The following is a 144,179-nucleotide window of genomic DNA, read 5'->3' on the forward strand; positions in this document are numbered from 1 at the left end:
GGTCTGACTTGTAACAAGAGGCCCGATTGGCTGCGGACAAGACAGCAAAAACCCTGGCTGAAAGGACGAGGGCATTGCATTTAATGTGGACAAGCAGGTGATAGAAGACAGCTCATCCATTAATTTTATGTCCTAAATCTAATTATAATTGAAGTCAGAAAGCAGCTACAGTTACTGATGAGTACAGCATACTATATAGCAAGTCTTGACGCTTCAGTTGTGCTCAATGTAAGATTACCCGTTGTTAATTAGCGGCGCCATGGGGACAAACGGCATCTTGATCTCCTTCTTCTCATCTGCTCTTTCATCAAGTCTCTCTACATTCACTACCTCACGTTCAGCTTTTGTTTTCGATAAAAACTTTAGGGTCAGATCAGCTGGTTTTTGTGGTGTTATTCCACTGATGCACTAAAATGGATTACCGTGACGAGAACGCTGCACACTCATACACACGCATTCATTTGCACGGCCTCACATATGAATCTGTCTAAACCCTTTTGATGAGCTTCATTAAGTTTGACTCACCAGGTTTAAGTGAAACGCCAGCAGTATGTGTGGATATCTTTTAATTATTGAGGAGGAAGTGAGAAATTCCAGTCTAGACATTCACAATGATATCATCACCAGACTCCCATTTTTTATTTTTTATTTTTGTCTGGGAGCTACTTACACAGCCGTCTCAACAGATCTGTGATGAAGTTTATATTTGTGGTCTGACACCAAACTGTAAAAACACTGCTGAATACCTTTGGCATTACAAAATTACATAAATAAAAGAAGTCAATTACAAGATGGCGCATAAACCCGGCTGATCTTTCAGTCATAGTGTGTTTAGATTTATGAGCTCCTCGCAACAACAAACAGGTCATAAGCAATCACCACTTAATGAAATGAAATTGCAGCCTTTAAACTTCACATGCGGCTCTTCACAGGACTGTGACATAATGGTAACAAGGCCACAAGGCACTTCTTTGCATGTAGGGACTTCTGGAAACACTGAGGTTTGTTTCAGTTATCACACCTGTCTGCCTTATGGCTTTAACAGGTTTGACAGCACTTATTTAATATCTAATTTAGCTAGTGCCATTTTAAAAAAATCTTCTCTGAACTGAAAGTGAAATTTTTTTGGATTAATAATCTATGTGTGTCCTGGACCCAGACAGGCACCATTAACTGAGCATGCATCTATGAGTGTCAGGAGAAAACCCATGCATGCATGAGAGAATGCACAAACCCCACATAGAAGGTTCAAACCCAGGAACCTCTTGCTGTGAGGCAGTAGTGCTAAACACTGAGCCATAGTGCTGCTAATTTTAGGTCTGGTGGTAAAAACAAAAGGTTAAAAGGACCCAAATGATTTTGAAAATGATCACATTGGCTGATAGCAAAACGGCTGAAAATGTTGTCTGTGTATCAAGGCCATGGAGGAAAATAGCTATATTTACTAAAATCAGAAGAAATAAAAAATAAATAATTCTTAATTATCAAATTAATACATTTCTGTCTCATGATTCAAATTCCCTTATCCTAACCTGAAGAAATCATTATTTGTTGGACAGGTACAATGTGACGATGTTCATCTCTCTATCTATCCAGGGTGCTAGGGTGACATGGATTGCGCCCTGAGCCTCTCTGATCTCTGTGTATGACTGGTATGCCTGGCTGGCTGCTGAACTGTCCACAAACACATGGCTGAATGACAACACAGTGACAGCTGACTGCCTAATAAAGCTCCACAGGAAGGATATCAGGCCAGACCACCAATAAAATAAAATGCAGAGGTAAGTCGCAGAGATAAAGGGAGACAATGTGCTGTCCAAGCAGCAAGATTCCAAAATATGCACTCAACAAATAGCATAAGGGACAAAGCGAGTAGGAGGTGACAAAATATTCTTAGAATGCATTGTTATTTGTTAAGATGTAAGACAAGGTCAATGATGTTCATACTGTATTACACAACTTTCTTTTTCGGGTCCAGTTCTTCTTACATGCAAATAATCAATCACTGTAGTCAACAGTGGGTTAAAATATCATTCCTCAACCGTCCTGACTGTACGTTGTGTGTGACAGCTGCAGCAGTGCCAGTGGCTGTGTGAACTCTCACTGAGACGCAGGGAGGGGGTGATGCTGAAATTCCAGAGCTTCTGTATGTGCACACCACTGTACCCACTGTGGCAAATCTGAGCTGGAATTATCTCGCATGTATTAGCTGAGAGAAGAGTTGGACAGGCTTGATGATATAACTCTACCGAAAGCAAAGCCTATCTCATTGCTCCTCGGATGTTGAACTATGTTGTAAGGGAGCTGCTGAAATGATCCCTGAGCAGCAAACAAGCCATACTGGCTAATATGACACCCCTCCAGGGGAGAAGAACTTTCGCAGGGGCTTATCCAATCAGATATATTTGTTTTGTGGGAGCTTTGATGCAAGAACTGGTACAGTAATTCTTTAAGTGTTTATTTCTGGATACAGAACAAAATGTTTGATTAAGTAAGCAAGTAAGCAAAATTTATTTATATAGCAAATTTTAAGACAAAAACAGTCACAAAGTGCTTCGGAAAGGTATTAAAAACATGGTTTTGACCCAATTTGGTGGATACAGTTTGGCTCTGTTGTGTAAAAAGTAGGTTTTAAAATAATTATAGGATAAAAGCCAATTGATGTCTTAAATGTACATTTTCTCACATGTATTGTAGTTTGTGGCTTATCTTTCTGGGTGCTAACTGGGTTGTCATTCCCAACATATACAAATAACCCCCCTCAGAGAACTACTCTTTGAGTCTTGACACTTTACTTCCACTTGGAGGGTGTTAGAAATAGGAGTGGACGTCTTGCTGTGAGAAGGTAGTGCCTTCCTGACGTCTGTACCCCATGTATAGTCATAGAAGTGGTCAAATGTCTCGGAAGAGCGAATCAGTGAAGAGATTTAGGGAAAAAAGACGGGTCTCCACGTTGGCAAGCAGCTGTAGTTCTTTCCAAAAACGTATTCGGTATCCAGTAACTGCCCAGCCAAAATACATATTTGACTCACTACAGACTAAGCGAGCTCGCACTCCAGCTTGGCGTTCAGAGTGGTTCAGACGCTCCGATCCCTTCATTCAGTTTCTTTTGTTTGGTTTACGCAGAGACCACCGACACTAACCAGCCATGGATGCCATCAAGAAGAAGATGCAGATGCTCAAGCTCGACAAGGAGAACGCCTTGGACAGAGCTGAGCAGGCCGAGTCAGATAAGAAAGCATCTGAGGACAGAAGCAAACAGGTCGGCATCCAATGTGAAACTCGGTCTGATGCTTTTACGCAGCAGTACCACTGGCACGTTGCGCACGGCGCTGCATGGTTCCTTTCCGGTGACCTGCCTCTGAGGATTATTATTTTACTTAAAAAATTCACTTTTAAATAATAACCTTAAAAATAGCTTTTCTTTTAGCGTTGCTTTACTTATATGTAGACTGCATGAGGTTGACACGATTGGAAACAGTGCACATTTATAGTTGGATCCTTTATTCATTAGTTATGCTGTTAAGTAATTAGCTAAATATTAATTTAAGAAATCCCAGCTTCAGGAATAATAATCTTTTAATAGAAATTCCCTAGTTTAGTAACAAATATATGTGTATGTGTACTTTTTTTTAATTAATAAAAGCTTGTTTGTGATTCTCCGTTGTTTGTGTTGAGAGTTAATCTGAGAAAATCATCCACACGTGAGTAAAAATCTTCTCGTTTCTCTGCGTACCAGCTTGAGGATGACCTGGTAGCACTGCAGAAGAAGCTGAAGGCAACTGAGGATGAGTTGGACAAATACTCTGAAGCCCTGAAGGAGGCCCAGGAGAAATTGGAGCTCGCAGAGAAGAAAGCCACAGATGTGAGTTTGCGCCGAAGGAACCCATTTGGCGCACCCACTGCCTAATGATATGACCTTGACACACTCCTTTTGAGTCCCGTCTGGAAACTAAGATCACCAGCCATAAAACAGACTTACCCTAATGCTTAAGTTATGCACTAATCAATTACAAGAGAGTTGTGGGCTTCATAAGAATATATGGATAGTTAAATTTAGCTCTTGTGCTGTTTATGGTAAAGTCACAGCTCACTGGCTTACCGTTGCATTCCACCACCGTTTGGACGAATCTGAGGGCCAGTGTCTGATTTCAGTCGGGTATTTTACAAGCATATTATGAAGTGTATTTTGACAGATTTGTGGCCCTGTTGGCCACAGAACGTACTCCGCGGTTATACCCAACCCAGATGAAATTACCAGTTTATTGGCAGCGTTTATTCTTACGCCAATAAAGCCTAATTGATGACGTCAAGAGCAGAGACGACGTCAGCAGCAGCAACAAAATTATTAACATCCGTGAGATAGACTCATGTTGACTGATTTAATGACAGAGAAAAGAAGTACAAAAAGATATAGTTCACTAAATAAATAACTATATAAATATAACAATATATTTGAATATTATGGACTATAATAGAGCAGGGGTGTCTTCTGTGCTCTTTAAGCCAGTTTAGTGCAGGAAGACAAAGTTCTGCAGGTCTAATTAGCACAATTATGAATATCGAGAACATTAATAACACTGTCTGAATAATTAAACATATTTATTATGTATGTATTATGTGTGTATAAGTGATTTAAGGTACTCTCTTGCTGTCTTTAGATTAAGGTGATGTTTGGAGCTGTGATTTTGAAAGGCTTAGCTCAATTTAGCAGTAGGGGACGCACTTTAAATAACTGGTTCATAATGTAGTTTTGTCGTAGCCAAAAAGCATTAAAATGGCTTGAAAATATTTTAAAAGACCATTAATAATAATTACAATCCCCATATTCAGTTCACTAAATTTATTCAACTATTTTCGAGTAAAATTAGTTACTTCCGGGGTTGGTGGCACGTCCCAATCCTCATCAGCGGTTGATTAAAGGCGGTGGGGGCAGGGATCAAACGCGCCGCATCTCCAAGTGTGCTTGTGTCTGCGTGTGGGGAAGCACGCAAAAAATCTGAGAGAAAACTAGCTTAGCTGAGACAAACAGAGCAAAAAAAATGGCCGGTGGGAGCTCCCTGGAAGCGGTGAAAAAGAAAATCAAGTCGTTGCAGGAGCAGGCCGATGCGGCGGAGGACCGGGCGGCGTTACTACAGCGGGACCTGAACCAGGAGAGGAGTGCGAGGGAAGCAGTAAGCGGCTAATGACTCTATAAGGCAATTAGTCCCCGGGGAGCCCAGAGCATTAGGAGTAAATCTGGTCAAAAAGCATGGTTGCTAGGTAGGCCCAGACCACCTCGGTATATGGTCGAAAACAGGTAGCAGGTTGGCGAGTTCGAAATTAGCCCACCGATGGATGTGAGTAAGGGATGGGTGGATGTGAAAGGACTCCACCCGGTAGATCCAGAATAAACCAAACAGCCCTTTTCAAGTAAGCTAACGGCACAGCAGCCCCGCAACACCGCAGGTCCTGTGAGATAAAGCCCTCCCTTGTGTGACTGGCTAGTTTGAGCACAGGGACCTCCATTTATCCACCTTGCAACATAACAAAACGTAGCCGTATAGCTAATTTGTTTAAGACTTAATCACAGCGAGCCACGAAATTGCAGGTTTGGCTGGGAAAACGCCAGAGAGTCTGGATAAGTTTGTCTCCTATATGAAATTCTGAAGTATTCTAACCTGTTTTTTGGTGTAAAATGTGTTAGAAAAAGAGAAATGACGCACACTCTTTAGCTGGTGTTGGAAAATGTGCATAAACAACCTGCATCCCTCTATTGGACAAGCTCCTGACCCAGCCCAGTCTCTCCAGGGAGAGCATGAGTTATTTTATCTGCCTAAGATCTCACAGCAGCTGAAAGCCTGCAGAGCCAAACGTAACACAAGAATTTCAGTTAAATGAATAAACTTGATGTGACTGTAGATGACTGGTGTTGTGCTCTCCTAGGCAGAGGGTGATGTAGCTTCCCTGAACAGACGTATCCAGCTGGTTGAGGAGGAGTTGGACCGTGCTCAGGAGCGTCTGGCCACAGCTCTGACCAAGCTGGAGGAAGCTGAGAAGGCTGCTGATGAGAGCGAGAGGTGGGTATCTTGCATCTGGAAAATTGGCACTAAACAGGCACCGCTCTCCCACCCCTCTTATATTATTCATACTCGTTTGCAGAGTACTGTAATGAAAAAGGGTGACATAGAAGGGTTATGACAAGCTCGGAAAAGAGAATCCTGCGTTGAGTCACTTGTTGTTGCTAACTTTTAAAAGCGCAGTAGTCGTGCTTGCACTGAATGCATTAAACATAAACGGAAATTTAAGTTCTAAGAAGGGTTTTGCTCAACTTTATTATATTATAAAACCAAACATTTGCACATGACATATGCTCTTTGAGTGTCACTTAAGATTTGGCTCATTGCTGCCACCAGTGGCTTGAAGTTGTATTGCATCACTCTTCACAAATGTGCCCGTATTTAAATAATTGTAGAAATGGTTATCTTCAAGATGTTATTTTGTGTAATATTAAAATATTGAGATAAATACTCTTTCTTTATTATTGAAGATGCATAGCTCCTGATCAGTGGCTAATCCACACCTGTGGAAATTTAATAGAAAGTTATTCCAGTTCATGCCCATGATTTTGTGTTGTGCTTCATTTGGTATTCAATTCATCCTTATCCACTCAGACAGTTGCCATGTACTTGGCACAACATGACAGATGAGGATGTGTGTTAAGTATTCAAACACTTTGTCCATATAGTCATGTAGTGGTCTCTCTCTAATTTTATCTCTACTTCACTAATACAAGGTATTGGTATGGTCCATATGCTTTGTACTAAATGTTTCTTTTAAGAGTGGAATTTCCTGTTCCTCTATGACTCATAGTGTAAACATTACTAAGACTCACCTTATACCACTTCCCTTCCCTCAGAGGCATGAAGGTCATTGAGAACAGGGCAATGAAGGACGAGGAGAAGATGGAGCTGCAGGAGATCCAGCTGAAGGAGGCCAAACACATCGCTGAGGAGGCTGACCGCAAATATGAGGAGGCGAGTTTCTCAGCTGTTCAGTGCACCCTGAACTTTGACAATTGTTCGGTTATTTACTTTGATGCAATGCTTGACATCTCTGGCCAGTATAGGATGCACTAATGTATTAAGCTAGTGTGAGACTAAAGTTAAGGAGTTGTGACTTCAGGTCGCTCGTAAGCTGGTGATCATTGAGGGTGACTTGGAACGTACAGAAGAGCGTGCTGAGCTGTCTGAGGGGTAATGATCACCCTTCCTCTTCCCTTCAGCACTTCTTGATAATGAATTTCCTTGTCTTTGTATTTTTCCTCACACCTCTCTTGCTTTCTGTGGTTTTTCTGTGTGTTTAATCACACCATAACTCTGCAGCAAATGCTCTGAGCTTGAGGAGGAGCTGAAAACTGTGCAGAACAACCTGAAGTCTCTGGAGGCCCAGGCAGAAAAGGTAAGCTCATTGACAAATATTCATAGTATAAACCTTTAAAGTTTGTTTGAAACTTTTTTGGGGTGCATTTTCATGTTTTGTATATTTGGGTGACTCTGCCCTGTGTATGTAACCACAGTACTCACAGAAGGAGGACAAGTACGAGGAGGAGATCAAGGTCCTGACAGACAAGCTAAAGGAGGTGAGTTAGTTATCAGTGAGTCATACATTTATATATCCTAAATTAAATTTTAAATAGCAGCTTCTCTTGAAACTGAAGATTGAATCGATTGCATTAGTTAATTGAATAGATATGCTGAGTGTGTGTATATATTTTTTACTCATACTTAAAGGCTTCCTTTCCTTTGTGGCTGTGGTTATTAATTTCCATTAGGAGGTTTACATTACCAATGTTTTATTGCTGTCCTCCACATAGGCTGAGACCCGTGCCGAGTTTGCTGAGAGATCAGTCGCCAAGCTGGAGAAGACCATTGATGACCTTGAGGGTATGAATGTTTTACACTTGGTTTTTAGTCTTTGGTGCAGCGTTTCATGTTCATTTTCCATACAAGCAAACATTTGTTACCTTTATTACAAAATTAATTGATGCAAAAAGCAACCCAGTGACTAGTCTTTGTCTAAAGTCCAGTCCTGGCTTCTGAGAGGGAAACTAATAAAAGGAAAATCTCCCATGTGGGGCTGTTTGAAGTATTTATCTGGTCAGCAGGTTGTTAAATAATCCTCAGGACAAATATCTACACTGTCAGTTGTCTGCCAGAAGAAAAACAAAACTGTGACAAACAGAACCTGCCATGATATTATCATGTTGGCGTCAACATTTCTCACTGCAGTACAGTTTGGCATGCTGGTGTAGTGAGTGTTCAAGGCCAGCTAGCCCTGAGAAGTCTTCACAGGGTCACGGAACATGAGGCAGTTTCTCGGTGACTCCTCAGGAATTTGACACACTGTCAGCAGCTGTTCATGTTCCTTCCTATTTCTGTCCTGCCTTTTTATTTCAGTTCCTCAGTTTGCGTTTTCTTTTGACTTTCATTTCTTGATGTTCACTCGCCCCTCACTGCCACTCTATAATAATTACAACTCTATAGATGAGCTGTATGCCCAGAAACTGAAGTACAAGGCCATCAGCGAGGAGCTGGACCACGCCCTCAACGACATGACTTCCATGTAATTCACAACACGCTTGTTTCTGTACTGTCTTAGAGCTCCATCTCCTTAACCACAGCAACAACATACAGTAGCGCCCTCTTGTGGGATGTTTGAGTGCCGTGAGTTTTTAACTCTACTAAACTACAACTTTAAATCCTTCCGTGCTTGTCTAACACTAATTTGTGAGTGACCTAATCATGTTTGATATCTTTTAAAAAATAGATTTCAATACACAATTTTTGCAGACCTTTAACATGAGTACCTACTTAGTAGACCTTGTTCCCTGTCTCAGTTCTGAGTTTTGCATCCATTTTTCCCTTTTGATTCTGCATGTCATATGTTTTCATTCTTTTATTTCTCCCTCCAATATTTTGTTCTTTTTTTTTGTTCACAGCTAAATTCTCACACTCTTCACTCCAGAAGCTGCTTGAGCATCATCCTTTCTCTCCTGTGCAGCACAGCCCTACTTTCTGTCTCCTTTGTCTATTTATTTCTTTACTGCCCTGGCAGTACTGCACATTGGGCCTTGGCTGCTGGAGTCCATTTGTCCATCTGTCTTTCAGACCTTTGAGCCACATTGCTTTATATAAAATAAACATTTTTCCATCTATGTCATCCCTTTCTTTTTCTCTCGCAATACTTCTTCATTTCCATTTGTCCTTTTTTGTTATTGTTTTACCTTCTTTGTGTTTTAATTTATTCTGTTTAGTAGCTTTTGAATAAACTCTGAAGCTCCTCTCTCTTAGTGCTTCTGTAATTTGATATAATGGCAGAAATTACATTTGACTTGTTTGGTTAAAAAAACACAAAGGAAAAAACAAAGTGTTTTAATCAAATAATGTAATCCTGAGTTACTTGTAGTGGCAGTGATTTTTTTTATTCAGTTTTTTAATAAGCTGATTGGGGATTTTATATATATTTTTTTTATATCTTTAGTTATATTTTATTGTTTTAAGGCTTCCTCACACCTTCCTCAATACTCATTGAGTGTTTGCAGATGTGAGCATAGCCCCAAAAGAACAAAACCAAAAAATAAACACTCCTCATATTGTAGGTATGAATAGCAAATCAACTAGACTCCAAGCCAGTAATGGCAGACATGGTCACTAAAACTACTACAATAGATTTTTTTTTTTTAATTATTATTATTTTTTAATTTAAAGAATGCTAATACAGTCACAGGGGCTATTGCAGACAAATGTGACTGTAAATTATATAAAATTGAGTAGGATGAGGTTTGTTTAGTTTCACTTGCTACACCAAATCTACTGAAACTCGAGTGGGATTGACCACAAAATTGTAAGGCTGTTTCGGGTGGCCCAAATGTCTTATGTCATAGTCACAGTAGTTCACATTATCTAATTGCATGCAGATCGAACCTCATAGATTTAAAGTAGAAATTAGGAAAATTCCCCACAAATGGTGACATGGTTGTTACAGAATGGCAGTTTAACTGTGGAATTACAAGTCCAATGCTTCAATGAGGTGACATTGTTGTGCAGATAAGTTGCGCTCATTGGCACAGGCTGCATAGACTGTCTGCAGTCAGAGTTGGATCAGGTTAGCTCCTGTCAAGTGACCTCTGCAGTCACCTGGTGATTGAAAGTGGCTGCTGCAGCTTCTTGCAGTTGGTCGCTAGATGAAAAAAGATCCAGTACAAACATTTGCGTCATCACTATTATTATATTTGTGAGAGAGTGTATGTTGTTTTGTCCCCCAACTAATCCCAAGGTTGCAGTCTTATCATTCTAGACTAAGTGATTAATAAGCAGTGAAAAGGAAAGTTTTTGTAAAACCAGTAGTGTGACTTTTCTGTGGTTAGCCAAGACTGCAAGCCTATGACTGTCTTAAAAAAAACAAACGAACCCAAAAATATATTTCTTGAGCCTTCTGTGTTCATTAGGTCAGGAAATCAACAAACTTATTTTGTGATTACCTTCAAAGCATCACTCTTTGTACTAACTTCCTTTCTTTCTTTCCCTTTTCTCCTACCTGCTTTCTGACTGTCAAGACCACCTATACAAGCAGCTTGAGAAAAATCGTCTTCTGACCAATGAACTGAGAGTAGCTCTAAACGAGGCATAAACTGGAAGGGAATCTTGTATGCTTTAATGTTTCTGAAATTCCAGTCACCAGGAATGTTGTTGTACTGTTTATTTAAATAACTATACACAGCAGCAATTATGTCTTAAAAATGAAACAAGTTACGCTTTCAAAAAGTGGGAATACAAGTGAGAGATTTTCACATGCATGTTCAAATAACTGCTTCAAGTGGGAGATTACACAGGAGAGGGATGAAATTCAGTTGATTTATTTTCTCAGTTATTATCAGGGCTGCATAATTGAAATCTGGTCTGCAATATGTGCTTCTATCCATGGGAAGGAGGCCTCGGAATATTGCAATGGACTGAACAAATATCACTTTTAAAATGATTTGGCTTTTATCCAGCTTTTCCTTTCTGTACTTGGGTGAGATGGATGGTTGTACAGGTGTGTAGTTTTTACTTGTAGCATTTCAGTGATACATTCACATTTTAATTATGAATTGCAATAATTAAAAAAATTCAATTATGTAGCACCAGTTTACAGCAGCAGTCACCTTAAGCACTAAATATTATAATGTAAAGGCCCCGAAGATTAGAGGGAAACCCCAACAATCAGACCATTCCCTGTGAGGAAGCACTCAGTGACAATAGGAAAGAGGAACTGTCTTTCAAAAGGGAGATCTCGGGGAGGACGGCAGCGTACTGTGATCGGTTTGGTTGTGAGGAGAAAGATGAGGACTAAACGCACCAAGGGAGAGACTAGTTTGGAAAATAATGACATGCAGTAGTGGCATGTAAATGCGTCAGGGGTGAAGAGGGAAGTGGAGAAGAAATCCTGAGTATGTCATGGGATGTCCTCCAGCAGCCTTAAACTGTAGCAGTATAAATAACAAAAAGCTTTATTCAAAATATATATATTTTTTTCCAAGTGTAATCTTAAAAGTAAAGAGGTTGTTTCCCAAACTTCAGCTGGGAGCTTATTTGATAGGAGAGGAGCCAGATATCTGGAGGCTCTGTCACCCATTCTACTTTTAGAAATTCTAGGAACAACAAGTAAGCCTGCAGTCTGAGAGCGAAGTGCTTTGTTGGGAACTGTTCCCACAAACCTCATAGTTATCTGTAGAGATGTCTGCCTTCTCCAAGAATATAATAAAACTACATGGCGCTCACCTTGCGATGCTCAAAGTGCCAAATAATTGGGTTGTTACTTCAGGAAAGAAACGTTCCAGCTGAATTTTTCCAAATGTTTATTTTGGGGAGCTTTAAGCATCACAAGGCAAGCAACATTTAGTTTCATTATATATCCTCAGGACATAGCAGCTTAAACCAAAACAGTGTAGACGGATAAAGAGAACTTCAAAGAAAAGGTGTGCAGTTTTATTTGGGGGCGAACTGTTTGTTAATCGTAGCACAGGAGGAGATTGATCATATGATTTCACCTGTAGCAACAAGGAAGTGTTGGCGGTAAGCAAGGTGTGACTAACAGATTTCACAGTACCCCTGCATAATCTGTCAGTAATTTGTCTAAGTGAATGGGGGAGAAAAAAGGACATGGAGTGTGCATATACAATAAAAGTAAAGTGATACTGGTGCAATAGTAGAAGGAGACAATTATTAGTGCTTAGAGTTTTCAGTTTTTTCCTCAAAAGTGCTAGGTATTGATACTTTGGTCAAGTCCACTGCCAAATCATATATTACAAAAAAGTAAAGCCTTTTTTTTTTTGTCCCCCTGCATAAACTCACCACGTCCAGTCCTGACCACAGCCCTGTCAATAGCATGAGTTTGTAGTATTTCTACTATACTTTAAATATAACTAATCAAATTTGAACTTGTATCAGAGAATCTAAAAATAACTTGAGGATATCAACTCTGCTAATAAATGCTGACCCTCTTACTGGGGAAAAAAAATATATACTGGGGTATGTAACGATATCCAGCATATGTTTGTCACTGTACCTGAGGTAAACCTTTGTCTGACTATATTCTGTGTTTCTTGTAACTGTTTTTTCTTTCTTTCTTTTTTTGTTTTTAACTGATGCAATGCTATATTAACAGATAAACTCACACGTGCTAAAGAAGAGGGCCTGAGCATAAAGCAGATGCTGGATCAGACTCTAATGGAGATGGTTAACATTTGACCTAGCTCTGTTCCCCTCCTCACATTGCCTCATCTGCTCTGAATAAGGCTGGCTCCCATATGACTGCTACACACAAAGCTGGAGCTTGCATTTGTCTCCTCTGACCGTGGCATCTTGAAGACACGAGTTCTGCGCAAGTTCATCTACAGTTTCCTTTACGCACTGTATTCAAAAGTCATTTAAAATTTACTGTACATCTTTAATTGTTTACATGTACGTGTGGGGAATTTGCACTTTTTTGGGGAATATACTGCACATGATCGTCATGAATGAAGCCATAATTTAAGCCAAGGTTATGAAAGGGACTTTTATTATGTGTACTTTTGTAAAGTTGCTTATGTGGTTTGTGTTTTTTTTTTTTTTTTTTTTTTTTTTTTTTGTATTGTAAAAATGTTTTCCGTGTCAGTGATATTCTCTTCCAGTTTAGCAAGGAAGGAATTCTTAGCACAGTAGCGAAACTCATTATATTGTTTCAACTAAGCAAACTAAATGCTTGTGGCATACTTATCTGTTCGTTATGTAGGTGTTTTCTTTTCGAAACACTGATTTTTGTTTTTTATCTTGGAGATGTACAAATCATGAATAAATATGCGAATCAACCTGGTTGTTGCAATTGTTAGCTGTTCTTGGAAGAAAGAAGCTTGAGAGTTTCCCCCAAGACCTTGACTGCCTGCTTCCAAGGAGTCAAGGTCTTGGGGAGTGATGAATCCTCAGAACCTGGACTTGAACATTATTGAAGTGTGGGATCATCAAGAAACCTGGAGAACCCTGAAAACTACTTCAAGAAATTACAAGAAAGTTTACCTACAAGAGTTCAGGCTGTTTCTCATTTTCCTAGCAAAATGTAAAGAAATAAAGGGTTACTCAAGAAATTTGCATAGTATTGTTAAAAAAAAAAGTTTGCTTCATGCCATCTCAACATGCAAAGGCAAACACAAGATTAAACTTTTTAGCTTGGGGGGAAAAAAGGCAACTGGACCTCCCTAAACTTGTAGATGTTTCAGCTCTCATCCAAAGGCATATGGGTCTAGAGATGAAAATGCCCAAATTGTACCTTTAATAAAAATAAATGGAAAATCATCTTTATCATTCAATTATTTAAGGTTTGATTATATGTGTTGATGAAAGTGAGAGATTTTCACATGCATGTGGGGGTACCTTAACTGCTATGGTTCCTCCTCGCCGCAGGGAGGCGCCAATAAACAGGTTATTCCTCTGCAGCGGTGGGAGTACAGGGGTTGAAGTTCGTAGCTGGAGTCTGTGTTGTGAGTCTCACGACTACAGAGCGAAACATGAGCGAGAACTCCGATTTTGTTGATTTTTTTCCGGATTCCAAGGCTGAATACATACTCAGCAATGTTGCGGAAGTGGTTGAGAGGATTCTTACGTTTATACCAACCAAATCGCTTCTCCAGCTCGCGAGGTAGGTGGCTGATCTTTGTACGCATCACTGTGAGCTAACGCTAATGGCCGCCGATAGAAGTGAAACTCCGACGCAAAAACTTACGGAAGAGCTAAAGCAGCAGCTAGCCTAGCGGTTGTTATTGTCTGTTGGACTCTAATCAAGGGCTTGCTTTCAGCTACTCTGCCTGGATATATAGACGAGCTGAGTCTTGTTTTTTTTAACAACATGATTGTACCTGTTCAGCGAGTGAGACTGAGTTTCTTTTACCCTTTCAGTGTGTGCAGACTTTGGAGAAACTGTGCCCGCAGAGTGCTTAGGACTCAGCAGCAGCTGACTTGGGTGTCGGCCTCTGGACACCACAGCACGGAGTCCCATGCTCTCAACAGCATCTTGGCTGAAGAAGTGGAGGTAAACTTCAAAACTCTCATCGAATGGTATTTAAATAATTAGTGACACTAAGTGAAAACGTTAAAGAAGTGTGTGTCGACAGGTCTTGGTTAATAGTTTAAAAACAGCATATCAATACCCTCTACGTTACCTACTCCTTGAGTGAGCTATCCAACGCGCAGAATTTGCCAGCTTTCCCCTGCAAAGCTATTCAGCCCATTGCTCAAACGCTTCCTGGGAGTTCACCATGGGCCTCACACTTGTATAAAGGCCATACAAGCAGTATTAAAGATTTCAAGTTGAAGTGAAGAATCTCAAAAGATATGTAGTCTTTATGCCACTAAGATTGCAATGATATGAACTTTGTGTTATACATGTCCTCCTGAGACCCAGCTTATTCACTTATGTTCTCTCTAATGGAGAGTTGTTTTTGCTCTATATCTTTTGACTTATTTGAGCTACCCTACTAAGTCCTGATGTACTGAATAGAGGACACCATGGCCTTTCCAATGATATCTCATGTGCTTGGGTAACCTCTTTTAGCTCCAAAGAGGCAGGATATCACAAAAAAGAAGTTAAGCTGAAGGAGACTTTGTTTGGTTCTCAGGAGGGTATGATCAGGAGCTGATTTTTTTTTAAAACTCTGATTGAAATAATTTTACAGAAAGTATACCTGCTGCCTAAAACAGTTCTGGTAATGGCAGACTGCGAGATCCTCAATGGAGGAGCCTTTTGCTACAAACCGAACAAAGGTTGGTATAAAATATATTTCTTTTGTAAACTGTTTAGTTCCCTTAAGGCACAACTCTCTCATACATTATTATTTGACTTAACTTTAAGGTGCAAATGCATTTCGGCTCTGAATGTAAAATAATCCTCAAGGAAAGCAGAAGTGTCTTTACAATTACTCTATAAATAAGTACTTCTAATAAAAGCTTGTTTTAGCGTTCATTTTGTAACAGTAAGTCTGTTTGTTTAAACATTTGCAGGCTACTGTTTGTTTGCCATGTTTAATTACCTGCTGTATGTCCTTGAAATGATATTTGAGGTGCACCTATTCTATCCATATAGACAAGGTTACACGTGTTTATTAGAGGTGTTTGTTTGAACTTAGATACAGAGCACATTGTTATTTGAATTCTAGAAAACTTTGAAACTGTTGCACCCTGAACAGTTTTCAGAGGGTGAAAAACTTGCCCAGTCTCTTAAATGAAGCTGTTCAAAGCATCTTAGGTAACGTAATAACAGTTCTTTTAAGGATTTAGGTCCACTATCTTCTGTCTGCTCTCCCGTTAGGCCTCAGTCACACAGGCCTAGAGACCGATTGATAACCATATCAACCTTTCCCGTCCATAGGGAAAAACTGTGTATTCCACAAGAGGTTGGCGTGTGATTCTCTAGCTGCCATGAACAAGGCTTTAGGACTTGATGTTTTTTTATTTTTTTTATTTTTTATTTTAGCGACTGCTGGCAGCCTCCCACAAATACTTGCAACTGGTTGGGATATACACATTTTTCATTAGCACTTAGTGGTCACTAGGGAAAAATGTGTGCTGTGTAACTGGATCTTAGGATTTTTTCCTCAAGCTCCATGCACACTCCTGTAAATGGTAGTATTTGATGTATCACTTATATAGCATGTGTAGTGTTTTCATATTGTTTATTATTTGGCCAAATCAAAGTAAAATTCATTTTATTGATGGGATATTTTAAGTAATAGTATTAATAGACTAGTCAGTTTATAATCTCTATACTATTAAGGAGCAATTTCAGCGGTGTCAAACAAACTGGACACAAGTCAGGACTTGTTTACAATGAAGCACAAAAAATAAAAAGCCATATCAAAAACAATATAAAGCATAATAGAATACAACATCAACCAACAAGTCAATTAAAAGCTTATCTGTATGAATAAAAAGTGTCTTCAGCTGCTTTTAAAAAGAATAAGTAAAGTCTGCACAGTGTAAATAAAGTGAAAGAAAATTTCACAGACTTCCACTGCCTGAAAACTCAGATTGCTACAAGTTTTGAACAACAAGGTGGGCAAAGAGCCCTGCAGCAGAGCAGTTGTGGAGATGGAGACTGTTTGTCCACTTTGTTGCTATGGCTAATCCTTTGTCATTCAGACTGTGTTTGGAATCGTCATGCTATAAAACAAAATGAACATATATCACATGCTGCCCTAATGGCATTGATCACAACCTCCACAGTAGTACACTTGTGTGGCCTTTCTTCTCATGAACATGTTTTTTCTCCCCACTGAAGCAAAAAAGAGTCGCAACAGTCTAGACGCAGAACTGAACGAGCTCTTCCCCAGAGGCTGTGATGTCATGGGCGTTGCTACACCAGGAATAGTCTGTAAGTGTTCCTTATTTCTGTCTCTCTCATATTTCTTCATTTATGAGGAAGAAAATAAAATTTCCCCCTCAAACCAAAATAAATCATGTGATTCGATATAAAACACTATTATTTTTAATGAGTTTCAAAGCTATAATGATACAAATGTGGCTTTCGGTTAATATACTACCATGCTCTGAATATGAAAGCCAACCACTTTTCAAGCGTATTCAAGGAGAATACTTCGTATATCAGCAGGGAGGACTCGCATTAATCCCCACCACTGCTGCCTAGTTAGAAAGTACCACTGGTGGCTTGCATCTCTGTGCCTCTCCCTCTGATATATTGCCTAGTCTGCCTGATGCTGTGCTCCCCATTTCTCTATATAATCACAACCCTCTGCAGAAGTGACACTCCATCAGCCATGTTCTCTTTCCTCAAGATGATGGCTTATCAGGCTCCCGTCGTCTATCAGGTTTAATGGAAGCCTCGGCCGTTTGTGATAACACTCGCATTTTGTGATGTAGTAGCCTAAGGTCACCACAGGGTCAACACGCCCAGCTAATTCAACTAAATTAGATCTTTATTCAGATAAGGCTGAGAGTTTGTATAGTAAACACTGCCCAGATTACAGCTAGTTATTTATCTATATTGATAAAGATGCTGATTGTATGAATTACAGAGATGACACATGTAGTATTCTTTCATTCTTTATGAATACTGTTTGTAACGCAATAGAAGATCAGGGTAAAGTGCATAGTAAAGAAATTTGTTTGCCTTCTGTTCGAAACGCTGAAAGGGTTTCTGTGATGTACAACTCAGCTTGTACACCATTTGTTTTGCTCAGCAGCACTAAAAAATTTTTTAGGATTGGTGAATGAGGATTCCTCTTTGTGTGGTGTTCCTGTTTATTTATGGCAGCACAGTGTCATGTATTTGCATGGAAACACATCCACATGTCCCTTTGATTCATGTTTTTTGAATCAAAGTTTTTGAAATAAATTTTTGTTGGTTTGGTTCTATGTTTAAAACCGGTTCTCACCCCTGTAGCATACACCCAGTCCGGTGCTGAATCCGCTCCCAGAATAAGTTAAACTGCAGTTCCTCTCATAGCCACTAGATGGTGACTTTTTGAAACTTTAGATAAATTTGGGTAACTTCTCACTTCAAATGAAAAATGAAAGAGAATTTCCTTGAGGTGGCTTTAGTTCATTTCTTCTTTGATTCTATTGATGGTAATATCAATTGTCAAAAACTGTAAAGCTTTAAGGGTTGTTTAATTCATTAGTAGGTGTCCACTGGTTTCCTCGTGTGTCATGCCTCTGCTCAATATTTTTTTTCTTTTTTAAACATTTGAATTTTCAGTACATCTATAACTGCGTATAAGGATAAACAATGCTGCTGATGCTGGTTAACAAATAATCCTTTAAAAGGACCTGCATAAAAGCTTATACTTTTATGGTGCTTCATGATTGGCTCTCTGTACAGTGACGCCCAGCGGCTCTTGCGGCAACCCCCCCCAGGAGTACCAACATGGAGGAGCTGGCTTTGCAATCATGCTTCCAGCTATTGAGGGTGTCCACATCCAGCCTTTTCACTTTTGTAAGAGAACCATCTCTCCGACAGCCCTTAAAGAAGCAGGTAAGCATCGACTACCTAGTTATTCAATAATATTAACGTCAATAAAATCTTTAATTTTTTTAATTTTTGTTATTTCTTTCCAGGACTAATTGACAACCCAGAGCTACGTGTGATACTGATTTTCTTCTATGAGGCATATAAACCAGGAGGCGCACGCTTCCTTAACCAGATACTAGAGCCGCTTTCGAAGACCAAAGCTCTGATTGCTGGAGGCCTGGTAGAGCATGCCTTCGCTCCTTCCAGATACTGGTGAGTTAATTTCCCGAGTGTAATCTAGATATTTTATGGGATTAATCTAGTAGGGGATTTCCTGCAAATATTTTTGGTCTGATCCTGTGGTAGTTTATCAAATGGTATTTCAGTCTGTATGTAGAAAAATGCAAAAGTATAATTGACTGCCACCACTCAGAGGCAACAATCATGATCTACTGCAGCAGAGTAAATATTAGCTGTTCAAAACACATTCTGAAGTTTGACATCTATATTTCTCTATTGGGTATCTCCTTTATCTCACTACCAATAGGATGTAATTGATTTTGATAAATAATGGGTAGTGTCTGAGGTAAATTATGAATAGCCTTTTCAGTATGCACTCTACAATACTCACACTTTCCATGATCTCTCACTCTGTAGCTGTAGCCAAGGTTCATATGGTGTGATAGGCCTGGCCCTGAGTGGGCCTAAAGTTCAGGGGGCGTCTGTGCTGTTGGAGGAAGACGTCATCAGCGCAAAAGCGGCTGAAGCCACAATCAGACGACTAAAGGCAGCCAAAATTCCAGAGAAAAACACCCTGGGATTTATGTTTGCCTGCGTGGGGCGAGGCCAGAACTACTACAACAACCAGAGCAATGTAGAGGCAGATGCTTTCCACAAGGTGTTCCCCAACACCCCGCTCTTTGGGCTGTTTGGAAACGGCGAGATTGGCTGCGATCGAATCATAAAAGATGACTACACACTGTGTGACACTGACATGGACAACCTGCAGCATGAGTACACTACTGTCATGACCCTGGTCCATCTAGGCTGAATGTCCCGCAGCAACGGTCAACACACAGGATGAAAGATGACACGTCATGCTTTTGTTTGTAACAGCAGTCGAGAGCAACAAACATCGTGTACAGAGTAACGGTACAGCATAGAAGAATATCGCTGTCACTATTTCTGCTCATAAAGAAGAACGGTAATCTTTTTAACCATCAGTGTAATGGCAGCATGTGGCATTGTATCCCTTGGAGACTGTGTGGAAACCCAGGCTTTATATTAAAACCAGTGCATTCATACAGTTCAGACATAATAATACAAACTCGGAAGAATGTTATATAGCACATATATAAAATGCAAGAAAAAGTGCCCCTATTATGCTCACTTAGGGACTGGAATGTTTACTTTGTACCTGAAGGAATTGGCTCACATGTACTGTGAAGTGCTGCAGAACTGTTTCTTACCTCATATCTTTAATGGTTTGTTAGGAGAAGCCCAGATGGCCCTGATTGGCACTATGAAAGTGAGGGTGTGCTTATTACACACAGAGCAACATAAAGTATTAGCCACATTATGAAGAGGATCTGACATTCTTTGTGAATGATCATTTTATATGTAAATAACTGAAATCACAACACATCTGTTTTCTGTAACTTGCTGTATGTAAATGCTTTTTTTTTTTTTTTTTTTTTTTTTTAATTGCTGCTATAGCATCAGTATTTTAGCAGCACAGTACGACTAGCTGAAAATTACTTTGAAAATTCCAAAGTGGTGGCTGCTTTACTTAATGGGCTCTGTTTGCATCACACTTTCATATTCACTTTTGTTATATGGCAGCACAACCAGAAAAAATATGGAAAGGATTTAATTTTATTGGGAGTTGTAGTCATCATTGGATCATTTGGTGCACTTTGCTCATGGTTAGCTTAGCTGGGTCAGCCAGTCAGGCTGGTACTGTGTCTCTGTGCTCTATAGTGATAAGTCACTGAAGAAAGCCTGGCCTGCAGAGAAGTTGTTTCAGGAAGTTCAGTAGGAGTGTTTTCTATGGGAACGTGTAACTCCTGGTAACTTTGAAAACCATTACATACATAAAAAGACAAACAAAAAAAACTTGGGGTATAATTGGGGCACTTTAATATTCATGATTCTGCAAATGCACTTTTAATTAATGTGATGACTCTGGGCCTTCCTCAAAACGTAATCTCTTTATCCAGCCAAGGTTTTACACATCTGTCTTACCAATGGATAATGTACACGCCACTGTAGCCTACAAGTTCATACTGATAGGATTCACAATTATTGAATTGGGTCCAGAAAATACAGTTACCGGTAGATTTTTTTCGTGCGTCTCTTTCTTTTTTCACATCTGCTACTACCTACACCCAACTGTTGGGCTTGAAGTCACATCAGCTAACTAAGCTCCTAGTGAATGGGACCAAATAGCTGCCCTGTTGGGTGTGTAAATGACACCTACTTTTAGTATTGGCTCTCCTGCACTTTCTGACTTTTATAAAGCAGGTGTTGATGGTTGGAAATAATTGAAGAAATGTGAAAAGCTGTAAGAATTTTACAATACTTTAGGACGCTGTAATGTTATACACATCTTGGCTTTTTCCTCAGATGGCCCTGTCTTTTAATACATTCTCTTGTTGCTTTGAAAAAAAAATTACTGAGATAAAGGTGCAATTTCCAAGTTATACTGTGTTTGTCAGGTAGTTGTATGTTGAAAAATGGCTTACGTTTTCTGTAAAAACTGCAATGATTGTAGCAAGAAGTAGATGTTTTCAAGAAATGTACAATATTTTTTACTTTTTGAAAGACATTATTTACAGCTTAGTTGATGTGTTTCCTTTTTTTGTTCATTTTCCCCCCATCTGATCGTTTTTGGAGAAGAAATTAAACTGAATCTAAATGGCTTAATGAACAAACTTGTTTTGGTGTTGAAGAACTTTTCTAAATGTGCCAAATCATATCTCTTTTGCTCATCTCAATAAATTACAACCAAAAAAAATATATAAATAGATATCAGTTATTTTGTTTTCTTAAACCCACTATTGTTGAACGCACTGTGCATCTTTGAAAGACAGCCTCTGAGCCCACTGGGTGCTAAGCATCCGTCTTCGGTTGTAACTACAGGCTAACTACAGTTAATTTAGATCACCGGTTTTCGTTTTTTGCGCACACCCTGAAATTGCGCCTCAGCCTATAACATCTCCAGCAGCCCACGTCCAGGCGTGTTTAAATAAAGGAAGAGACGCTTCAGTCTGATTGATGTGCGCTTTAACCATCGACTGGCTAATCCCGATGAATGACAAACGGTTAAGCCAATTGCTGTAAAGGCAATTTATATTCCCATAGTATCTTTATTTTGGGAAACCATAAAAAACGCTCATGACACGGAGAGGGACGACCAACCAGGCGTAAAGCTAATAAAATCATCTGTGGCGATAATCCGCTCTCAAATTGGCCTCATTCGGGAATTGAGAAAAATTACTCCCAGGCTTTCTTTTTCTCTCACACATACATACACACGCACGCGCGCGCGCACACACATCCACCCCACGGCCAACATTTTTAGACTGCTATGTCGTGACCGGAGCGATGCAAATGTCACACGATTCGCTGGCTACTGTCAGTCTCCGGAACAAAAACGTCAATGTTTTGGTGGCCTTTGGATGAAATTCGCTTCGCGTTGCCCGGCTGCAGCTGTGGAAGGGGGTCGTTAGAGACCCGAGGCTTCATCTGGGCTCGCTTCAGCACCTGGACAGCTCCCCTCGCAGGGTTCCCCGCTGCGCTCGCCGGGGAAACCCTCGGCTGGGGAGCGGAACCTGGATCTGGATCAAGCCTCATCAATCTCAGCGAGGAGGAGGCTGCACTTAAAGGGCCGTTATTTCACCGCTCTGATAACAATTACAGCTAATATGATCTTGCCGAGTGACGATGCTTCTTGCATTTGAGCTTCAGCCCCTCTTTGGTTTTGCACTGAAATCCGCGCAGCGGAAGCAGCAGCAACGGCGGTGGTGGTGGTGCTCGTCCAATGCAAAAGTGCTAAGGATAGCTGCAGCCTACACACCGTGCGAGCCTGCTGCTGCTTCACTTACATTGATCACCGCCGAGAGAGACATTTCTATCAGCAAGGGGGCAGCGGGAGGCACAATTACCCGTCAACAATGTAAATCTCACACAGGTAGGTCCTTCGTGCCACATAATTCATGTAAGTGCAGAGTGGATCTGTTAGTAGTTGCACACACAATTGTCGTTTAGTTTCTCTCATAACAGCAAGTGAATCAGTGCAGGTTTATATCAGGAGCTATTATTACTCTGATGGAGCGTGGGAAGTCTGACATGCACCCAACTCTGTTGGAGTGCTAAATATTTGAGAGAGATGAGAAGATAAAAGCTTTATGACTGAGCAAAAGTTTACTTTTACACAAGTTTTACTGTGTATTCTTTTAAGATTCTACTAGTCTTTTTTTTTTTTTTTTTTTTTTTTTTTAATAACTTCAGATCATTAATATTTGTAAATGCTGTAATCTGGTTGCCACTTTTGAAAACTTGCAGGGCTTGCACAACAGATATTTATCACTATGTTGTGAAGAAGCTTAATTTGGAAAGCCAGTTTGATACACTATCAAATGTCAGATCACTATAATAAAATGTGTTGGCCACGAGTTATGTGTTGGAAGCAAGCTGCCAAATTTCAAATTTCTTCAAGGCGTTAAAGAAAGACGACAGTTTAGAGTAAATAAACTGTAAATAAATTAGTGCACTAAAATTGTTACAGTGTTAAAACTGGCATTATTAGAGTATTTAACAGTGTGCCTGCACAATTTTACAATTTGAGGTGTGGCTGATTTTACCTACATTTACACTTATATCCAGAAGTTGTTAAAAAGGATACTTGTATACTTTATGTACTGTACTGTAATGAATGGATTCTTCTCAGGGTTCAGCATGAAAGCAGCATCTCTCAGGTGGGTAGCTGACCTGCAGCACTAAAACAGACAGAAGTGAGTGGAAACCTTTTGACAACCTCCACCACATCTCTATCTCCTCCATCACCCAGGATCATGGCTAATTCTGAGTAAGTACAGCGTACACACTATTTTGACCACTGATTGATCCTTTCTTTTTCCCTCGCTATCTGTTAAATTTGCAAACTGGTGTACTAAAAAAATTGAACTCCTACTCGTTTCCTGTCTTAGAAAAAAACCCAATCAAAGTGTCATTAAATGACAGAAAATAATCATGTAAGCGCTACACTGTATCAGCTGGACATAAGACTTTTTTTTTTTATCACTGTCTTCCTTTTTCCTCTTATTTTCCCAGCGTGGCCATCTTTTTTATTTTATTTTTAGATTTTCTCATCTTTTCTCTCTTTTCTACGTCTCTCCTCTTTTGCCATTTCCCGGTTTTCCATCTCCATTTCTACAATAATGATCTTTATTCACTCAGACACTGCGCCCGTTGAGGTATCTCTGACCCTCCTCACTCTGAATGCACAGGCACATGCTGAAATGCAGATTCATGCAAACACACCTGCACAATGCTGACTATAGAGCGTCTGTTCTACAACCGTAAACGCAGGTCACTATGTTAATATCTTCTGTGGAGCAACATCCGCTATATTCTTTATCGTGCCCCGTGATCATTACAAATGACCACAATTCTTTCAGCATACATCTCCACCCCCAGTTTTCTCCAAGCTTTCCCTTTTTAATCTTCCCTCTCCAACCTGTGTACTAAGAACAGCTGATGCATTACTGAGGGAACATGCTGTAGCCTGTGTGTATGTTTTGAATGTGTGAAGGCAAAGCAAGAGATACGGGAGAACGCTGAAAATTATTATTCTGTGTCACTTCATGATTCTGCTGGTAGTATGACTCTGTAATTTGTTTCATCGTAACCAACTGCATTTATTCTCTTGACCTAGATGAATAGCTCTAAAGCTTTGCTACATTTGCGCTTTTATGAGAGAACCGGTTCTGCTGATGGTCCCATATGAAGCACAGCTCAGCAGCTCTCAGTAGCAGTGCTGTCTCATGTTGTGTTTAAGGTGAAACGCATCCTAAAACAGATGACTGTGGCCCACATTTGCACTCGAAACTAATGATTGTTTCATTACGCAGTATATTATAGGCAGTACGAAAAAAATGTAATATTTTTATTGCTCTTAACATCCAGCCACTTGTGCACTATTCACCACCTCATCTTGGTTTTTTAAGACGAGATGTCACCGGATTTATGTACATTTATGTTTCAGGCAAATTTGCCAGGCTGATTCTATATTAGCACATATTTTCAGCTTCATAACAATTTGGTTTAAGTTAAAGCGAAATTTAAAGAAAGTCGATAAAACCAAAAACATACACCGAGAAAAGCATGGAGAAGGAGAGAGACAGCTCATGATCCAGAGCATATCACATCATCTGTCACATATGGTGGAGGCAATGTTATAGCACAGGCTTGTATGGCTGCCAGTGGATCAGGGTCACTATTGTTTACTGATGTTATGACTTAGGATAGAGGTAACAGGATGAATTCTGAAGTGTATAGGCTATACTCTCTGCTCAGATTCAGCCAAATTAGGCTTGATTGGACTGATGGGATGCCACTTTGCAGTGCAGCTTTATAATGACCCAAAGGATACTGCAAAAGCAACTCAAGGGTTTCTAAAGGCAAAGAAATGGGCTATTCTTTAATGGCAAAGTCACCTGATCTCAACCCAATAAAGTAGCTTTCTCGTTATTAAATACAAAGCTGAGAGGAGAAAAAACCACAAACAAGCAGCAACTGAAGGTGGCTGCGTCATCCTAATGGAGGAGATCTGGTGGTGTCCATGTGTTCTTACCTCAGGCAGTCATTAACTTCCTTTTAATCCGAGTGTAGAAACAATCCTAAATATTAAAATGATGTTAGTTTGTCTAAAAAATATGTGCATAAATATACTAAAAGTTCCATAATTTCTAAAGACTTGCTGTATTTTTTTCTTAAGCCCCTTGAATTGAAGCTAAAAGTGTAATCTAGTTACTTACTTTCCACCACAGCTTGATTTTTGCTGCAGTTCCATATTTTCTCACCTAACAATGCTCAAGGTTTGTAGCTTGACTGAAGCTTCAGAGAAAGATGTGCTCATGTTCACAGAGTCTCACTTTGTGGAAATAATTTATATAGTAAACTACATTTTAGTTTAGATTTTCCCTTTTGGAACTTTGCAGGTTCCTTGAAGCTCGACGGGACCATTCATCTTTCTCACCCCATTGCTGTTTACACTGATTTTAATGCAGTGCTAGTGGGAGGTCGGAGAGGCTGTACAGTTTTTCTTTTTTAGTTTGGAGGGTGGGAGTTCATATGCTCATCATGTCTTTCTGGGCTTTTGGAAGAAACACTGTCTGCGTGTGACCGTATAATCCCTTCATTCTACTGTACTGATGTTATATGCACCTATGCACAATAACAAATCAGGGTCACGGAATCTCCATTCACATGGTGCATTAATTGTTCCCGTAAATATAGTTCACCCCTTGCAATTTAAATACAAAACAATAAAAATATATAACTGTTTCTTCTGTTTTAGCTATATTTCACCAGATGTACAGACGACACCTCAAATGCACTCCTATGATTTCTCTTATGTTTGTCAGTGCAGAAGAACCACTGTTAAAATCAGCTTTACAAGTCTACAGAACTCCGTGTTTCCAGCCTTTAAAGCTTTCAAGACCAATTTTCCTTCAAGTGTCTGTAGAAATTAAAATAATCTATTATTGGATACTGACACAGTGTAAAAAGGTCCATGGACCTCTCCATTATGAAGGAGACATCTGCTGTCTTAGTCCTGCCCCACAAGGGTCTCTGTGTCTCCCGTGTCTTCTGCTGCTTGTATCTGTAAAGGTCAGATAAGAGACTGGTCACAGCAGGGCCAGAACAGTCCATTGTGCAGTCTTCCAATTCATCATAGGTTAATCTGCAATATTATTAATGAGCTAATGTGCCTGGCAGACTTCATTAATATCCACTGGCATGAAATTATGCAAGTTTTTCTGGAAGTTGAATTGGGTTTTCTAGGAAATTACCCAAGGCAGTTTGTAAATTCTGCAGAAGTGACAGGTACTACAAGCTCGACGTTTTGTTAAACACCAAGATTTGTCAGCAAAGTTGCTGCTTTGAAAAGACTGGTGGCTGCTGGCATTGTTGTTTTGGAAAGGGTTGATGGATGCCAGAGTCATAAATTCTGTCTTTCTTTTTCCTTATGCGTATTACTTTGTCTGTGAGTCAACATTAAAAATCATCATTAGACTTTTGCTGTCTTGGAAGCAAAAGCCTATATTCTGTTGTATTTAGTATGGAATATATTTTATGTAGACATATATATGGTTCAAGTATTGTGTCTTACTACAGGATATAACTTGTGAAACACTCTACAGCTGGCTGTTCCAGACTCATGTGAGATGATGAGTCTGTAACACTAATACACAATGATGCCCAGCTTCTCCAAAGTTCTCCACAGCAGCTGGTGAGAGCAGTGAACATCTGCTTTTTCTTCAGTGTTCTGGCCAAGTTTGGGAGTGTTTTAGATCCTCAGGCATTGGCCTCAAACAACCCAGTCTAACATGTGTGTGTTGATCTTGTAGTCCACCGAGGCCACAAACTGAGTGGAGTGTAGTTCTGTATAAAATGCGCCTGGATGTTTATATATTTTCTCTACACCCCCAGACTGTGTATTTGCAAAGCTGCCACTGGGCCTTTGGAGGTGAGGTGATAGGCAGCGTAGCACCTGTGCTTGATGTAATGTTTGCGCTGAAATGATGGCTTACAGTTTTTATGTTTCATTTTACTGATAGATGCGTATGTTTACACTGTATATCAACACAGTAAAGCACAGCAATGTTGGACATATATTTCACAAATTCCCATTTTTATGGCAACATTTTTCTCCGTACTACATACTACCTGTGCACATGACGAATCCAATAACACCACAACACTTTATCACTGCTAATGTAGCGGTGGTTTTTCAGAACAACAAGAGTAGATTGTATTTTTTATAATTCAGAGTCTGTAGTTGGACTTTGTGATTTATTGAAGTTGCAAAAAAAGTAAATGCAATTATGAAGCGAGTTTAAAGTCAAACTGATTCTAAGAAAATCACCCCCCCACCCCTGTGTAGGCTTCCATACATTTTAAAGCTTTTTTTTGCAGAGAAACCCTGAGTCCCTCAAGCCCAGTGGTGTCCCATCTTCTATAAATTGAATTGAATCTATTTATCTGTTTATTTTTCACAACTTTTATGGAAGGGAAGCTCTTGAGGAACGGGACAAAGATATTTCAACAAGAGCAATTTATCTACAGCTGCATTAGTGCTTCAGTTTATGCTTTGAGCTAAATGCTGACTTCTGCATGTTAACACAATGCTAACATGGCATCTTAGTTTGGTGTAATAATATGCTAACATTTGCTAATGAGCAAACTGAGGCTCATGAGTGAGACGCTTTCACATGTTTGAGGAACAACACTCTTCGGTGCCGCTGGCCCACAGTTACTTAACATGACCTTATGTTTTGCTCAGTGAAATCCCTTGGGCAGCTTTTGTCACATAATGACCTTTCATACCTGGCCCACAACACCACAATCCACTATTTAATTTTATCTGCCACCCTCAGGGAGACCTGCTCCCCTGAATATCACTCCTTTCCTGTGGGTACTCTTCTGCAGTTTGCAGTCTTGTTAGTCTTTCCATGAAATAATTTCAGAATTTTGCAATTGCCCCTTTCTGTTAGATAAGAGCATCATGGGTATCTGGAAAGGTCAGTATTTGTATTAAAGACAGCAGAAATGTTTTTATTTTTTGCACTTGGATAGAAACAAAGGTATGTTTGCCTTTTAGGTTTTCGGGTTCATTGGATTTCATGTTAATACACTGAAGACATTACCATCTTTAATATTAAACAATTATAATAAAGCTGCAGCAAAGCGACATTTTACGCAAGAAGATAAATAAATTCTTTATGAAATATGTGTAATTATTAAAGCTGTTAAAGTCTATGATGTAAACTAAATTGGTCCACTTTTTCATTCTTAAAGTCCAGATAAATATAATAAAATGGGCATACACTATAATAGATGACATGTACAGGAAGGTTTCACAGAGTGAAGCAGGAAAAACTAAGATGAAAAGATTTCTCAAAAAAAATCTTAAAATTCACGATAAAACCTTTTCCCTTAGATATGAAAATTGCTGAACATTGTGGAAATCCATAGCCTGGGTCAGCACCTTTTCCTGATATCTTGACTGCCAGCCAGGCAGAGCACCAGACACATGGGCCGCTAGGCTCTGGACAGCTTGTGTCTGTCATGAGTAGTTATGTGTATGGTCCTGATTGTTTGGGAAAACAGCCAAACCTGCTGCTGTACTGTGGATGAGAAGTGGTATGGATGAGATGTTGTTTGCAAGAGAAGAGTGGAGAAAACAGCCAATCAGACCTACACACTACGGTATCATATCGAACATATCCAGCCTCAAAGTAAAATATGCCTGCAGGATTTTGTCACTGAGGCATATAGATACATTTTTACAGTACAACAGTGTACTCCATCTCATGTACTATAATGGAAGATCCCCCCCCCCCACAATGCATCTCATTGGGGTTTAGTGCAACACTGGCCACAGAGCAGTAACGATGATGTTGCATTACAAATGTTCTCCTTTAAAAAATTGGATATTTGTGCTTTTTTTCAACTTTTGAAAAACTTGTTTACATAAAAAAACTACTCTCCATTTTTGAAACTACTGCTTTTTGACACTTAATGGAATGTTCAGATCTTAACACATCTGCTGCTTCACAGTTATTCCTTTAAGTTGTTCATTATTTTATGTCCCTACGCGCATGTACTGTACCTTTTCTTTAGCAAAGTCATGCCATGTTATGAACAGGGCAGAAAGAGCTGTTGTCTGTTATTCATTTTTAATGATGTAATATCCATATATTTCACTCATATAAAAACATATTGCATTATTGAACATGAGTCAACAAAATAACAGAATAACCTCTGGTCCATATATTCATAACTATAAAGAATAAATATCGTCAAAGTAATGCAAGGCCCTCTTGCCAAGGGAAATCATCCCTTCAAATTGGGATGAGGACAGCTGCTTTGAGACTAGACGGCAATAACACTTCTTGAAAGTGAAGCCTTTTAATAATGAAAAACCAAAGACACTGTTCTCAGAAACTCTCAGAAACTCTGGTAATCTTTATTTATTTATTTTTATTAAAGAAGGCTTCACCATTATTTATATCAATATCAACATAAACATATGTCTGTGCATTATTCTGGTGGCTATTAGCTCCTGGTTGTAACTTCTCATCAGTCAAACAAACTTCTTCTGCTTGAACAGCTGCTTGGAAAATTCATCTGGACTTGTGGTTGTGGTTTACTGACTTCCTGCCTACATCAAAAGAATTTGGCAAAAGTTTTTGCTCTTTGTTCTCTCCTCTAATTTGGTTTGATTAAATGAAAAAAAAAAAGGACATTCAAAAATTCACTTATTCCTTAAGTAATTTATATTCAGGCCTTGTGGAAAAAACACATCATGATCTATTCCGAGTGTCTATTTCTGTTTTTCCCAGAACCTCTGTTTACACAGACAAAGCGTTTTGTGGTCATTGATCACATCCCCCGTAAATAATCTTTGTAGAATACACCTCTTGATGAGAAATGTAACTCATTCAACTTCTTCTGTGTGAGCGGTTGAGTTTCCAAACTTTCTCGTTACTCTCTTGTTACATTTATGTGTCAAAAAACACTTGAGTTTGTTGCGTTTTCATGTTACAGTTACATAATTTAAGAAGCAACAAACTGATAACAACTTGGTGTAGCACTGTAAACCAGTTGGATTTGTCTTGGTGATACAAATATAACACTATTTTTATAAATCAGAAAGTGGGTTTGGGCATTACATCTGTATACCTCTTAGTATATAGAAAATGTATATGTCTTCACCAAGCCTTATAGAAAAGAGCTATTGTTTAAAACTACATTAAAGTAGTTCTCTAATAATTATCTTTGGTGTATTATGCTAGCATTGATTAATGATGGTGTTGGTCTTATGCAGATATGCGGAAGGCCCTAAAGAATGCTGATAAGCTGCTAACTCGACAGCCAGAGATTTATTACCAACTACCCATGTATGCTTATCCATGGGGAAACAAGTGGACAGATTTGTTCTTTTGCAGACTTATCAAGTTCATTTCTTGCAGTTCCTTCTTTCCCCCCTACACATGAAGTAGAACTTCAAATACAGGAAATGGATTGAAAAGTTGATTTTGAGCATGGTTTTCTCAGTTCTGGCCTGGGTGCTGAATGGCAGTTTAGAGAGAACTACTTTTGGCTGCTGCCCTCTCACAAGGGGTCGCCACAGCAGCCTCATGTTAGATTTGGCAAATTTTTTATGCCAGATTTCTTTCTCTGATGCAATCCTAAAGTGATTTGCAGATCCTCCTGGAATCGAACCAAAGACCTTTTGCTTGTTTGTCAAATATGTAAACCACTACACTATGGAGCCACTAAGTCACATAACACAGAGAGGCAGAAAAAATGCATCAGTCACTTTTAGTTAGTGTTTGTAATGTTCCTGTTTATACAATGGTGGTTTACGTTGGCAGGTGTAATTGTTGTGCTACATTGTGGTTTTTCAGCCTTTAGTGGGGTGGCTGTTTTTTTTCTGACTCCAGCTGTATTTGTGTATGTTGGCACTGTTGAGTCTGCAATGATGGCGTGAACAGAAGTGTTAAAACTGAAGAGACATGATCCGTTGGTTTGATTCTGTGCTGTTATAATATGACATGACTGTTGAATGAATTAAATACACAGTGGTGGAGCCTTTCCTTGTCGTGCTTGCAGGCCACACAACATGTTACCAGAGACTGCCACTGAGAACCCAGGCTTAGAAAGATGCAAGAAATTTTCAAGTTTTCTTCTGAGAAGCTTTAATGTATGATCTGACTAAAAATACACTTAATAAAAGCCACGGATTATGTTAAAAAAGGGAGCAGGACATTTGAATTAAGTTGTTAGCTAAATTAAGCCAGTTCACACCGCAAATCTTGAACTTTTAATTGTCAAACGTGCAATTGACAAAAACAGAGGTCAATGATGTGATAGCTTGCCTGATTAAATATTAACAGTGCTGCCAATATGATTCAGTAGTAAAAAATCTAGGTAGGAAAAAACAGACAATTAAAAAATATAAAACCATCCTCCTGCAGCTCTCCCCTCTCTGTTTTAAACCCCTCCCACCAATAAATAAAAGAATAAAATAAAGATTTGTGTTCATGCACTGTTCTCTGCTTAACCACTTTACAATCATATTATCTACTTTGTGGACTTTTTAAGTCTCTTGTACTACTTTGTAAAGTATTTTAAAAGGAACTTTGAGTCTCTAAAGCATGAAATCCGAATCCAGAGGACGAGCAGAGGTCAAGTTCCCTCACAGACCACTTGAAGATTATTGTGGCCAAGGTTATTATGATTTTATTTATCCAGTAATTTCAAAAACATGTCCCCTACCACAACTTAAAGTACTTATTTTCTACTTTAATCAGGCAGTGTTGGTGCTTTGATTAACAGTAGAGAAAATGACATGCTTTATATTTGCTATTATTCACTTTCCAAAGGGAGTTTGTTTTTGACTGGTAACATACTTCCTATCGTTAAGGTCACCGTGAGTCAGAGTGCAGATCAGATCAGCCTTGGTGGGTTTGTTGACTTCATCTTGATTCCCACAACTGGCTGCTACCCTGACACACACACACACACATACACACACACGCCCTCTAACTGCTCAGGTCACTCCTGATTGCATCAAAGGTCTTTTAGCATCGACATTATCATTGTACATTATAGTAAGGGGGTGCTGTGTGTGGTTCTAGTGTGTGTGTGTGTTGGAGGGGGGCTCCATTTATCTGCATGCATATCTGTCTGTCCTATCCATCTCCTGTTTACCTGGTCGTCCTTTCCAAAGGGTATTACCTGTTTGTCAGATTGCATGTCTCTCCTCATTTTCGTTTTAGGTCACTCTGTGCTGTCTGTCACGGCAGTTTGAATATGACTGTAACAAGAAAGAGTGTATCCTATGCAGCAAATGGCTGCTGGGAATACCCTTTGTATTCTTTCGCCACATGACCATTACCAACAATTACTTTTTTTTTGGAGTGCCTCAGCCGTGATGTAAATAGAGAGTAGGCGGAAATATCGCGCGACCATGACATATGATGGTTTATGTTTGTTAGTATCACATGCTTTTGCAACAAAATTTTGAGAATTCAGTGTCGGTGCTGTGCTTAGTGGGCGAATTTCTCATGTAGCTAACAGCTTGAGAGCCTAAAAAGATGGATGTCATTTTCCCTCAGTTTGTTCCTGCTCTGTCCTCATTTCTCTTCCTTGGTGAAATAGAGCACAGGGGCCTTTACTTTTACCACCTTGTTTCTTTTCCTCATCAACTTATCAGCTCTACATTGCCATTTCCTTTTTCACTTTGCCCTTTCTGTGGTCAGGCTTCCTTCCCCGCGTCTCCTTCCTGACCCCTTTCTCTCTACCTCTCTTCCTTTTTATCACTTTTACTTTTGTGTTGCATCTACTTCTCACTTCTGGTCCTCCTCCTGAGCCTTTTTAGTCTTCTCTCCTCATTTGTCACTTTTTCTTGTGCCTGTCTGGTTCCAGCCCTAATTGAGTTTTTTTTCTTTTAAATAACCCCTGCTTTCTTTACACTCACACCACTCCTCTATTTCCCCCTCGCCTTTCACCTTTTTTCTGACTTCCTTTGACGTTTGAAGGAGAGTGGGGATCCACTCAGCTGACAAAGAGAGAGGCAGTGACGTCACAGCAGACATGATACACCAGCATCTGCTCTGGTCTAAAAATACACACCACAGGGCACACACAGTCAGTCTGCAGCTGCACTCAGCGTTTGTTTTCACCTACACGCTCTGCTGAGATGGCCCAGCTTTTACACAACTGGGGCTTGTGGGCACGCTGGGCTACATGCTGCTGGCCTTAAACTGAACACCCAAGAAGTGTTCAGATATTAAGACTCCAGGTGGAGTCTTAATGAACCCCGTGGAGGCTACAAGGAATGTCAAATTGTCAAATTCAAAGCCCTTATTGCTCACTTAATACTGATAAAACCTGTGGCACTTAGGTATCTTAGAAAATGTTATTTTTTGGGGGGAGTTTCATTTATAATAATTGTTTATTCAGTTGTCACATCAATTGTCTGTTATTGTTGTCTGTTCAGCAATTTTGTGATAAAAACATTTATACATGTCTGTAATCCGGGTAATACAGTTTTACTGATAGACGGAGAACTGTAGCCTATGTTCAAAACAGTTGTGCATATATATGCATTTGCAGTTGTATGGTTTCAGTCATGTACCACTATAAAAAACAAAACAAAGCAAATACAAGTACAAAAGTCAGTATTCATCTCTTAGTGCCCAGCTGCTCATTACTTAAATGCTGTTCAGCTGTTTAGATTACATAGTAAGCCGGTTTGAGGACAGCCACTCAAACTTTCAGTGATCTTTTGGAGCAAGGGGCACCTGTATCTCTGCTGCTCCTTAACAGTGGAGTACATACAGGGAGTGCAGAATTATTAGGCAAGTTGTATTTTTGAGGAATAATTTTATTATTGAACAACAACCATGTTCTCAATGAACCCAAAAACTCATTAATATCAAAGCTGAATGTTTTTGGAAGTAGTTTTTAGTTTGTTTTAGTTTTAGCTATTTTAGGGGATATCTGTGTGTGCAGGTGACTATTACTGTGCATAATTATTAGGCAACTTAACAAAAACAAATATATACCCATTTCAATTATTTATTTTACCAGTGAAACCAATATAACATCTCCACATTCACAAATATACATTTCTGACATTCAAAACAAAACAAAAACAAATCAGCGACCAATATAGCCACCTTTCTTTGCAAGGACACTCAAAAGCCTGCCATCCATGGATTCTGTCAGTGTTTTGATCTGTTCACCATCAACATTGCGTGCAGCAGCAACCACAGCCTCCCAGACACTGTTCAGAGAGGTGTACTGTTTTCCTCCTTGTAAATCTCACATTTGATGATGGACCACAGGTTCTCAATGGGGTTCAGATCAGGTGAACAAGGAGGCCATGTCATTAGTTTTTTTCTTTATACCCTTTCTTGCCAGCCACGCTGTGGAGTACTTGGACGCGTGTGATGGAGCATTGTCCTGCATGAAAATCATGTTTTTCTTGAAGGATGCAGACTTCTTCCTGTACCACTGCTTGAAGAAGGTGTCTTCCAGAAACTGGCAGTAGGACTGGGAGTTGAGCTTGACTCCATCCTCAACCTGAAAAGGCCCCACAAGCTCATCTTTGATGATACCAGCCCAAACCAGTACTCCACCTCCACCTTGCTGGCGCCTGAGTCGGACTGGAGCTCTCTGCCCTTTACCAATCCAGCCACGGGCCCATCCATCTGGCCCATCAAGACTCACTCTCATTTCATCAGTCCATAAAACCTTAGAAAAATCAGTCTTGAGATATTTCTTGGCCCAGTCTTGATGTTTCAGCTTGTGTGTCTTGTTCAGTGGTGGTCGTCTTTCAGCCTTTCTTACCTTGGCCATGTCTCTGAGTATTGCACACCTTGTGCTTTTGGGCACTCCAGTGATGTTGCAGTTTGAAATATGGCCAAACTGGTGGCAAGTGGCATCTTGGCAGCTGCACGCTTGACTTTCCTCAGTTTATGGGCAGTTATTTTGCGCCTTGGTTTTTCCACACGCTTCTTGCGACCCTGTTGACTATTTTGAATGAAACGCTTGATTGTTCGATGATCACGCTTCAGAAGCTTTGCAATTTTAAGACTGCTGCATCCCTCTGCAAGATATCTTACTATTTTTGACTTTTCTGAGCCTGTCAAGTCCTTCTTTTGACCCATTTTGCCAAAGGAAAGGAAGTTGCCTATTAATTATGCACACCTGATATAGGGTGTTGATGTCATTAGACCACACCCCTTCTCATTACAGAGATGCACATCACCTAATATGCTTAATTGGTAGTAGGCTTTCGAGCCTATACAGCTTGGAGTAAGACAACATGCATGAAGAGGATGATGTGGACAAAATACTCATTTGCCTAATAATTCTGCACTCCCTGTAGTGTAGTCATTCTTTGGTGTTGAGTGGGTGTTACACCTCCCCAACCCTATGTTTATTCCCTAAGGCCATTACAGTAAAAAAGAATGTTTTCCTTGTGAAGCTGCTGGGCAGCATAATAATAATAATTCTTATTATTATTTTAATTGCACCACTTTTTTGATACATATATAGTTCTTCAACAAACTTGCCTATTTTCTCTGTAAATTTTTCTATGCCATCAATGATAAAATGATGAGTTTGATAAAGTGTGTCTGAAAAATGTGATCATTTCTCAAATAATGCTTGTCTTTTTCTGTTTTTCTCCACTGCGTGCTTGTCTGTGTGCATGTCATTTGTCTGTTTGTTGTTGCTGGCATGTAACTAGCGAAGTGGAGCAGGCAGGTCTGTCAGATTTGGAGATCATCTCCCAGCCGGTGGAGGATGAGAACCAGTGCTTGGCTCCTCCGGTCCAGCTGGTGAGTTTTGGCTACAGAGATCTGCCCCTTGCAGCTCTGGACCTCTCCCTGGCTGGCTCACAGCTGCTCTCCAATGCAGATGAAGATGAAAACAGGGAAGGGTGAGTGAAACTTGTGTTTTATATGTATGTACAGGGAGTGCAGAATTATTAGGCAAGTTGTATTTTTGAGGAATAATTTTATTATTGAACAACAACCATGTTCTCAATGAACCCAAAAAACTCATTAATATCAAAGCTGAATGTTTTGGAAGTAGTTTTTAGTTTGTTTTAGTTTTAGCTATTTTAGGGGATATCTGTGTGTGCAGGTGACTATTACTGTGCATAATTATTAGGCAACTTAACAAAAACAAATATATACCCATTTCAATTATTTATTTTTACCAGTGAAACCAATATAACATCTCCACATTCACAAATATACATTTCTGACATTCAAACACAAAACAAAAACAAATCAGCGACCAATATAGCCACCTTTCTTTGCAAGGACACTCAAAAGCCTGCCATCCATGGATTCTGTCAGTGTTTTCATCTGTTCACCATCAACATTGCGTGCAGCAGCAACCACAGCCTCCCAGACACTGTTCAGAGAGGTGTACTGTTTTCCCTCCTTGTAAATCTCACATTTGATGATGGACCACAGGTTCTCAATGGGGTTCAGATCAGGTGAACAAGGAGGCCATGTCATTAGTTTTTCTTCTTTTATACCCTTTCTTGCCAGCCACACTGTGGAGTACTTGGACGCTGCGTGTGATGGAGCATTGTCCTGCATGAAAATCATGTTTTTCTTGAAGGATGCAGACTTCTTCCTGTACCACTGCTTGAAGAAGGTGTCTTCCAGAAACTGGCAGTAGGACTGGGAGTTGAGCTTGACTCCATCCTCAACCCGAAAAGGCCCCACAAGCTCATCTTTGATGATACCAGCCCAAACCAGTACTCCACCTCCACCTTGCTGGCGCCTGAGTCGGACTGGAGCTCTCTGCCCTTACCAATCCAGCCACGGGCCCATCCATCTGGCCCATCAAGACTCACTCTCATTTCATCAGTCCATAAAACCTTAGAAAAATCAGTCTTGAGATATTTCTTGGCCCAGTCTTGACATTTCAGCTTGTGTGTCTTGTTCAGTGGTGGTCGTCTTTCAGCCTTTCTTACCTTGGCCATGTCTCTGAGTATTGCACACCTTGTGCTTTTGGGCACCCAGTGATGTTGCAGCTCTGAAATATGGCCAAACTGGTGGCAAGTGGCATCTTGGCAGCTGCACGCTTGACTTTTCTCAGTTCATGGGCAGTTATTTTGCGCCTTGGTTTTTCCACACGCTTCTTGCCACCCTGTTGACTATTTTGAATGAAACGCTTGATTGTTCGATGATCACGCTTCAGAAGCTTTGCAATTTTAAGACTGCTGCATCCCTCTGCAAGATATCTCACTATTTTTGACTTTTCTGAGCCTGTCAAGTCCTTCTTTTGACCCATTTTGCCAAAGGAAAGGAAGTTGCCTAATAATTATGCACACCTGATATAGGGTGTTGATGTCATTAGACCACACCCCTTCTCATTACAGAGATGCACATCACCTAATATGCTTAATTGGTAGTAGGCTTTCGAGCCTATACAGCTTGGAGTAAGACAACATGCATGAAGAGGATGATGTGGACAAAATACTCATTTGCCTAATAATTCTGCACTCCCTGTATGTAAGATTTGTTTCTCTAAACTCTGTGCTGCCCTATAAAAAACTGCATAAAACATTATTACTTCTATTGGAATTAAGAGGGTAAGTATCAATGAGGTACTGCTAATCAAATGTGCTTGATTAACTGATTATCAGCAATTGTGTCCACCTCTGTGAAAGCAAGAGTTTGGGCAGTTTGCTAGTTGAGAGCAGCAGGTGTGTGTTAACACAATGCAAATTAAAAAAAATCACCAGTAAACTTTAAGAAGCATGATAGTAAATTAAGAAAAAAGACTGAACAAGTGTAGCTTGTTTGGATGGGTTTCCAGGAGGAAGCCTCTTCTCTCTAAAAAAAACATGGCAGCACATCTTGGGTCTGTAAAGATGCATCTGAACAAACCACAAGACTTCTGGAACAATGTCCTTTGGACAGATGCGACCAAAGTGAAAATGTTTGGCCGTAATGCATAAACATGAATCAGTTTTGGTGAAAATCAAACACAGCATATCAACACAAATACGTCATACCTCAAGAACAGTGGTACAGGGGAGATGATTTGGGTTTTCTTTGCAGCCTCAGGACCTGGGCACCTTGCAGTCACTGAGTCAGCCGTGAACTCCTCTGTTTACCAAAGTATTCTTGAGTCAAATGTGAGGCCATCTGTCTGACAGCTAAAGTCTGGCCTAAATTGGGTCATGCAATGATAATGGCTGAAACAGAACAGAATCAAGGCATTGCAATGGCCCACTGAAAGTCCAGACCTCCACTTATTTGAGGTCTAGACTGCTGTGGTCGTGCTGTGGTGGGACCCTAAGGGATCTGAGCACAAACTAATGTCCACAAACTGAAGCAATGTTCTAAAGAAGAGTCATACAGAAAACCATTACTTCACATTATTGCTGCTAAATGTGGTTCTAAAAGCTACTGAATCATGTGGTATCCTTTTTCACAGCACTGCATACCTCATACCTCAGTCCCAGTTCTTCTATACTGTTTAGGTACAGAAAGTAGGTACAGTGATGTATTATCATATTTTGCAGTCCTATATTAATATGCACTTACGCTGTTATATATTTTCATTTCATGTGTACTGTACATGTATGCACATGTCTATATCTTATATTTAGAGGGATGCAACCTTGCAGTGTTAAGACGATTAACACAGGCATTGTGGAACAGGCGCTTAAAGCTGCTGTCTGCGTTTATCGCAGCTAACAATGTACATTTTAAGTTTACATAAAACAGCAGCCACCGTTTGTAGACTTACACCCCCCCCCACACACACATGCACACGCCCCATCACACTTGCATAAATGCCACATAGTATGCAAGATTATCATCCATCATGTGTTAAGTCTCCCTCCCCAAGTCCTTGACTTGCTGTCCCCGTTGCTCAGTATTACGTCCATTTATCATTAAGTGACAACCTCTGGGTTGTCCTGCATCCATAAGTTAACTGAGATCAATTCATCATTTCAGGCTAAATATCTGTCCTCCTCGCCTGCCGGCTGACAATAGGAGCCTTTATTGTAAGTGACATTTTACAGTGCATGAGCCAGAAGCCGATAGTATCACACACTTAATTTCTTTTACTGTCTAACTATACATGCTGTCACGTTTAATTACTTTATTGAGTCCCACGCAGTTGATCAGAAGTTGGCAGTTAAAGGTTGTACGCCACCACGCTTCCAAGTTTTCCTTAGTCTTTGATGTTTAAATAATTTAGATCCTGAAAATGATCAAAGGCTGTTCCATAATGATTTGTGCTTTGTATCCATATTATACAGTAACTAGTCATTATTACCTTGTGTTTTTTTTCTTTTATTCATACTTTTCCCTATGACTTGGAATTCTGGACTTTTCCATCATTCTCAGGTAAACTTTACGAAAATGGGACTCAAGTTTAATCAGAATCAGAATACTTCAAGGAAATCATGTGGCTACAGTTGCTCCATGACAAAGTACTAGAAGTAGCACTTTGTGGTAGTAGTACTAGTGCTACTTTATTATAAAGTACTAGAGTGTAAAATGTTAAACCTATCTCAGTTACTATGAGTGAGACAATAATTCTGTCTCAGTAATTGTGTGATACTTACGAACTGCTGATCACAGTCCTTGTTGTTTTATCCTTTCACATGACTGTGCAAATTTTAGGTTTGACATATGGATATGAGGTCAGATCACAGCTGTCTTTGAGATTAGTCACAACATTAACAACCTTTTTTTTCACCGTGCAAAATCTGCCCACTGTCCAGTCTTTGCATTCTGTCCAGCAACTGTGACTCAAACCTGGCTCTTAGTGTGAGATCTCACTAGGATGCACATAAACACCATAAGCTGTACTACAGGATCCAAAACATGCGCACATACACAAACACACACAACATATCCATACATGCTGCCTCATCCAAGTACTCCGTTTGACACCAAATCAGGTCTCACTCCATTGGTTCGCTTCAGTTAGCCTCTCATGGCCAGAAACAGATGGATTTCACAGACGCACCGTGCTGACAATCACACTGCGCCAGTATTACAACCAGTACAGTCCTTGTGTGTCCTATTCCAGATCAGGGTCACTGGTACCATGCGTTTCCTTCCCTATACATAATGGATAGATGTTTCGGAGTTTGTTGTGAATATACTGTGACACCACCAGCTCAGTGTCTGGATTTGATGTTGTTAGGAAACACTTTAGTATACAGAGATGAATTATGAATGCAGCATTTCCTATTGTAGCTCAACCTGTGACATATACCTGGAAGGTATTTCTTAAACCAAGAGTTATCCGGTAACTGGGTCACGTCCCTGCCGTTGTAATCACAAAAATGAGAACACCAATCTTTCCAAATGAGCTTGGGTTTGAGGGCATGAGACTAAATTTCTCCTTCTGGTCCAGATGCTGAAAAACTTTAAGAAGCCCTGCTGTAAGAGGCTAGAACAAGAGATTTAGCAGACACCGTTTTGAAGGTTATTTTACCAGTGGGCTCAATTTACTCAAAACGCGCTTAGCGTGATGGGGTCACTATTTCATATTCAAGCCATTAGTGTAAAATGTCTGCCTGTAAAAACGCTGCCAGTGGGAGTTGTAAAAGTCATCATTCTTTCTTTTAGCTTTAATGAAATTCCATTTAAATCCACCAGGCATGAGCTTCAGTAACGTGTACTTTGCATCTTCTCTAAACCTTAAACGATGCACTAATCCTTTAAATTAATCACTGTTACTGGTCCTTGTCTTTGGCCTTTGGTTTGCCCGGTTTGTTAGGATGTTCCCATATCTCCTCCTTTGTGGCGAGTGAGCAGAAATGTCAAAAACCTTTGCTGTTTATAGGTCTCGTGTCAGATCACAGTTTTTTCTAAACTATGAGATTTTGAGATTTAACAAAAGCCCTCTGAAGTAGTCATAGGCAAGCGCTGGATGTGAAAATCGTAAAATATTTAAAAAACAAAGCACCTACTGACATTAAGGCCATTAGAAAATGCAAGATGTTGCAAGTGTGTCCAAATGAACGCGTCACTCAGCCTGACGCCCTCCAAGACCCGAATCTATTTTATTCTGTGGGTTTCAGCACCGCTGGGCTTTCGGTGATTACGCCTGTGCCTCCGTCTCCTCATTACCGTATCGATCTACCTTTCAAAGAGACAGCAGCCATTAGCCCTCCTTAAATGACATTCACAAACATCACGCCCCGTGCCCCATCATCATGTTTTACTATATTCTCCTGCGGCAGTGGGCAGCTTTCTTAAATCAGCGCTTTCACATCACCTCCCAGTGAGTTGACTTTGTTGGGTCGTAACAGTGTGTACGCACCATCCCGCCCGTATCTGTCTTCGCCTTCAGAATGCAAATGGGAAACACTGGAGTGCATCTACCAGAGTGACTGATGGCTAAACTCACCTTTAGGGAAATGGGGCAGGGGAAATGAACCTTTCTTATGGGCGTGAGGAATGATGAAGTGAAGTTGAGAGGAGGCAAGACAGCGGCAGTGCGATGGCAATCCACAGTCATCAAAATGAAAATGTATGTCGGAGAGAAATCTGTTGGCTGCTTCGCTGACTTTACCTGGGAAAGTCGATTGCCACCGACACCACACCCCCGCAGACCCCGCCACTTTCAGTCTGCATTAGATGGCTCATTGGCTTTCTGAGAGTGAAAGAGCGTCATGAAGAAAACCGTGCATGGGAAATGTTTAGGCATGCTCTGTAGCGATGTTTGGCAAAACGAGAGTGCGCGCCCATGAAAGTGAGAATGTCACAAGCATGGTAGAGGTGTTTCATCAACAAGGTGATGGTTCATTGGATGAGGGGCTGAAGTTATTTTCAGTGGCAGTTTGGGAATGTGTCGCTGTCAGCTAAACTTTTCTCATCTACTCATTCCAGAAAGAAAGTGGGTGTAAATGAAAAATATGCAAATTCAAAACAGATATGTTTTCTCTTTAAAGACACGGTTTACAGTAAATTTAATGTACCAGCTTGCAGCATATTTTAAAGTTATTGAACTAATCACTTTTGTTGATGAGATCCTGAAATGAAAATCTGCATGAAAAATAAATCACATATTTATATGTTGGGAGTGGAAGACAAGGCACAAGCTGTTTTTCTTTTTTCCTCTCACAGATTTACAGATTAATTGCAAAATGAAAAGCGGTTTGTGTTATTATGGTTTGCCAATACTATAAAGATGCAGCGTGTTTCATAGCAGGATGCAAGCAGAGGGGATTAATCAAGAGAAAAGGCTCCTGTGTCAAGCTGCCACTGTGTGATGAAGCACCTACTGTCAGGCATGTTCGCATATCATAGCCTTTAGCATTGTGAAGGTGGAGCTGACCTTACTGCTATCTCTCTCGTATAGTGTGCTGCCCTCACTTCACACAGTGGGAAAGTAGTCACTCACAGATCGCCCCTCACTTATTTACTTTTCCTCTCTCTTCCACACACACACACACACACACACACACACACACACACACACACACACACACACACACACACACACACACACACATATATATATGTATATGCGTGCATGAGCAGAAGGAGAGTACGTAGAGGATATATAGACTGAGAACAGAAAGGAAACAAGGCCAGGCCTGAAAAGCTTTCTCACTGCATTGCGTAGTGGTTGTTATCTAACCCTCTGTAATCATGGTTCACTTCATATTCCAGTTTATACTGGGCTGTCACACCTCATCAGGAACAATAGTGCTCCTTCATTGATGCTTCTGCACATTTAGATAGGCTCTTCTTTCTCTCTCTTTCACCACCTTTTTACATATTTCCATTGTTTCCCTGTATTCTTGCTTCTTCTCTTATTCCCTCAGCTTCTTGCTTCTTTTCACATTCACCGTCTCATCTTTTTCTGCCTAATTTCACACAAAGTACATCTTCCCATACTGAATACCAATCTCGACTGTAACTAGACTTAATGCCAAAAAAACCCCTCACTTTTTTTGCATTGCTGTACCACCAGTACAGAAGCCCGTTCACAATCCTGCAGGAACATCCAGGATTGTCATTCGGTGGTGATGGTGAAGAAAGGTGGACAGGTTGGAGATTTCCACCACCAGCTTTCTGTACTGTTGCCTAACAGAATGTTCCTATCAGGAGAGAAGTGGGCGACATTGTGGGAGGTGGTTGTTCTAGCTAGCATCAGGGGGCAGTTGCAGTGTTAGCAGTTTTGGAGCCATGGTAAGTGGAGTGTAGTTATTATTAGAGTTGGGCCCATCCATCTTCCTGTCTAGGAAAAATGCTGGGAGGACCAAGGTGGCGTGGGCTTGTGTTCAGCACTTTCATGGCCGCCCACTCTCCCCATAGTCATCAAGCTGCTTTTGTTTGTTTGCTCACTTTTTTTTTTATAGGTTGAAGGGTTCTTTTGGTGCATTTCAGCTTGTATTTGTGTTGGCTGCTGCTAGTGTGCGACTTTATCGGAAAAACATTATTGGGCGTAACAAAGAACGACAGAGAAGAAGATCTGCAGGTCAGGGCCTTAATCAAAGGCTCCGTTTTTGGTTTAAACTGAACATAAAACAGTGACTGATGATGACTATATAAATGGTAAAAGTTATTCCAGCTCTTCTTAATAAAATTACATATTTTTTTTTAAAGATTTCCAGCTTTATTGCATTTCCTTAAAAAGTCTCTTGTTTTAAACTTGAAAAACACATTTTGAGCCAAATGGACTATCCCTATAATCAGCCAGACAGAAAGTAGACCAGCTTTTTGTAAGCCAACTGCTTGATAAAGCCTATCGTGATTATTATAATTCTATGTACGGTGCAAACATTATATATAATAAAATTTAACCTTCAACTAAAATAAAAAATTTGCAGCACCTGCTCAGCCTGCTCTGCTCCTGAACTTATATCACTTCCAGCCTCCGAGGTCTGATGTGCACATAAAAAGGTATGAAAAGCTGGTCATGCTATGGGGTATGATGCTGACATTGTGCTAAGGGATAAGGGGAACTAGCTGATCTTATTATTGTCTGAGCTCAAGGGATCTAGATAAAAAGTGCAGTGTAAAATTATATTAAAATTCAAGTTGCCAGACCAGTCCAGCCCTTGCTCCTGGACTGCAATTACAAGTGCACACCTGAGCAGTGGAATGATGTCACCTCTCATCGTTGTGATGGGCGTATGGTTGCCAGACATGGAGACAGAAGCATATGTTGCTGATACGGCTGGTCCAAATGTGCAAGGAGTCCAGGGTTAGGTACCAACACCAGATGGTTCATCTAAATCTGTAGTGAGCAAGGGTGGGGGGGAGGAAAAAAACAAGGACTCCTACCCTTTACCGCCCAACAGCTTTAGGCCAGGGTTCCAAATGTTCTATTTTGGAAATAACTACTGGCCCATTTGCAAGTCTTAGAAAGTGGTTGATGAAGGAAAATAAACAGTTCCCTCTTTACACAATCACAACCAACTCTGGAGTGATTTTGTGGTCAAATTGGTTCTGAAATTAGACTTTTTTTTAAACATGGGCATAAACTAAACTGTTACTGTTTTGAATAGTAGGACTTTTAAAGATTTCCACATTTCTTGTTAAAACATCTCAGAGCAATCTATGATTTCATGAAAATGTCAAAAAAGAAAGAAGTTCATTAACCTGAATTTGGAGGCGTGAGATCATCTGCGCTGCTAGTTAGTATTTTTGTTGATAGCACAGCATTTTTATTCTACCTGCTTTAACTTTGTTAGAAAGCAAAGATTAAATGTTCAAGTCTTACTTTTTGGAATAATGCATTCTCTGAAGGCTTTCACCCGGTCGAGCCAATTTGGCCTGATTTAATTAGAGAGAACAGGAAGTTGTCTGAGACGGCGACCAGGGAGTGACCGTCCTTCTCGTTATCTCCCAGACTTCTTAATTCCTCTGCCAATGGGACAGCTGTAGGCCTGTATAGTGTAGGAGTTCACTGTTTGCCAAATTACAATTATCCATAACTTTTGAGGAAAAATAAACATGGTAAACCTTTACTGCCAGGGATGGCCCGAAATATAAACCAAAATTTTTAGATTTTGAAACGATAACTGTATAGATGATTAATTCTGTAGTTTGCCACCCCGCCATTACTGTTCTTCCTGCAAAGCAGTTAATTTAACACTAAATCACTATGTGTAAATTATTTTATTGAAACTGGTTTTCATACAATAATTGGCCTGCACATTTACCATAAGATGCAATATTTTTGTCACAAAAAATGGTCATTTTGATACACAAAATGACCAGTTTCTAGTAGAAAGCCATGCCATATATACTACATATAACCATGTTCACATTTTCCCTTTTTAAATCTCATGTTCTGTACTTTGCTGCCGTGTCATTAGCTTTAGTAGCATTTACAGCTAAAAAAAACATTTAAAAAAATATATTTTAGCCTTTTTTAGAAAGAATAGTAAGGAAAGCTTACAGTAAATCAAAGATAAGGTGTGCTCCTACTAACCTTTGGCATATGGGTTGCCTGCTGAACCAGCTACAGTAGTAAGCTTATTTTAATCTATCTCATAATAATTAAGACACAATTGACGTCTCTTATTATGAATTTACTTTTATTTTGGTCAGTGAGAAATAGTATTGTACTGTGTATTTTTTACTCTCTACTAAAGCAGTGTTAAATGGCACATGTTAAGATCTAAAGAAACACATGGAGATTTCAGTTTCTGATGTGTATAAATATAAATATAATATAACATAAATGAATTTCCACTGTAAAGTGTAATAATATTGATCCTTAAAAGCCAATTTATTAGAGTGTTTTGCTCAACTGCATCCTAAGGTGCATGGTCATTTAGCTCTGTTATCGGGGATATGTGAAAGTCTTGTTTTGAAAGCACCATGCACAGTCTCATTAGTCTTTCTTGTCCACGAAGTCAAAACCTGTCAGGTTTTGTTTCCTGCATCTTAAATAAGCAGCAAAATGGTTTGAGATTTACTCAATTCTGAACTGACATCCATAACGATCTGCAGTCGTGACACTATACTGATTAAGGCTTGCTGTGATTGGGTGCACCCTTATCAGTGCACATATACAGTATGCGATATACACACGGAATACAGAATACATCAAATGCAGGCATACACACAGAGAGACACACACGCACACATACTGACCTTCCAGTCCCCTTGTAACATACAAATGAGTCTTTCCTCAGTGCTCCCACGGGACTCAGGGGGGAAGCTGAACACCAGTTGCCCTTGTTCGTTGTGTTTTGCACTACTCACGGTAAACTTAAGCCTCTAGCTGCTGCAGGTTCAGCGTAATCTAAAATCTTTCTTGTAGCCTACGCATAACATCAATGTGATGTCTTTTAGCATCAAGCTTAGAGGATTTTTTTGAGCTGTAATTATGCAGCTCTGGGAAGTATGGCATAAAATGCATCTATAACCATATAAAAGTAGTATGGTGGCATCCTCAGTATGACTCAGGCTCAGATTCAAAGATGTGTAGTGAGTGAAAATATGAAATGAAATGTAAAGCAATAATAATTTAATCTAATTCAATATAAACGACGCTAGTTAAGACTTTTGAATGTAAAGTTAAATTAAGAAACAGCTGCTACTGGCAGTTCTAAAAAAACTAGTCTCCGGCTTTGTAGTTGCTTTGTGCCTCTTATAGATCTTTCTTTGTAGGTTGGCTTCACTTTGTAACAATGAATGATATCAGACCTTTGATGCAGAGGTTGTGTCCCTGGCTTCTATTAGAGTTGCACAGTCATTACTAAAAATCTGTAAAGTATTGCATATTATTTGTTACTTTTAAAAACATGTAATACTTTATGTTACTTGATAACTCTGTGAAGAAAGTAATGGGCTTCACTACACTTTACATTAGCTTTGCATTGCTCCACAACACTGAAAGATGGCCTCTGTAAGAAAATTAACAGCTGTACTGGTATAAAATATTACAAATCCTTATCCTAATAAGAACACACACACACAATCTTTCTTTTAGTCTGTAAATTTTAATACAAAGCTGACATTACCACTAATTTTTCATGAATGAGATTTTTTGGGTTATAAATCATCTTTGGCTGCTTATCAATTTTGACCAGCTTACCAATGCTTGAAGTATATTAGGTTTGCAAGCTCTTGTTTACACTGGCTGTAATTTGATCACCATTTAGACAGTAGTCATTTAAACTTGAATCCTTTTGCCTCTACCGGTGCTGTGTAAATAAGTGAACGATTAGAATAAATAATTTGCTTGTGTGGCAACGTTGTTGATGTAAGAAGGTAAATGCTGTACTAAAAATGCAGTCGCTATATTTACTTTTAGATTGCAGAAGTCAAAGAAAAAAAAGGAGTCAGTGCTTTTTGGGTGTTTTGGGGCTTACCTTCTCATTGCTGATGTGTTGTGATGAATGGCGCATAGGCATTGGTAATGGGGAAACTTTCAAATGTAAAATTAATTACCTGCAATCTGACAGCATCGGGAAAACTCAGCATGTATTTTATGCTTAGCTGGTACTCCCTCTTTTCCAGGCTTGCCTGCTGTCAAGCTCTGTCTGTTTGTATGCTTCCTATCAGGTTCACCATTTTTATTAGCTGGGACTAAATTTGTCATTGGCGGGTAGAGACTTTGCTTAAGGGATGCACATAATCATTACTTCAGAATAAGGCTTTTATCCCTTGTCTCCTTTTTTTTTTTGTTACAATCAAATTATGTAATTCTAGCAGTGCTTTTTCACAGTATGCTTTGTAGCACACTCTGTAGCAGTTTCTGGTTTGGTACTAACAAACGGTGCTTTTCTCTTACACTTGTAGAGTTTCCTCCAATTGTTTTAATGATATACTGTACACCATGCTAAGATATATCAAGTTTTTGGCTAATAACTCTTTGCAAATCACGTTTTTGTTGTGAAAATTATATTTATATGTCTGTGAAACTCTGTTGTATTAGGATTTTTTTTTAAAATTTAACTAAAGAAATGGGAACAAGTTATTTGTTTTAATGACAGGCTGTGTGTAACAAAGTGCCTAAGATGCAATTTGCAAGTTGTCTGTCATATGTAGACACAACAATGGCTCATCCCTTGTGTCAGGTGCCTTTTTATGCATGAATGATTCACAGGTCAGTGTTAAGTGGTTCAAAAACAAACAAACAAAAAATTATTGGAAAAGGTCAGGTATAAGGACTGGAATGAAAATAAGTAAAAAAAAAGCAGTTGAAGTCCAAAGAAAAATGTTTAAAGAGCTGGAAAAGCATGAAAACTACCATTTTCTGTTTTTAATTTTACAAGAAAATCTGAATACAAATATAAAAGAATGAGTGGCTCAAGACTTCTGCACAGTATTGTAAATGTGCCTTTGACTTGCTTTCCAGCCTTTGGTGGCAAATTTTATGCAATGCTTCTTTAAATGAATTAATTCTAACCAGGATTCTGCATTGTTGCAGTAGCTGTTACTTGACATTATGATAAAAAAAATACAGAAATGAACTACAGTCTTCTTGTATGAACTAGCAAATTTAGTCAAATAAATATAGTATTTTTCAAATGCTAAATTAAACCAGCTACATCGGACATTTGTATTGTCACGTGCACCTATGTGGACATCAGGGCAGCAGCGCATGTGCATGAAAATGGCTCAGGATGATAAACATTAAGCAAAGAACAAGCTATTAAATGCTAAGTTCAATGAACACAGTGCAGCAGTTTTTGTTCTCTGTCTCTGTATGGGTATAAATGTGTTTGTTCCACTGGGGTCACATTTCTAGCATAGCACTGCAATATAAATAAGTGTTGAGATGATCTCACTTAACTTCTAAATTCACACTCACACTTCTCTTCCCAGGATTAGCTGTCATCGCTATTTTCAAAGCTCCTCGGGCACCTAGCCAATAATAGAACTCAAATGAAAGAAAAAAAAACAATTTTTAGTAGTTTTGGCTAAAAATAAAAATTACAGCAGGTTTTGCCCCAATTCATTACATCAGATATCGCTAATGCATTGCCAAGATTCAGCTGAATTTATTATATTGTGGAAATGCAGTCCAGTCCATCAGGTCACTATAATGTGACCACCATTAGCTGTAAACTAGTTTGAACAATTGACATTAACTTGGCTCTCGTCCTGTGTTTAAGTCCAATGATTATGGATCAAACCAATAAAAAAGGAGAATTTGTTCTATCATTATTATTTATGAATTTAAGTCTTCACATCTCCTAAATAATAATTTTAGATGTTTATACATCCTTAAAGAAATTAACAACAAAGGTTCATAAATCAAGCCTCGTCTTTCCTTAAGCACAATAAAAAGTCTTGAGTTTATTGTGTTGCCATTGCTGATAATCTGCCAATATGGCAGAAAAGGAAGGATACAATAAGGAGACACAGAAGTATAGCACTTAAATGTGTACAAAGAGTAAACGTTTAAGCAGCATCTCTGGAGTGGAGTACTTTATCTGATGAGACCATCAGGTGCTGTTAGTCTGACAGTCCCAGTGTTTGGTGGCTCACTCGACATGCTTGTATTGATCACTTTGCCTGATTTAATCTCCCTCCTCTATTTCCCTGTCGAGCTCCTCTCAGTCTCACCAGTAGAGGGGAACACTGACAGCTATATCAACCTGCTAAACGTGCACTGGCATCAGAAGGGATGCAGAGCCAAGGGAAGGAGCGCAGAGAATAGCGATATAATAGCAGACATAAAAGCAGAAGTGTAGAGAGACAGAAATGCAGAAAGACCTCTGTGTTTGTGTTCAAATAGTCTGTCGTGCAAGTTGACAAAAAATTACAAAGGCACTATAACTGTTATTTGGTAAATCAATATTAGGTTGCGAAAAAGCCAAAGCCAGTCTGAAAACAACCGGTTTGAGGGGTGACCTTGTCCACTAAATGTGCTTGTCTGCTACTGACTTGGGCCAGGTGGTTCTGTCAGACTGTCAGGGCCGACGGGGTCAGAGAAACAACATTTGCCACTGTTCTGTTGCTTTAATAAGACTCATTAATATACTGCATGTGTCACCAGCAGCGTCTGACTGCGTCCCCTCTGGGCTGGGCTAGTTTTGGCATGACATGAAGTTAAGGACACACACAGTCGCTGAATTCAGCCTATTTGTCATACATATCAAAGCTGAGTCTTCAAACCGCCTGTGAACTCTCACCCCTTATTTATCTCTGTGTGCGGATGTGTTGTATCGACTTGCGTGGTCCTTTATCCTGTAGAAAGCAGGTGGATGTTATTGATTTCGGGCAGATTGTTCCTCAGATTTATTGCTTTGTTGACTCATTTTAATATCCTCAGATAATAGATTCGATCTTGAATATCTTTTGAGGCACTATAAACACATGAGTTTACAGGGACTATTTAGGGCTTGTGAATGGGTGGGGAGTTGTGCATATATAATAAACTATAATAAATGACCTATTAATTTCACCTTGTTGGGTAAACCTTCTCATGTTTATTGCACATATGTGCATGGTTTATCCCTCCTTGTCTTCGAGTTTGAGATGTAATATGACTGTCCAATGCCTGTTAATGGCCCATGGGAGTAATAAGTTTTATCTTGTTCCGTGAGTTGTTCCACTGGCTGCTTGAGTAGCCAAGCAAGGGCACAAAAAACAAATTTAGATTTGTGCTTAATGATTCAGTTTGAGCCCACTTTCCATCAGAAAATCAGAAAACTAGCCTCTCATTTAACTCTTCCATGAGCCTCAGTGTATGCCTAGTTCTTTTTGATGTTCATTTATATTTCAAGCTTTGATTTCTTATTTGAAGAAACTCAAATCTGTCAATTTTGCTAGCTTGGTACCCCTCTGACCACACAATGTGTTGTTTGCCAGCTTACTGGAGATCAGTACAAGCAGTTTTTTTAAATGATGATAATGACTTCATTAGAAGGAAGGCAGTATTTGTAAAGGTGAGTTGGTCATTTAATATGAGCATCAATTTTTAAAATATAATAATCACACTGTAAAAAAATTATTTAGTAACTTATTTGTGCAGAAAAACATTGAAACACTGAATGTGTATATACCAAAAGTTATCTTTCAGCACTGATCCCTTGATGAGCATTAATAGATGTGACTGTTTAAAACTGCTAAAGTTGCTAAAATTTGTTTTAGCTTATCTAATTTGTCTGTTTCACTGAGCATTTGACAGTGGTGTTACTAGGGTCTGTTGGGAGCATGTGCCCCCCTCCAACTAGGGGGTCATCTCCATTATGTTACTGTAAATTTAATAATGTTAATAATGTTAGGTATCCTCCACTGTCATTGCAAACTTTGCACATCACCCTGCTGTAGTTTAAAGTTTATCAGTCCTTGGTGCACCTCCGCTGGCCTGGGGCCCCAAGCAGTTATTGGCCATGCACGGTGGCGGGTGGCACCTCTGGAATAGAGGACAGGGTCTCTATAAAAATTGTATAATATACATGGTAAGACTCTGTTAAAGATCGGAAATAAATATTTTTATGAGAAAATATGCCAATTTATGAGGAAAGCAGGCTTTCTATGGTATCTAAAAGTGATCACCATTGCCATGGAGGGATATACAGTAAAATTTACCAAGATGTGGACCTTGCCTTTAAAAATTGCTTTTAATACTCTTCTTTGTAATTGGCTTGACTTTGGCATAATTGCTGTGATCCATTAAAACTTGAGAAGACCCTTTAAAACTGTTGTGAGGATAATATTTCATTTTTCCGCACTTCATTTTACTACTCCCCCTCAAAGAGTTTTATAGTTCTCGTAATGTTTTTTTTCTTCTTATTTTTGCCCCCTTGCAGAGGTTGAATGAAGCATGAAATCATTTGATGCACTTTTATGGACTATCAGATCATATGGTAAAAGTTTCCCGTTTGGAAATCGAGTTTGTTTCCACCAGAGACATGTCTGGATTGACTTGAAGGCATGGAGTAGTTTTTCAAACTGTGGCTTACGACGGTGACTTTCACAGACAGGAAACCAGAAACCCCCCCAATACACACAAACATCTACTATTTACCTATTTAATAAGATAAATTGGATCACTGAAAAAGATCAGTTGTTCATCTCGATTTTAAAAAAAGTTTATTGAAATACTGACAACAAAAAACCTGCTGTAGTGTGTGACATGGTTAATTGTCAATATGTACGGGTGGATTAAAATATGAATGAAAAATAAACGTGGAGTGTTTGAAAAGCAGCTTGCTAAACTTATTACATTCAGAGATTCTCATAGATACTAATCTGACCCTACACTTGGTCACCTTGCCTGTTTATTAGACTGGACATGATCAGAGGTACCATCCCCTCCCCATCATTGTCACAGCTGTCCTTACTAATGTACTAAATGAGTTAAATTTAATCTTGTATACATCATGCATGTTGGCCAAGGTGGTTAGCAAGGCGAAGCTGTTACAATCATCTGTTACAAAGGCAAATCACTGAAACTGGTTTACTAGCTATGCTATGCTAGCTGTGTTTCTACAAAGAATGCAGATCGTAACTGATCTCACAGCACTGAGAGCAGACAGCGACAGCTTGCCTTGCTTGTGCAGAAAAAAAGCCTCTTACGTTAATGTTGTTAATGATTGTTAAAGGAAGATGGACACACACTCAAAACAGAGAGCGCTGCAGTCTCTTACAAGATTAAAATAAGCACAGCTTTCAGCCAATAACTGACTTCAGCCACAAGACGGCAGTATGTAATGGCTGGATGCACATATTGACAGGTGAGGAGCTTTATGGCAGCACTGTTTGAGATGAAAGGAGAGAGACTGCTTTACTTTGGTATGTTTTCATTTATTTCTGTTTTTAGATTTGACAAGGCCTTGTTTATCCTTTCAAAACTACCCTTACTTGCATTACTCGAATTGACAAGAATCTATTGTACTTATAATTATTTAATAATTACTTTAAATGAAACAAGTTTGCTGTAAACTACATGTACCCTTGCTGTCGCTGTTGGACCAGGTGTGTGTTAACACAATGCCACAATTTTCAGTAAATATCCCAGCAAATTCACCTCAATGCCAGAATGCCCGAAGGCAATGCAAAAAACCCCCCCATACAAACAAGAGATACATCTATGACTCCATAAAAGAAGAGGGCCGTTAAAAAAAATTAATTACAAAATCTGCTGCAGATTTATATATTTATTTATAGTTTTCCTTTTTTTTTAAACAAATATAGTGGTGACAAGCAAGATCTACCTTCAAACTTTAAAAGAATAGTTGCTTTGCATTGTATACACCTAACATCAGCAGCAGTGCACAGATTGCTAGAAGAATAACTTGCATTGCATGGAAGAAACTAACACACGAGGATCGGTGCTTTGGAGATAATAATTGTTTGTTACAAGAGCAAGTTCTGTTTGTCTGTTTTGGTCTTAACTACAAACAGACCAAGAAAAAAACAGTTCTGTCAACTGAGCTTTCTCTGTCAGCTTCTTCTTCTTCTTTTTTTTTTTTTTTTTTTTAGCTCAGATTCATTATGTTACTTCAGGATTAACACTTTTTGGGAAGCCTTTTTTGTTCTTATTGTAGTGTACTTAATTTCTGTTACATTCACTTCTTTTGTGTTTTGTTCAGTTCAATTCTTATTTATACAGCGCCAAATCAACAACTGTCGCCTGAAGGGGCTTTATATTGTAAGGTAGACCCTACAATAATAATAATAAGACTTCTGGAACAACTTTCTTGGGACAGATGAGACCAAAGGGGAAAATATTTGATATATATAAGGCACAGTGCCATGTTTGGCAAAAACCAAACACAGCATATCAGCACATACATCTTATAATAGGTGGAGGGGTGGTAATGTGAAATTTGAGGCCATTTGTCCACCAGTCGAAGGTTGGCCAAAGTCAGGTCATGTAACAGGACAATAATCCCAAACACAGCAGCAAAGCTACAACAGAATGGCTGGAAAAGAAAAGAATCAAGGTGTTGCAAGGACCCAGTCAAAATCCCGAACTCTACATGATCGAAATGCTGTAATAGGACCTTAAGAGAACTGTACATAAATTAATGTCCAGTACCCTCAATGAACTGAAGCAACATTGTAAAGAAGAGCAAGCAAAAATTCCTCCATAACAATATAAGAAATGTATAAATTCATGTAGAAAATGATTGCTAACTAAAGGTGGTGCTACAGGATACTGAATAATGAAATGTACTTGGCTGTTCACATGTCTGCACAGAGTTTTGTTAAAACTTTCTTTCTCACGTAACTGCATATTTGGCCATGCTAAGTAACAAGGATCAAATCAGTTACACAGAATAAGTGAAATCAACTGTATGTCCCTGAATGAGTTTGGTCAAGATTGCACAAAAATTTTCTTTTAGATAATTTGCTCAGCGTTTCAGATTATGATGTATATTTATGCAAAATCTGCAAAAGCTTAATCAGTTTGTCAGTTTCCTATTTTGTACCTACATTGTGATTTGAGCTCATATATTTGAGCTCTTTTATATAACTCTGAGAAACTTTTATGGCCTCGAAGGTGTTAACACTAACTCCAAAACAACTGAAAGTACATGCAATAAAAATATGCATCACAAATACATCAATATTTTCTTATCGCAGGATGCCCAGGTGTTCTGGCATATAGGCTGATATACATAATGGCATCATACCTGGCATCCACAGAGTCTCTGCAAGACTGGTGGTACAGATTTTACACCATCTGGAGCTCGCGCACTTGTGCCACCCCACCCAGTGCCAAGAAGATGATTGCTATCAGCATGATTATGCCTTTATTACATTAGCCGTGCATTGTTTACAGACTTGTGGCTCTACCCATGCCAGGCTGTAAGGAATACTTTTATGTGAGAAAGCAGTGGGAGGGTGGAGTGATCAGCTCGACAGCTGCTAAAAACATTTTCCTCATTGCTACGTAAATGTGCCACTGCGGGAGGAAATTATAAAGAGGGGCCCTCTGAAAATGTTTTTGTTAGGATTTCCTTCTTAAGGGATATTCTCGATTTAACTGTGAATAATAATTTTGCAGATTCTGTTTCAACACTTGTACTTGATCGGAAAACCAAAAAGATGTGTGAAGTGAGTATATAGTATACACTATATACTTGCCTCAAAGATTTCTGGTAGAAGATGATAAAAATGGACTTTTATGCTTCAAGTACTCCTAGAGTTCATTAATATCATCCCTTCTAACACAGCATTTAAAAGAAATAATTTCAAGGATACACACAAATTTCTCCTACATTTTAAAACAGGGAAAGTGGAGAGTTTAGATATGACTTCTGTGATGAATATAGCAAATTCATTTTGAAGCTGTGGTGAAAATGGAGCCATTTTGCCACCGTTGCAGCTCATATTAGTGGCATGCCAAGGAATGAAGACATGATCAGAGGAGGGAAATGCTCTGCCAATGTCTGTCTCTTCTATGCCAGAGCATGGGGAGAAGGGAAAGGTGGTGGGCAGAGCCAACTTTCCATACCAGCTGGAGAGCCGGTGAAAGGCATTGTTTCTCTCAGCTCCTACCGTCAGCCCTTGTAGTAGCTGATCTGTATGACCATCCCACTATTTCAAAATAGAATTAGGCTATCTCGCCAGACACACTAGTGGCCTAAATGCTGATTTCTTACAGTGAAAATAAAGCTTAGGCTGAAACATATTGAAATGTTAATCTGTCATTTTATCTTAAACGTAAACCAGTCTGTCTGATTTCTGTACAGTAATATTGATGTTTTATTGAAACCTGTATGCCGTAGCCAAAGAAATAGGCCGCAGACACTGGGTTATTAAACTTAATTACATTTTTTTCCTTCATTCCACACCACATGTAACTTATGTGCCAAGCTAAACATGTGAAATCATTCCTTCTTAGCAGCATCCTCTACAGTGACTCCCTTCATTCCCATGTAAAAAGGAGGCCATCAGTATTCCACTCACACTGCTGATGGTCAGAACACTAGTTCACAGAGTCTTTTTCTCTGTCAATGCTCCCTCTGACTACACTTTTCTTTGGCCATCACTACCAAACTTTGCCCAGATTTAAACAGACATCACCTTTCACAAGTGTAAACTACCACCCTCTGTTGGCCATGTCGGGGAGTTCAGCTGTTCATATTCATATACCTACTGAAATATTGTTACTGGGGTCATGGAATTGGAAGTTCTGCAGTCAGAAATGTAATTCTAAATGATATACTTATGTTGTGAAACATGATATGTACACATATCAGTACTTTATTTTGTGCTATTTTTTTTAACTAAATTTTCATTTGTACCTTTTACATTAAACAGTTAAAGTAGATAAAAGGATAAATCTACACAGTCAAAAAGTCAGTGGTTTTGGGAGCTGGTTTAGCTGAGCGCATTGAGCAGGTGCCCATATGCCATATGGCTGAGAGCGGCCGGCCTGGGTTTGAGACCGACCTGTGGCTCTTTGCCGCTTGTCTTCCCCCCTTTTCTCTCTGACCCCACTTTCCTGTCGTTTCTTCACTGAATCTAAGAATAAAGCTGAAAAAGGCCAAAAAATAAAATCAGTGGTTTTTATTAAGGGTTGGGTTGTGGTTTTACAAGCTTCTGATTCTGTTTTGATATTTAAATTAAAATAGTAAATGCTGGTTGAATTTTATGTTGCATTAAAACATCCCCCCTTCTTGTCCCTTTAGGTCCAACTGGCTGAAGCCGTGCTGTGGGCGTCGAGTGGCCCTGTGGCAGGTCTGTCTGCTCAGTGCTGGCTTCAATTGTATCCTGGTGGCCTGCGTTATCCTGGTGGTGCTTTTCCTGTCTTTGGAGCTGCTCATAGACACCAAACTCTTACAATGTAAACAGTGTGCTTTTATTTTCCTGTTTTAGCCGGTACCATTATATAAGGAAAAATCTGCTGAGCATGCATATTCTTATCCATTAATACACAGTGTGACGTTCATAAAACACTTGGGAGGCATATAGTAGCAGCTCCACTGGAGCAGTGGGGAGTTAAACAGTTTAGTGTCCTTGAGAATTAAACACTGATGCTGTGTCTGCACTGTGCCCTACCTTCTGCTAGGATCACATTAAGGAAATATAGTTTCACAAATATATAAGGTGTGCCATTATTTTTTTTATTATTGCTTACACTGGACTTTCTCTATACATCAACCTGGGCAGTCATCGCTGCTATGCAGCCTAAATTTTTTAAAAGTGTACCCTGTTAAGGTCAGCAAGCAGAAGTATAAGTAATGTAAATAATGTATTTAAAGAAGCTGAAACTAGCTTCACTTTACTGAGCTTCAAAAGAAAACGGCTTCTTACATATTACTATAAACAACTATGATATTATAACAGGAGTTATTTTTCTACAGAATAAGTACCTGTACCAGATACTTGACATTTTTACTTATATTGAAATTTCGCTTGTTGTATCTGTACTTTTGATCAAATAAAGCCTCTCAATATATCTTCCAATAATGCCATTATGAACAAACATGCTGCTGTTTCCAAAGATCTAATTTTCCATTAAAATAAATGCATATGCCTTAGATTGTGTTTACAGTCATGGTCACATATTGTAGAGTTTACAGTTACATGATCAATATGTGCAACTCTGAAATCTGTCTCTTATACTATTTCACCTCAGTATGTATAGTAATTTATTTAAAAAAACAAAACAAAAACAACAAAAATAACCCCTGTAAAGATCCATTACATTTATTGTAGGTGCCATTGAAACTATTAGTAATTTTCTGTTGAACTTGTTGTGATAATGTCCGTATTTAACTGTATTTTGTGTGCATTTTCGCTGTTTGTGTAGTCCTTCAACACAAACAGCTTGTGGAGCTGGACGATAAATGGTTATGATGGAGAGTGATGGATAGAGGTGATAATGAACCAAGATTCTTGTCAGTGGCAGCAGGCAGCCATCCTCATCGATTACTGGCCAGCGTCCAGCTCTGTTGATACTCGAGTCTCGCTGTGGGGACTGCAGGACTCTAGTCACTTTAGATCTATTGTAATCTAGTTCTCAAGTCCACTACTTGCCCCACAAGAGAAATAGCAGATGGACAATAAGGATTGGGCAAGAGAGTGCAGAAACATATTAGTAGTATAGGAAGTGGGTATGGTGGTAGCACAGTGAGTTAATGGATGGACACAATTATACCAATTAGGTTTCTTACACTGTGCACTTTAAGCACAGTGCAAATAAACATTTATTCTGTTTCCTCTCTAAATAGTTTCCAATGCGTTCCAATTTGCCAGCATTATCCACTGGATCAGCCTTATCATTCTGTCACTCTTCTTCTCAGAGGTAAGATCTGTATATTATTCTCAATTAAGTCACATTTTGGTTCCACCATTAACATAATCTCTTTTACTTTCCAAATCTTTGCTCTCGGGCCAATGTAATAATCACAGAACGTTTCAATTGCAAAGATTCACTAAAATCTCACTTTTCTTGTTGATTTGCAATTAAATTAAACCAGCTAAACTATGTAACACCTCCATATCTGCAAACCAGGTTCAAACCTAAGGGAACTAGAGTAGGTAGTTGCTACCATTTATATTCCAATATTGTCTAGTCTTGATTAAGCCATAGCTTAAAAATACTACCTGGAAGCACAATCAGAATTAAATTTAAGCCATTGTTTGATAAAGTAATGTCTTTTCATTACTTTGTGATTATGAAAATAACATAAAGAGGAGAATATGGCCTAGAGGCCTCCACTCCAGTGCAAACCAATTACCCTGACAGCCTCAGCCCCAATGCCCTAACCCAAACTTTAATTACCAGCGAGCCAGCATGAGCAATAATTGAAGCTGAGCTTACAGAGCAGTGGGGATGGGGTTACAGTGATGTGATCCATGCACACAGGGCACCCACTGGCATCACAGAAGAGGAGGTGCACCAGCCAGTCCCTCTTCACCAATCAGAAAACATAATTCTTACATGTGGGCGGAGTAGCTGCTCATCTCACCTGATACCAGCATTGTTGTCTAACATGTGCTCCAGATGATGGATTAGCAGGACCACCTCTAGCTAATTAGAGTGTAAATCAATGTCCCTGCTTAACAGTGTACTGCAGCCGGCCACATTTTCCAGAGCATAAGTAGAGTTTGATATGTGTGTATGTGTTTTCACAAATTTCATGCCATATTTCCATGAACAGAAATAATTATGCAATAACAGATTTACCACAGATAGAGTAATATCAGTGGAAGGTATCATGTAGAAGTGCAGTAACTAAATACCTCCACTGAGATGTTTAATGTAGATGTAATTTATATTTTTATTTTTGGATACTTTTCTGTTAAGAAGAAAATAATTTTGCATATATTAGCAAATTAGCAGTTTTTGGATGTAAACATGACTTAAAAGAGTCTTTCACATGTATCAGCATGCTGCCCCAATTATTCATTTTAAAGTATCGCTTTATCTCTCTGTCTGCCTCAGACTGTCTTCAGAATTGTTGTTCTTGGGATCTGGGACTACATAGAAAACAAAGTTGAGGTTAGTACTGCTATACCGGCAAATCTTCATGTCAGATTTTGAATATTATGTTTAATTTGATTTTTTTTATTTGAATATTTAGTTTTAATGTTTTTATTTTTATTGTTTTTATTGTTTTTAATTTATCCTCCTGTTCTTGCATGGTATGCCCATACTGACCATTCCCATTTAAACACACTTATTGACTTTCTTGCTGAAGGTTGATGGAAAGCTTGTAAAAATAATAACATCAAGGTAAACATGACATTTCTACATGCTAAAAACTTACTAGCTGGAGGTTAACATAAATACTGGAAACAGTTGAAAATAGCTGGTTGTGCCCAAGGTAAGAAAACTATACCAACTATACAAAAATAAGATATAAAAAGGTTGTTAGTAGCCACAGCCTGCTATCTGTTTTCACCAGTAGTGCTAAGCTCTGTCAGCCAGCTTCTGGTAGCCACATGAGAAGTACGATCAGAACGTGAAATTAAATACATTAAAAAAGGAAAAAAGATTGCAGGTGGTTATTCTCTTTAATGCAATCTTCTTGTGGAGCAATGCGTCATTTGCGACAGATCACAATATAGCACCCTTTGCTATTACTAATCTCTCACTGGATGCCCTATTCCAGTTATTTGCTGTTGTGTGTTTGCAGCTGCTGGTATTCCTGCATTAAAATGGATAACCTTTAACTCATTTTAAATTTTTGGGACAAAAAAGGAGTCACAGGGAGTCGGTTTTAGTGAATAAAGTGGGTGATATACAATGATTGTGTTGGTGTGTCCCCCCAAAAATTGGGTGCCCTTTATTGCGATCTTACTGCAGAATGAAATATGTCACAGTTCAGGTTGTTTGGATCAAATGTTCTTCTGATACCTCCGCATATTGCAATAGAACTTAATGTTAGCAGTATGACACTGGAGGAGGATTTCATGGGGCACAATTCCATTAATATTGAAGAAAATGAAGTGCACATTTCTGGCTGCACTGGGACTTTTTCATTGAAATCTGCAGCTTCCACATTAGACTGAAGGTAGTTTGTTGGAACCATAGTTTCCTTTCTGTTTGTTTGTTGAGGTCCATGGTGAAAACACAAGTGCACTGAAAGCAGTTAGAATTGACCGAGAGTCGTAAGGTCACTTTAAGGCATGGTATTTTTATTTTAGGTTGTGATCACATCTGTTCATGTAGACTTAACCTCAGCAAGAATTAAATTAGGTAAATAAGGACTTTATAAAATCCACATATAAGCTTTATATTTGAGTATCGCTGAATCAAAACTATAGAACTGGGGTCAGGGGTTGAGGGTTAATGGAATGGAGTTATGGCTCGTACGCTGAACTTGTTTTAATTCTGTATTTGCTTTTGTCCCAAAAAGGTGTTTGATGGTGCAGTTATTGTGCTGTCCCTGGCCCCAATGGTGGCATCCACAGTGGCCAATGGGCCCAGCAGCCCCTGGGACGCCATCAGCCTCATCATCACACTACGCATTTGGAGGGTCAAGAGGATCATTGATGGTAAGGCAGACAAAAACTTTTTTTTTTTCCATCAAAATCCAGACTCAATTTCCAGAAATTTGAAAGTGACACATAAAATTCACACAGCATGCCAGTGGTCGTCTTCTTTTTTTTTTTTTCAAAAGGATCACACAGATGCAGCTAAGTGACCCCGTTTTTCCATGATTATACAAATTATTTGCTATTCAGAACAATACAGCTATTGATCATTCCTCAGAGTAAATTGCTGCCACTCTGCTACTCTAACTTGTATTGATTGCAAGTGTCTAGCTAAGTAGATTCACAGAAGCCATAATGAATATAGTGGTTGTTCTCTCCTATGCTAATATAGACTGGTTCGATATCCGCTCAGAGGTCACCCTCATGACGGATCTCCGAATGCATACAGGATGAGGTGCATGCAGAGCACATAGGAATTCAGTGTACAGTTCATCCACGTCCAGTATTTTAATGTAAATATGTGTCTGTTGTTTTCTACAATGCTTTAATACAGAGTTTAGGGAAACATACACCCACACACTCTATTCCTTTTTTTTGTTAGCATTGAGCTGCTTAACGCGCAGCTGCAGACGTGATTTCTAGGGAGGGAACATGTGATTTTCCTGCCGCACCTCAAACTACTGGGTTTTGTATTTGTGAGTCATTGAGTTTTGTTGTTAAGCGAGCACCAACAGAGGGAAAAAAGTGAACTCAAACCAAAAAATATAAAGTTGAAGGACTGGCTCAGTTTTCACATGACAGGCATCAAATCTTTGGAAAAAAGAGTTTGACATATAAAGTGGCAAAGTTTGTGGAAGAGTGAATTTCACAATTATTTGTCATGATCATCAGGTAATGTTAATCTCTCAAACTTTGAAATTAGTGGTCTAGAAACAAAACAACTAAAAAACACAAAAAACCTCCATCAGCATCAGTTTGACTCACCAGCGCTTGAACACTGCTTCACAATGAACCATGAAGGTTACGTTGCTATTTTTTCATGCTGAAAGTAAGCTAGAGGTCGGTCCTAAATCACTGAATATGAATTATCTATACTTTATTATAAATGCCTAATAAGATGTTTTTGATTTTCTTCATTGACCTCTGATACCAAAATTTGTAGTACAGATAAACGTCTGTGAAATACAAATCCAACGAGCTATGCAACACCTCGAGCTAAGCATATGTATATAGTGTGTACATAATATATAATGAAATGTAATAAAAAAAGAAATGTAACTTTTGGGTGTAGCAGATTGGAGAGAGAGTTGATTTTATGGCTTCGATACACAAGGGATCTGTGAAACACGTGAGTGGAGAAAGTGCAGCAAGAAATATGTGAGGATTGTGGATGTTTTCATGCACTGATTGTGTTAAAATGCACTTATTCTACATTATGTAACCTGACATACAGTCTAGAAATTCTAGAAAATGTGTTTATTTTTTATGCATTCACCAATTCCATGCAAGGCTCTGGCCTGCCATTAGGTTCATTGCCTGGGACACTGGGACAGAGGCCAGGGCAATCAAACCACCACCAACAGTGGAGTCTGAGAAGTTGTTGGATTAATTGTGGTGTGAATTACACTGTTGTGCAAGTGCTGGCAGAAACTGTCACCACAGCTGTGGCACACACATGCACGCACAGACACTATAATCACATAACCAACCCTGCTAAGCTTGTAAATGCACAGCGCCACACAAATGTATTGGATTGTGTAGCTAAATAATTGAAGCTCTGATTGAGCTTTTCATGCTGGTTTGATTTCTGACTGGACTGACCCCATCTAATGTCTTCTCCTTCTTGATGTGTGTGCGCGTGCGCAACGTTACTATAAATAGATACAAGGAGCATGTGGCGATGGCTGTGTGCTTTGCTCAGCTACTCTCTGTAGCAGAAGGCCTAGTTTCATTGTCATCTCAGCATGTTCACAAAAATCCTAGTCTTGTGACTAGGACCAGTAATGATTATATTTGACAAGTTTATGCCGCTCATTGCAGGATACGCAGCATTAGCACGTGTGATATCATGTGGCAGACTTACAAATGTGACAAAAAAAGGTGTAAAAGACTGATTGTCTACCAACTGTGTTGACAGCAGCAGTCCACATTTATTCTCACCATTCTTTTTTTAGGTTCCTTCATGCCCTACTCCAGAAACTGTGTCATGCATAAATAAAATAAAAATTATAGGAAGAGCTGTTACTGACTGACAGAAAATAAGTGTTTGATGGATCAGTTGTATTATAGATGTGCTTTTGATATTTTTGCACATTGTACATTTTATGTTTTTGCTAAGCCAATCAATCATTCAATCAATGAGATGAATCCCAGACAAAAGCAAGAGTTATTAAAGGTCAAATAAAGTATTCTAGCAACACTCCAGCAATAAACTCTTATTAGATGAAGATGAAGTAGAAGATGATCGTTTGCTGGCCATGCAAATGTAAAAATTGAGAAAATTCTATCAGAAAAATACTTAAACATTAATAAAGGTTGTGTGTGATGACAGAGTTCTTAGGAACAAATGACACTGACCTTGATGTGCTCAATGTAAATTGCCTTAACTATCTGAACCTACCTATGACACTTTTGTTAGTAAGTCTTAATGCCTATTTATGCATAACAAATATTTTCAGCCCATTCTCGTTCTCACCCTTCTCTCCAATTTTAGCGTATGTGTTACAAGTCAAAGTTGAAATGGAACTGGAGATCCAGCAGTGTGAGAAGACCAAGGCTGTGAGAGAGGAGCAGCTGGAGCGTCTCACTCAGATTTGTCAGGAGCAGGCTGTGAGTACCAACACATCTGAGATTTACTTTGCATTACTTACTTTTAATTGATGTGGAAAGGTTTTCTAATGGCAGCTTTACAGTACAAAACTTTGATAGTCTCATTTTCTGTAGTAGTGCCTGTGTAAAACTCGAAGGACATTAACTGACAAGAATAGAGCTTTAAAAGCACCTTGGATGCAAGCACAATAATTTATGTTGGCTAATAGCGCATGTAGTTATATTGTATTGTATTGCAATGGAAAACTTTTATTTTAACTTTAGACGCCATGGATCTAGCTGTCCTTTTTAAGCTCTTTACTGAACTAAAGGACTGATTAAGGATACATGTTGTTCTTGGTCACATAAGCGACTGTAAGTTGATCTTTCACCAGAAGAGGGCAGCAAAACATCACAAACATGTTTCCTGCTTACCTGAATCGGACCAGCGGAAGAAAACGGAAACACACTCTGACACTCCCACAATTATGATAAAGAAAGTTACCAAATTCTTGTTCTTTAAAAAAAGGAGGCAGTATTTCAGTATTTATAACCAGATATCACAGTATCTATATAAAAAAAAATGTTTACTTGTTTCTACTTTTGTGTACTGAATTGAAATGTATTCCAGAAAACATGCTTTTTTTTTTCCTGTTTCTTCCTTTTATTCCTGCACCACCTCATCCTTCCCTGTCCTCTCTCTTCCCTTTCTTCTATTTTGTTTTGTCTCGTCGTGCTTTTCTCCAAACTTTTTATCGGTCTTCAATTTTCATGTTCCTGCACTTTTTCAAACTACTTACTCATCCTTTTCTACAATCCCCTGTGACTTTCCATATTTATTTGTTTGTGTTTTTCTCTTCATATTTATTCTTAAGTTTGAGATCAGGCAACTGAGGGCACATCTGGCCCAGCAGGACCTGGACCTTGCAGCAGAGCGTGAAGCAGCCATGCAGATCCACCATGTTTGGGACAAACAGGGCAGGAATTTTCAGGTCGTAGAAGGTTTGACTCCTGGGGAGTCTGACGATGAGGGCGGTCAGAGAAACCCCAGGGAGCCACGTGTCACTTCAGGTATAGTATGGCTTTTAAAACTGACCTTGTATCAACTGAAGGGTGCTTGAATTGGTTATAAAAGATAAATTAAAAAACTGAAAATGACTGAATCGAAGACAAAAGTCTGTAACTTAAAAAAATAGCACAGTTGTTAGCACTGTTGCTTCATAGCAAAAGGATCTGTAATCACAGGCTGGCTGGTGAATTTTTGTGTGGACCTTGTTCTCCCCGTGCCACCAGGCTCTGGCTTCTTCTCACAGTCCAAAGATATATATGTTAGGTTAATTGGCAATTCTAAATTGGCTTTAGGTATGAATGCGAGTGTCAATGGGTGTATCTCCATCTGCCCTGCAACAGACTGGTGAAGAATCCATGCTGTGTAGTCAAATGTTTGTGCATGTTGGAGGTATTTTCCCTCTTTGTTGTGATCAGTTTTGGGGGTCATTACTCAAAAAAAGTAAAATAAAATAAAAAAGTTATTACGCATATTACAAAGAACACTCTTCTTAAAGTTGTGCAGTATGTTACTTAGTTACACCCAAGAGAAAGACTTACGTTAACGCTACTTTCATCTTACTCTGTAAAATGATCTGAAACCCATTGTCTTATAATTATCAATTAACAATATAAACCTTCAGCACTCACCGAGCTTTAAAATGGCAACCTTAGTGTTAGCATGCTGTGCTTGTGAAGAGCTGAAGTTGTGTTAACAGTATGATGCAGTTGTTTCTGTCCTGGAGCAGTCTCCACTTTACCATTGTGCTCTCATACTTTTGTGCAATAAAATTAAAAGTAATGTTCACATCCTCGCTGTAGACTGCTCCAAAATTTTCCATCTCCGACCACGAACTGAAATCAGCTGATCGTTGCGAGAGTGCAAGAACCGATAAGTGGGATCGAAAGGCAGGCAGACTAACGATTCCAAGGAATTGGACTGCTGGGAACCAGTTCTCTACAAAAACCGGTTCTTGATTCTCATCCCTACTTAGACTGAATTGGACATGGATGGATGGATGGATTGATTGATTGATTGATTGATTGATTGGTTATATACCATACCAGGTGCAAATTTTGTTTGAGGAAACAGTGTAACAAACCAGAAGAGAGGTGCAACATAAAGTATGTACATAATTATGTGGAACAAAAAGTCTGTTACACGGTAGCATCAGGTGAACTGAATGCCAGAGCAGTGTACACTTAATCTGGAGCAGTACCCCTGGAGCATCTTTGAGGCCAAGCTCTTAGCCCTTCCATGCTCACATGCAATACCCATCTGACCGCAGGCGCTCTGGGATCAATGCGGGGGCAAAAAAGCTTTTAGCATCTGGTGAATCCTGGAGAAAACAAGTATGTTCACTGACACTACGTCAGGTTGCATGGGCTTCTGTCATGCCCCAACTATCTCTCTTACTGCCCCCCTCATGGCAAGGCCAGCGGAGCAAGCCCAAACTGACTGGGCTATTTCAGGTACAGAGTGCTCTGTGCATTGGGCCTTGTTAGTAGGGAGTCGGCTCCTGTCAACATCTGTTCCCCTTCACCTGCAAACCACAATAGGGCACCAAGAGGCTCCATGGTGGCCACAATATTACCCCGAGGGCATAGTGGGAAATCTGGCTCACAGAAACAAGTGGGGCTTTTTACAGAAACATGGTCACTGGGATGAGCACTTAGACCACAAAGCTCAAGTCAAGTCAGGTGAACTCAGTTCAAGCTTATTTGTTTTACACACAACGTTTCAGCTGGCTTCTCACCCTCCATATGGAGGGCCATTAAACCTCCAAGCGCTCATAAAAGGCAAGAATAAGCTATATCTCAGGAGTGTGATGATTTTGACACCTACATGTACTCTCACTGCTGCAATAGTACAGAAACACTAAAACAAAAGGTGGATCACCATTCTTTATTGTAGTGAGCATTTTTAAAAAACCCTACTGTGACTATTAAAAGAAATGCTTAAGTTAGATATCACACTAAGAGAGCACAGGTCTTTCTATTTCAAACCCCATTTTGGTGCCTAATCTTAACCAAACTGAGACTGAAAGAAAAACATTCAAAGAATGTGTCTAATGCAGTTTCATTCACTACATGTCCTTCCTTATAAAGACTTGCCTTAATTTCAGGATGAAATGCATGAAGGCATATTTTTCATATCACAGGGTAGGTGGGCATCTTGTGGTTGAATTGAGTATTGCAAACAAAACAGAAAATGGGTGGAAATGGGAACAAAATGACACACATGCTGGAAAAACCTTTACTCAACTCTTCTTAAGTCAAGAACTTATAGCGTTACAATGTATCACCAATTTAGTTTTTGCCTCCCAGGGTTACCATAAGGTTACAAAAAGAGGCTGGCGAGCATTACAAACAAATTGATATCAGTGATGGCATTAGATAAAAACTCATGGGATCAACATATGTACTGGTATCCATTGTATAGAGACCACTAATGTCTCTAGGGAATTTTGGGTGCAAAAAATGCACAAAATATCAGATATTCTGTTGTTGAGTCCAGATGACAGACTGACACTTTTAAATTCTTCTTGTACTTCTTTCGGGTGTTCTGCTTAGGGGTCACCGGAGCAGCTCATCTGCTTCCGTCTCAGTCTTTCCCTAGCATCCTCTTCTGTCACACCAACCCTCTGGATGTTCACTGTCAATGCATCCTTGAATCTTCTCAGTGGTCTTCGACTGATCTTCACACTTTTAGTTAGCGTGGCTAAAACATCTCTATAGACAGGTGTTGGACACTAACTCTTCAGAAACATTATGTTATAAAATCAAACGTCATATGTTCTAAATCTAAAGTTATCTTTTATATTTATATGTCATCATTAGTTTCCATAATTGTTCTGTTTCCATAATTGTTCTGTTTCCCAGGATCTGTCCCAACTATTTCACCTGTGGTTTATTGCTTGGTGTGTTAAAATGATACTATAGTTGTAGTTTGAACTAAAAGAACCTCGGCATGTCACCTCTCCTTTTCCACAGAGATGACGACTTGGTAACTTGACTGTCACAGAAAGAAGAGGAGAGTCTTTATGTATGCTGGACTGCCCATTCTTTTTTTCTTAAGACTCATGTGTTATTAATTGTGGAGTGATTGTCTCAGCCTTGTTTTAGTGAGTGCAATGCTTCCTCTCCAGGGGTGGCTCAGGGATTAATATTTTAGACTGAAAAATAAATGAAATTACCCATCAGAGTCTGCAGCATGTCCCGCGGGACAGGGGCTAGCACTCAGGGTACTCTGGGTTCGCACTCAGCCAGCGGACAGTGAGCTTAAGACCAATCAAGCGAACAGAAGAGCACAGCAGATCACAGTTATTCACCATGCACACTGAGGCAGGCTAGACTGGAGGGCTCAGAGCCTGAACAAAGAGCTCCTAGACTCTCTCACTCTCCCCCATTTCTCTAATCCCTGAAACCAACCCCACCCTGTCTCTGTCCCAGTTTATTCCTAGTACACTAAGGTTTGGCTAATGCACAAATGTAGCAGTGCGTGATCCAGGCCACTTGTCTATAAAGCACCTGTGGCCTGGGGCAGAAGTCATCTCTGTCAATATTCTGTTGTAAACATACAAGATATTTTCCATTTGGACTAGTTTGCACTATGAACATTGACATGGACCAAGGTTTGGACAAATAGGTGTGTAATCCAAACCCAGTGACTTACACATGATTGTTAGGATGTCTGTTGAAGTCTGTTGAAGTATATTTAATCCTAATCTCACGCTACTGTAAGATAATTATACTTTTGATTCCATTTTATATTCATAATAGTCAATAAGTGTTTAAAGTACTGTTAGTAATAACAGTAATTAGATTTGTTTAGTTTGTTTAGTTATCATGTCAACTAGACAGGAGGGGATACAAAACACTGTATGACAGTCAAGAAAAAACTGGGCCTGGCATCTTTTAGCAAATAGATTATATATACTTGCCCTAACATATACTGGATATGTCCAGGCCCCAGCATGCAATTGGTTGGTTTTGTGCTATGCAAATAAATGATTTTATCATAATGATCTAAAGAAAGGAAACAACTAAAGAGGATGGTTAAAAAGTATGGATGCGTGGAAGTAAGAATGCAACCAGAAAAATTGATTCTGTATTTTAAATTAGAAATCAGCTGAAACAAAAATAACTGTCATTGTTTTATTCTTTATTTTTAACTCAGATCCAGTTGTTCGTGACGACATGAACAACTACATCAGCCAATATTACAGTGAAGCAAGCAGTGGTAAGTGACAGTAGCAAATAAAAAAAGCCATATCTGTATGGATGTCTTTATCTGCATATACTTTTTCTAAACATGTGTCTGTCAAGATGCTGGGGCTTGTGGCTTAGGTGCGCGGGTCATCACGACAGCAGCCATTGACGTTCACCTACCCACCAGTACAAACCTCATCCAGTCAAATCCTATGCTTGCTATGGAGCGGGTGGGCAGCGCTGTAAGTGATGCCTCCACCAGCATATCACGGTCCAGTGGCAGCCTCACGGCCCGCCCCCACAGCCTGAGTAGCCATACTCCGGGTTCATCAATGACAGACTGCAGCAGCAGCGCAGCTCAGGACTTCAGTCTGAGCTACAGCTCCCATCGCTGCTGCCCCCCTTCCTTCTCAGGCCAGGACCCCTGCAAGGACCCCAGCATGGTGGTGCAGGAGCTTCTCTCCTCCCTCTCTGAGGACTCCTGCCTTGCTCAAAAGGGCCTAGCAGTAGACCCTGTCAACCTCAAGCTTCCCAGTCCGACTGGCTCAGAAAATGCCAGCCCTGAACTGGACAACAGAATAAACATTTTCAATCGCAGGAACCAAGAGGAGAGACGGGGCCGGGGAAGGGGTTGTGTGCTGTTGCAGACCAAGCCACTGATCCACCTGCAGGGCAGCAGCACTGAGCCGTCACTGGAGGAGAAGTACCGGCTACTGGGACCAGCTGACTCACCTCTAGGGCATATGTCTGATACATAAGCAAGCGTTATTTACACAGAAACAGAAGCTTTTACTCTTTTTATTTTTTACTGCCATCTCATTTGGCATATATCTGAACTTTTGTGACAGATCAAACCTCATGAGAGGGACCACACAAGATTTGAAAATTTGATTCATCTGTTACAGAGTAAATCGAGACTTAGCCAATTCAGAGCAAGCTCAAGCCTTAGCTTCTAGCTAACAGCGATGCTCGTTCAGTTGTGTTTTCAGCTGTCATTAGTAGAAATTAAAAATAATAATTTTTTTTAGGCCCTTTGGCATCCTGTCTAACCTCCCCTGTTTCTCCTTAATAGATTTTTGAAATCCAAAAAAGCCCAGATATAGCACAACAAAGACAATACCACCCTATCAAAGGGGCATCTAATGTGTTTTTGGACACATTCTTCATCAGGAATTCTCACTTTGAATAGGTCCTAAATGCACTGAACTTTACATGAATTAAAACCAGCAAAGGGCCATTCAAGCCTATACTGAACAAAAACATAAATGCTGAGCAGTGTTGCCATCTTAGACACTGCTCCTGAGAATTTCAAGCAGTAAAAGGAGTGTTTTCTATTGCTTTTTGTTGTTGTTCTGTTTCTTTTCATTTCTATTTTCAAGTTTAGACATTAATTATGCTGTTCTGTTTAAACAGCCACAGGGTAAATACTGTAAGACTGGCTAAACTATTGAAAAGCCAATTTTCTACCTTTGCCTTTTTGTCACCTGTTTGATTTAAATGCCATGGACCATCATCAAAATTTATTAAATAACAGTTTTGTTTTCAGAAGTTGTTAGTAGGGTATATTTGTGTGGGTGAAATGAAACGGTAACTGACTGGGCTCTTCACATGGAACTAGACTGGAGTGCTTGTAGCATGAACCTTTAAAAGAAATGTGCCATAAATGGTGAGCAAATTCTTTGCACTTTAATGTTTACAGACACTTTTGTAAACTTCATATGGAGGAAGTCATTGCCAAATGAAGGTGTTGTCAATTGAATGAAAATAGCAAAAAATAAAAGATAGTATTTCTTTAACTGCTCTTAGATCACTGACTCTTGTGAATTTATGATGTTAAATGATTTAAAGGTGTACCAAAGATACTTCACCAGGATAAAACATAATTGAACCGTGTGATTACGCTTATCAAAGATGTTCTTCTCACACGCTTCGTGCTGCACACGCCATTGTACACCGCATCGCGTTGTTTCATTAGCGTCATCTTCTTATTTGCATATGATTTTGAAAAAAATCTAAATTATTTAAGGTTATTAACATTGGACCTGTCACAACAACCACTAATTGGTGAAGTCACTGTAAGTGTGTCGTGAGAGGAGACAGCCCCCCTAATTACCCTCCCGTATCATTAATTCAGAAGATAAACTGCTGTTACATTTTGTTGCTTGTCAAATGTTTACAAGTATCCAGAGAATGTTTTAATTGTTAATAACGATTATGGTTGTAGTTACGCTATCGACACAAGTTTTCAGAGTTCAGTGTTTAATTTGCAAAACAGACTTTGAGGATTGGTATTACTATTCTTTTTTAATTAATTCATAAATGAGACCATATCTATCTATTACACATTACAATATATTATTACAATAATAAGATAATAAGGTTATTATCGGTTTTAATTTCTAAGAAATCTCCCTCTTTCTCTCTTTTTGAAGAGCAAAGAATACACAGTAACAAACCGCAGACCAGTCTTATTGACATAGATGGTAGAAAAGTGTTCATCTTAGACCAAATAAGTGTCGATGTACTGAGTAGGGTGCATTCAAAATGTGAAATTTAGAAATGTATAAAATAACTTTATTGTCTTAAAGCTTGTTTGAAAACTATATGTAGCTTTAAGTAACAAAGAAGTTACTTTATACATTTCTTCAAGTTCATATATATATTTTTAAAAAAAGCTCTTTTGCAATAGTTGCTCCATGTAGTCTTAACTGTTTCAAGTTCTTAAATAAGACTCACACATTAAATAATCATGGATACATTGTATCTAAACAATAAACAATACAGAGCTGCACAATTCAAGCATTGTCACTTGAGAAAAAAAAATAGCATGAATTGAGCTTACTAAGAAAGAAATGTCTGGGAAAAAAAAGCTTCAGCAGCCAACTGTGTGTGTGTGTGTTTTTTTTAACAGCTGACATGTAATGTGATAACCTGAATCTGCAAGTTATTAGACATTACCAGACTCATCACATCAGTCTACTTCACAACAACAACAATGCCTATCGCATGCCATGGAACAAGTAAATAAATAATGATCCGCTTGGCTCCTGACACACACAAAGGAATCCTGTTGAATATGGGTGCCAAACCCTGGTTTGGCCTCTATCTGATACAGCTGCCTTTGTGTTAATGTCTCAAGTGGAGGTACTCTGCCTCTAACCTAAACTCCTTCCAGCTCAACCAGCCATGTAAAAGAAGCGATAACTCATGTGGTTCAATTTCCAACTCAACCCCGAACAGCACTGTTCAGTGATGAAACTAAGGTATTAGTATAGGCATCAGTGAGAAAGTACATTTACCTAGTTAACTAGATTGTCTGTAAGTGCCCCATCGCATCAGTCTAGGTTAAGGGTTGAAATTTGAAAGGCAGACTTTCAGAAGACATCCTAAGAAGTAAATTGCTTTTGGGATCTCTCCAATGAAACCACTGGGTAGGTCTTGTCACACTTACAGGAGGTAAATTTACAGTGACCATTAGACACTTTATAATTGAAATGTTTTAATAATGGCACAGAGGGAGTCCCTTTAGCTGCATTAACATTACATGATCATTGTTTTCATTCTCGTTAACAAAGGGAAACCAACGGATTAGATTTGCATTCACAAGCCCTTTGGTACTGTAAGACTAAGGAGCATATATCTGTGTTTCTTCCTTTCTTTAATATGCAAGTTCCTAATCTATAGTAACATTAAGGCTCCTATTACTAAAATATAAACTAAACTAATAACTAAACAAATTCTATGAATGATAGACCAAGAACTTTGAACAGTCACTGTAGATTTTCATGTGTATTAATGGAATTATCTGTGGATCCTTGAGATTAAAAGGACCCCACCTCTGAAAGTTTGAAAGTCATTGTGGAAAAGATAAGCTGTTTGTTTTAGAAAATCAAAAAACAGCTTTATTACTATTTTATTAGCTAATGTATCTTTAGCTAAAAGAAAGCTGCTATACAACAAAAAAGAGCGTACTTTGTAGCAGAATATAGATATCTTTTTGTCTAACTTAAGGTGTCTTTGTCATCCTGGTTCTACCATGATCAGAGTATGAAGTGCATGATCACATCAGCCAATCACATGGGAGCAGCTCAGTGCTTTTAGGCATGTATTGTAGACATTGTGAACAGCCTGCTGAACTTTTAACAGGTAAAGACCTTAAAGAGTTACTAGAGTCTTTGGACAAAAATTGACTCCGTATTAGATATTTGCAAGGCAACACAGTTGCTTAAAGTTTTAAAGCAACTGTTAGTTATCAAGGTATTTGCATTCAATTTAAAGGTCAGTAATGTCAGTGTTTATGACTTCAGAAGGACAGCGAAGCAAAGTAAATCCATAATATGATGGAAATTGGGCTGAATCTTATTCTGGACTGTTGCGGATTCTTGAGGTATGCTTGCTCTATGTTCACTGTAAAATGTGGGTTAAAATATATCTTTTGAGATAAATAATAAGAATAATAACTACTAACTGGTCGTTCACATGAAATCTAAAATAATCTGGACTGGTTGTGTTCTCATCTATGCCTAAATTTTAGCATACTAATGAAGTTATCATTCAAGCTCAGCTTACTTAAAAACAAATCAAACTTCATAGTATTAAATAAGGACATAGGGTTTATAACCTACACCGAGCCACAGGGATGTCTGAAATTTTTGGCTTAACTTCTGGAGAATCTTGTCATCGATCTTTATTTATAATTTGTACAGTATTTCTCTACAGTGTTACCAGACACATTTCTTTTTTCTTTCTTTACTTCTTCTGCCTTCTTTCTTTTTTTGACACCCTAGTTACCAGCATCTAACAGTGCACTTGACTAAAACAGGGTTTGTTGGTGGTGATGCCTGTTTTATATCAAAAAAAGTAAAAAATAGGTTACATTTCATGATTTCTTATAAAGACACAAATTAATTGCAGTTATGTTTAAAAAGCGTTAGTCTGCCATTTAGAAGATGTGCACCTCTGGAGCACTGACTGTGATGTAAAATGAACTGGAAAATGAAGAATGATTACACCATTAAGACGAGCAGGTATAGAGGATAAAAAGTGTTCTTTCGAGGGACCTTACTGATGCAACTCCAAAGAGCTCTTGCTTGTGAATGTGACTTTTTATAAAGTGCATGTAAGAGATTTTGAATACGGCCCTGTGACACAGAACAGCTGGGTATATATTAAATAGAGTAAAGCTCATTGAGAACAAATAGATGTGGGAAACACAGCTGCTGCGGCCTGACAGATTGAGAACACATCTCACACAGGACACTCCTTCAAGAGGCTCTGATGCAGGAGAAAAATACAAATAAATTATAAATCATTCTTTAAAAAGCTTCTCAGGTTTTCTTTTTGAAACATACTTCTTAAGTGCACAGGATCCAGAGGTTCGCCTGGTGGAAAAAATCCACTCGGGAGACTGTTGTCATGGCTACAGAAGATTTTTTTTTCTCTGCATTTACATAAAACAGTTTCTTGTGGTACCCTCCCCTCAGAGTCTTCCTTTGCTTCTTTGGGTAAAAGTGGGTCAACAGCAGAAAAAAAGAGAACTCGAAACAAGACCCTGTGAGTGACTAAGCTCAATCACTTCAGTTCTCTGGAGGAATAATATCAATTATTAAACCTGTTTGTAATAAAGTATGAAGATAAATAAAGTCAGAAACTAAGTTTGACTGAGTCTGATTTTGCAAAGTTTTTGTAATTTTTTTGTAAACTTTACAAATTTTGTAAAATTAGTAAAATTCTTTGGCTTTTTTTTTTTCACTTATTTTCCAAAAATAAAACCCAACAAAACAACAAAATATTGTGCATTGCTCCTTCATATGTTAACATAATCAAAAGAAGTTGTACACCATCATGTGAAAAACACGAGGGCGCTATTCACTTAGCCCTTTGGGATATGGAACACATCAGCTTGTGCTCCAAGAACCTCAATTAAATAATCTACTGAACATCTAAATGTATTCAGCAATCCAGCATGTAAGAAGACAGCTATGCCTGACTGGATACATAAAGAATGAATTAACAAAAAAATCTTTAAAGGGAAACTTTTGGGAAATGGTTTTTCTGCAGTCAACATATTTTTTAAAATCCTGTTGAAGTAAATTTACATATTCAGCATTCTACTTTTGCAACAAATGCACACACATTTACACACATGGTTTTAGGAGATGTGAGCACATTCAGTGAAAATGTTAACTGCAAACTGCAAACTTTATGAAATGAATAAAAAACATGAGTTTTGTCAACTGCATAGCCTATACTGTGTTTCCTACAATATGAATATGTAATAATAATACTGTAGGTACAAATATGGGTTAAAATAACACTCAGTGTACAGAAGGTCAACTAAAAATTCAAAAAGTAAAAATAAATTCTATTCTGTACTTAAAATGTTTCAGAACCAGAAGCAGGGTTTCTATCAGATTGACCCGATCTTTGATTTTTGTACTAATTACTTATTTGTTCAGAATGAGTAAAAAAGTGATTCACCAATAAATCCTTCACTTGTTTTCTTAATGATTTTACTTGCTTCAAAAGTCTAGATAGCCTCTAATTTTTCAACTGCGCATGAGTGACTCGATATTTTGCTGTATCTCTGGACACTAGTGCAGTCACTGACATCCTGACTTCAGTAGCCTTTAATTTAGCCTTACTTTGTAGCCTCAGCTAAATCACAATCACTGTCCCGACTAGAGCTCAGGGTGTCTGCCAACGCGTGCTGGGGCCCTGCAGCATTTCCATCTGGCCTCTGGGGAGTCGCACATCAATTGCTCTCAGCTAAATGCACTCACATATGAATATTTTAGTACAATTTAATGTTTCAGCTACAGCCCCAGAGGAGCAGAGCATCAATTTGTGAACACAGTTCTCCTGGAGTTAAAAGCCAGGCTGGATAATACAGTATGAAAGGCGCTGTCAATCTAAAAGGCCTTTTTTCACTTGAGAAAAAAAACAACAAAAAAAGCCCCCAGAAAACCAGACCCTTTGCCTTCAGTGTCCAACTGGAAACAAACAGCTTTTTCAGGAGAAAAAATGACTGAGGCAGCAGTCGGCAGGTTTTTGGTTCACCAGAGTCACCAGTAGTTTTGCCGGGGTCAGTCAATTTTCCCAGAGCTCTGGCTGTCTGCCATTTAGTTTCACCATGCTCATAAACATGCACGCACTCTCCCACACACACCACATGCAGACACACACGCACTCACACATGCACTCACACAGCTGGTGGAGGCAGCAGGTCAGGGAATCTTGCACCTGCTGTCCTGTTAATAAAATACCCCAAAGTGATGCTGAAACCTCTTCCTTCACACAGAAAAGCTCCCCTCAGGTGTAAGGACATGAGTGCTTTACAAAACCGGGAGATCCTGACACAGCTAAGATTATCAGCTGGTCTGTAAGCAGACTAGAGCTGCTGACTAAAGCTTGGACACACTCAACATTCAGACATAATGAGTTATCTTAAATGTGCAAAAAATCATGATTAATTTCTCTCTTTTTTTGTTAGGAAAAAAATAGAAAAATGTCTATTTGAAAGCCCCATCACAGTGTGAGTGTGGTAAAAAATAAACATATGGAGATTACAATAAAAACTACTTACTTATTTCTACCACCACTCCAAAACTCATTTCAGTTAGGTCCATAAATTCGTGGACAATTTCCCAATTTTTGTAAATTTAAGAGTGCAGAATTTCAGCTTTATAGCCAGCTGTTAACTTGTTATTTCATAACAATATATGCAGATAGAAGATGAGATGTTGATTCCAAGTGTGGCTGCTTTTCACTGGAACTCTCAATATGAGAGCCAAAGACCAAAATAAACCCATCAGAGAAATAAAAAAAGAAAATGAATCAACATTCTTAAAAAGAACGAATGTGCCGGCCAGCTCAGCTACACCAAAAGGCCCGAAGGACCACAAAAGACAAGAAGAACAACAAGTTCACAACATCTAACCAAGTCAAACACACAGTCAGGCAGCAGTTATATCATGGTCAAAGTCTACAATCAAGACAGCACTTTACAAATTAAAACATACAAAGTGTTTACAACAAGCTGGAAACCCCTTATTACACACAAGAGAAAAGTATGGCGAAAGAGAGAAACAGCTTGTGATCAGAACATGGTGGAGGCATCAGCATGTATGGCTGCACGTGGAACCTCGCCAATATTGTTAAACAGATGATGTGACTACTGATAGAAGTGATAATGATAGAAGTAGCATTTATTCTGAAGAGTACAGCACTCAGATTCGATTGGATGCTGCATAAGTTCACAGTCCAAATTGGCCACCTGATTTCAGCCCCAACAAAGAATGTGTTTCACATCCTTTTCAGTTACTGAAGACCAAATTAAGAGCCGAAAAACCTTGAATTAAAGCTGAAAAACTGCGTTTCAGTTGCACATTGATCTAAAATCTACTGTGATGGTGTACAGAGGCAAAAAATAAAAAAACATTGTATTGTCCAAAAACCTTATGAATCCAACTGTACTAAAACTTGACAAAATGCAGATATAATGCTACAGTAAACTTAACTAAATTACTTAATCAATAAACAATCAGTAAAATGAATTTGTTAATGGTAAAACATAAACATAAAACTCGACATTAGAAGTAAATACATGATTTGATTCATTGTGGTGAGGCTGTCACACTAACTGATGGCCTTGTTTTGACTGGTCCAAACAAAGATATTTCTTTGCTCATTTAAGTGACATCGTGTTGGTAAAGTCACTGATAAGCGATAACAAGATGCCTGCTCTGTGCTGATGAGAGCAGCTGATAATAAAATACAAGATGTGCATTTGTAAAATAAAACAGGCGGCTGACAGTTACACTAATAAGGTAATAATGGTGCAGGTTTTTCAGTCCAACAATGCAGAGCTGCCCTGAGGCACCAATCAAAAATTAATACTAATTATCACGTGAATACTGCATTAACTCTGAAGAATGATGAATTATAAATCTGCAACATGGTTACCCTCTCAGAACGACCTCACTTGCATAAAGGAAGTGTTTTTGTGCTTTTTTTTCTTGCAGAGGCATTTTTGAGGACGTATAATGCTGAAAAACACACAAAAAAATAAAAACATTGTTATGTATTAAAATAATTACAGTGACTTCAGAAGATTTTGATCAGATCTTAGAATCTAGATGTTTGAATGAATTTTTTTGTAGCGGAAATATTTAAATGAGCATGTCAAAAAATCTCATGCAGGGTGTTAAGTGTGTTGCACGTCTTGGTTATTATGTATCAGTTATGTATATTTTTATTTGAATAAACTGGTGTATTTAAATTAGATAAAAGTAATCTTCAATTAAAAGTGAATTTTAAATGATTATTAAAAATATTCCAGTTCAGGATTTCTGTGTTTGGTTTTTATAAAAGAAATTAAAATGACACTGCATAAAAAATGCATTGAGTCATTGGTTTGAGACAGATAAACAGTGTGTCCATTACAGTTTTCGCCATATGGCAAATCTGCACATCACTGGGGAGAAAGACAGCAGTTATGTCACAACACACATGCAGCGAAAAAGACACACACAGCCACACACAAAGGAATGCACACACATCACAAAACCTCACACGTGCATACACAAAAAAATAAACATAACATCCAGAATTCAGTTCATCAACCAGGTCACACAGTAGTATGATGTTATCTCTGCTGTTCAGCCCCTTAATAAATATGAAAATATAATTGTAAACTGACTTGAGGTGTGAGATTTTTTTCCTTCTGAGACTTTTAAAACTGCATTTACTTTTTGAATACATACCAAGCTACATACTTACCGTATGCTTCATTTAAACAGGCTATGGCAGGATATTCATGAGCAAATCACACATGTACACACTGTGGCCTGGCAAACACGACAGACATGATGAACAAACAAAAAAAAACGTTGTTCTCAGTGGTTCTAACTTTTCATGAACAAGTCCAACATGTCCAAAATGAAAAATGCTTTTGGAAAAATGACACATATCTTTTTAATTATAACAATGTGTGTCGATATGAAAGAAACAAAGATGTTCCAGCAGATATACACAAACTGGCACAATGTCAACTGAATCCAGCTTGTGGGGGGGTTTGAACGGATGGGCGTTGTAAATAACTTATAGGTCTGACAATGGAGGCAAAGTGCCATCGAACCCAAAACATTCAAGAGCAAACGAGTCACTGTGAAAAGTTCAGTAATGCGGAGCGGGAATGCCCAACTGAATTCCAAACAAGAACATTTGGCTCTTGCCAAAGTTTAAGTGGATGAGTTCAGTCACACATATATATTTCATGAGGTTAATGGGCCCCATCAAACAGTGATTAGAGATTCTTCTGGGAGGCTTTTATTCCAGAGTGACAACTAGGTTGGCTGGGCCAGATCTAGTCAGTAACAGGTCACAAACAATGTTGCTGTGTGTGATATTTCCTGACACTGCAGACTGAATATATAAATTAAACATATGTAACCCTTGACCCACAGTATTAGCCAAACAGTGACGGTACCTGACACTTTTTATTCTTTAGACTACACATTCTGGCTAAAACACTGCCAAAAAAATTGTTGAATGATTAAGAGCACCAAACGTAATGGATGTTTCTACAGAATCGACCAGGCCTTGTCAATTCTTTATTAATATTATGATATATTTCCATGATATCGCTTTCTAATTCTTCCTCAGGAGGAAAGGTAGCAATGACAGAAACATAAATTTCCTTCATTTTATTTATAGTACTTAAGTTTTAGCTTAGCACAAACCTGATCAGGATACATGGCCCTGACAAACGTTTCTTGAGATTTGAACTCAAGGAGATCTGAAATAGTTCAACAGCCAGGTGAGTAGACACTCGGGGGAGGATTAAAAAGGAAGTTCTCGGCTGTAAAGAGAACCACAACATTTTAGGCTTACAAAGCCATCAAAGATTTTCAGTGACCATGACTGAGCCCATGAAAGTTAAAGTAATGGTTATAATGAGCCCACTTAAGGTTGGGCGAAAAGGTCATGCGAAAGCATACACCATTCTGTCTGGTTTAAAAAATATCAGCAACAACTTTCTTTATTATTTAAGCCCCTTCTGAAATGTTAAAAACAGTGGCTTGAATATCATACTGCTTTCTGAAATATATTTTATATTTAATGCAACCTAAAGTGACCGATGCTGGTGAATCAGACATATTGAATCAATCACACACAACATATTGTTTTAATACTAAACAGACTAAAGCCTAGTCTAGAAATAAAGATCAATATGAGCTGAATTGGAATACCTATGATGCAGTCTAATGCAACCTAATTCAATTGAAATACCATTAGATCTGCAAGCTGACAGTTCTATTGAACAATCACAGGTTACAAAATTAGGTCACTGATCTAAAAGAAAGACATTTTATATGCACGAGAACATTGCGATGAAAAATCCAATATGCATAATAAAATATATATCTGGACATCTGGCTTTTTCATGTCTATCCAAGCACTTCACTATATAAATGTATCAATATTATAATATTATAATAGAGAATACACTAAAGAGTGAACCTGGGTTTACCAGATATGACGTTATTGTATGATTTGTTGTGTGCATTGTTATTACTTGCAATATTAAGGCAAAATAAAAGCGAAAGTAAAGTAAACAAGAAAAAAGTGCTTGCCTTTGAAAAATAATTCTGTTTGGAGCTAAACAACTAACCATGTTTCTTGTTCATATTAAGTAAAAGATACAATGTTTAATATTATGAATTGCACATAGACTGTATAATAGGAAGTGGCTCACATGTGACTTAACGTACTCAAAAAAGTGGAGTTCATTTTTCTAAAGCAGAACAGCAGAGATATATATATATATATATATATATATATATATATATATATATATATATATATATATATATATATATATATATATATATATATATATATATATATATATATATATATATATATATATATATATATATATATATATATATATCAAGTACATAATTATAAAATTATAAAAAGTCAAATTATTTACTGTATTACTTAATATGCAGTGCTTTGTTAATATTATGTAAACATCAGAACTGCTGAGTACCCTGGTCTTTTTTTTTTTTTACCATTAGCATTTTTACTTATAAATATAGATTTCATTTAAAAAAATTTCAATTATCTCTAGAAAGCTAAACACCATCAAAACCTACATGTGTTTTGTCTCTCAAAGCTACACTTTATAAGTCAGCTACTTCTGGTAATTTTGGTACTTTTGACTGGTAAAAAACTGGACTACCTGTGCTCTGCTGGTTCCAGTGATTAGGGATGACAGGCCTCCTCCCACCTCACTGGCAGCACTGCACTTTGATTTGCTTTTTATAAGTTAAAATCTCAAAGAATCTGCTCTAACTCTTTACAGAACTTTAACCACATGTTTTACCTAACCTTACCATGAACCAGAGTTGAAGGATATTAACAACACTTATTTGGAAGCCCTTCTGTCAGTTGTTGGGCTTGTTAAACCTGTGCAAACAAGAGAGAATATAGAGCAGGAAGATGCAGAAAAATGTCGTTGAAAATAAACTGACAAAGAGAAACAAAAATATCAACAGAAACATCACAAGATAACATTCAACGATTATTTTTTGCTTAAGGAGAAACTCAGACGTCCAAATCGAGAACAAAAGGTTCTATTTGTTTGTTTTAACTAATTCTGTGGAGCATATAGAAAAAGACAGAGAGAGAGGGAGAGAGAGAAAAAAAATTGAGTGTTTTGCAATTATTTCAATATTTGGTTCTTATCAAAATTTTCCATATGGACTTGACCCTGACAGAGTGTGGAAATGACTGTCACAGTGGTTGTGAATGCAATTGTGAGCCTACAATTTTCATTTTTCCATGCAGAGATCCTTTTAATATAGTTAAACTGGGAAAAGTGACCTTACATGTAAAAAGCAACATCTCGGACTGTTGAGACTGCTTTCATGAATTGTTTCCATCTACTTACAAAGACCAGTTATCTTTAATTGTAGGATTAATTAAAGTAGACCTGTGGAAATTCATAGATCTGTAGTTCTCTTTAGTTAGCTTTAGTTTTCTTATAGATTGACTAATTGATTTATTTGATGCCAGTCCTAATTGCTATGCTCAGCCCCACGCTCAACTCTGCCCTTTAACATACGCAGTTCTGGTTTTCCTCCAGTAGGTGGCCTTGTTCTCATAGATGAGCAGACCGGATATAGCAGACGACTTTGACTGTCCTCAGAAACACTGAATTTATTTATAAAAATACTTATAACTGAACTAATGTCTTCTTTTGGGTTCAAAGACACTTAAAAGAAGATATGGACAATAATATGCACGATCTTTTCTTCCAGGCTAGCAAATGTGATATGGAAGAAAGCAGCAACATATTTTGCCATGGCAGATTTAGTTTGCTCTATCTGATATTAACATAGCTTATTTGATTAATCAATAATTCATTAGAGGCAATATGGAAATGCGGCACCTCTTGAATCTATGCAATACAGCTGAACCGAGCTGAACACTGACGAGTAATTCCTAAGGTGCTCTAAATAATATCATCTTTAAAAATCAGGCTCATTTCATTGAGTAAAGAAGGATTTTAATCTTAAGATTAGTTTTAGTAAAAACATAAGGATCATTTAGATGTTATTTTTGCTTTGTTTTATTGGTAAATGATTCAACAGGATTTTGATAATGAACATATTTTAATCTTCCCAACACGAGTCAAAATGATTCGTTGCCTTTATACGGTTTTATTTTATCTTTGTTAAAAAAGCAAAATATGAACATCTGAACTCCGAAGCTTTTGTCAGTCATACACATGAAAGAGATTTATTTATTTTTTTCCAGAATGGAGAAGAGGTGCGGTGGAGCGATTGGAGAGTCCGATGTTGACGTAATGACGTCAGAAGAACAGCGCGTGGGACCCTGCAGCCTCTTCGGCCCCCCTCCAGTCCGGAGAGACACAAGTTATCAGGGAGGCAGCCGAAGGGGCAGTTCATCTTCTTACATCTTTTCCTCATCTACAATCCCCTCTACCCGTCCTGTATGGTGGATATTATTTTCAGCTCTTCTTTCTTGGGTGATATGGGGGATCATTCCAAAAGTAAGTAAGCCAAGCTGTTCGGTCAAGTTTTAAGTGGCAGATTTTGTTTTCGTCGCTGTGGCTACATGATATATTGGGCAGTGCGCCGATTATTTCACTTATTTTCTCAGTAATACTATAGTCATTTGTGTGGCTGTGTGTTTCAGGTGAGTTTGTGATAAACGAAACAATTCCGTATTTTGCTTTTTGAGTACTGGCTAAAGTCCCCAGCTGTTACATAACAGCAAGTGTTGTCAAGTCTGCAAAACAGAGAAGTTACTTAAAAAAACCCCCACAGTGAAACATTATAGGAATAAATGGTGCAGCTGTTTGGCGTGTTCTTTCGGATGCATTTTCAGTCTGTGGACTTTTTGCAGAGAAGCCAGGATTCGCGATGTGTGTTGGATGTGGAAGTCAGATCCATGACCAGTACATACTGAGAGTCTCTCCCGATCTGGAGTGGCACGCAGCCTGTCTAAAGTGTGCGGAGTGCAGCCAGTACTTGGATGAGACCTGTACTTGTTTCGTCCGGGACGGCAAAACCTACTGCAAAAGAGATTATGTAAGGTAGGATTAAAAAAAATCCCCTTAGTTCTCGAGTCATATTAGTCGGTATAAATGTAATGTTGGATGTATTTAGGCTATTGATTACAATTTCCATTATGAAAAAAGTGAGTGAACTTTGGACACAAAATAAAATCTAAATCACAAGAAAACTGTCTGTAACATACATCGTAATTGCGCAATTTATTATAAAATTTTGCATTAACGAAAAACATATCTAGGCCTACACACTGCTTTAACATGTTATCAATGAAAATGTATGATATGATGTCTTAAACACTTAAAATAGATAAAACTCACATCTTTGACTGAACACCCCAAAGTGTGTGTATGTGTTGTTATTTACATTTCCCACAGATTTTTAATTCTATTCAATGAATCCATTTTTGCCAGGCTGTTTGGAATTAAATGCGCAAAATGCAACCTGGGGTTCAGCAGCAGCGATTTGGTGATGAGAGCTCGGGATAACGTGTACCACATCGAGTGTTTTCGGTGCTCCGTGTGCAGCAGGCAACTGCTGCCGGGAGACGAGTTTTCTCTCCGGGAAGAGGAGCTGCTGTGCCGGGCGGACCACAGCCTGCTGCTGGAGAGGAGCTCCGCAGGAAGCCCCGTCAGCCCCGGACACATCCACTCCAACAGACCGCTGCACCTGGCAGGTCAGTTATTATTATTATTATTATTATTATTATTATTATTATTGTTATTCTTCTTCTTCTTCTTCTTCTTCTTCTTCTTCTTCTTATTATTATTATTATTATTATTAGCCCTGTGCATTTATTGAAACTATCTCCTAAAAAACGCTCTTTTATAATAACTTTGAAATGATCTGAGTTTATGTGCAAACTATGACTAAAATCCTTGTAAAATGGTCAAGGTTTATTCTTATTGTTATTATTTTTTTTAAAACTTCGTCCGCCCCTCAGCATGCAGCTAATTTGTTGTGATTAGACTGTGTGTGTGTGTGTGTGTGTGTGTGCGTGTGTGTCAGCTGTGTGCTGCGACCTTTCTTAGGGCTAATTTCATAATTGATCTCGTTAGGAGTAACCTGCTCTGTTGCCATTATCTGAATAATCTGGTATTTGAGTCGGCTGTGACAGTGTGTGCGTGTGTGTACGTGTGTTCGCAGAGATCCTGAGGGCGTTTGACCACAGAAAGAAAATAAAGTAAACGTGCGAATTATGCTCACAACTTCCTGATTAGTAAAACAGAACAGGTTTGTACACGTCCGTAAAACACGGGTCTCTAGCTGTGACATCGCTGCTCCTTTTTCACATATAATAAAAATGTTCCCTTTTATGGCGACAGCAATTCACGACGTGAGTTCAGCCGGAAAGTGCAGCCATGAAAAACAGTTATTAATTGTAACAAATCGATTTTTACGCTTATTGTGCGTTATTTTATTACACTGCGAGAGAATGTAGAAATCATAATTGTTTTTCTTATCTGCAGATAAAAATTAAAGCAGCGTGCATTTCTGGCAATATTGATTTAAACAGCAGTTTACCGGAACGTGGTTTAAAAACGTTGCAGAGGTTTTTTTCTTCTCTTAGTTTAATTCACGTCAGGCTGATGAATATGGCTGGTTTTTCCTGCATAATGCAAATCCATCTAAAGTGATTTAGAAGGCAAAAGTGCACAGATTGAGATGAATGGGCTGCAGAGTAATTGTATCAAAACATTAATGTTTCCTGTACAAGACCTTCTTAGTGTGTCACAGTCACTGACAGACGTATCCCTTTCTCCGTCCTCAGCAGATCCTGTAACGGTGCGGCAGGCTCCGCATCGGAACCACGTCCACAAGCAGTCGGAGAAGACAACGCGGGTCAGGACGGTGCTGAACGAGAAGCAGCTCCACACGTTGCGGACCTGCTACAACGCCAACCCGAGGCCGGACGCGCTGATGAAGGAGCAGCTGGTGGAGATGACTGGCCTGAGCCCAAGGGTGATCCGGGTCTGGTTCCAGAACAAGCGCTGCAAAGACAAAAAGAAATCTATCCTCATGAAGCAGCTCCAGCAGCAGCAGCAGAGCGATAAGACTGTAAGCATCTTCGTAAGTTTGACCGCTTAATTACTATCTTCAATCGTTCTTTCATTTAAAGCCATGACCTGAATGTGAACTCGGTTATTTGTTTGATGCTGCCATACATCTTTGTGACATGTAAGTTCTCCTGCAAAGTTGCAAACAGATGCAACTCCCACGAAAATAACCTGATAGCTTGTGATTTTTTTTTCTTTTTGTTTGCTTTGTGAATTTTTATTTTTCCATTAGTAGAAGCTAATCCTTTGCGTTTAACCTTTTGCAAACTTGTGATTCGACTTACCTTTACTTACAGTGAGGCCCAGTGCAACCTTGCAGTGCTATGCTGTATTCAAACTTTATGTCAATGAATAATAAATCAGCTACTTTGACTTCAGCTGCCTGCCATAAAAGATAAAAAGGGTTCTCTGTATACAAGCTTCCTCTGTGTTAGATCAGTTTTTCAGTCTTTTTTCGCACCTAAAAAAACTTCAAAAAAAATCCCGTCCTTTATTTATTATGTATTATTATTTATTTTCCTCTCACAAATATTGCACTCATCACAAGTGGTCCATGAAGATGAGCATGTGCAGGGTTTATAGGGGTCAGAAGGATAAACAGAAGTTCTCTGGACACCACGGTTGTTGACAAATTCTTCCTTGCAGAAAAGAGACGCATCGTTCTTATTCTGTGTGTTTTTGTTAAATATTCTCAGAGCCTGCAGGGCCTCACGGGGACGCCACTTGTGGCTGGAAGTCCTATTCGACACGAGGGAAACGTGCAGGGAAACCCAGTGGAGGTTCAGACCTACCAGCCTCCATGGAAAGCTTTGAGTGAATTCGCCCTGCAGAGCGACCTGGATCAGCCAGCTTTTCAACAACTGGTGTGTGTGTTCAGGACAGACTGAATGTGACATGATTTATACATACATAGGCTGCTGGTGCACTGCATGTGCACGAAAACAATAGCCAGTAAATTCTGTAGCATAGTCAAATACAGATATGCAACACATGCACGCAATCACATGCAAAGTAATTATAATTGGCCACGTGTGCGTGGTGTCCTTTGCAACAGTAAAGCTGAACTTTCACACTTTTACACTTGCAAAAAACAAAACCAAACAAAACTAAACTAAAACTAAAAAAAGTACTAAAGCCAGTATTCTGGTACGTTGTTTTCTGCTCTCAGGTGTCTTTCTCTGAATCGGGATCTCTCGGGAACTCCTCGGGCAGCGACGTGACTTCTTTGTCTTCTCAGTTACCGGACACCCCGAACAGTATGGTACCCAGCCCGGTGGAGACGTGAAACGGGGCCCTCCAGACCTAATGGTCATCCCTCCTGCAAGGACAGTTGCAGCATGATCCCGGTCCCTTGCATGTGACCAACTCATCACATCGCCCGAAATTTCAGTGGGGAGAGCATTTTTTTTCCTGACACGCAGAAGTTGGAACCAAGAAAGCACCGATTGACTCCGACTTTTCTTTTTCTTTTTTTCTTTCTTTTTTTCCCGGAGTTTTCATTGACAAAAAACTAAGCAGAACAATTGTTGCATGACTTGATACGGAGAACGAAGATGTACAGAATACCTCCCGATGGATATATTACAACAAACCAACCCTCAGAAACAAATTGGAAACATTTCCACGGTGATCCAGATGGACATCTTGCAATTTAATGTGATCATATTGTGTCTTGTTTTTTTCAACATGAGAATTTTTGATACATTCATTTCGTTGTCGAGTCCAGTTGACTTTTTGTCTTAAGGTCAGAGCATGATAATCTGCAAAGTATTCGTGTTGTAAAATATTTTATCTTAAGGGCAAGATACAGGTTGTTTGAGCTTCTCGAACAAAAAGTAAATTATTGTTATATTATTTATTGTTAGGAAAGCGATTCGCTAAGGGATTATTAACTGAGAAAAAAATAAAAACACTGAATACATAAAGTGTCTTCGTGACCAGTCATTGTACAGGCGCATTATTATTTCACATGTGCATTTATAAAGCAATGCAATTTAATGTATTTTTAAAAAACGCTTTAAAATTAGTAACTACTGCCCATCTGCCACTTTATGGACCTAATTAAGATTTTCAGGCGCTTTTATTGTAATAAAGTTAAACTCACTGTCCAGTCCCAAAAACAGGGAACAGATTTTCACTCTTCCTGACAGCGTGTAATTTCCGATTAAAAAAAAAAACAGCAACAAATTACCTACAAATTTCATTCTAGGGCGTGTTTCGTATTTTAAAAGCATTCATTTCTGCTGCGCTGAATATGTTGTTTGTCCTGTTCAACCTAAGTGAAGCTGGCTCTGTGGTCTTATCACCCCCCTCCATCTTGCGGTGTATTCCCCTTCGGTTATATGGCAGGAATCGGCCAGTGGTCATTTACTATCTCGGGGGCAAAAATCTGCTGTAAATTCTGCTCAGTCCAGTTACTCTAGTTGAGTCACAAGCCGGTCTAGACAGCGCGCAGGGATCGGCGACCTCTTATCTAGTCCTGGCATCACCTGCAAACGATACACTGACTGAAGCCACAACAAACTAAACACCCCCCACCTTTGACACACTCAAACCCTCAGCAAAGCCCCTCGTAACTGAGGGGAACTGAGAGCAGCTCGTAAAGGGTCACTTCTCCTCTTCGGTTTATTTTCCTTTACTAAATTGCGTTATTGCACTCGGGTCAGCCGAGATGACAGCTCAGACTAAATGGACTGGCATATCTTGCACTGTGTAACAAACCACACACAAACCAAAGTCATCATTTATGTGAAATCTGTGGATAAAGCATTTTAAGATGTACGTAGGAATTTACTCACTTTTTTTTTTTTTTTTTTTTAGGTATTTAGTCTATTACATTTGCTCTAAAGAATTTCCCACTCAATGCACTTTTGGTTCTGTGGAATCTAAAACAAAAGGGAAGATAAAAGAGTGAAAAGCGTCTTCACTGCTAACAGACTTAATGGTTTCGGGTAATTCTCTTAATCGATTTCTATCGGAAATAAATAGAAACATATTTGAGCATCGTTTCCTTTCTGTGAGACTCAATATAGTGATTTATTTTTTGTAGGCTGTATTTACACCTGGCGCCTTTTCACCAAAACAAATGTTTGCAGTTTTTGTTTTTCGTGCTCTGTCAGTGTCTTAATTGTGAAGCTGAATGACAAAGGACAGATAATAGATTTGTAATCGAGCTATTTCAAATAAGATAGGCAAACAATGTGAGCTGATTAAGATAACATAGATAAGCGAGGAATAACAATGGCGTTTACAGGCAAGAATGCGAGGCCTATTAACTCTCCCTCGCAGAAAATCATTAAGGGACGTTTCCCTATAATGTATGGACACTGTTAATAAGTCACTCATGAAATAGACTAAAATATGCCATTTCTATTATTATTTTGAAACAATAACAAAAAAAATAAAAAAAAATAAAATCAAATCGAGCCACATTTGTTAAAATAACACAAGCTCAGGCTTTATTTGTGAGTTACATCATTTTGGTGCTTTGATGCTCTTCAAGTCTGTTTTAAAATCCGGACATGCTTCAAATGTAACAGAAAAAGAGAGAACCTTCACTGAATTAGAAAAGGGCGAACTCTTCAGTAACCTTTAAACGCACAATTACACTCGACAAAAATCATTTGACTCAGGTGTTCAGGTGTGAAGTTTATTTTCCATGTTAGGTTTTCCGTTCTTATGCGATCCCGCGCTGCCAATGCAGATCAGAGATCAGACCCTCTGACATCTATACAATGAGCTTAAGTAGCCCAGCTGCTGGGAGTACGATCTTCTATCACGTCTATCAGTGGGCGTTTCCTCCCAGTGTGTTAAATAAGAACCAAAATAAACACCGCTGATCCCTGCTCAGTAGACGCACTAACACACACGCACCTAAGGCTACTTTATCTGCAGCTCTCACTCTTTTCCATACAGACTTAATTTTAATGGAGACATGGGCTTTGCTGCAACCCGGTTCGTTGCATTAAAGCTATGACAGATACCCTATTAAATGTATACCTCCCAACTTTGACCCAGAACCCCCGACACCCGATTAACTTCTAGCAGAGCTGATAAGGAGTCTGCGCGTGTCATGTTGCCACAGTGCAACTAGATGCTGTTGGAGGGAGTGACACGATGTCATTAATGATTAAGAGGAGGAGTCCATTTAAAGGTGTGATGTAATTCTCTAATTGGTGGAGGGGTGGGCGTAATTAGATCAGGAGAGAAGTAGCAGTGCCGCCCTCCTCAAGACGCATCTTCCACCAGTGGATCACTTATTTTATTTATTTGATTTTTGTTCGACAGGTTTTTGTTCTGTTTTCTAGAGAAAAACTGAAATGCACAAGGAAATAACAATGCCTCATTTTGGATTTCCACATCCGTTTTTGTATTCGTCCCCCCCGCCGCCCCCCCAAGAATTGTAGCTAATATTCAAAATGACACTTATAATTTAATAGAACGGGTCAGATATTTATGGACCTATGACACTTTATGATTATTATTTATTCTTATTAATGAGCCTTAATTGCAGTTAAATTCTAACGTGTTCTAGGTATTGCTACGGGACTATTTTATCTTGAGCTCTTTAGGCCTCATTTCCTCATGAAATTGCTGCTTTCTTTCTTATTTTTTCTTGCTTTGTAATTTTTAGTAATAATCTGCAATAATCCTGCATTGAACACGAACACATTCATAATACACATTCGCGTTCAACAAACGTAGCTGTTTGCCGTTTACTAAATTTGATATTAAATGTGATAAAGTTAAAATATTAACATAGAGAAATAAAGACACCCCGAACTCGTTTTTTCTTTCCTTTTTTTTTCTTTTAGTGAATTTTGGGTAATCAGTGGTTAAAGTGAAGCTATCCAAATATTTAGGCACATAGACAAAAAAATGGGACACAGAGTAAAGAGATTAAAGTACTTTGTGTCGATCTGACTTGTATAAGTAATTTAAAAAAATGTAGAATTGTCATATTATGTGAACCATATGTGAACCACCCACTTAATCTAACAGCTTTGCCATTGGTAGACCACAAATTATTATTATTATTATTATTATTAATATTATTATTATTAAACTAACATCCTCATGTTGACCTTCTCTGATTTTCTCATCAAGACAGTTTATATTCTGCTTTTAGAAAGGTTGAATTCCGTACGGACAGACAAAAAAAAAAGAAAAAAAGTGAACGACAGAAAACTGCTTTTAGAAAAAAAGTGAGCTCAGACTGCTCAATTAGCATTACTAAATTGTCGAAATTTTGTAAAAGTGGCATGTGCATGATTTCTATGATTTCTGTGAAGTCTCTGCAAAAGTTTCGACTCTTGAGTTCCACTGTGACCTTGGAGTAGCTTTGGGGGCCACCAGCAGAGGAACAGCCGGGACGAACTTCAAGTCCAAAACTCTCAAGGGAAGCTTTCTGACAAACTGACTTAATGCAGAGACAGATCTGGACGTTTTGTTCTATTTTAAAAGAGAGAGAGAGAGAAAAAAAACAAGACAAAAGGGGGCTCAGTGTGGTGGGGTAAGAGAAAACGTTTAGAAGCAATGAGTTGACTGAGGGTCTCAGTAGATTTATTAAAATTAAATAATTTAATATGATGGATGTGCAGCAAAGTCTACTTATTTTGGCATTCTGGCTAACTAACTAGGAAGCAAACCTAGAAATGAATTACTCCTTTAAAAAATTATTGACTCGGTATGAAAGAAAAAATCTTTATTTGTCTTATTTGTTTTAATGTGAAACAGCCAAAAAACAAACACGACCCTCAGCATGAAAATCAATGCATCTTATTCTGTATTTACACTGTGTTTTCTCCACCTTTGGCAAGGTGTTAAATGGGAAATTTAAGGACCAATTTATCTTAGATGGGTAATAGCCAATTTAACATCTGGTGACAAGAATTTAATCATCTGTACTCTTAGGTTACAGTGATGATGAAAGGATAGTGTCAACATCTGTGTGTATTACCTTGCATCTTGTGCACTATTGATCCTGGAGAATAAATGCTGCTTTTATGGGAAAATGACACAGTGAGTAAATATCCACATATTATCCTGTAAACATTTAAAATCCCTGAGGCGGGGGATAAGGTATTTTAGAATGCTGAATTAAAAAAATTATCCCTTTATGTGCTGTGACCTATTTTGACCAGCATGTTTTATTTTTAAGGCCAAGTTTCTATCTTGATATAAATGAGTTAAAACTGCAAAAGGAGGAAACTTTGCATGCAAGAGCAAAGTTTCTCTCTTATATTCTATGGTATTTTAGGTGAATTTGTAGGGAAAGACATTGCAACAGTAGCAACTTGCATTACACCACAAAAGCCATATGTGTGTGCACTGAAGCATGCATGCTCTCATCCGTGCATGCAAGAGTTTCTGGGCATGTTGTGTGCGTGAGCAGGGATGGTGAGCAGACCTCAGGCTTACCTGGAACACACACAGAGAGCCACAATCAGCTTCTCTGGTATCGCTGCTGAGACAGTGTCAGATCTCTGTAAATCACAGCGCCCCACCCACACATAAATCTACTGCAAAAACAACACACCAACACCCATTAGGAGGAGAGAGAAAGGTTGGAGCCGCCCCGCTTTGCAATGACTTGCTATAAAACACAATGAGGGTTCACCTGTACTTGCCACCTCCCTTTGAGAAGGAAAACTGTCATTAGCCGAACAAAAAAGACAAACAAGTGTCACTGGAAGCAAACAATGAGGCAGTGAGCGTGAGTCACTTAAGATGTGAAACGGCATCAAAAGGTTTCAGGGAGACACACTGGCGTTGGTGAAGGTCATATCAGTGTCAGTTCAGGAGTTCAAGAATGTTTTCAGGAAGTCTTTGTGTTTTAGATTTAGGACTAAAGCTCAATTAACCTCCTGACTCATGAGTTAAAATTAGGAAAGAAATAACCTTTAATTATAGCATTCAGAGCAGAAAATGAAATGTAAATGCCACTGAAATACTGTTCCTGTCAGCTTCAAATGCAGTGACTCATCTTTTCATGAAAGAGGGAAATTAAGTTCAAGTTTATATTGATGTTTTCATCCAAGGGAGGCCATAGTTTGTCAAAAACACATAAGGAACTGCTATATATGCACTCACTCAAGTATACGTAATTTTCTATATGTGTGCTATACATCTATTTGCATCTGTTGCATGTGGAAATGTTTTTAAATATCAATGCAAAATCTTTCCTAAAAGACAGGAGTTAGGTCCACCTTTTCATCAGTGCCACAGCAGCAGCAGCAGCAGCAGCAGCAGCCTGGAAACGCCCACATACTGTGACCAGCTTAAGAAATGGTCCTCGGCACTGAGGACACACAGGGAGCAGCACAAATGGTCCTGAGTCAGTAAGAGATAAAGAGAACAAAATGAAAAAAAGGGGGAAGAGGGTACAAAAAGGGAGGGGAGGGCTCTGTATGTCAACTGCTGTGATCCCCTCGTCCCAAGACGGTCCTGCCACTTTAAGAAATGAAGCAATATCATTAATGGAGGCCTCTGAGGGCTGACATCTTGCTCCAATTCACCAGTCCCCCGTCCATCACACTATTACGGTAGGCCCAGCAGTATTAAAATCCAATCACTCCTCTGGCTAGTTTGATTAAGGAGGGCAACTGCACAAAGGAGGGGCTCTGACCCATTGTTGCCTTTGCCAGGGAGTCCCCAGAGGCTGGAACAGGTTTTGGCCACAGACAAGGCCCAGTCACAACCCTTTAGACTGATGCAGAGTCAGTCCAAAATGTTGAAATTTTTTGTTTTGTTTTCTCTTATACTTGTCAGCATGGGCAGAGGCTCATGTCAAACAATGGTCAGACATAGCCTGCAGAAATGACTCATGCTGGATGAAGCATGTTTATTTAGGAAAAGGAAACTGGATTTTTCAAATTCACTGTGGGTTATGTGAGGCCAACATCCAAGAGTTATATTTAAAAAAATACAGCGCCACACACACTTAGGATATCAAATAATACATAAAGACAGCTATTTAAAAATGCATATGCTGTTTTTATTTTTATTTATTTATTTTTACATCAACACAGCAGGTCTTTCAGCTGTAAGAATATGGTCGTTTGCAACTTTGAGCCAGACTGATATATCTTCATGTCTATTTGATAAGCAGACATTCATGATTCCCAGAGGATAAATCCAACAACTTTCAGGTTTCCTCACTCTTCCACCAGCGACAATGATATTTCACAACAGTGGTTGAATAAATAACTGGGAAAAATTTTCTAGTGCTCAGAGGATGTAGTGGCTTTGACTTTGGTCACACTGTTATATTACTACACTGTCAACACACTGCACAAGTCAAGTTTTCATTTATTCTGTCAATTATAGCATCATAGCTTTTAGATTTAATGGACTGACACAAAGTCTTTTACAAATATTTAAAGGATGAGTCCCATCAACTTAGGTGATGATGGGATTTTTACTCAAACAACATCTCCATGATGTATGCACGACACTTTTAATTTAAATTAATTCTCAAACCACCTCTGTACTCTTAAACACTTCATTCTCATACAGGTGCTTGTACTGTGGACTTATTTGTCACTGTTTTCATTTTCATTCGAAGTTTCTGGATTCCCTGTCTGTCTCATTATATGCAACGTCCCTGTTTTTTCTCATTTTGTATTCGAGTGTCTCATTATTCCAGTACTGGTGAGAACTGTGACATTTAAAAAATCAAATACTGAAAGCATCTTCATAATAAATCATCATCACCAATTATAGATGCAGAATCTCTCTACACTGAGTGCAGTTAATTTGCCCCAAAATAGAGAAAAAAACATTGTGAATAAAAATACAGATGTCCTTCCACGAATCTTTTTGGCCTTTTTTTTCCTTGTGTTGCTATTTGTTTTGGAAAAGTGATTAATTCGTTTTTTAACCAGTAAATCGCTATTTTTGTTTATTATTTATTTATTTATTTTTATACAAGGCCACTGCTGCTCTGCTTGGGGGCCATTCCATTGGTCAGATTGTGTCTGGGAAAAAGGCAGCATCACAGGTACAGACCCTAGAGCAAATTAAAACCAGAAGGCCAGGGTGAGCCTCTTCGACCACAGTGACATAAATTACTGGGATTTACAAGATTTTTAAAACACTTTTAACAATACTCCCCTTTTAATGTGCTCTCTGTTTAATAATGCACTTTAGGTTTTAAGAGCATGATAAACAAACCAATAATTCACTTTTTTATCATCTGAGGGTGAAGCCCTTCAGGACTGCCTTCTACAGCAGTGTTCAAAGGGTCCACAAACAGATGAAATGAAGGGCTGTCGCAAGATGTTTTGGGCAACAGTTGAGACGTAACTGGTGATCACTTTTCTTTCTTGAGGATTAAAGTACACTAGGGTTCATTTTCCCAAGAACTGGGCAACATTTAAAAGGGACACCGATACTGAAACGAATAAACAAAAGTATTTGTAACAGAAGTTACTGGTTTGTGTCATGAGATGGGGCAGGAAGACTCTTGGGTCATGTGCATGGTCCTCTGGATATTCAACATTAAAAGACGAGGCAAGTTTTTAATGTAAGAAAAGAACCTATCACTGTGCGTCTGTTTAAGTGGTAAAAAAAAAGGCAGCAAAGAACTAGAGAACTATAGATTTACATCCTGCTCTTCCTGTAAAAAAATGCATTTTTTTTAGACTCATGTTAAGTCAACATGGCTCAGTTGCGCTATACACTCATTTAAGTGTGTGTGTGTGTGTGTGTGTCAGTAAGTAAGTGAGATCTGGGAAAGCTCACGGTAGCGTTTGGCTGGACTTTTCAGTGTGCAAAGCCTCACAGGATAAGTTAATGATTCTCCTGACTGCCAAGACATATAAAGAGGACTCAGCAAGGCTTTCATAAATCTTGAAACAATGAAATTCAAAGATTAGTCATCTTTCAGCAAGCAAAGAATGTTATAGTGTGAAAAAAGGATAAACATAGAACAAATGTCTTCCTATGGGAACTGAGACGCTATTGTCATAAATGTAAGCGTCAGCAGTGCAAGACCTAGTCTGTGCTAGAGCGAGGAACTGGAACGGAACGCACACCCACACTGACACACTCACAAAGACTGATGCGCATGTATGCTTTATGCACCTACGCTCTCCCCTTGCACTAACACACATTACCCAACCCACTACCAGCCACCACAAATCACTGGGCCATCTCATATAATCCTACGCCAGGCAGTGCCACGGCATTAAACATCCAAACAAATTGTCCTTCGTCAAGTGCTCGCTGCAGGGGAAGACATAAAGCAAAACCAGATAGCTGGGCAGGACTATGGGCTTGGATCTGGAGCAGTGGCAGTCTCTTCGTAGCTTTAGGAAACAGAACGATAAAGTCTTTGCGACTCTCAGCCTGTCAGCCTACATTAAACTGCTCTTTGCAACTTTTTGTGAAAGAGATTTCAAGGATAACAGAGGCACTGAAGGACCACTCGATAAGACAAATGGGCACATGTGCTCTTCCCTCATCTTATTCCTGCAATGGTTTATCAGAGTCAAATAAAGTAAACTCCTTCAGTTCTTTAGAGTCACAAGACTACAGTTTCACAAATAACTCCTTTTTAGACTAGATTAAAAATAAAACATGCATGTATAAGTGAGCAAATCCTTTGAATGCCTGCTTTCAAGTAGATTTATAGATTTTTATCTGCTCTTGTTCTGTGGCTCTGGAGATGGAGACCCACTAGTGGATTATTATGAATTTTTTATACAGATAGCCATGGTGCCCAGATGGTGACTCCAAAGGATGATTGTAACTTCTGACTATTCAACTAGCACCAACACAATGTTTTTTTTTTAATTAAAAAGGTATTTCTGGGAGTTGGGTGTTATGTGAAATTGTTACCTGTATTAAATAAAGAACTATGAACAATTTATCTAAGATAGATCTAAATTTACACATATCTAGACTGGTTGTTGTTAGCTAGTACACTTTACTCACATTTAACCTTAAGCATCAATAGCTGTACAACATTTGATTCTTCCGTTTTTTTCTTTATTCCTTTTGTTTTTCATTTCAACCATAACCCATAAAGGAAATGGTCATCCCCTTTCTTTATTTGGTAATGTGCTGTTTTTCGCAACAATGACACGAAGCACAAACAGTAACGCAACACATTAAAGAACAAAAGAGACACATGTTTGGATTATACAACAGTTCCTAGTGTAGACATCCTGGACATCCTTTACTGGGAGATCTGAGATATGCGTTGGTCTAATAGGAGCTGGAAGTGGGCATGGTCAGGTTTCTGATAAGAGTGAGGGCACGGCTGTATCTGGGAGATCTGAGAAATGCCGAAGGCTCTTGTGAAAAGGAAGCTAGACTTAAGCTGCTGAAGAGACTTATCTTTACAGTTTCCTATACCACCTGCTGACAGATCCCAAGACTGTGTAAATTCCTCTGCCCCTTGAAATGACTCCGACCAGACAATGAGACGACACTTTGTGTACTGATGTTTACTATAACACAGAGAACAGAAGAGATTTTACAAGGTATGTGGGACACAAAGACAAACACAAGTTACATGTGTTGCAAATTGTGTTTGAAAATGGACAATCCTTGAAGTAAACTAATGGAGCGTGCTTTATACCCTGTCTGCATATACTCACTCTGTGATTTAGCACAAAACTCCTGCAGGATACATCAGTATATTTAGTAAGTATATTAATTTACTGTATTTATCAGAAGCTTTGCTTCATAGCTCAGTGGCATGAGTAGATTTTACTTAAAAAAATCTCATCTAAATAGTCATACAGTTTTGTTCAAATTTGTAGATGACAAGAGGATGATTCAATGTGTGAAGAACTCCAGGGTTGGAAACATGGCTCAGTGTTATTGTAGAAATGACGGTGTATAAGTCACTCCTGAGATGGCTTTTGTACTATTGGAAAGAGTTATTTACATCCGAAGAGCTGGGGGCATTTATCATCCGGGGATAGTGGCTCCCCTTCAAAGTTTTCCTTTTTATGACGTGCATTATTTCTCGTGCACACACATAAACAAAGCCAGGGCTGCCGGCACTGAATCAGCAGACTGTGTCACCGAGTGGCCTCTGGGTCAGGCCAGCTTTCTTGTGCCGCCAGTGCTTACATTAGCATGTGAAAGGCTAAAGCTGTTCCAAATATTCCCTCTAAACATTTATCCTGCCTGAACCCCGCATGGAAAAATTCCAGGCAGAGGGATGGATGTAGGATGCAACTACTAATTAGCTTTTGTCATGACAAATCAATTAACAAGGTGACAAAATGCATGTTCAACCAATAAACAGAGAAAAAAGGATTCTCACTGCCTGAAAAAAAAAGTTACTTACTCTTGGGTTTGATTAGGAAATAAGTTTGCGTAGTTGGCATTTAGGAGTTTATATATTTGCATTTTATTTCCATTTTCAAATGGGTTTAAAACATGTTCCACATGTCTTTTCCTTCATCAGAAAAGTCCAGCCTGTCTATAGTATGGCAGGCAGGCAGGCACCGGGAGTCTGTGTTTACACTGGAAGTGCCTGGAAATGAATTTCCCCACACTAGTCTCATTTGTCTTATCAATCTGTAAATGTGCTGCCTTGATGATGGAGAGGCACATTTAAAACATTCAAAAAGGTGTTTCTCATATGCTCGAAACTGGGGTCAGTCCTCTTTATGCAAAGCAATAAGCACCAAGGAGCAGCTAGAAGTGAAAAAACAACATCCTGTTACTTGGAAGCACCCAATTTTTGCTGCTGCACTGCTGCACATTTTTTAAATTAGCAGAGTGCGTCTGCTGGGGGAGGACCTTGGTGGAGCGTATAAATATTCAAAAGGTACATGTCGTATTCCCAGTCTGCTCATTCTGTTAACTTTTCCACACTGCGAGCTGAATCATCTGTCATTCACCCTAATTTAATCATCAGCCACTCTCATTCAATTATCCAATATAATATGCAAATGAGGTGAACAATGGCCAGCTCATGCTAATTATGTACATCACAATAATTAAATTGGATAGAAGTGGTGGAGGGGAACTGGACAATCATAAAATGGGGAGCAGATTCTTTAATTAAGGCTGCAAAAATTTTATTAGAATCTGTAATCTGCCCGTAAATTGTTGAATGGTGGCCATGCACAAGGGGGACATTACTCTTATTGGAAAGCGCTCCCTGAAGACTGGTTCACGGAAGCACAGTGGCTCATATCAAGGGCAAATCCATTCTAAAACAGGATTCCTATTTATTATAGCAGTGATCCTGGAATGTGAGCATAAACAACTTCCCTCAAAAGACGGCGAACCGTAAAACTATTATCATATATATAAAAATTTTTTTTTACAAACAGAAGCGATGACTATTGTTGGCACTGTGACAAAATAAAGCAAATAAAATGTCAATACAACTTAGTGAACAAAATGTTCTCTTTTCTTCTTGGTTGTTGCCCCACCTTAATGAACAATCAGAACTCTATTTAAACTGGATTTTCACTCAGCAATAAGCAGAACTAAATGATGTAAATTGTGCATTCTGTGCCAAGTCAGCAGAGCATGCCTGGCAGCCAGTTAGACACAGAGAAACACCACCCCTAATCCTCTCCTCTGCTACTGCATGCATGCAGGCACTGCTGCCTTCCTACAACAGCGCAGCCATGTCCAGCAGCACAACACAAAACAGTCTGCCATGGGACACACAATGGCTCAGTCCGAGGACCAGCAGACAGCGAGCAGCAGGGCTCTGGACGAGGTGCTGAAGCCACTGAAATATTTACAGAGGAGTGTTTTGTTGCTTTTGTGCTGAGTGATTGAAGGGAGCTGTTCAGGCAGTCTGTGTGGTGCTGCTGCTGTTGAAAAGGAAGTCACTGGATTAAATACAGGAAAGGGCAATACATAGATCACTTTTTGTCTTTTAAAATTAAAAATATTTGTATTTCAAAGATTTATCTGTTTTTCTGCCTTGAAGAAAAGAGCAAGGGCGTTTGAAGTTTGAAGAAGTTAGAATCCTACATAATCCATCACCCTCTGTGGCGACAGACAACAACACCTCGGTAACACCGTGGTGTATCCCGCCTGAACCAGACAGTATTTGTTAAACATGTCAGGGTGACAGAACAGCAGCAGGTCAGGAGCTCAGTAGATTAAAGTGGGAGTGAGTTTGAGTGAGGATGTAGAGACATGTAAACTGACACATGACAAAATACACTGCAGTGATAGCTTGTCCACTATCTCCCGCTCTGCCAATATATCCACAGTAGATGTGCACATAGAGAAATACAACTGTTTATACTGCACATCCTCTTTGTAGTGCATGATCTATATATTGAGCTAACATAAAATACAAGAAGATACGCTTTTTCAATCAGTGAACTTTTTTCCTTGTTCTGAAAATTTGCAACATTTCTCTGAATATTTTTTTTCATTTTGGATCATAAATGCTGCCCTTAAACTTAGTTTCAGTGTTTAGTGACTATGTTGCATATATTCTAGGATAACCAGCTAACAGTCAGTCGAGAGGAAGTGAGGTGACAATAAGAAATCACAGTAAACTTAAAAAAAACCAAACTTAAATTCATCTTGTTTTCTTTCTAAGTTTGGAAGAAATTTAAAGTATATTGCCTGCAAGCACATATTTAGCATCTAATTTTTAAAGTCAACTGATTTCATTTTATCCCCAATGTTGCTGACTGAGTGAATGCTGTGCTCCTCCTTTTAGCATTTTTTCCCCAAACCTTTTGGGGCTTGGGTGTGCCTCAGTGTCACTACATATTGAAATAAAGTGTAGTGCCTTTAAGATCTTAAATTGAGTTAGTTTAGCCTGCATATTTTTGTAAAACTACTCCAAAAAGCCATCACTACCATCTGAATAAATATTTTCATTCAGATGGCACTGCATATAGTAATCTCGCATGAGTCATTCCACTCGTGTCTGTCACACAGCTTATTGTCCAGCCAGCTGTACAAACTTGGAAATATTTACTCTTCTCATCATGACTGGTTCTGTAGTAATCAAGTTAAAGAAACTGTATATGTTATAGACAACTGCAATCTGACTTTTGGATTGCGTTAAACCTGAATCACTGACCACACATTCAACCTTTGCGTCACGTCTTTGACTGGATCTGAGTCTGTGCTGTCTAACAGATTTTTTTTAGGAGGAAATATTTCACAAGTAAGCTCTGAGTTACAGCAGGGGCAAGGGAGGAAATCACATTAGAATAATTCAAAGTAATCACACTGAAACTCTGATATATGGACTCCTTCTCAGCTCTTGTTCCTCCTGTTTGTTTGTTTATGGCTTAGTGCCTATCTTTCTCATCTGAACAGTTTGCAGATGATCTTAAAAAGCAAACTTATTTATAGAAGCTTCTCCTAAAACACCCAAAGCAAATAACAGAAAAAATGTGTTCTCTGCCTTCTCATATTACTCAGGTTGCAAGCTTGAAAAACAGCAGGTTTGCTGAGTTTGGCTGACGCAATAAACAACACTATCTCATAGCTCTGTCTTATCCACCCTGAAGATGGATGGGCGGGGGCCAAAGGTCACACTTGTTCATTCTTGCAGAGGAAACATCTTATCCTAATGACAGTTTAGAGGTAAAATGAGAATACTTTTCCCTGAGTTCTGGCACATCAGGATGGACTTGTGGCAAACAAGACTTAGTCCCTCACATATGTATTAATAATAAGTCAACAAAAAAGTGAGCATTTGGTAGTGATTTAAAGCAATATACTGAAGAAGTCATACACTTTGTTTTTTGTCCTAAAGTCTGTTAAGTAATGAGAATAAAACTTAAGTTTACACATTCAGTAAAGCATAAATATGTAAATTAAGTAGAACTGAGTGACTCAAGTAGAGTAACATCTCAGTGACGTATTGTACCATGCTTTCAAATAAATATAAGGTATTTATTATTTTGACAGCAGAAAATCTTCTAAACATTTTTCCAAGATGCTCCCTTTGTGAGCAGATTACTTGTGCAAATCATCAGGGGTGTAACTGATTTATATTCAGCATAAAAAAAAAACGTTTGCAGCCTGCCGGCAAAGAAGGAGACGTTAAATGTTGAGGTTTAGCTGTCAAAGTCCACATCCTGAAAAGAAATCACTGTGCTGAGATGAAAAGATGGAAAGCAACATGCTGGACAAGCGATTACTTGATTTCACCTAATTATCCAAGTTATCTAAACTAATTATGTAATTACTGTCCAGGTCCAACCCAATAAATGTTAAACTTGTTCACAGCAAGTACACAAACAAACACAAACATGTCTGATCTCTCGGAGTGCTGTGACTTAAACCCCTTTCAGGATTTATAATGAGTCAGCAAACATTTTCATTGCACATTTGCACCACTTTCCACCCTAAATCAGAGAGACGGACTTCCTCCTATAAATACCATGGACAGGTATCTCTTACTCAGTGGCATGCTTAGCACAGGATGGAGACCTGTATGCCAATACCTCCACACTGTAAGGGACTGATTGTGTGTGGGGTTGCCTGGTCACACTTAATGCTGCACTAAGACATTTGAGTATGGAGCACATCTATTGTACCTCAGCCAACGGTGCTCTGTGGCGCTCTTGTCCTCTGAAAACTAAGGCAGGAAAGAGGAAGAGAGAAGAAGCGCTCATTTCCACCTTCTCTGCCTAAAATCAATGCATCTCTTGGACACCACAGGGTCAGGGCTGTCAAATGGCACTAAAGAGACATCATTAGGTCTCCTAGATGCCACGGGGTACTTCTTGATGGACTCTTCTGAGACACTATCAAAGACAAGTGAGCCTCTGTGCAAAAGGTAACGTTTTAAGGATAGATACACACCAGGGCATGAGGACTAAATCTTGGATAAATGCATAGTGAAGTGAAGCCTCTTTTCTCCTTCTCACCCTGCCATGCTGCTGTAAGTGAACACAGCTCGAGAATTCCCAGACAATAACTCTCTCATATCCATGACTATAAGTTACATTTACTGGCTACTGTGAAAACCGCTGTTATGATGTGACTGTGGAATGAACAAGGGAACAAGGGGCAGGTTTCTCACACATATTCAGTGACAGGAGCGCAGCCGATCAAACAGCTGGCTGTCATTAGAGCATGGCAGCTGGGGCTGACATGGTAGCTGGCAGGAGCAGACAGTGAGGGCTGACGCTGACACAGACAGGAATCAGTAACGTAGATGTAAGATATGTCATACTGCTGGTACAATTTCTTTTGAAGAGCTGGAATAAACATCAGGCAAAAAAGAAAAGTGACATTAATCATGTTTATTATTAATGTACTGTGCAGTGAGTGAGAGGCAGAGTACATCCTGAACAGGCTGCCAGCCCACTGCTTTGCCAAACAACAGAGTTAGCATAATATCTCAATGGACTACGACTAAAATGCAAACCATGTCCATCAAAATCTGAGGAAATAAGGGGATGTACTTCTATTCCTTCTAAATAAACTAAAAAAAACCCCTTCCTCACAAGTACATTTGTACCTGAATGAAAAATTGGCAACTTTTTCATTCAACCTTTAACTGCTACAATGAAAAAAAAAACAAAAAACAAAAAAAAAACCCAAATGAAAATAATGAATAATGCAGACAGTAAATAAAAGACACCCTTTGCTGGACGGCTGAGGAAAGTGACAAAGGAAAATTTGATAGACGAAGAGGAAATAGAGGAAGTTCTGTGCCAAAACGGCTGCTTCTGAAGCAATGCCAGCAAGCTGTAGTGGAAAGAGACAAGACAGATCCTGGAAAAGTGGATATTCTTGGGGAAAAACAATTAGACATACATTAAATAAAAATAAACCGTATATCATATTTCTTCTCTGTTTATTTGTTTATTTGACCTTTTTAAAAAAGTATTTATTTTTGCTCATATGAATCGTCCATCTGGCATATAGCAGCAAAGTACAGAGGAGCAGGGAATGACAAAACATTCTCCAACAATGGGAAAATCCACCAACAAAGGGAAGCTGAAACTCAATACTCTAACCTTTAAAAACAGTCCACCATGACAAAGCACTATTGGGATATCACAAATTTGTCTGGCAGTGACAGTTCCAGAGAACTTTCTCTCTCCGCCCACTGCAGGACAAATCACTGGTAATTGGCCTATTACTCTGTCGCCAGGTCTGCTTCTGTAGTCAGGCTCTATGAGCCCTGTGACGAGCCAGTGGAGGGATCTGTCTCACCTTGTCTGAGTGGCTCAGGTATGTCTGCCCCCAAGGGACTGCAGTCCACTTCTCTTAAAGGTATACCCTACAGAGAGAGCTGTCCATCACCAGACCTCCCAGTGTGTCAGAATACATCAAGTCAGCTCTGCAGGCTGCGCCGCGTTCGATCATTGCTGCTAAGAGCCCTTTTTCAGCTTTCCCCTTCTCCAAGACAATTCCACTCATTCACATCTTTCTTAAAGCTGTCAGTCACTGCAGACTTTACATGCAACAGTAATTACAATTTCAAACTACTCACAGTCTCCCTACTCTGTGTGTCACATGTCACGATAGGACTTAAGCTTGTTGTTATGACAATCTTTACCTAAAAGGGTTTGCTAAAGCATCTATTGTCAGTTTGTCAGTCTTTGGACATGAAAATTTATTGTGCTTTACCTCAAATTACAGACTTCTCTGTGATCTTTTAAGAGGTAGGTTATGTTAAAATGCACATCTTTATGATGCTATGTCACTCATTTTATGTAACGTGGCTCTAATTTCAAATTTCCGAACCTAGAAGATATCTTTTGCATATAATCACAATGGTAATTTGTATATCGTTTGTATATATTTACAAATTACTATTGTGGTGTGACATTTACAATAATCATGAAGATTTGAAAGGCTTAAGCATCTTAAAATAACATGTTTATATTTCTCTTGCTTTTAAGCTGAAGGAAAATGGCTCTTGCAATGATTTCATCATAAACAAAGAAAAAACTACATGAAATGTGAACAGCATAAAAGTATTTACAATAACTGAACAAGCTGAAATGTTTACAGGCAGCAAGCTGAGAAGAATAATCCTTCAAGCACTGTCATGTAAGACAGTGCTTGTAGGATTTGAGTCATTTACTGACTGACCAGTACTTCACACTTGCTCTCAATTCAGCCGCATTTTGTTTATTGTGCATTAAAAACCCTTTTCCTTGGACTCTCCAATAATGGATGGCTGGCCTTTGCTCATTCCATTAACTCAAGCATAATTTGATCTCTGAATAAATTTTAATGAACAAAAATTTCACTGCGAGCAGACAGTTAGTTAATTGTAGCATTTTAAGAGCGACAGTATCTGTGCGTTACCTAATTGTATCTCAGTGACTGGCCATGATCATTTACGCCACAAGGCATCACTAGAAGACTCTGCCAGCACCCAGTGAAAAGTGGGCTCAATTAAAAACTCTTCATAAATATTAAACACTATCTATCAGCAAGTTATTCGTATAAATGATGTATCCACTTGTAAGCACAGACGATCAACATCTGAATGTCCTCTGTAAATACAGCTCAGTCATGGAATCCTTGCTCTGTTCTAATTCCAGAGCTGGCCAGTTTTAAACAGGCACTGTGCCAGGCCAGCACTTCGCCATGCTAGCTAACAGAGAGGTGGTAGTACTAATGTTTGGCTCATGTTCATACGGTAAGTGATCGGCTTCGTCAAAGCAGGGAAACCCTGCACAGGGCTGATTCATCTGTCACCACGCTGAAGGAGGCCTGCTGAAAGACAGAGAAAGCTCGGAGGGAAAAATAAGACTGGTGAATTTATTCATAGTTACAATAAAGCATGTGATATTTCTCAGCTGAAACTCATAATAATGCAGGGTATCTAACAGACATCAGTCTACCTGCAAATATGTTAATAAACATTTGCTGGAGTTGATTCCTCAGTTTCCCCACAAGACAGTCAATGTGCAAATGTCAGATTACTAAATATGAAAAAAAATATTCTACTAAAAAGTGTCAGATGATACTTTGATAAATTAAAAAAATGGCACCATTGTAAATTTAAATTACTTACATTTTCATTGCATGAAATTTCAAAGCGTTTTGTATCTTCTCATAGATGATTAGTCTCGGTGAGAATCCCACAGCATTGTAGCATGAATAATAGCACATGTCTCTATATTATTAATAAGCTCAGGGCTGAAGCTGGTTAGTAGAAGTCACGGTGACAGATGCTTTCTGGTTGGGTGCCAAAAGAAAGGCAAGTGAGAAGTCTCGGAAGTGTTTGCAGCAGGGTACAACGGAGCCCTGCAGGTCATGTTAGCCCTGTTCAGAAAACCACGGCTAAACACTGAGCCAAACTAGGGAAGCTTTACAGAGCCAACCTTCCAATCCCAGAATTAACACTTCAGAAGGACATTATAGTCCGAGCTCAAAGGAAGCTTGTTAGATAGAAAGAATGTAAAGCACAGACAGAAAAGGACAGAAGCACGGAGGAATAAAGAGGAAAAAAAACCAGACAGTACAAGTAACGATGGAAAATAGGAAAGTTATCTTTTAAACTTGATCGTGGACAAGAGGCATCAGCTTATTACAAAATGCTTTTATTAGCTTCTGATCCTAACGCACTGTCCCTCAAAAGAACGTGGGAAATGGACTTAAATCTCAGCTTTACAGTGGAGGAATGGAATGGCATTCTTAGGAATTTGAAAAAAATGTCACGTGAATTGCGTTCAAGATTGGTTCAATTTAAGATTTTAAATAGAGTATACTGGACACCCTCACGGTTGCATAGGGTGGTTCTAGCGACTGACGATGCATGATTGGAAGTGCCAGCAGGGAAGTGGCACACTTTTACATTTGCTTTGGGGGTGCTCCAAAGTCCAAGATTATTGGATTCATATTCACACCGTAGTAGAGAAGGTTGTAGGTCAAGGGGTCCCATTTATGAACAGTCTTTATGTATTAGGAGACCCTTCAGCTTTGAGTCACTTACCCACTCCTCTTGCTCATTGGGTACAAACGGCTATTATGCTAGGGAGGAAGCTGTTGGTGAAAGAGTGGAAGGCCTCATCGACTCCTACCTTCTCTCCATGGTATACCTCTTTGGGACAAGTGGCAGCTTATGAAAGATTATCATATAGCCTGCTAAATAGATTGGACGATTATAATGATAAATGGGCTAACTATTTTTCATATACAGGTCAGTGACGTATCCGGCTAAAGTAGTTAAGGTCGGACTAAATAGGATAGCTGTAATTGGGTCTATGCGAAATATTGGCATCATTGTGTATTTACGTTATTTTGGATCTTTTTTTTGGATGGAAATATGCATTGATTCTCAATTTGTTTTGTTGTTGTGACTGGGAATGTCCATTCTGTTAACTTCCGTTTGTTTTTTTTGTTTTTTGGGTTTTTTTTTGTTTTGTTTTGTTTTAATATTAAAATCTAATAAAGTTTGAGTCAAAAAAAAATCTTTTAAATTTGATATCAGCTGGAGTTTTTGGGACTGTGACACACTTACTGTAAATGTATAGGAGTTTGGTTAACAAAAATAGTGAGTATTGCCAAATGAAGAACTGAGCACAACACTTTGTGATAATTAGGAAATAAGATAAAAAAAAGAAGAAAACAAACTTTTAATAATATGACATCCTATCATGTTCCCTAGATTCTAGCTTAGATATTTTTAATACCTGATGATGCATTATAATAATAATTACAATAATTACAATAATGATTATTTTGCATAATAGATCACATAATCTCTTTTGCTCTCATTATACAATGTGTAATTTGTGTTTTATAGTCCTATGGTATTTGGAAACACTTCTTAGAATCAACTTGCTGTTAGACTCTCAATTCAGTGGCCTCACAGACCATAAATGCAACAGTCGAAGCCGTTTGATTTGGGTGTTTTCTAATATGAGCCATGTGTGTTTCATTCCTGTGAATGATTCTGACAAGTCTACATTGTTTAGTCTGCTTGGTTCCGTTTACATGAAAATGTGACAAATTCAACATCGCTGCTGTCTTTTGATTAAAAGATAGGCTTTAAAAATAACACATTATTGCACCCTGAAACAAATTAAATTACCAGAGAAAACAGAGAATTTCTTATATAATCAAAATAGATTCTTTCAGGGAGGTAATTATGTGAACGCTACTAATGTGTGGCTTAAATTTTGTAGCTTGAAAAGCTATAGACAAACTTTGAGCTGTTGAGATTTACAAAGCAATTTATTAAAACCAAGAAATCCACACAAACAGAGGTGACTCCATCTTGCATTTATACTGTTGCCGGATTCATTTGTGACTCTGAATGCAGTGCTAATTCCACAGACCCTGTATTCAATTATTCATGCCAAGTACATAACTTTTCAATTAACTAATTGCCAGGCTCTGGAGAGCTCTGTGTACATGGTGCCTCGGGCAGGTCATCAGCAGCCATGAAGGCAAATTCTTTACCTGCATCCTTAATACACACTGACTTTAAGAGAAAATAATTTCATAAATATTTAAGAGAACAAAGTGAGCTTTTAAAATTATATACCCACAGAATGAAGTAAAACCTTCATCAGTCAAAGATTTTATAATTTTGCAGACATGCCATTCAACCGCCTGCACATCACCTATGTTATCTTTATCTGGAAAAAAACCATAGCCAGAAATATTTATTGTTTTTTAATATACTATGTATCCTATTTTCATTATAGTAACATTCAAAGATTTCAATAAGCATCAGCGGAATGGATTAGAGCAGTGATGGATGAGGAAGTAGCAGACAGCTGTAAGGAAACTGTTTGACTCACTTCCCAAATTCTGCCATGTTCCTCACAATCTAATCTCTCTGACCTGCTGACCTGTCCACAGAGATAAGAAGCAAGAACAAAAGGGGGTTCCCATGACCAAGCGAGCCTGCAGTTCTACATTGACAGCTATGATGGATTCTCATGGATTCTGTAGTTTCTCATCTTCAAAGACTTGCAACACCAGCACATCAAAAAAAAACCTTTTTTTTTAAATCTTTGTGTTTATGAAACATTACTAATATATCAAAACAAGACACATATAATATCTAAAATCCAAGGCCCAGCTGTGGAGATAAAAAAAAAAAAGGAGCCAGGGTGGAAAACTGCAGTAACTCCCAAAACTTGTAACATTTCAAACTTTACAGCAATAAAAAAGCATGTTTAGAACCTGGTACTGAATATAGTTTTGGCCATATGGATCGCTTACCCCGTCATAACTGCTCTTCATGGTATTTTATTATTATTATTATTGGATAAGTGAGTTTGGGATGTGGCCTTGCTGACAGACAGGTGTCCAGATATAGGCTGCAGTGTGTGTGCTAGGCCTCATTCATTGCTCTGAGTCTAAACAGTACCTCTTTACCTTGTTGATATGCTGTTTGTACTTTATGGATTTTATAGGGTTCTATGGCTAATATTATGAATTACTTTGTGGTACAGGCCATTCCAAAAGTTTGTGCTTCAGTATTTGTAAGAGAAATTCTAGTGATCATTAACTTGTTAAGTTGCTGATACTAATTAGCTGACATGTGTGTCTGCTCATTTCCCCTAGAGTGTTTGAATATAGCGTGTTAACCCAGCTATTTAAAGATCACTAAAAATGTGGCACATTACCCTTTCGTTCATACAAAGCAACTTCTGGATCAGAAAAAAAAATCAGCTTGGTAGAAAAATGGTCACATAAAATAAGAAGTCGAAAAAAAAAAAGTGGCTATGTCTAACTTTTACAAATCCTAATTGTAGATGACTGTATTTTGCAGTATATAAAGGCTGGTAGTTGTGAAAAGCAGAAACTTTTTTCATCTGTTTTTCTGCAACCATTTAAGATTTCAACATGAGCGAGACCTCACTCAGAACAAAAAAATGTGTGCAACATTTCAACCAGAAATAGAAGTCAAGGGGAGAGGCTGAGATTTGTGATATTTTAAAGCAAGCTCCTGTTTATTCCTTGTCATAAACATCTCAGTGTCCACGATAACTTTCTCCATCTGGTCCTCATTCTCAAACCAATCCTCACTGGAATAACAGCAGACATTATAAACCACAAAATATATCAGCCTAAAGAAGCTAGGCACGGAGCTGTGGCCATTCCAGATCATGCAGATTTGAATATGGTTACAGTACGACTGCTTCCTCCTCCAGGCAGGTAAACAATGTAATAGGAAACTGTCACAACTGATTTGAGGGGCATACAGCCAATGAGGGGGGACGATATGACATGTCTCCTCAGATCACAGCTTTCTGATGGCAATCTGTTTAGCTGGAGAGTGTGTAAAGAATAGCAGAGCATGCGAGGGGAGGGAGAAGTGGAGAATGCAGGCAAGGGCAAAAAAGAGAAATGATGATGGTAGAAGCGTAGAACAGGACCGAGATGACGAGACGAGAAAGAGCATGAGGAGGAAGCAGAGGAAAAAAGAAAGGGGAGGTGACAGGGTGAGTGCTGGATAGTGATAATACTGGCTCCTTTCAGCCCATGCACAGGGGTAAGGTGAGACTCCCTCCAAACTGTGCTTTCTGGGCAGTGGCCCAAACCTGGGGCTGCCTGATTGATTTGCCCAGTAAAAAGCCCACTTGTGCAGCTGTGCCATAGCTGATTTCTCCCAACCAGCCTTATGCAGCTCCCACTGCGGAGAAACCACATTAACCAACATGTAGAAAAGGCTGCTGAGAGCAAATGAAGGTGACAGCACTTTTCTTGACAGCCAGTGTATGCATAAAGATTTAGAAACAGGTTTTACAACATAAAATACAGAGTAAGCAGAATAAATAAGACATGTTTGACCTGCTTCTAGGTATGTAATATGTTGGATGTATTTTATTATTAAATGTATCATGTTACCTAATGAGACAAAGGACCAAATGCAGAAAGATTTATTTACCATTGTTTTTATTGCTGTTATAGGTATAGTTTAAAGCACAGTGAAAAACAGCTGAGTATAGGGGGATGCTACAGGAAGTTTCTTCTCAGTTTCTGACAGTTTCCCTATATGTACATCTCTCTAGAGGTACTGGTAAATCATAATTTTAACCCAAATTGATCTGGTATCCATCATTGTTCCTTGCTGTCCCCTCCTTTGCCATTGATGCAAAAACATAAACATGGTTAAAATATGTCTAATGCCTGTTTATACACAATATTAACTATGTCTTCTTTTGGCTGAATAATTATCCATGAGTTTTTACATTGAGATCTGTGTGCAGAGATGTGCTCTTCCTGTTCCTGTGTGAATCAAACCTTCCCCGATTAGACATTTAGAGTGGATGGGATAAGGCGGGCCCCAGGTGGCCCCCTCTGTTAAATGGCAGATTAAAGAGTGCACAACTAATTTCTTTAGGCTAATCTTATTAAAGGAAAAACAGCTGTCAACTGTCACCATGTGAATACAAACGGTCTGCAACATGCTCAGAAGTGCGTCGGCGCCATGTTGGTGGGATGCACGTGCAAACACTATTTCATGCATATTTGTTGCCTGAAAATTTGAATATAACACATATTATTTATTCAAAACCAAGGGCATCCTAAAAGCTGAAACACAATGTTGCAACCTCTTTGTCTTCCATTATATTTGCCCCTAATTATAATTTCTAGGCTACACTAAACTACATCAAGCAATACATACAGCCTTTTTTTAAATCTGAAAATATATGCACGGATTAAAACTGGCTCTTTGTAAAGCAGTAACTCATTGTGAAGCTAAGGTATATTTAAACTGCGATTTTACTACACTGCGAGTAATTAAAGCAATATTTCCATGGGAAAGAATGAAACTTTTTACAAGATCAGCATCTTTCCATGGTCATCAAGTGCTCATATTCACTGTAGTTGGAATTTTAGGCCTGTGCCCTCTGACATGAGCTGACACCAGGTGCTCAGTACCCCGGGGTATTTTGAAGATCCCCCCCAGTTTAAAGCCTCATCACCTCTGAATCCCCACCCATATAATCCCACCACTCAGATACACACAAACCGACAGGATCCCTCTTTAACACTACATTTCTTTCAACATTTTGCATGGGACCATTATTATATTCTTTTCATCATTTGAAAAAAAGGTTCGTTTGAGTAGCAGTGGCTTATGACACCCAAGTACCGCAGCCCACACACTTCAGCGCCGCACCATCACGGCCTTTTGATTGCTCCACCTCTCTGTAATTGCTGGTGATTAACCCTGGCATGAGAGTCGGCCAGAAAGAGTTCCTCTCCCTTCTCTGCTGACAGTTCTTGTCAGTGGGTTTGAGGAGCAATTTGGCTGCTGACATGCCTTCCCCAGTCTCTTGTTACTGGGGAACTATGCTGTGCTTGACCCAGCACTGCGAAACTATCTGCTGAATTTCTCCCCCTCCTTCTTTCTCTTCTCTGCATTTCTCCTTTTTGCTCTCAGTTTGTTCATCTCTTTTGCGTCATTAAGTCTCATATCCTTGCTCTAACCTTATTCTTTTTCTTCTACTTTTGCTTCAGTGCTCCTTCGATCTCTCTTTCCCTCTTTCTTTTTTATATTTGTCTGTCTTTCTGCTGGAGTTCACATCGGACAACCCGACTCCGTGGCTTTAGTGCCTGGGCTGCCTGTGCCTGCCTGCTTGCAGGACTGCAAGGGGGCAAAAACAATGGGCATATTGTTAATCTGTCCGTAAGAAAGCCTTATCTTGTTGTAGACATGGTATTAAATTTCGGAGTGGCCCCATGCGGCCAGGCTGGGGGAGGGACGTGTGAGGGGGGGAGAGAGAGAGATGGGGGAGAGAGAGAGAGAACGATGTGAATAATAAGCTGTGTAATCTCTTCACCTACTCCAAACAGCTTAACCCTGTCAGTAGTTGCTGGTCCAGTGGCACCCTGGACCCAGGTTAATATTTACTGTATGCAACCCAAGCATGTATGACAACATTGGTTACAGTTTAATGAGTGAATGTAGATGTTATCCAATAATTCAAGTGTTTTTGTTTTTGATTTTGTCAGGCAGATTGTAAAACAGTTTGTTTGCTTGTATATTAAAATACTGTAATTTTGATCCTTTAGGTACCTTTCAGAATCAAAATCCATAAAAATAATCTACAATAATAAGCAAACAAAAAATATTGATATTTTCAGTGTGCTGGAATGATCTTAAAATTGTGGGATATTGTCTTTTTAGCTCATCTTTCTTAACTCGGTATCAAATCCAATACAAATTCCAGAACAGATGCTTTATCTGGGTGAGGGAAAGAGGATTAGAGTAGCTACAAATTACATTTTTTAGTTTGGGGACAGTACCCTTTCTTCCCTGAAAAATCTTTACTTGTCATTTGTTCACTCACACAATGTCATAAGGAATATGTAAATATTTAGTTTGAGATGCTTACAGTGGTTTAAACATTTTTAAACTAAAAAAGACTAAAGATCCCACCTGTGGTGAGGGATCATTGAAGATGAGCTTACTCGGGGGTGTGCACCCAAAGTCCGGATCTCAGAGTTCAAAGTGGACCCCCTGTGATTACAGGAAATAAGAAGGTGGATCAGGAAATCAGAAAAGTGTGGAACACATGCACACATTGCCATCCTTTTTACATTTAGGACCACAGTGCATTGTTGAGTGAGATGAAAACCATGATTATGCTACTTTAACACGCAAAACAGACGTTGTACAGCAAAGAGTTTCCAAGCTGCAGAAGACAAACTACAAATGACATTACAGCAGTGTTGCAGAGTGATAAATTCGTTATTCATTTCATTAAGTAAATTAAATAAGTAACATCACAAATCAGCAACTATGTCAAGTAATAATGGTGCTAATTGTACCTGCTGTGAGGTGTCTGGCAAACAGCAATAACAAAGTTGATTTTTTGTTTTTTTGAGACAATAAAAAACCAAAAAACAAAACTGACATTAAATTGACACATCCACTGTCACAAAACACCATTTTTGACTTGTTCTCCTCTTATACCATTGCTGATGAGGAGGTATTGAAGCCTATCATCCAGGAGAATGCTGCACTGAGTACCTGGCACCTGATTATGGTCAAAAAACCCTTTTCAAAGCCCTCTGTGAACTGTTGCTACTTGTGAGAAGCCACATTATGAAACAAACACATCAGTAAAACAACAGAAAGCTTAATAATAATAAGCAAAATGACTTGTCATTATTTGCATGCAATTTCCAGGTATAAGACTGTACTATGAACTTCCTGTGTGGCAAAGTGTAGAGGGAAATTTGCAGGACTTACTTAACCTGTAAGGAATACCAGACTAACCAGTTACACTGACTGGCTTGACTATAATTTCACAACTTTCCTCGCCATGAACTAAACTGCCTTTATTGGTCTGTTATGAACATATGAAAGAGTTTTATGTTTATGACATACATGCAAAAATGAGAATCTTTGCTTTTATTTCTATCTGAAGCAACAAAATCACACACACTATATATTGTAATAAAAGCATGATAAAGTGTAATTTGCAATTACTGTCTCAGGTGTGAAATGGCACTCAGTGTTGCTGTAGCGTTTTCTATCACTGTCTCCCCGGAGACGATGTGATTCGTGGTCTTTTCTGCTGACAGGAGGTTGGTGGCGAGCCCAGACAGCAGAGAGAGAAACAAGCACCACTGTCAACTCAAGCTGCTCTCCAGCAGCACCTACTGGAGTATGCATGAACCTACAGACTAAATACAGAGTCTTTGTAGAAACATAGCCCATGCCACCTATTGCGCTGTTTTTTCATCTTGTTATTTAGAATATTAGACTTCCTTAACGCAATCAACTAATGTGTACTGACAGCAAAACTATCTATACCTAAATGTGTTTTCATGTCAGAATATTGCAGTGATCTGTTGCAAAATCGTTTGGCATTATTAGTTAAATAAAGACTGAACATTATCACAATTATAAAGGAAAGAGCTGGTGGACACTGTGTGTGTGTAACTGTGAAACCCTGGTGAGAGACAGTACAATAGGGAGAAGCTGCTGTTCCAGGTTGGAAGGAAGAGGATTATTGTAAAGAGTGGATACTTGAGCTGTATAAACTGTGCTTCATCATGTCTTACCATTCACATGAATAATCACTACGGAACACACAATAAAGCTTTGATACACAACAGAACATAGCAGAAGTGAGAATTTACCGATATAGATATAAGAGCAAATTCAATTCTAAACTGGAAATAAAAATGATAAAAAACATACACAAAAGTACAATGATTATATATGAGTCATGCACATCTTTTTATCATACTAAATGCATGGGGGTAATAAAAAGTCCAAATTTATACAATTAATATCATAGTTTTCCTAAAGTCCACTCTTTGCTCATCAGTGTATAAATATGGCAACTAGTTATTATCTCGCTCCCAAATGATTTACAGCAATAATGAGAAGGCCAGTCTGCTGGGTCAGTTCAAGGAAACCTGTGGGGGAGGAACATTACCAAAATAAAAATCAATCATTGTCCATTTCAGGCTTACAAAGAATCAAGAAGAGAATATTTGTGTGTGTGTGTGTGTGTGTGTGTGTGTGTGTGTGTGTGTGTGTGTGTGTGTGTGTGTGTGTGTGTGTGTGTGTCTAAGAGGGAAAGACAGACAGACAGAAAAGCAAGCAAGAGGATGGATGGGCACATCCCTAGAAATGGCAAACGCTACTAATGTGTTGTGTGTGAGCTTGTCTTTATTTATTAGGGACGTTTAGGGTCAATGTCTTGGAGACTGTCCATGTACATTACATGCATATTCTGGCTGCAAGTTCAGGAGCTGGTTATTTATGTGGACGAGAGCAGCTGCTTCTCCCTTTGAGAACTACAGTCATCACTCTTTGCAGGGAGAGAGAGGTGTATTTTATTTGCAGTTACTCAAAAAACTGAAGGCTCTCCTACAGATGCGCGATAGCTACTGATACAAAATCTAAGGAACTGCCTTTCGTTGTCTTTATAGCTGCAGAATAAGGCTAATGCAACAAGAAAAAAAAATCATGGTGAGCAATAAGAATATAGAAAATATACAAAAATTATTGTACAGGCCAGCGGTTTAATATAAACTGATATGTATTTATGACATGTTTTCCCTCAGTCGGTCTGTATTTTCTGCTAGACTCATGTTATTTGATGGATCAGTATAAGTCAATCACAAAACACTCCAAGCTTCAGTAAAGATTTTGAATCACCTCACTGAACAATGTTCAAGAATCCAACAGAAATAAAAAACATGGAAACTATGCTATTTTTTTCCCCCATTTTTAGCTTCTATTTAGGACATATTGTGAGGATGATGACTTTTTGTGCCTATTGCATGTATTCTATGTTGTTTGGCAATGATATCTACCTATGAGGTGCATGACTGGAAATTAGAAATTAGAAATTACAAGTCCGGCTTTCTTTACCTTTGTCTGAAATCTGAAACAGAACAGTTGCTTCAAAAGTTACTCTGAATATTAAGTTTTGCTTTTTAAGTGAAAAGAAAGCAACAACTATAAGCATGATAGGTGCAGCTTAATGAACTCTCAGTTATGTCTGTCTACTCTCAGTCCTGGCACTGAAGACAAAATTCTCCAGGTTGCATCTTTAGAGAATAAGCAGATTAACAAATCCCAGAGGTTCTTTGAAAGGCACTTGTTGTGATCTAGGTATCTTTTTTGCCTCTGTAGTCTTCTTAGTTAATGACTTGACTTACTTAAGTGGTGCTGATCAATATGCACCGGAGGTAAACTTGCTGAAGTTACTGTCTGGGCTGCCATCAGCACACTTCACACCAGTAGGAAGTAAAAACACAGGATTAGGAGGGGAGAATGTGTTGATCCAAATGTATCATTCACACTGCATATGAGTCTGACCTTGGTGATGGAGAACACGTAATAAAGACAGCACTCTTTGGTGGTGCATTTAGCAAAAAATGAAGTTTGAACTGAGTGTGAGGGTATGAAAATGACAGGGAGGCGGGCTGAAACATGAACAAAATATGAAGGGAACAGAACCAACACTAAATAAAATAAAAGAGCGCACGAAACAAGAGAATAAATGACTGAGGATAGTTGCTGTGTGCATGCAAATAGAAAGAAAGAATGAACGATGTTAAAACAATATGTGTGAGAATGATGTGGCTTTTGTGTCCTTCCTGTGGTCCATTACTGTAAAGACAAAGCCCGAACGAAACAGATCCCAGTGGACCACCATGGCTGTTGTGGGTTTTTACAGCTTCCTGGTTTGTCTCAGTGTGGATGTGTGTGTGAGTTTCTGTGCTCCAGGTATTACTCACATTGCGGGGACCTACAGTGGCAATATGGGGATGCGTCATCCCTACAAAAAAAGAACAACCAAAAAACCGAAAAATCCCAAACAAATTCCTATTATATAAATATGTAAAGTTTAAAGTTTTTAGGTGAGGGTTTGGTTAAATTTTTGGTAATTGTTGGGTAAATTAATGTAATTGCAAATAAGTTATTATTTGTAAGTGTGTGTGGGTTCCCCTGCTATTTTATATGCACTTATAAAATAGCAGGGGCGCTATTGAAAAGTGCTATATAAATGCAATCCATTATTATTATTATTATAAACTGGTCAAAATGCATAAAAGTATTTCTTGAGGTCTTAGAAAATTACTTGTAGTCGATGGCAAATACCAAAGAGACAAGTATGTGTGTTATTGTTTACTCCAGAGCGTTAGCACCATATCTTTATGAGGAATAGATAGTAACTAAAGATGGGACCCCTTACTAGCGTCACAGTCCTCTCTGGCTCACACTACTCAACATTAGCGATAACGCAAGAAGACTAATCTCTCTCACACCACATAAGCACACACAAACACTTCACACATGGGAAAGAAAGGTTCAGGGGAAGCCCACTTTAGATGAGAACCGTACCCACTTGCTTATCTTACACACACTCTTCACACAAGAAGATTTACAGGAGACTGTCTTCAAGAGCCAAAAAAACACAATAAAGTCAACTAACTTTTGTAACACTCGATAGCCTATAACTTTGGCTAATGTTTGCAAAATGTGCAGTGTGTCAGCCTTCCTGACACACTGATCAAATTTTAAGTGGTATTCATCCATTTCGGGTAGTCTGCATTTTCTGTTTTGGTTTTAAAAAATGAATTAGTAATTGCTTGGAGAGCTCAAAAGTTCCAAGATTCGATAGAGCAAACTTTCGAGCCATTAATAAGTTTTTCAGTAGCATAAACAGAATCTCTTTATTGTTCTACCTATTGCATTAGGATTCATATATCCCCTTTAAACAACAACCACACCCATATCAAAGTGTTTTCTTGTTTTGCAGCTCAAACCAATACTTTCTCCCTAATGCACACAAAAACCTTACTTCATATTCCACAATCGTGTAGATTATGATATTGATCGCCCTTCTCTGTAAAAGCATTATAAATATAAAGAGCATTTCTCCATTAACGGAGAGTAGGAAGCTGGCTAATGCTAATGAGCCTCAGAGTGGCCATTCCAGTCCATTAAGGGCTCTTAGCGCTGGGAAATGATTGTGTTTTTGTAGGGGGAAAAACTAACACAGTCACGCGGACTCACAACTTACACACAGGGAGGTTAATGATAAATGGTACTAATGGACTTTCTGTACATTTAAGGGGAGAAAAAATAGGAGATTGGAAAATGAGAAAATGTATTTGTTGCTGTAAACTTGAAAGACTCAATTCATTTGAGGATCTAATTTGATTTCTAATGCATGACATGGAAGTGAAGGAGTTTTATGAAGCTCAGGAAAGTTACACTGCTGATGTTACATCATGGATTTTAAAAAGTTGCTATAAGATTAACTTTGTATGGCAAGGGTGCTTCAGTAGTTACTGATGTAATAATAATGCGAAGTTATATACTAGGATACAAGGGTAAAAACACCTTGAATAATGATGCATACAGTCATGTCATAAAGAAAATTTCCACAGGACTCTAAGCAAGCTAATGAATCTTGGAGTGTACAAGTACACCCTATAAATTAAGCTTGAGTCATTAGCTTGAACCAGCTTTAGCAGCAATAACTTAAAAAAACCATTTTCTCTATTACTTCATCAGTCTCTCACATTGTTGTGAAGGAATTTTGGCCCATTGTCCTTTGCCACATTGCTTCATTTCATTGAGGTTTATGGGCATTTGTTTTTGCATGGCTCTCTTTAAGTTCCACCACAGCATTTCAAACAGGTAGAGGTCAGGACTTTGACTGGGCCAGTGCAACATCTTCATTCTTTCCATTCTGTTGGAGATTTGCTGCTGTGCTTTGGATCATTGCCCTGTTGTATGAGCAAATATCAGCCAAGCTTTAGCTGTTAGATAGATGTTTTCCCATTTGACTCTAGAATACTTTGGTATAAAGGTTTTATGGTTGACCAAATAAAAGGAAGGTGACCAGGTCCTGTGTTTGCAAAACAAGCAAAAGCATTACCCCTACACCACAGTGCCTCAAAGTTTGCATGAGGTTTTTGTGGTGGTAAACTTTGTTTGCAAACTGGCCATAATGTGGTACTGCGCATTATGGCTAAACATCTCCCCTTTGGTCATTGTTCCAGAAGTCTTGTGGTTTGTTCAGATACAACTTTTTCTCCTGACAATCCTTCTAAATAAGCTATATGCATTTTTACAATTGTATTGTCATGAACATAAAAATTAACTGAGTTACCTGACTCTGAGGCCTTTAGACTGTGACCATTTCTGATGTCTTTCCTGTTTATGTTAACACCTCGGGAATGCTCCAGACCTGCAAACTTCTAAAATGTATGGTTTTATAGAGGCGCTTAAAAGTGCATTTCTTCTAGATCACATCTTGATTCTTGTAGTGAAAAGGACATATTAAATACAAAGTGTGGATTTTGGGGAGTTTAAACAAACATGGTAATAAGGACCCTTATTGTGAAAAGGTCTGGTAAAGGTCAGGACATTAAACAAAGGGCAAACAGTGTGTGCCTGTGCTTTATTCTGAAACCCAGCAGAGGAATGCACATGGGACTGTGTTAAGGATTGGTGGTGGAGGTGCAGTTGGGGTCTGAGTAAACTGTCTGTCTATTGAAACAACAGGAGACTGGGGGGGTGAGAAAGGGAGAGAAATACAATGAGAAAATAAGAATGGGGGGGGGGGGGGGGGAAATGGGAAGAAAGATCATCCAGGGGTGAGAGCAAGCATGTGAGAAAAAGAGTTGGAGGTAGTGTGTAGCTGAGTGTGAGAGACACAGGAATAAATGGTGGATGCAGGGAGGAGGAGGGAGGGGCAGTGACTACCTGTCTGGAGAATCAGTGTTCCCTTCCGACCTGTAACGCTACTCCATCTGCATTGTTCAGTGACGGACAGAACAAGACACAGTCAAGAACAGCTAGCCAAGCTGGGGTATCAAATTATTCTCAGGGAGGAAAGATTTACCCTGCACCCCCGCCTCAGCCAGCCCACCCTCATCTACCCACATTCTCCTTCCTTCCTTTTTCTCCCTCTCTCTTTCTCTCTCCCCCTTCTCTCTCTCTCAGTCTCCCCCTTTTTGATCCCTAGCCATTCCTGCTTAATCTCAAAAGGCAACGCATGCGCTTAACCTCCACCTACACACACAAATGTGCATGGACAAACGCAACAGAAACACATAACATACCAGCACACAATTACACACACGCTGAAACATGCTCACGCACTACAATGCATGTGTGAATGCAGACTCACAGACACACAAAGGGGTTAGAACGGAGAATGAGAAGTTGAGAAGAAGCAGGTCTGTGTGAGACCAGCAGCAGGGAGGTCTCTTCTAATCCTGGGAGTCCAGAAAGAGAAGGAGCAGAAGGAGGAGGAGGAGAACACGCAAGCAAACTGTCAGAAAGAAGGCGTTAGTCAGCCACCTGGGAGAAAAGAATAGAATAGAATTATTTTTGTAGACTTTAATAAATGAAGGAAGGAATCAGGAAAGTGTCCACAGTGAGCCTTCGTATTTGATTACCAGGCTCTTATTCTTTGGAGCTGCTTCATTTAAACACAGCTGTTGTTTTTGAGCGTTAAATTCTCCTTGCTGATAAGAAGTCTGTAGTAATGAGTTTATTAATTAAAAAAAATCAATATGTTCCATGAGAAATCATTCAGCTCCAAGGTTTTTGTTTGAGAAGGAGTTTAAAGTTAAAACAAACTCTTTAGCTAACCCTAGAAGTTAGATCATCAGATTGAAATGAAAATTCATCAAATCTGTGAATGTAATGCTGCAGATGAAACTTTCTTCAGATATGATATGCAGCTTATAACACAATGCCAACCTGACAGATTTTCAGGGTTTCCTATAGCCTTTGTGGAAGACCTATCTGGAAATGGCGAACCTGCTAAAACTGCTGGAAAAATGTATAATGTGTCAGTTACAAACACCTCCCACTTCAAAGGGCTACGAGGTAGAAAAAAAAGACATATATGCTCAAGGCTTAAAAAACCCAAACTGATAAATTATTCAATTAAATGTTTAGATATAAATGAAGGTATTGAAAACACTGAATCTATCAAAATGAGTACATTTCACCCGTTTTCTTTTAATAAAAATCAGATTAAAAAAAGTATACATGACACAACAAATAAAAACGTTTAAAGTGCGTCACATCAAAAGCCAAAATCTCATATATCTCTATGATTTTCCATGCCAGAGTTTGTTTCGCAACACCTGGACTTTGGCAAGGTTGGCAATGATAAGCAAGCTTTGTCTTAAACGGATCTGAAAGTTCAAGGATGTACAATATAATTTTAACCTGCCCTGCCAACTTCAAACAGACACTATGACAGTCTCACAGTGTGGGTGCTTTGTTTCCGACATATTGCAAGTCCCAACGCATTACAGATGGAAACATGGCAAACGTTCCCCTCAATTGCATCTGTGCAGCTTCCTGTCTGTAACTTCAGCAAGCCAGTGGTTTCATCATTCTGAAGTCACCAGCAAAATGACATGTTGGCATGCAGCAAAACGCTAAGGTTTCAGCTGGCTGGATTCCACTTATTCTGTCGACTACCGTCTGAATGGTGATTTCCTGACGGGACATGTATCTTTGAGAACAATCATGAAAGTGTTTACTTAACAAAACCCTGTGGACGTGTGTTTCTGTGGGTGATTACCACAATGGCAGACTCATCCCAGCACAGGCGAGGGCAGGAGAAACAGGATTCAGAGTGCTTCCATCACACTCATCAATCAATACTCATCACAAAGTTTGCTGTAAAAGCAACCATCACGATGCAGTACACCGTAGCAAATGAAGCCAGCCTACTCTTCACAGTCAATTCACTTTAGGTACTGGTGTCACATTATAACACTATCAGCTTTATTTTTAATATCATTAGTGTAATAAACCTTATCATTAAAGAAGACTGTTAGCAAAATAAAGGTTTTGCATTCAAAGGCTGCCACAGAAAAGGCCTTATGAATAAATATAGTCCTAACTAAGGTGCCACTACATTGCCTTAAAAATGCTTTGGAAATCCCCTTGCTACACACCTGTCTGTTGTTAGAATTCCTGAGGTTTGACAATTTCTGTGACTTTCCTTAGAAGCATGCATTAGCTTTTCACTGTAATTGCCTAGCTCTTTTCAGGTTCTTGAAAATACATCTAGGAAAAGATGTCCCGTAATATGGTGGAGAAATAAAGTGTTCTTTTCCTCAGCAGCCCCTTTTTAGACTTCTCAAAAAGACTTGACCCCAGAATGGTAGTGTTGTGAGGTAACATGGTATACCACTGCCTTATGCATATCTTTGTCCTGTCTTCTTCCCCTAACCCCAACCGGTTGTGGCAAAGGCCACCCCTGCCCGAGCCTGGTTCTGCTGGAGGTTTCTTGCTGTTTTTCGTTCCCACTATTGCTGTTGTCAATAAAATAGAATTGAATTGAATTACAGTGCTGCACTAGTAAACAGGTTTTGATTGTCCAAAAAAGTTTACCATATAAAAGACATTTAAATACACATGTAGGGAAATCAACGGTATAAAGATGTTTTTATGTTTAAAAAGCTGTTCCCAGTTATACTGGTCTGTGCAGCTAGAGTGGCCATTGTGTGGCCATCGGATCAGTTGTAGATTTTAAGAGACATACTGCAGCTTTTAAGGTCATGAAAGCATTGTCCATATACATCTGGTGTTTTCCAGGAGGAATCATGTAAAAGGTGCAGTTATCCTCTTATTTAAATGCTTGTCATGTCTCTGTCTTTGCAATGTCAGTTGTCTTTGTTGTACAGTTGTCTTGGTAGTTTATGTGCATTAAGAAAGAGCATGTAATCAGAGGACATATAACCATAGGGCTGGCAAGAAAAACAATATCTCTTTCAATGACAGACAAAGCACAGAGACAGAGACAAAATGTTTGCTTCACTGACCAGCGATTAGATTAGAGGCTCAGTTCTTGAGCAGCAGACCAAAGATAAGCAAGAGAGGTGGACGGGGTGGGATGGGAAGAACACTGTCCCAAAGGTAAGTGACACAACTCAGCCTGTTGTACCCTATGATTAGCCCTTTGTGTGCAGTCATTTTTGGCTGTAATAAAAACACTAAGGCAGGGCTAATAATTAGAGAACTTATGCCTTGGAAAAGGTGGAACAGGGTCAGTGGATGGTCCAGACGAGGTCTTTGTACTGCCCATTCCTCACCCCCACTAATTAGTTGGAGGGTAGAGGAGGGTGGAGAAAGAGAAATACAGGGGATGGGAAGAAGTGGGAGAACTAAAAAGGACGGCTGGAGAAAGAAGTGGAAAAGATGACTATTCAGTAAGATCTTGGGCAACAGATGGAGAACAGCTAGGAATGAAGTCGATCAGACAGCAGTGGGAGTGGTGAAAGGGGCCAGGCCTGCTACTGTTACAGTACAAGACGCAGAAACACACAGTGTGATGGAAGTTGACACGCCATCACACACATTTTAACATAGCTAAACAAATCCTTAGTCAAGTAGCAATGAATGCCCTTAGGTATTCCATTCAGCTGTGCCAGAGTCCTGCTGTTTAATTTACAGTAACATCAATTATAAATGTACTGCAGCGACTACATCAAAATGTTTACAAAAGCTAAATGGTCTGAAAGGTTTATGGATTCATGAAGAATGAATTCAATGTACGAGGTGAGGGGTACTAATTTTAAAGTTGTTGTCATTGTATATAACAGGACAAAGACATTTCACTTTTATTATCCATTCTTTTTTAAAAATAAAACCTTATTGTGACTATAATCAATATTGCCATAGCAGTGAATATAAAAAAATGTGCACCTAAGGAAGCTATTCCTAAATATGCATATGCAGCAGCCACTGGCTTAATGCTCTTGGTTACCTTTCAGTACTCTCAGGACATATTGTTTACATCTGTTTTCAGTGAGAAAGTTCCCAAATGTCAGTACAAAGACATTATTTGGAACCAGATACTGAACATAAATGAGCATTCAGGAAATAAAGTTGTACATGTTTAAGTGTTGAGCTGGAAGAGACTAAAAACAGAACAAACAACAGAAAAAACAAACCAAAAAAGGGGGACTGCTTTTGGTTGACTTGCAAGTAACCAACTTCTTTATTAAACGATGATATTGTTGGTCAGTGTTGTGTATGTATCTTGTTTCTACTGAAGAATTTAGGAAACTCCTACCATTTAATATGCACAAATATCACCAACTGATAACCCGTCTGTCATGTGACTTTAAGGTACATGTCCTTGCACTGTCTATGCCATACCAAACCAATCTCCAATGCCTTTCAAGTAGAAAGCACATAAAACATGAAAAACATTTCCCTACCTTTTTGCAGATGTAATATTCTTTTGGCTTCTGGAGAGCCTCTCCTAGACTTCTGTTTCGTCAAAGTGAGGCCATTTATCTTATCATATTGTTCAATAATAGTCAGGTAGCTGAGGAGCCAGGGAAATGTGCATGGTTGTGTTGAAAGTCAACAAACTTGATGAGAACAGATGAGAGACTTGGCTGACATTCAACATCCAAAAAGATTATCATTGGGTTTATATTCCTTCGCTCTAATGATTATAGGTTCAGGCAGTAAGAGCCCCACTGCATAATGCACAGGGAAGTTTTTTTTTTTTTTTACTTTGTGCTACTTAAAACCTGTTGAGAGTCTGAACTGTGCCTGCCTGAATGGGGTCCTGAGTCGATTTGACAAGGGAAGCCTATAATCATCTGTTTAATAATAGTATTTATCAAATAAAATAAGGGACAAGAGTCAATGCAAACATGCCAGAAGCAATAAATTAACACTTCCTGTTTTTCATGAAGCCATGGTACTGAGGAGTACAAAGCAAATGGCCATAATCTATTAAACCACTCTTTACACCACTATAACTTACACGCCATGGAAGTGACCATGAAGTGTCAAGACAGGCATCTCTTTGCTGCACAAGGGAGGTACGAGAAAGCTCAACAATCATCAAATTAGCCTCTAAACACCCTCCCAGTGGACAAAGCTGCCAGCTGTTGTGCCCAGCAGCCCCCAGCAGCTCCTGGTATCCTGTAAACACTGTCTATCTTGGCTACCTTTTATTTGAAAGGTGTGACAAACAATGGCAGCCCTGCATTGTAAACATGTGAGCTCATGACTGGTTTGAATTGCACAACTGCTGAATTTGTGCTGAAAATTTGAGCAGAGTGGAACCAAAATGCACTTTGACACAAAATAAACCATTACCGGCCACTGAGGGAGCTGCACTTGGAGGGCACAGGCTTTGCCAAACAAGTAAATGGGTGGAAGGAGAGAGGGGCAGACTGTAGGGATGGTGTCTGCATTTTCTTCTCCCATTGCTTTTAAGCAAAACTGGAGCACAAGATCAGATAATCCAGAAAAAAAATAAACTTGATATAAAAGTGGCTCCAGGATATAAGAGACGGTAGTTAAGTTAAAAAAAAAAAGACTTACATGAGTTGTCATGAGAAATGTGCACAAACATGGTCAATGTTTCCTGGAGCATAGATGGTTGATTCAACTTCCTTTCCTGCGCACAACTTGAACTACCACAAGAAGAATGAAAACTGTGATGCCAGATCAGCACACATCCTCTTTTTGCTCTGTTAACACCACGTCATTGCATCAGCTCAAATATCAAACAATATTCTTATACATATTTGAAACTTAAAATGTAAACTATCTCATTTACATAGAAAAATCCTGGAATAAAGTAAGTAAAAAGTAATAAATATAGTGTAAATCACAGCAACAGATATCTAAAGACAGTGAGTCTTTAGAAAAAGGAACAGTATTGTTGGTATCTGTAACAGTGACAGCAGCCAGTTTATTGACTGAAGTTGATATATGATCTCAGTGTTCTGCAGGGGGACACCGTGACCTTTGACTTTGTAGCCCTCCGGCATTGCCCTTGTGCTCAATGGCAGATGTGACTGCACCAGACCTTTCTGCTGTGTGACAGCTTGTTAGCCCCCTACTCCTCTCCCCACCCCATTCTGCACTCACACTCACAGTTTTAAGCACAAAACCATCACCAGTGCCTGTGCTCTTATTGCAGGTCTTCTTCTTCATTGAACCCACACAATTTCTGCACCCCCCACCCCAACCTCCATCCCACCCCAGGAGATTAACTAGAAGGTCCAGCTCCTCTGCTCTTAGTAGTGATGGTTACTGTCTACCACCTATGCACTAATCTCCACATACAGGATCAGTCCTAGGCTCTATGACCGAGCTTGATAAAAGGTATCCAAATAAGAATGGTTATGTCTCTAGGAATAAATACAATAGTTATCTACCTTGTCTAGCCTTTTTGACTGAGCACAAAGGGGTGGGAATAAAAATAATAAGGTTTTACATCATGATATTTTTTGCTAGCCTGGCTGGTGCTTTGTTCTCTAATTTAATTAGCTGTCTTTTCACATGAATGCCAATGACATCTTATATATTAGTTTCTCATTACACTATGTTTCTCATAAAAATAAGAAATACAGTTTGCACATATAATAGTTGTGTTTTTTCTTTACATTTTTCGTTTTAAATACCATCTTTTATCATTCTAGATACTGTAACAAGCTTTTGTATAATCAGCCGTATTGCACTATAGTCTCCATGTGCATATCTTGTGCTACTCTGCTGTGGCTAAGTGGAAAGAAAACAGTCAGTGCTTGCCAGAGAGAGGTGTCACTTGTTCTCAGTATTAGCAGTAGAGTAGATAAGAAAACAGATGGGACAAGGGAGGTCAGAGGGCTATGCTACGGCTGACAGGTTTGTTTATTTGGCCTGTCTCTGATATCCTGCTTTCCCCCTCCACACCCTGAGCTGACTCTGCCTACAGTCTGACCTGGAAGTGACCACGCAGAGATGGATCAAGGCCACTTTTCACCAAGAAAGTCAACACTAACTGCCCCACTCACCACTCAAGCCAACTCAAAACACATGGGGCAAGTGTGGGCCTATTACCCCTTCTCTGACAAGAATAACAATTGACTAATTTGTAGTTGCATAGCTGAGCTGAGTGTAAAAACTGTAGGGGGGGATTTTAGCCAAAATAAATATGGCTGACTCTAACAGCAAATGCACATATCAAGTTAAATGATGGAAACTGGTTGAAAAAAGTCTCTTGACATTTTGCAATGTACTGTTACTATTACATGGATATATGTTACTTAAGAACTTTCTGCAAGGAATAACTGGCTAAATTCCAATATCCAGTGTCTGTGTGAGGTCTGAGGTCCTTATTCCAGAGGTAGGCCAGAAGTGATAACCCTGCCTGGGCACCAAGATAAGACCATTTACCAAGATCCCACTAACACCAAGCCTAAGAGGCTCTGTAGGCAAAGGGAAGATAAACTGGATCCAAATTCCCGAAGACTTCTAGAGTTGACATGACTCATTTCCATTAATGACAGATGGCACTAAACAGATGGCTGAAGTCGAATTTTTTTTTAATAAAATTTCTAGGGAAACTCTTGAGCATTATCTTAATACACACTATTTTCCACTAAAGGTTTATTATGAGTATAGTCTCATCTTAGTTACAATCAGATCCATTCCAGACTCATTCAGTGAAATCCCCCTCCTTACATTTATTCTCCAGTCGTCTGTAGTCCTGATTGTGTATTTAAGAAAATAATCATCAGTCGTCACAGAGAAGTGCAGGAATGACTAACACTCATCAACTGGAATTTTACTGTGATGTAAGCTGAAAATTCCAAAATTGAGTCATCTCAGTGTGTTACCATGGAGTGTATAAGGATTAAAACAAAGACTGTTCTTTTTAGTATAAGCCTTTTTCAAAGTGTACGTTACATGTAGGCAACATCAAGTGCTGTATAAACACCGGCAAATAATTTGCTAGTCAAACTTGAGCTCTGCTGAAAAGCTGGTACAACTTTTCTAGAATAAAAATAAAAGGTCAAATGAAGTGTTTAAGATGTGTTTAACATACTATGCCATGCTTAATGTGTTCCAAAGAAGGATAACAACTGAAATAGCTCTTCTTTTCATCTGGCTTAACCTTGTAAATCCATGTTTGAATGATGCCAAGATAACCGAATGGCACAGACAGGGTTTAACTAGCACCTTCAAACGTCCCTCAGTAGATGGGAGTGGGATGTAATCCCTCCAGTTCTAAACAGACGAGGGAAAATCAAAAACAATGTAGAGCTAAAAACAACCAAAACATCTGCAGGGCAGCCACACGGAGGCAGAGGGGACAGCAAGCACATGATTTAGCCAAACAGATGGTTTTGCTCCACCATCACTTTTACTCACATAGCCTACTCTTTCTCTCTCTCTCACACACACAGACACACACACACTAGGGCAGGGCAGGAGTGAGAAGCGGAGCCTGGGAGTGTTATGCTGCAGTCCAACCCACCATTCAGCAAGAGGTGGGAATGTACTGCCCAAAACACCAGTTGGTTTACATTTATAAGTCGAGTTGTTCCGTTTACAAAATTACACTCACCATGTTGTGCAATAGAAGGTGAACAAATTATATCTGCACTGCACATGTGAAATAAACACATGACTGCAGAAAGACAGAGTTACTTACTTTACTCTGTACAAGTGTCCTAAGGTCATCATACTCATTGTGACAATAAGAACATTGTGTTAATAGTCTCCACTTACTAACAAACAAATAGCATGTGCAGGAGCAGGAGATATGTGTGTAAAACATGGGGAAATCCAAATCTTGATTTCTCTCTCACTGTATATGCTCACTGTGAATCAGACCTGCTCAGACAGCCAGCAATGACTCCTGTTTAGACTGGTCCGGCGCCAGCCATCCCCGCACTTCGCCTCAACAGCGACAGGTGAGAGCCTTCGGCTGACTATCATCACACTCACCACTGACAACACCATTGCACATCACAGTCAATCCATCATTCTTGTCATGCAACAAACGTATACTTCTACTGGTGTTAAGGAATTAAGCAGGAATAGTCTCCAGGAATAGTTTCTCCCACTCTAAAGGGTTTTTCTTTGGAAAACAGTGGATGTAGCAAAGGACAAATTGGAAAAATTGAGACCCCCGAAATACACAATTAAGGGCAAAGATGTAGGAATTCTTATGGTTAATTTTTAACATTTTATTTTATTGAGAAATATGTGTGATTGCAGTCATGAGATGAAAGCACAAGAAATACAATTTCTGATTCTAAGAAAAATAACTGGGATATAAAACTGTGTAAAACTGTGCAAGAGAGGCACTCTCGGCTTATAGTCATTCCAAATCTAAGAAAGGAAGTGAAGATTATTAGAATATATGTCAACATTTTAAAAAACTGTGTCAGTATATTGTAGTATGCAAGGCTGTTTGAAAGTCAGATCACACAGTGGTCATGAGAACAAAATGAAAGGTGAGGTACAGTATGTCAAAAAGATGAGCAGCTGCAGCCAGTTCAAACACAAGCTTTAAACATGGCAGGCTTAAAAATAGCATCTGTATTGATAGACGAAGTTCATTAGAGACCTGTGTGCATAGCTTGGAGAATTGTTTTGGGTAAGTTATTAATAGTCATGTGATTTCACGTGCATAGATGGTTTAGATTTTCCAGATCTATGGTGGTGCAGTATTGTGTGTAAAAAGAATAAATGTGACACATAAGTACAGACAAGCACGCTGAAACAGAACAAAGATTAGAAATGCATTTATTTCTGGCCCTGGATCAATTGTGTTCTATTTCCGTATGACTAACTTTTTGAGGAGGAAGTGACCGATTAATAAGTGGATTAAAAATATGTCAAGAAATCTCACTGCCATAAAATCAGATCAATTTCATTTTGACAATAGAAAACTAAACCCAAGAGTTGGATAATATAGGAATTACTGAGCAGCATTCTGTGTTGTAGCTGCATAGTTTTCTTAGTAAGGTTTTTGTGTGTTTTTCTTAAGACCAGACAACTGAAAAAAGTCTAGAGTTATATAATCCACCTTGTCAATACAGCCTGAAAATGTAAACCAAAGTTTTAGTCTTTAGTCACCCACTGTGACCTTTATAAAGGTGAATATTACACTATTCCTTCATGACAGCTTTACAGTCTTCTAGGTGAAAATGAAGACCAAGTGTGAAGTAATATATTGTAGCTAGTCTGGACTCAGTTAAACGGCTAGTGGTTATAAATATTAGCAATCAGCTGGGGCAAAGAGGGGGAAATATGCAACTTCAAAGCTGAACTAATAATCAATTAATCAAAGTGTCCCTGCATTCACCCCTTTGTGGGACTGATGCAGACAATCCTCGTCATAAAAAGAGATCAGTGAGGAATTTGGGTTTAAAGGCTGCTTATCAAGCAAGTCAGTAGACATCTGTTTCCAAGGCTTTGTCAGTGCATGCATCCATCGTGTTACATTTTCATAATGTGTAGTTAGCCAGTCATGTGTGAGAAAATGTGTAAGTTTTATTTTGTAATGTGAAAATTAATATTTTCACTTGGTAACATGTGTGGGGATTTAAATCAGTCTACATGTGAAATGTCACACAGCTATCATAGTGATTCCAGATGACAAACACAGACATTTATTACCATAGATGATGAAAAAAAAATCCCAAATATTTTTAAAATTTCTTTTACTGATGATAAATTGTTGTAGACATACAGTAAGTGCAGATTGAAGAATTTCTATTTTTAGCTTTAAACTGGTCGTTAGTGTTAAAAATAAAGGATAAAAAAGTAATGTCGCAAAGGCACAGTAGTGTTTCATGTACTATAGAGAAAGTGAAAATAGTCACAGAATAAACTTTTCTAACATTTGAGTTAACCTGTCTTGCCAAATCCCTGCTGTACATACCCCCTAGGTGTGCTATGTACATGCACAGACTCACATAAAGTTGTGTGTCTATGATTTCAGACCACCACTACATTGACTCACAATCATTGTCCTACCACAGCTATTATTAATACCTCTGAAATGCTAACTCTTACTGTACTGTATGCCAAAATGGAAACATTATAACTTAAACATGTGCATACTGTACATTATGTCTAAGCATGGCACATGCACAAACATGAACGACACACACAATGTGCACAAACATGAAAACGGACTCTCTATCTCTCTCTCTCTCACACACACACACACACACACACATACTGAATTGCCCGCTGTGACCCACCTCCCTCGCTCCTTCCGCTCCCCATTTACAGCCTCTAAAAGCCTTTTCCATTTAACAGTGGGCCTGGGGCTGTGAGTGACAGGGAACAGAATGGACCTTATGTTGTCACTTTCGCAGCGCTGTGGCCTGCAGGGAGGCCTGGCACAGCGGTCTGCTCCTGGTGGCAAAGTGGGTGGTGGGTGAGAAAGACTGTGGGGGAGTGGAGGAGGGCAATGCTACTCAGGCCTGCAAGGGCACAAACAAAAACTTTGCTAGTTTCAAATTTATGTAGAAAGTGTAGCCTGACGGGAGGCATGGTATGGCTTTCTGTAGTTTTTTTTTATATATGAAAGGAATGAAGGGGCCATTGATTGACATTTGACCAGAATTAAGTGATTGTAATGGGAAACCATTGGTAGCACCTGCAGAGAATTATTGTCCAAACAATATTTGATTGATTCTTGAGTTCAGAGCAACCCCAGTCAGGAAACATGCTGTAGAGTAAAAGCTTTTAGAATATGTTCCTGCTGCTGGAGAGTTTAACCAGGACATATTCTCACTTTTGAGCTCAAACCATGTCCTGAAGTTGCTTTGAATGCCAGGCACAGTGTTATATGAGTTAGAAGTGGAACACAGTTTCATTCAGAGGAACATAATATGCTGAAATGTCTCTGAGCCTGAAAACTTTTGGATAATTTTACATTTGTTCTTTGTTCCTTCAAACCAGACACTTTCTGTGAAGTATGCTTTTCATTGTTTTGAATCTCAGTTTTTTTTAAAACTTTTGCCATTATTTAACACTCACCACACATCCAGATAAGAAATGTAGAAAAACATATGCACAACTCTTCAGTACTACAGTGCTCTTAAGCTTCAGATGACCAGCTTCCTGAAATTCCTAAACTGAATTTTATTGTGAAAAAGAAAAGTTTTCTTAAAAAGTATATCCCTCCCCGGAAACTGTGAGGATCAATGAAAAAAAAAAACCTGGATGAAACATCTCAAAAAGATGCTGGTCAATTGTTTGGCACCCATGTGTGACTGCCTTGATCTATTAAAATGATATAAATCAGTTATTCAGGGTTTGGTTACAATTTTCTTTTACTATGGGTCCAAGATTGGCTCAACAGTCAGGTATGCAGTGAGAAACAGGACATGTGACATTGACATATGACTAGGTGTTGACAGTGAGTGGCAGGTAGACTACCTGTTTCACAGTTCACTTAGAGATTCATTAAGCATTTTGGACAGGATTCTTTGGAAAGGGTCTCTTTGGTGAAATCTGATCTCCGGCCTAAGGGATACTGTAATGTTTTTACATGAATTGCCACAAACTATGGGTGAAGGCTCTGTTACAGGCCAGAGGAGCAGAGGAATAGTGAAGCGAAGAGGAAAAGGAAAGAGGTGGATAGGTTTGTGTAGGGTAAGCCCTACATCCCTGTCTCTTTATCTCTCTTCCTCTCTCATGACAAATGGCTCATCCTGCAATTTACTTTCTATTCAAACAGGTTCTCAACTTTTTTTTTATGTCTCCCCTTCGTCCCCATGTTGTGACAGGCATCTAAATTGATTAAGCTGTGCCCCAGGATCTGACACTACAGCGTGTTGGCTTCTATTTGTTGATTACTATTGATTTTCTTTGATACTTCATTTAAAAATCAATGGTCAGAGCAGAAGAAAAATAGGCACAGTTTACACATACTTTAACATACTATTGTGCAGCAGAGAAGGCCGCAGTTTTGGCAGTCGCTGTGATGGCAGCAGCCAATTACGAGGAAAGCTCTTAACAGGTGAAAGAGAGAGGGCCCCAGATCGATTCTAAGCTTTCTTCTCCAATCACAGAAAGTGGCCATAAATTAAAGCGCATCTGTTTTGTTCTGAAGACAGCCATGAAGCATGGCAGCAACTTTTTATTTATTTATTTTTTATTTCTTGATATCCTTGGGTCTTTATACAACCGCCACTGAAATAGTGGCTCTATCCTCCATCATTACATGACAGACAGAAAGGACAAGTGTCAAATAACAGGCAAACAGTGTGCCTACAGCTTGATATATCAGTGAAATTTGACCTGTCCCACCACATTTGAATTTACAATGGCAGCATAAAGTAATTTACAGTAAGTTATGCTATTCCACTCTTGAGATCAGCCACTCTAGCTGTATTACTTCAGAGTCAGTAAGTATGAGGTTTCTGTGTGTTTTCCATAGATGGCTGGTCTGTAACTCTTCACTAAAATTCATGGATATATTCAACAGTTTTTATTAGCAATAACAGAAATAGTAGTGGTTGACATAGCATGAGACGTTTCATTTTGAGGGCAGTAAAGATGAAAGCGACTGACAGATGCATGCAACAAAACTGAAATGCACTCAGTTGTTGGATGCAGTTAAAGCTCACTTGACTTTAACTTCTTCAGTAACACAGAAACACATGCTCATACGCACACACATACAGAGGCACTCTAAATGGCTTTTAACTAGAGCTGCTAAGTTGACCTAAGCTAAACAACTAATGTTAATTATTAAGGTTCCCTACTGAAATACAATAGAGGTGATTCTGATCTAATGTGAATTTTAACAGAAAAATCTAAGATCTAGGTGTCTTTTGTATCTAGTATGGGCCAAACTTGCAAGTCAATTTTTTTGTTTATTTTAGAAACCATTAAAGTGATAAACTAAGTAAAATTTGTGCACTTGTGTTGATTATGTATGTTGCTGGAAATTATGCTCTTGAGGTCAGAAAACATAATAGTTTTGAAGAAATCTGCCTAAAGCCAAGGGGAACTGGAAGTTGTCTACAGATTCACTACTTTGATGCACAGTCAATGATCCATTGCTACTATACAAATATTACAAATGTGTTGGAGATGCTTTTAATTGAATTAAATTGCAGTTTTTCATAGCATCTTCAGTTGTTCAACTGTTCAACTGACTAATAAAGAGGCTCACAGCTTATCACTGCTGGTGCTATTTTTTTCACATGTGTAACTCCCACTTTATCTCTCTCTTTGTTTCTCCCTGCCCATGGCATTCGATGTCTGTCATTTCTCCTCGAATCCCTTTCTCTCACCTATTCTTCTCTCTCTACCCTTGTGTCACCCCTTTCCCAAACTCAAGCAAGCAGAACGGAGCACGCAGGTCTTCTCCAGTGGACCAGAACACTCTGTTCTCAGAGTTCTCACCTTTCACCCTGGGTGAACGTGAGGCGACACTCAGGCCCCCAAGCCCCGCGGAGACTAGAACACAACACCTAGCTGACTAGCTGGGCTGTATGGAGAATCGGCAGTACGGTGAAAGACACAGGCGTGTAGGGAGAAATGAAGTAGAGCTAACAAGTGACTGACATTATAGAAGAGTGTAGGTGATGTACAGACATCAAAAGCTGGTCTTAATGCAATTGTGTTCTGTTAAAGTCCCAGTTCTAGTGAGATGTTGAGATCTTCAGTCTGGAGACAACATTGCAGAGTGGTATGAGTATGCACTATGTAGTTGTCCTGTTCACCTGCTGTCCAAGAATAGAATAAAAATGTAAGTTGTCACAAAGACCGTTAATGGCATATCAGAACTGTGAATCTGTGAATGCCTGTTTGCTATATAAAGTGATTGATTGTGTGTGAGTGTTCGGCTCAATAGGATGCTGGTTTCACATTGAACCAACATAAGATTTTAGCTAATTACACTCACTTCTAACACTCAAACAAACTGTGCTAAAGCTTCATACAACACACTCTATACATTTTTATCACACTGCCATAATAATTCTAAAAAAATCTGTGTGCATGATGGCCTGTTGGCCTGTATACGATGTGACTGTGCAACTGTGTGCCAGCAGTAGCGACCTTGTCCCTGCCCCCTCCAGTAGGAGTGCCAGATGCTCAGTAATCTGTGTGAAAGGCGATCCACCACTTAATGGGATTGTTTCTGTTGCACCTTAAAGAAGAGGCGAACAGCAGACCAGAGCTGAGCAGTCATCCTCCATAACTGCTGTCCTGGGACCTCAGGTGGACACAGTGGGTGAAGATACACCACAAGAGTGCTGGGGAGAAAGGAGGGGGAGCTTCACACCTCGGAATCATAAAACAGAACTGAGCTCCTCTTCCCTGCAGAGTGCATTGTCTTAAAACAGATGGCTGACATATTGACAAGGCGGAGAGAGATGATATGGTTGCAAGTGTGAAAACCCTCGAACATATGGAGACCTGATTACCTTAGTTAAATATGTTTTGAGGCTATGTCAAACAGGTGTCTTTTTATGCTAATCAATAGGTAAACTGCTCATAATAGAAGGCAGCAACAATAACCTGATCTAATTAACACCTCAAGAACTGTTCATATCTTATTCATCATGGCTGAACTAGCAGTTCAACAAAATGAGCAATTGTCATCAAGGGTCCAGTTTTTAATTAATTTTATTTCTGCAAATTGATCAAGTGATTTGTTACCAATTACTTTGGTAATTTGTGCTATTAAAATAGAGTGCGGCAACCTGATTTGTCCACTGAGTCTCAATAATGATTTTTGTAGAAGGCACAGTTTGAGTTTTTGAATATAGCTTTGAGCACCAGTTGTTCTAGAGAAGGAAAATCCAGCGGCTGAAAATTATGATCTCACTTTAGCAATATATGCCACTATTGAATATCATCAGTGTTTTTCAGCATCTTCCCTTTCTTATTTGTGATCGATCAGCGATTCCGCTCTCTGAGCCCAATTCTGCTTCCTGTTAAAAGGGAATTCTTCTTCCCCATCATCACCAAGAAGTTTTGATAGAGATTGTCTAATTGTTTGGGTCCTTGCTCTTCAATTTTCGCTTTTGCTTTTTGGATACTTTTAGAAAATCTGAAATTATTATGTATATAGGAAAAACCCACAATTAAATAAGACCCTTAATGGATTAACTCTGCTTGTTAAAATGGGAATCACTCATCGAGCTCAATTAAAATGCCAAGAGACTGTCTTTTTGATGTTCCAATCCGGCCACATCATAGCGAAAATCCAGGACACTTTATCCATAATCTGAAGACATAAGTGACTTCGACAAAACACCACTATTTAACACCCTGGAAAATAGAACAGGTTTGTTTTAACCAGATGGGCTTATGTGGTATTATTTACTAGGTTCTGTTGGGCTGTATCTGGCCTATGTTTATTGTACAATTTAGGTCCACATGTCAAATGTAGCACTTATACATATTTAGCAGTTAGGCCTAATACACTTTCTTAACCATCAAGCCTGGTTCTGTGCCAAAGTACAATATCTGCATTATACAGTAATCTATTTATGACATCAGACGCGTTAAAAAGCTGTAAATTCCTTTTTATCTCTTACACACAAAACAGTATCATTTCTCATCCTGTATTGTCATATAAATGTGGGACTAATCAGATCCTTTCCTAATGGTAATTTGTGATCAATAAATTGTGGCTAAAAGACACAGTTTGAAACCAGTGGGGTCAGCTTGGGCCAAACACCAACTGTTTGCCCAGGGGCTGCCTTATTCATTATTCAGGTCTGGTCATTATATACAAAGTTTATTATTATTCTGCTTAATAGATGTGGGGGTGAAAATGATTTTGATAAACACAATATAACTTTACTGAAATACATCTTTTAGTCATTATTGTCACCAAAGAAACGGCCTGGGACAGACACATGAACGGCAAAGAGAAGATAGAGAGAGACTGGATCAAAGAAAAGAGCAGATACATAAAAAATATAGAACTAGGCAACAGCATATTTATCTGTATGTGAGTAACATGAGAAGTGGTTTCCTTCCTTCCACCTCTGGCAGCAGTAAAACTGTCCATGTCATAACGCCCAGCGTGTCAAAATGATATGTTTAACCATCTCCTACCTATTATGCAGGACAATAGTTGCTCAGGATGGATTTCCTCCCAGTGTGAAATGACAGATTCTTCTTCTTTCTTGCCGAATGCCCACTCGGCTCACCGCTTCTCTTCAAAAGACCGCGACTATGTGTCACCTGTGTAGAATGCAAAGACACGTTAGATAGAATTTCACAGCAGACCTCTATTCATCCTTATGATTGCTTTGTTTGGTGGAGAGATTTCAGTATCCATAGGGGATGAGAAGGTGGGACCTTTGCTTTATAAATGAGCCGTTGCTTTGTCAACACAGGAGTGGGGTTATCTCAAGCAGCGGCTGAAAGAGTGATAGAGGAAGATGATTATCTGGGAGACACCGGTATGGCTATTGGGCCATAAGGATACTGTATGCATCGAAGATAAAAGAATAAAGAATTACAACTCAGTAATTCTATCACTTTTCCAGTGCTTCAGTGTGAATAAATTCAAATCAGAGCTCCAATCAGTTACTGGTTGATAGTTTCTCAACAGAAAATTAATCTGCAACTATTCTGATAATTAAATTGAAACTAAGTTTGCAAAATGCTAAATTTAGCAGGTAGATGCTTCTGCTATGAGAATTTGTTTGTTTCTTTTGACATATATGCTGCACACTGAATAATGTGTGGTTTGTGAATGTGGGAATCAGATGTGTTGACTAATTACTTCATGCTAATGACATCCATTACTGACTCATTCATGAGTAGGCAACAGGTCAAGGGGATAAAAACTGCTTGTGAGTATGCTTTATTTAATTTTGTCATACATTTTATGTTCAGAAGTTAGTTTTTGCTTGGTTTAAGCACTTTGTTACTTTTTTTTTTAGCAATTACTATCCATTAACTACAACCACTGAGTTAAATAACACTGCTCTATGCTTACGTCACTATTTTTTCTTTACATTTTGTATAAAAGAGAAAGATATTAACAATTATGTAATTTACTGAAATGTAAAAATTCATCTGAATTTCTTCTTGAATTGTATACCTTGACGAAGAGATCAATTGATGATATGAATTAACAGAAAAGAGAGAATGGAAAACAATAAAGCATTTTAATTTTAATTTTATTGATTACAAGTTAATTTGGGTTATTTTAAATTAAAATTTTATCTATAAACTAAATAGACCAGTTTATGTTGTCCTCACAACTGATAGTTGGAATTTTGAATAAAAGCAACACCAATACAGCAGATCCAGATCAATCCAAATAACTGTAATGAGACCTGTCCACTCTACAAAAGCTATCATTAAGATGCATTTATAATATTTCAAATGACAAACAAATAACAGGAATATAAACACTCATCAGAAGACTGCAGGTACTTCAAAGTATTTTTAATGTCTGAATCCTTATTTAAACTTAGTCCTTATTCTGAAAGACAGAAAGAGACACATGCACAGTTGAATGAGTGAAGACCAGAGGGTCACAAGGGAGGGGTTGAGGGCTACAGATCAGGGGTCCTGTTCCTTTTCCAGCCTTTTCAATTAAGCCCCAGCACACTGGTAAGAATTTATGAACATGACCTTCCAACTTTCCAGCTCCCACACTCAGCTCTGGGAGCCAACCTCTCCAACCCCCCAACAACATCAAACCAACCCCCAGTGCACCTCTGACACTCTGACCCACTACACATAGCCCATCTTGACAGGAAAAACCTACTGCTACATGCAAAAGCATATGTGCATTATGTATGTATTCAATGCAGGCGCAAAACCACACACTTGCGTACAAGACCGGGCCCCTGCGTTCACTTTGAGGGGTCAGTGCTTATTCTTTAGCACAGGCTCAAAGGTGAGTAATAAAAAAATCCAATACAGTAAATGAAGAGGGTCACCGGCATATCAATATATAATACAGAAAAGGGACAGATGACAACCCATAAGCCGATGGAAAGCAATTGAATTCTCTGTTTCTCCCTATCTCGCTATCTCTGGATGCATCAATCTGCAGCTGTTGATAATTGAATTAAGAAGGAGACGTGATTAACAAGTTCTTCAAAAAAGCTTGAATTGCCTGCAATCTGACGCTTGAAGGTCTTGATGGGCTTCCTCGGGTGCAGAAACTATTTGTGACATCTCCACAGTTCAGCCAGCTGTCTTCATTTTAATTAAAAATCTTTCACGGGTATAAGAGTTATGGAAGGTGCAGCGAGGGCTCCTGGCAGCCGCCTGAATGAAATACCACATAACAAATTGTGTGTGTGAATATAGTAAGCAACAGCTACATCAATCGAATGAGACGGAGGATGCGATTTCCCAAAAAGGGGCCATATCCGAGGCAGCCAGTGTCCAGCGATGCTAGACAACTTTATTGAAACTATGAAACTTTATATGATATTATAGGACCTGCTGTCATTAACCTGAGCACATTGCATTACCGATAACTTTACTGCAGCGCTGTTTGACTTTGGCAGGACTATAATAGATGCTTGTTTCATATCTTGACTTTTATTCAACCTGATACATGTAGTCAAATATCTATTAGAAGTATTACCTTAAAGAGCAACTAAGTTTTGGTGCCGGCGCTAAAAGCCTGTGAATTTTTATTATGATGCATTAAATAAATGTTTCTGATGTCACAGTGTTTCCATGCCTTTCATTTTTCTTTCTTTTTCATGCACTTTGAAGTGGCAAACTTAAATGTTATTAATAGAGAGGCTATGTCGGTGAGAATTTCAGTTAAAATAATTCATTTTAGATATTGATTTTATTCATCATATCTCTCGTTAACATTAGAGGTAATTGTACACTGTTTACTTACTTATATTTGATTTTTAACTGTGATTTTTAACCAGAGAGGACATAAGCATAATGAAAACGTGCAAACATAATGCTTGTTTTAAAAAGTTATTTTTTACCTTAAATTGAAAAAAAGACGGAGTACACTCTACTGGAATAAGATATATTTCAAACAGATACCAGATTATAGGAACAACTTTGCTGTTAAAGTAATAATAATAACAAATACAATTAACACTACTAGCATAGCAGACACATGACATTGTTCATCACAAAACAAATTAGTTCTGATCTCATTGCTTATTATGTCATGTCTGTGCAAACCAATGAATATAAAAAAAAAGACTACATGCTATAGCTACAATATATCGACTGTGGCAGTAATCCGAGACACCTGTGTTTAATGACTATGTATGTGGGGGCCACATTTGCAAATCATTTTAAATACCAATGAATGGGACATAACTCACTGACCTTATGAGTCTTCTAACAATTACACCTTAAAATGTGTCTGTTCTGCATGAGAATGTAAAAAGGAAGGTCATTTTTTATAGTTGGTTATTATCCGATTTTTATTATGCAAAACAAATTTCACTCTCCACAATTCCACAGTCTGTCATCTTTATTCAAGTTCACTCTCGAAAGACCTCCATCCAACTCGCCACTACTCCTTAATAGACTAGGGTCCTCTCAGTGACACCATAACTCACACACACATCTCTCCTGAAGCTATTGTTCTCCTCGCTTTATCACTATAGCAGGACTTCTGCTGCAGGGGTAAAGAGTCAAACGTCTTTCATGTGTAAGTTTACATTTTTGATCGCATAAATTTTACTTGCATTAATACAGTAAGTTTCTTCAGTCGTGAACACATTGTCTCAGTTCTGCCTTCATAAAAACAAATATCAGATATCAGAGAGATGCACTAAAGATCAAACAGGCCCCAGTCATAACAGGGTCCAGTGTGGTGCATGTTATTAACCCTTTAATGACATGACCCTTGCAGGGCAGTGGAAAAGGAAGTAATGAATTAGAGTGGAGCTGGGAAGGCATTAGAGATTAGGTAGTAGAGAGGGCTCAAGTGAGGAGCAACTGCAGGGTCAAGGGTTAGGTATATGCCAAGATTTGTCAAACAATCCCAGCATGTGTCGTAGGTCGAGTTATTGTGCTATTGTGGTATTAAGCAAACAGACTGTTTTACCGCACTGCAAGAAAGATTTCAAGTTGTGAAGCTCAGTCTCAAAGTAAGATGAGTAACAGTGAAAAATTAATACATTATCTGCTTGTAAAAATGGAAAAATTGAAAGTCATGTATTATTTATAAGAAAGATTTGGCAATAAAACTGCCTGGCATCTCACAAGTTTATCGGCTTTTTATTGTGCCCCAGCATGGCTACTTTTAATCGGGTTTTAGATCGAACTTTTAATTTCCTTGGTAACTTTTAATTTAATTTAATTTACTTTTTTCAGAAAGTGCCAGTGGTTCCTTTCTTTTCCATATTCCATAAGACTAGGCATCCTAATTGTTTTGGAGTTTTTGCTTATAATTTATTTTTTTATTGTTATTTTTTAATTTATTTTATTTGTATTACTTTTAACGTAGCAATACTGTCAATGGTCATCTTATTGAATTTCATATGCACATCTAACTCTAACTGAACCTTTGAAAGTAAATTAATGCAGGATTCATTGCTTTGTTCAGCTGATCCTTCCCCTTTCGAATGTAAAGAAGCACTCTGAAAACCCTGACGAGGTATAAATTGTGCAATGCTCTGTGAGAAAAGACCTAATTCTCTTTCCCTGCCTGCCTGCCCTCATAGGTGCGATAAGTAAAGCATCCCAATAAATCTGACGGTCATCAAAGAAGTTCTGCTTCCAGGACTCGTAACCACAGACTCTGATCTGAGAGACAGAGGGGTCAGTCACCAAGCCTGACTCACACAGAGATCGTCAATAACAAACTCTCCTCAACTGTCCAGCTTCGGGACTCGGTTCCTCTGATACATCATTTTGTTATTCTTACGGTGAAACATTACACACGGAACAGCCAGACATACTGACGATGTCATAAATGACGACAAGCCCCAGATGTGGGAATCTAAGTAATCTTCAAAGGTCAGTAGATCTTGTTGTGATGTCTTTCCTTGCGGCAATGACGAGAAGTGATGTTATGTTTTCTGCTCATCATTTGACATATCTGACAGTTATTTACAATGGTAGCGTGGTAAAAGGCAAACCCTGTTTAGGAAAAATGTAAGTACACAAAGCAACAGTGTATAAACTGCTTTGATACATCTGCGGCTGATACAGTTTTCCTCAGCAGTGTTTAAGTTAGATACTAAACTGGGGATGGCCTGTTTCTTATAAGAGCTTACATATCAGCAGTGCAGCCATTTTTGCCAGGATCAGCTGACTGAGGGGTTACAAGCACTTTCTCTTAATATTTAGTAAGGCATGGTATTTATTATATCTATCCATTTTGTGACATCTAAATGCTATACATAAATAATTATGAAATATGAAAAACTATCAGTTAATGGTATTCAATTTGATCATATATGGACATTTTTATGAAATTTGAACCCTGAAAAATCTCCACTGCCTGATTCATGTCAAATGACACATGCATTCATTCTGCAAGCAAAATGAATCTTGGTGAAGAGCAGCAAGCCATATCCTGAAAATGTCTTTTAAACACAAAGGAAGGAGGAAAAAGGGGAACGAAACTAGCCAAGCTACAAAAAATTAGTTTTAAACCAGTAAAAAACACTTGAATTCCTGAATTCCTCTCTTTGTATTGTTTGTACGCACCCATCTTCTTTGTCAATAGAGCTCAAAAAGTCTTATACACGGGCCTCTGAAGACAGTAACCTGATCTGTCTTTTGAATATGTTTTTTAAATGAATCGTTTTTCTCTTTAGTGATTTTAAGCAATTATTGAGCTAACCTGCTTTTCTTTAAATAATGATAAATAAGTGATTAGTAGTTGCACATGCTAACTTTGCTTTTTTGCTTGTAACTCTGTAAATTCCTGACTATTACGTTTAATAACTGCTTGAATAATTGAGATTGTTCATTGTTTTGTTGTCATTTTACTGGTAAAACTTGTGGTCTGCATCACCATGAGAGAAGCATGAACTGTGTAGGTTCTCCCTGAATCCCTGTGAAACCATGGCTAATGTCAATTAAACAGAGTGGCTTAGTGACTATGACCTAAAGATGATCGCTGGTGTCAGCTGCTGGCCAAGGTCACGCCACAGCGTTAACAAGATTTGATCCTCTGTGCTCTGTTGCACTTTCCTCGCTTCGTTCATTTTATCCTTTCTACTTGTCCCCTCTCCAGTAACAATATTTCACTGTCAGCTTTTGTTGCTCTTGGTTTTTACTATACACACACTTGGACTCTTTTCTGTCCAGTTTATGTCTCCAGCCCAGTCCAGTCTTTGTCTCCCCTCTTGCTCCTCTGTCTACATGATCATTTTAATCAACAAGATGCTGGGTGACATTCATTGTCTCACCCCCATTCCATTTTGTCCATTTGCAGATAAACGTTCAGCATGTTTTGATTTATGGCTTGCTGTCTCTCTTTTATAAGCATAAACATAAAAGATCATTTATCACCCTGCACACTTCATGTTCAATGTAAGTAGTTAAATGCTCATTTAAATATGTTCTCAGCAATAATGAGAGAACTCTGTATGCCAGTAAGCATGCTGAAAGAAGTGGAAAAGTAGAATCTATCTACAGATCTTAAAAGCCTAAAAGAAAACAATTCATCTAAAGTCATTTAATGTGCCACAATTTCTTGGTAAACTGTGTATTTTTAATTAAAATGTTAAATTTTTCCCCATTTAAAACCCTAATTTTTATGGTCATAATTTTGATAAGTAGGAAACTGATAACATTAAAAACTTTAAAGGCTTCACACTACTGACATTAACTACACTTTCAGACAGAAAACACTGAAATATTAAAATGGCGTTGTTGTGCTTCCGTTAAAGCTCTTTTTAAAAAATTTTTTATAATAAAATGCTTTTTGGCATTTGTTATAATCCTGTTCAAACATACTTTGAACTTTAACTAGTCTGCATGCATCTGAAATTTATTCTACATTAAGCTTGTGATAAATTTTACAGTACTTGACCACCACCCTATGTTTTACTGATTTTTGGCTGTGTGATTTTAAATTGGTTGTAATGGAGCAGAATGCTTATTTCTGAGTGGGTGAATCAGCAGTGACTCTAGCATTTAGATTGTTTTACTTTTTAAAATTTTTGCTGACCTTAGCTCTTGTTATGCCCACAACTTTTAC

The 144,179-nt window shown here is 38.8% G+C and overlaps 4 protein-coding genes across 12 annotated transcripts; all 4 read left to right on the top strand.

Annotated features, from left to right (window-relative positions):
* Positions 1-3,026: 3,026 nt before the first annotated feature.
* Positions 3,027-13,369, top strand: LOC116314689 (tropomyosin alpha-1 chain-like). 6 transcript variants are annotated; one of them, XM_031732784.2, is made up of 10 exons: positions 3,030-3,262; positions 3,740-3,865; positions 5,926-6,059; positions 6,899-7,016; positions 7,165-7,235; positions 7,365-7,440; positions 7,559-7,621; positions 7,856-7,925; positions 8,526-8,604; positions 8,981-9,152. In XM_031732784.2, exons 1-10 carry the CDS (start codon positions 3,149-3,151, stop codon positions 8,982-8,984), a joined length of 855 nt encoding a protein of 284 aa, XP_031588644.1. In that variant the 5' UTR covers positions 3,030-3,148; the 3' UTR covers positions 8,985-9,152. The 6 variants fall into 6 exon arrangements, with proteins under 6 accessions (XP_039468098.1, XP_031588645.1, XP_031588644.1 ...); XM_039612164.1 differs by lacking the exon at positions 8,526-8,604 and having other exon boundaries at positions 3,027-3,262; positions 8,981-9,331; XM_031732785.2 differs by lacking the exons at positions 8,526-8,604; positions 8,981-9,152 and adding an exon at positions 12,688-13,369 and having other exon boundaries at positions 3,029-3,262.
* A 610-nt stretch (positions 13,370-13,979) lies between these two features.
* On the top strand, positions 13,980-21,532 carry fbxo22 (F-box protein 22). Its single transcript, XM_031732789.2, has 7 exons — positions 13,980-14,193; positions 14,451-14,583; positions 15,227-15,314; positions 16,828-16,920; positions 18,388-18,540; positions 18,624-18,789; positions 19,174-21,532. The coding sequence occupies exons 1-7, from the start codon at positions 14,063-14,065 to the stop codon at positions 19,565-19,567; spliced, it is 1,158 nt and encodes a 385-aa protein (XP_031588649.1). The 5' UTR covers positions 13,980-14,062; the 3' UTR covers positions 19,568-21,532.
* Positions 21,533-22,627: 1,095 nt separating this feature from the next.
* LOC116314706 (transmembrane protein 266-like) lies at positions 22,628-70,178 on the top strand. Its single transcript, XM_031732811.2, has 11 exons — positions 22,628-22,708; positions 23,468-23,605; positions 36,074-36,265; positions 56,897-57,051; positions 58,442-58,515; positions 59,659-59,715; positions 61,076-61,214; positions 63,868-63,983; positions 64,838-65,033; positions 69,190-69,252; positions 69,339-70,178. Exons 2-11 carry the CDS (start codon positions 23,592-23,594, stop codon positions 69,977-69,979), a joined length of 1,647 nt encoding a protein of 548 aa, XP_031588671.1. The 5' UTR covers positions 22,628-22,708; positions 23,468-23,591; the 3' UTR covers positions 69,980-70,178.
* A 12,995-nt stretch (positions 70,179-83,173) lies between these two features.
* Positions 83,174-87,816, top strand: isl2b (ISL LIM homeobox 2b). 4 transcript variants are annotated; one of them, XM_039610295.1, is made up of 6 exons: positions 83,174-83,307; positions 83,664-83,853; positions 84,244-84,506; positions 85,602-85,900; positions 86,583-86,750; positions 87,056-87,816. In XM_039610295.1, exons 1-6 carry the CDS (start codon positions 83,250-83,252, stop codon positions 87,170-87,172), a joined length of 1,095 nt encoding a protein of 364 aa, XP_039466229.1. In that variant the 5' UTR covers positions 83,174-83,249; the 3' UTR covers positions 87,173-87,816. The 4 variants fall into 4 exon arrangements, with proteins under 4 accessions (XP_039466229.1, XP_031588682.2, XP_039466276.1 ...); XM_031732822.2 differs by having other exon boundaries at positions 85,602-85,888; XM_039610342.1 differs by having other exon boundaries at positions 85,605-85,900.
* The last annotated feature ends 56,363 nt before the right edge of the window (positions 87,817-144,179 follow it).

This window comes from Oreochromis aureus, linkage group 1 (assembly GCF_013358895.1).
Source record: "Oreochromis aureus strain Israel breed Guangdong linkage group 1, ZZ_aureus, whole genome shotgun sequence".
In the NCBI taxonomy this organism is placed as follows: domain Eukaryota; kingdom Metazoa; phylum Chordata; class Actinopteri; order Cichliformes; family Cichlidae; genus Oreochromis; species Oreochromis aureus.

What these genes read in the sequence shown, in the direction of transcription:
- LOC116314689 (XM_039612164.1), top strand. Translation starts at nt 3,149, where the DNA reads ATGGATGCCATCAAGAAGAAGATGCAGATGCTCAAGCTCGACAAGGAG. An exon ending in CTGAGGACAGAAGCAAACAG is followed by an intron (nt 3,263 to 3,739) that starts GTCGGCATCCAA and finishes TCTGCGTACCAG; the next exon opens with CTTGAGGATGACCTGGTAGC. An exon ending in GCTGCTGATGAGAGCGAGAG is followed by an intron (nt 6,060 to 6,898) that starts GTGGGTATCTTG and finishes CCCTTCCCTCAG; the next exon opens with AGGCATGAAGGTCATTGAGA.
- isl2b (XM_039610295.1), top strand. Translation starts at nt 83,250, where the DNA reads ATGGTGGATATTATTTTCAGCTCTTCTTTCTTGGGTGATATGGGGGAT. An exon ending in TGCAAAAGAGATTATGTAAG is followed by an intron (nt 83,854 to 84,243) that starts GTAGGATTAAAA and finishes CATTTTTGCCAG; the next exon opens with GCTGTTTGGAATTAAATGCG. An exon ending in ATAAGACTGTAAGCATCTTC is followed by an intron (nt 85,901 to 86,582) that starts GTAAGTTTGACC and finishes AAATATTCTCAG; the next exon opens with AGCCTGCAGGGCCTCACGGG.
- LOC116314706 (XM_031732811.2), top strand. An exon ending in GGTCAAGAGGATCATTGATG is followed by an intron (nt 61,215 to 63,867) that starts GTAAGGCAGACA and finishes CTCCAATTTTAG; the next exon opens with CGTATGTGTTACAAGTCAAA. An exon ending in AGATTTGTCAGGAGCAGGCT is followed by an intron (nt 63,984 to 64,837) that starts GTGAGTACCAAC and finishes TTTATTCTTAAG; the next exon opens with TTTGAGATCAGGCAACTGAG.
- fbxo22 (XM_031732789.2), top strand. Translation starts at nt 14,063, where the DNA reads ATGAGCGAGAACTCCGATTTTGTTGATTTTTTTCCGGATTCCAAGGCT. An exon ending in GACAGCCCTTAAAGAAGCAG is followed by an intron (nt 18,541 to 18,623) that starts GTAAGCATCGAC and finishes ATTTCTTTCCAG; the next exon opens with GACTAATTGACAACCCAGAG. An exon ending in TTCGCTCCTTCCAGATACTG is followed by an intron (nt 18,790 to 19,173) that starts GTGAGTTAATTT and finishes CTCACTCTGTAG; the next exon opens with CTGTAGCCAAGGTTCATATG.